At 42.9% G+C, this 142355-nt stretch overlaps 8 protein-coding genes and 2 long non-coding RNA genes across 17 annotated transcripts in view; 5 read left to right on the plus strand and 5 right to left on the minus strand.

Annotated features, from left to right (window-relative positions):
• Window positions 1-14378: 14378 nt before the first annotated feature.
• Window positions 14379-34328, minus strand: LOC121621735 (cAMP-specific 3',5'-cyclic phosphodiesterase 7B-like). Of its 4 annotated transcripts, XM_041958325.1 has the most exons (13): window positions 34050-34328; window positions 31593-31653; window positions 23321-23410; window positions 21873-22036; window positions 21695-21758; window positions 21452-21547; window positions 20460-20560; window positions 19546-19677; window positions 19362-19453; window positions 18656-18800; window positions 18471-18567; window positions 17812-17892; window positions 14379-17701 (listed from the first exon to the last, which is right to left on the minus strand). In XM_041958325.1, exons 1-13 carry the CDS (start codon window positions 34068-34070, stop codon window positions 17490-17492), a joined length of 1356 nt encoding a protein of 451 aa, XP_041814259.1. In that variant the 5' UTR covers window positions 34071-34328; the 3' UTR covers window positions 14379-17489. The 4 variants fall into 4 exon arrangements, with proteins under 4 accessions (XP_041814259.1, XP_041814258.1, XP_041814256.1 ...); XM_041958324.1 differs by lacking the exon at window positions 31593-31653; XM_041958322.1 differs by lacking the exons at window positions 31593-31653; window positions 34050-34328 and adding an exon at window positions 27176-27899.
• Window positions 34329-36644: 2316 nt separating this feature from the next.
• Window positions 36645-42431, plus strand: LOC121622076. 3 transcript variants are annotated; one of them, XR_006007675.1, is made up of 9 exons: window positions 36645-36908; window positions 37548-37631; window positions 37755-37801; window positions 38080-38172; window positions 38574-40269; window positions 41091-41177; window positions 41294-41352; window positions 41784-41864; window positions 42035-42431. It is a non-coding gene; the product is annotated as an uncharacterized LOC121622076 (long non-coding RNA). The 3 variants fall into 3 exon arrangements; XR_006007676.1 differs by lacking the exon at window positions 36645-36908 and adding an exon at window positions 36922-37347; XR_006007674.1 differs by lacking the exon at window positions 37548-37631.
• Window positions 42432-43595: 1164 nt separating this feature from the next.
• On the minus strand, window positions 43596-47178 carry mtfr2 (mitochondrial fission regulator 2). The gene is made up of 8 exons (XM_041959091.1): window positions 47061-47178; window positions 46378-46560; window positions 46095-46199; window positions 45763-45887; window positions 45273-45481; window positions 44831-45152; window positions 44485-44668; window positions 43596-44242 (listed from the first exon to the last, which is right to left on the minus strand). Exons 2-8 carry the CDS (start codon window positions 46447-46449, stop codon window positions 44198-44200), a joined length of 1062 nt encoding a protein of 353 aa, XP_041815025.1. The 5' UTR covers window positions 46450-46560; window positions 47061-47178; the 3' UTR covers window positions 43596-44197.
• Window positions 47179-47308: 130 nt separating this feature from the next.
• armc1l (armadillo repeat containing 1, like) lies at window positions 47309-50430 on the plus strand. Its single transcript, XM_041959001.1, has 7 exons — window positions 47309-47359; window positions 47796-47968; window positions 48522-48613; window positions 49020-49203; window positions 49304-49420; window positions 49620-49694; window positions 49815-50430. Exons 2-7 carry the CDS (start codon window positions 47816-47818, stop codon window positions 50007-50009), a joined length of 816 nt encoding a protein of 271 aa, XP_041814935.1. The 5' UTR covers window positions 47309-47359; window positions 47796-47815; the 3' UTR covers window positions 50010-50430.
• Window positions 50431-50533: 103 nt separating this feature from the next.
• On the minus strand, window positions 50534-77084 carry map7b (microtubule-associated protein 7b). Of its 2 annotated transcripts, XM_041958551.1 has the most exons (20): window positions 68903-69123; window positions 63608-63778; window positions 63381-63458; window positions 62519-62682; window positions 60821-60938; window positions 60230-60331; window positions 59681-59791; window positions 58905-59000; window positions 57412-57531; window positions 56069-56241; window positions 54926-55065; window positions 54416-54660; window positions 54053-54203; window positions 53790-53958; window positions 53586-53690; window positions 53451-53501; window positions 53323-53356; window positions 53081-53192; window positions 52813-52994; window positions 50534-52358 (listed from the first exon to the last, which is right to left on the minus strand). In XM_041958551.1, the coding sequence occupies exons 1-20, from the start codon at window positions 68916-68918 to the stop codon at window positions 52348-52350; spliced, it is 2349 nt and encodes a 782-aa protein (XP_041814485.1). In that variant the 5' UTR covers window positions 68919-69123; the 3' UTR covers window positions 50534-52347. The 2 variants fall into 2 exon arrangements, with proteins under 2 accessions (XP_041814485.1, XP_041814486.1); XM_041958552.1 differs by lacking the exons at window positions 58905-59000; window positions 60230-60331; window positions 68903-69123 and adding an exon at window positions 77039-77084.
• A 9522-nt stretch (window positions 77085-86606) lies between these two features.
• Window positions 86607-107430, minus strand: ppp1r14c (protein phosphatase 1, regulatory (inhibitor) subunit 14C). Its single transcript, XM_041958964.1, has 4 exons — window positions 107107-107430; window positions 91324-91407; window positions 90855-90887; window positions 86607-89091 (listed from the first exon to the last, which is right to left on the minus strand). The coding sequence occupies exons 1-4, from the start codon at window positions 107341-107343 to the stop codon at window positions 89017-89019; spliced, it is 429 nt and encodes a 142-aa protein (XP_041814898.1). The 5' UTR covers window positions 107344-107430; the 3' UTR covers window positions 86607-89016.
• Window positions 107431-108267: 837 nt separating this feature from the next.
• iyd (iodotyrosine deiodinase) lies at window positions 108268-110496 on the plus strand. The gene is made up of 5 exons (XM_041959045.1): window positions 108268-108454; window positions 109379-109576; window positions 109712-109871; window positions 109953-110109; window positions 110246-110496. The coding sequence occupies exons 1-5, from the start codon at window positions 108268-108270 to the stop codon at window positions 110426-110428; spliced, it is 885 nt and encodes a 294-aa protein (XP_041814979.1). The 3' UTR covers window positions 110429-110496.
• On the minus strand, window positions 109742-111635 carry LOC121622170. Its single transcript, XR_006007677.1, has 3 exons — window positions 111586-111635; window positions 110833-110984; window positions 109742-110438 (listed from the first exon to the last, which is right to left on the minus strand). It is a non-coding gene; the product is annotated as an uncharacterized LOC121622170 (long non-coding RNA).
• sec63 (SEC63 homolog, protein translocation regulator) lies at window positions 110914-122957 on the plus strand. The gene is made up of 20 exons (XM_041959043.1): window positions 110914-111186; window positions 112022-112121; window positions 113615-113729; window positions 113926-114038; window positions 114148-114209; window positions 114597-114655; window positions 114869-114919; window positions 115026-115134; window positions 115366-115460; window positions 116010-116142; window positions 117519-117611; window positions 117757-117902; window positions 117984-118131; window positions 118632-118714; window positions 118966-119034; window positions 119165-119320; window positions 119452-119625; window positions 119799-119999; window positions 121663-121767; window positions 122696-122957. The coding sequence occupies exons 1-20, from the start codon at window positions 111063-111065 to the stop codon at window positions 122831-122833; spliced, it is 2274 nt and encodes a 757-aa protein (XP_041814977.1). The 5' UTR covers window positions 110914-111062; the 3' UTR covers window positions 122834-122957.
• Window positions 122958-126809: 3852 nt separating this feature from the next.
• scml4 (Scm polycomb group protein like 4) overlaps window positions 126810-142355 on the plus strand; it is a 17074-nt gene continuing 1528 nt past the window's right edge. The window contains exons 1-7 of one of the 2 annotated variants that reach the window (XM_041958565.1): window positions 126810-126939; window positions 132441-132717; window positions 136558-136760; window positions 137211-137340; window positions 139446-139655; window positions 141324-141469; window positions 142005-142355. The exon at window positions 142005-142355 is cut by the window's right edge and continues 1528 nt beyond it. In XM_041958565.1, the coding sequence (XP_041814499.1) occupies window positions 132480-132717; window positions 136558-136760; window positions 137211-137340; window positions 139446-139655; window positions 141324-141469; window positions 142005-142130 (1053 nt within the window). In that variant the 5' untranslated portion in view covers window positions 126810-126939; window positions 132441-132479 and the 3' untranslated portion in view covers window positions 142131-142355. Of the gene's footprint in view, window positions 126940-132440; window positions 132718-136557; window positions 136761-137210; window positions 137341-139442; window positions 139656-141323; window positions 141470-142004 lie in introns of both variants that reach the window. The other variant, XM_041958564.1, reaches the window with a different exon arrangement.

The raw sequence follows: 142355 nt of genomic DNA on the forward strand, positions 1-142355 counted from the left end.
ATGAGGTAAAACACTAAATGCATGTAATGTGTAATGTTTTTAATTGTTTATATATCAAAAAGCATGAGCAAATGATCACATTCTGTTTTATTTATGTTTTACACAGTGTCCTAACTTTTTTAAGAATTGGAGTTCTAGCATGCAAACCACTAAAGCACAAATCAAACTCAAAAGGTAAAGTTAAGAAGCTTTATTAAGCACATTCATCTAGTGCTTGCCACTAAAAAGAAACACCACAAAAAGGTTTGCTTTTGTCCTTTCCATTATGAGGAACTTACTGTACATGCTGTGGTATGGTTGGATGTGTGGTTGTGCGGGGGGGTATTCTCTGGAACAGGATGTACTGTAGCTGTGCAAACGCCTAAAAGCTTCTTTTGCTTCTGTTTGCGCATGAGATGAAGCAGCAAAAAAAAAGCAAAAAAAAAACAAAACAGATCCTTTACTCTAAGCCGCAGGTCCGCAATGTACCCACGGTGGGGACTTACCACAACCTGTCGGCCATCCTGCCAGTCTGAGGGTGGAGAAGCCACCACCAGATAAAAATCTCAGTTTGGGATTTACTTCATCATAATGCAGACCTTCAGGCACATGCAAAAGAGCACAATATTTTATAAATACACAGCTGAATGGGTAACCTGGCAAGCGGCATTGTCGAATGCAAAACTATGCAAATAAGATGCAAAGAGTGAGTCAGCGCTATGGTGGAAAATTTCTTCTTGGCTCAGAGACACGTTTTCACTACAGTGAGTAAGCGAATAAAATGACTAGTCTTAAAGTTTCAATCATGATTACACCACAAGCCATGGGTATATTTACTCAAGTACTACACTTAAGTACAGTGAGGTTGTCGTACTTTGCTCAAGTATTCTGCATTTTGTGCTGCTTTATACTTCCACTCCACATGTCAGAAGGAAACGTTGCACTTTTTTTCTGCATTTATTTTATAGTTGTAGTTACTCGTCAGATTTGCTTAAAAAAAAAAAAAACCTGATTATGAAATACAATGCATTGTTAAAGCTTAAACCAGCAGCGCCCCACCTTTTTGGCCAATGTGACCCGTTACCAAAAGGCGGTGCCTACTTAGGCCCCTTTGTTTTCTGTGTCTATGAATTGTTTCCTAACAGTTTCCCATCAAATGGTTTAATTAAAATAATTACTTGAGGCACAAAGAGGTCACATTATTCAAGATTTGACCAAAAAAAGAAGCATGAAATGTATGCAGTGTGTGGACTGTGTTCCACACATGATCTGGCAACATGGGTGATGCCCGTCAAACATGCACAGTGGGAGTGTTTGCAGGCACGGCATTATGGAAATTACTTAATTGAGCCAAAGTGTGAGAAACACATGCAGGTAAAAGCATGAGAGAAAATGATGTTTTTGTATGCAAAGTTCTCGCTCCAGGTGTTCCCGCCGACGGGATGTCGAGCGTCGGGGTCAGACACAGTTAGTAACCCTGTCTGAGAGCATCTCGGCTGAGCAGGTGCTTGTCAACACAAGCTTGAGCAGCAGGCTATGTACATAAACTGTGTAGCATGCACAGTATATACAGGGATTAAAGGTCCAATAAACTACTTAGGTCCTTACTCAGCTCATAATAATTCCCCTGTATGTTCCGTAAAAGAGCAGGAACAGGTGGCGATGGAAAGAAATCCCTTCAGATCCAGCTGATAAATGAAGACAAAGAACAGGTTTGACAGCTATGACTTTATCCTCCTAAACAAAGACAGCGAGGGATGGATGGAGGCGTTGGGAGGAAGACGGAAAGAAAGCGAGCAGACAGAATTCCAGGTACATTAGTGGGTCACATGAGATGCCAGTGGCAGGGGCGGGGGAGACGTGGACCACACCCTGACATTTTGTTCAAATGTGTCTGTATGTGTTTGTCTGCATGGTAAACAGCTACAAAGGTGGATTTATCCACTCAGGTTGACTCATGTGTATAATCTTGGCTTCTGCCGGCCTGCATCGAGGCCGAGTGCAACTTGCCGAACAGTTACCTTGTGCTCCGGAGAAAGCCAGCTGATGCCTATCTAGCGGCTTTTCTCATGAAGATCACACTTAATCCCTCTGAGTGTCTGTCCGCTGTCAGACCCTCACCCCCGCCCACCTGTAACACACCGAAACATGCCCCCAGTTTTCCCATGCTGCTCCACATTATTATCAAGCTATCTCCCCGTCTCCTGTCTTTGCAGGTTTTTTTTTTTTTTTGGCTTCTACCTGGACCGAAAAACGCCGGAGGTTTTTCTCGTGGGAAACTCTTGGAGAGGTATGTTGCTCCGTGAGCAGGGAGTGAGAGTGGAATCCCGTTTTTCTGGGTCTAGTCTCACTCCCTGCTCCGCCATCCCATCCCGGGCTCGGTGTCACGATCCGCTTCGTGTCAGGACTCGCCGCGGTGTTAGGAAACTCTCGCCTGTTCTCGCTCAGCCGGATCCTGGGGTTTTGGTTGTTACACAGCACCTGTGCTCTACTTCACTCTGCCCCTGTGTTTCTTTTCTGCTCCTTCCCTACATCCCTCTGTGTTTTTTCAATTTTTCATATTTTTCTGTCATTTTCCGTCATACAGCAGAATGTCTCTAGGCGTCTACATTTACATTTAAACATTCAAACCACCTGAGAGTGCAGCGTCTTTACCAGAACACCTTTCTGATGAATGTAGTGGCAACTACATTTATTCCATTATTTTAAATTGTAAGAAACATCACAGAAATAAAACTGATCATCATAATAAAAGCAGTATTAACAATCAAAAGGATCCGATACATTTTCCTCTCCAGAGCACATCTGCTGGCAGACTTTACTTATCAAACTCACCAGGCAACTCAAGTGAAGGACTTCTCCTGAAGTCACATGATTTTCAGTAAGTGGCATCATCTTCAAGGAAAACAACAAGTTTGTTATCCATCTTAATGCATGTTATGTATCTTTCAGCAGTTTTTAGTGGTTATGTTTAGGACAGTTAAGCTGAAACAAGTTAAGAAATGCATGTGAATGGTGAATGGACTGCAGTTATACAGAGCGTTTCTAGTCTTACAGTCCACTCAAAGTGCTTTACAACATGAGTCAGCGTTCACCCATTCACACACATATTCGTACTCCGGAGGCAAAGGCGACCATGCACGGTGCTCATCAGGACCAACCATTCACAGACGCACGCCGATGGCACGGCAGTGGGAGCAATTTGGGCTCGGTGTCTTGCTCAAGGACACTGCAACACATAGACTGCAGGGGCCAGTGGAGACAGCGTGAAGGCCTACCTCCACCTCCTGACGGCTGCCCTGTAGAGAGGATTGTTTTTTAGTGCCACTATGACATTGATCGTCTGTCTCGTCTCTTAGTTCTTCCAACACTTTAGTCCAAAGGAAGATTTCTCAACAGGTCCTGTTCAGATTGCCATTAATTCAGATATGGGTGTTAAAGTTGCCCAGAAGGTTAATAATAAGGATTTTGGTTACAACTGCCACCACCAAATCCTTTCCTCTTGATGAACAACTGGTCCGTGACAAAGTATGTCAAAAAAACGATGGCTGGATTTCCATTAAATTTGCTGTGGATATTAAAGGCCCGAGTATGCTTGAAAGGTACTAGTTTGGACCATGCGTCATCAAAACACATGTGGTTAAAGTGGGTCTTTCAGCCACACTCGAAGGCGGGGGCAAAAAGCCTGCTGTCACAGAGGAAGATCACTGTTCAAAGGGAGGGACAGTGTTTCCTCAAGTGCATTCATGGTGTTGCACTCAGTTGTACACAAGCAAAGTGAAAGGAAAATGTGTAAAGGGTGAAATTGGAGAGCCTCAGAGAAAAGTTCAAACCCTGCCTGCTTTATCACCTCCACGCCACAGGAAATATGCCTGCTTGTCAGATTGTTGCTTTCAGAAAGTTGAAGAAATGTTGGACACAGCCTGTCAATAGCTAAACATGCAACAGTTGACCTCATTTCCAAATAGCATAAAGATAAAGATGACACATTTCATTGATATTTTAAGCAAGATTATGTTTGCATTTCCATCTTTTACATTTTAAAAATAACATAAGAGGGCCTGAAACAAAAGACTGGGAACCCTGCATGGTCAGTAATTAGCAACCCCTCCTTTAGCAAGTCACAGCATGTAAATGCTTTTTGTAGCCAGCTAAGAGTCTTTCAGTTCTTGTTTGAGGGATTTTTGCCCATTCTAGTTTATAAAAGGCTTCTAGTTCTGAGACTCGTGGGACATCTTGAATGCACTGCTCTTTTGAAGTCTGGCCACAGATTTTTGATGATGCTCAGTTCGGGGGACTGTGAAGGCCATGGCAAAACCTTCAGCTCGTGCATCTTGAGGTGATCCATTGTGGATTTTCAGGTGTGTTTGGGATCATTATCCTGTTTTAGGAGCCACCCTCGTTTAATCATCAGCTTTTTCACAGGCCGTGTGATGTTTACTTCCAGAATTTGCTGGAATGTTATTGAATCCATTCTTCCCCCTACCAGAGAAAAATCTCCCCCATGCCACTGCCTGAAACACAAGCCCAAAGCATGATCGATCCACCCCCGTGCTTAACAGTTGGAGAGGTGTTCTTTTCAAGAAACTCTGTAGCCTTTTTTTCCAAACACAACTGAAGTTTATCAGCCAGGTCCTGCCAAGCAGTGGTATGATGATGATGTAGGAAGAACTCCGCTGATACAAGCTTGAGTTAAAGAGACCTTTATTAACAAGCAGTATCAGATCAGATGCCGGCCATCCGAGAGAGCTTCAGGGTCAGATCAGAAGACTCTGCCCTTAACATAAAGACAACACAATATATAGCATGGCATTTCGTCTTACTCCACCCATACTTTTCCTAATTCAAAAACCAGATCATGTTCTGGGCATATGTGCCACTGAGGAATGTTTTCCTTTGCGACAAGCTATATCTATCTCTTTGAGAGGTTTACGTCCTAATAGCCCCTCTATAAACTTTACCACCTTTGGTGTCCCTTTCCCTGCTCTGACCCTATGTGGTCTCACATACTACAACTAAAAGTAATCTACATTTAAACATCAGCTTACCCCAATTATGCTTAATCTAACATATATTTGGTATTTAGTTAATCTGATCATATACCTCACAACTTTGCGCCTTGTGGCCAAAAAGTTCTATTTTAACTTCATCAATCCACAGGACCTGCTTCTAAAATGCACCAGACTTGTTTAAAAGTTCCTTTGCAAACTTCTGAAGCTGAATTTTGTGGTGAGATGACTGATTGTTGGGACAAGGAGTGAGGAGTCCGAGTATTTATAAAGCTTTGAAATTCGCATCACCTGGTCTTTCCTAACGATGATCGTGAACAAGCCATAGCACTGAGAAGCTAATTAAGGTCAGACAACTTGTTAAAAGTTACCTGAGAGCTCAAATCTCTCGGGGCGCCCAGACAATTACATGATGCTCTTTTTCCTTTTTTCTCTCTAAAATTGTCCAAAACAAAAATAGTCATGTTAAAATGTTGAGGAGGATGTTTCACCTTTAACTTTATGACTTTTGGACATCAGTCCATCTCCTACTCACTTAACTAGTCTCAGTAACAGAAATTTTGAGCAGCGTTGACCAAACTTATGTCTGCATTTCCACTCTCAACACCTGGTGATCAGATTGCACTGAAATCAGAGGATGAATGCTTTTGCTTTGGACACTCCATGACTTCCTGAAGGGCTTCGGACTTGTTTAAACAACACTTTAAGCTGTTCAACACAAATGTGCTCATGGAAATAAAGGATTGTACTACTTTACAGGAAAACATTGATGTATTAGATCATTTTGGCACATTTATGTCGACATCTCTTAGTAATTTGTCCCTGAAATCTGTGATCAGATCCACATTTTTAAGGGCTTGGTTTTAAATCTGAAACATACATTTCTGAGAGGCTCTAAATATCTAAAAACCACTGGTTGTTCTTACCGTAAAGTCTAAGAAACGAACTGACTTGACTTAACGGGAGCAGAAAGCAGATACAGTCTCTCCTGTGAACTTCCTCATTCCTGTCCTCCTCCCCGTTTCCCCGAAAGAGAAAAGAAACATGATTAGCTTGAAAACAAGAACAAGAACCCTCGTGTGAGAAAAATACACACCTCTGCATTTGTGTGTGTGTGTGTGTGTGTGTGTGTGTGTGTATTTTAATGTAACTGGAGTCAACCTTATGAACTGTCAGCCAAACGTGGGTAGCGTTATCCCAGATGTTCTTTGGTCTATATTTCTCACTAAAAGTCTTTGTTTTTACACATCTAGAAGCGAATGACACGAGCCGGAGATGCTTTCAGTCCAAATTTCAGGGTACAGTATGTATTTGAGAAGCACGGCAATCTCACATCCCTATCCGACATTCAGAATCATGTCACCAAAAGAAGAAACAGCAATGCTGTTCATTTTCATCGTCAGCCACGATTACATGAGGGCAGACAGCCAATCAGAGAGGTCGACATAGGGACAGGTAGGCAGGCGAGATGAGAGGCCATGTGTCCGAACTGATGGAGCTGCGAACTGAGGGATATTTAAAACAACAGAGGAAGACGAACAGACAGGCGGAGGACATGCAGGTCAAGAGTGAAAGAAGCGAACAGCCGTGGACTTACACTGACATGAGACGGCAGCCGATGCCCACTCTGCTTCACCACGTGGACGTGCAAACGCCAGGAAGCTGAATTATTCCCTGGACCTGCGTCTGAATGAGCGAACACAAAGAGAGTGGATGGGAGAAGACAGCAGGAAGTGAGCGATATCATCTGAGAGCGTGAGACAGAAACAGCAAAGCTTCCTGGGTCACTCAGACACACACATACACACACACACGCGCACTCGTGCATTCATGTGTTTTTCCAAACTAACACACGAGGTGATGCAAGTGACAGAGTGGTGACATAACCACAGTCACACACCTAACTCACATATGTTCAGAGATGTTTTCTGTTTCCACTTAAATCTCACACATTTTGAGAATGTTCTCATGCGCCAACCTGCAGCCGTGCTCTGCTTCGCACACGCGCTGTGAACTGTGGCGCTCTTCGTCTCCTCAGCGGGGAAGGTCAGCAGAGGTCAGATTAAGAGTTTGGGAGCATGTTGTGTGTTGTTGGGAAGTTAAAAGTAAAACTAAATCAATTAATGTTTGACTAGGAAGCAAAACTTTCCAGCTTGGTCAAAAAAGAGGAAACAGCCTTTATTTTATGGTATAATCATCTCATAGAGAACTTATTGGAGGAAGTTTGATGCAGGAGGAACAACAACAAAAGCAATATCCAGTTATGTTACACACACACATATATATATATATCACATCAGCAGTGGAACACTGATGTATGCTTCTTTCTGCAACACACACACACACACACACACACACATGCACGGAAGAAAAAGAGGAAATTCTCTCTCAATGAGGTGAACAATACTTGACATATCTTGACATATTTTCACTACACACTTCCCCTCTTTGTGACAACTTCCTCACAGTTTTCACTACTAGCATTACTTACTACTAGAGGCTGCATATGAATGAAGAAAGATGCGCACGCACACGCGCGCACACACATGCAGAAGGAGGGAGAACGTGAAGAGAGCTGTTTTCGCAAGCAGAAAGAGGAAGGTATATGTGTCACTCATTCTTTTGTGATGCAACAGGGACAACTCAATGAACACACACTCACACTCTTATACACACAGGCTCACGGTGTCCCTGTGTCTTCTCCAGCCTTGTGTGCATGATAATATGTATCGCCTGGGTACATTTTCATTACAAAAAAACTCTTGTTAGCCCTGGGACAATGAGGGATCTGAGGGGGCAAGATGGAGCATGCAAGCAAGAATCCTTTCTCTCCACACACACATACACATCTTAACTGACCCGCCCCGCTTTGTACACTCACCTCTCCCTGCATCCAGCTCACCGGCACTGCAGATTTGCATAAACATTTGCCAGTCAAATGAGATGCATGGGAAAGTAGGAGTGTAGCTCTGGAGAACAAACTCCCCCAGAAATCCCCTCTTCTGGGAGACTCCCGTTTCACTTCCAAGAAAAAAGGTCAGGTGGGACAGCAGGATCTCTCTTCACGTTGTTGGACGTGCTTCTGCTTCATCTTACTAACCTGTGGGATTGGTTCAGTGGGTTTGCACGAAAAGATGCGCCACACCTGCACACATGCATGAAGAGCAGCTAAAAAAACATTACGCAGTTAGCTTCTCCTGCACACATCTGTGCTGCTCCAAATTGTTTCAGAACAAAAATCTGTATTGATATTCTCAGTAAACCTGACCCAAAACAGCCTGGTGGACTCCTCAAGTGAAAGTGTGTTGTTCATCATTTGTTTGGTTGTAGGTACAATGCTGATGCAGATGGAACTGCTGACTTTGCCCTCTGCTAACTGATACTTGAGGGCTCATTGCTGCCCTTCGCTGGCCTTGACTTCATACCAGTTTACCTCCACTATGACCACAACCCTAATTTCAACGTCAGGGTTTTGAAAGTGCTCTATTATCCCATGTTTTTCATGTTGCATATTGGAGTTTTTGGTGCTCACAAGCAGACTAATGGGTACGATGCATCCGAACATTTGGCTAACGTACCTCTGTAGTCATATCAGATGAGCTCGAGTACTGCACACTATTAGTCAAGTTCCTGATGGGTTTTGAAGCGGATGACATTTAACACAATTACCTTCATAAAAGTACATATTGCCACAATCTTTCTTTATACACACTCGATGTGGTTGTTTTGGTCAAGTTCGCAAACTGCTACCACCACATTCCATCCATTTATCCGCTACTGCTAGCTAGCTATTTCAGCTGTTTACTAACTAGCTTTGTCTATTTCAAACATATTTCCATTACTTTTAGCTAACAAGTTCAGCTGTTTACAAATTACTCTCAGCTAACTATGTCAAACATTTAGCCATTACTTTTAGCTAGTGGTTTGCTATCCATTACTTTTAGCTAACGGTTTGCTATACATTACTTTTAGCTAACGGTTTGCTATACATTACTTTTTGGGAATGATTTGTTATCCATCCCTGTGAGCTTATGATTAGTTTTTCCATTTTGTAAATCCAGTACTTTACTTGTTTCAACTGATTTTTTAGCTGGTAGCCATATGTCTGGTAGTTAGGTAGATTATTGTGACAATAAATTTGTAACCCTATTTGGTATCTAGCTAACTAGATATCCATCTAGATGTTGAAAAAATTAGTGTGTCAATTAATAAATTACTCTCAAACTCATGTAAGAAAAGAGATACTCTTCATAGCAGGCATTTTGAATAGACGAGAGAACTTAAATTCAATATTTTTAGCAATTTAAAATCTAATGAACCCAGAGTTGGAACCAAACAAAATTTAATAGGAAACACATACAAGACAAACTATCTGCCCTGGTGTGAATTGAGCCTCTTTGAATTAACTAGGTGTCGTTTTGACTATGCAAATGTGTGGGTCTCTCCTCAGGCATAGTCAGTCCTTAAGTTAGAATTCTACTGAAGCAAATTTTACTCTGTTTTGGGTAATTAAGGATTCTGTAGGACTCTCCACAGTCTCCATGTCTGTGTCATGTCAGCCTGGCAACCCTTTGAACCTTCAGTTAAAAGATGTTATCATTTAGCAGATGGGAGAAAATCCTTCGCTTTGCTTCTGCAGTAGTTTAAGGTATTCCCATCCACGATGCAGACATGAACACAACTTTCTGGCCAAGCAAGACACATGATCCTATAAACTAAGCTGCAAAAAACAAAGGCTCTACCATAAAATCTTGCCACACAAACCAACATCACACACAGATGGCCCAAATCTAGACAAAGCAAACAGCACGCATGGATTAAAAAACTAAATGCCTTGTTTACAGCAGCAACAAAATTACTGGGCCCATGTAAATGTGACTTTGGTAACAATATGATTGGACTAATGGTGCAGAGCCGGAGGAACAGGCCGAACAGGTTGGACTGTACTTGTAATAACAAGCGGAGACGTGACTTACAGGAAGCGCCTTCCCTCAGCAGGCCTGAAGAGGAACTGCACGAGAGGTTTGCCTTCATGTATAACAGTGAATACATGCAACAAAAAAGGGCCCTGTTACGGTGATCTCCACAGTCAACACTGAAGTATCAATAACACAAGAAAAAGAATACCTTCCTCCAGTTCCTCAGATCAGCTTTTTTTTTTCCAAAGTATCTGCAATTTAAAGCCAACATGAAATAACAGGAGGGAATAATAAGAGGTTTGATGTTTATGAAAAGAGCTTCACACAGACGCAGACAGTCACAACCACTTTTAGAGCAAACACTCACTGATTGCCTTTTAAAGGAGCACTACACCAACTTATTGGAATATTAGTGCAAATACACTTAAATAATCTATCATGTGGCACTGGAGGGGGATTCCCAAAGTTTGGGGAAAAAACATGATAACTAACCTGACAAATTCACTGTTCAGCTGCATCATGGGAGTTGTAGGATCAAGCATTCTAGAGCTTGACCCACAGTCAACAACACTGTTTGTTTTTTTCTCCTCTGAGTACTCCAACTTTATGGAAGTGCAATTATAAGTAATCTGTTAACTAACTATTTATTTATTTGGTGCAGTTTTTTTTTTTTTTTTTTTTTTAAGGTCTGCTTGACCCTTCAAAGGCCGCTACTACAAATGTGTTGGTTGTACTGTGAAGGTCAAAGGTCACCACCAGGGTATAGATTGAAACAACATGAATAAGAGTAAAAGACAGGAAACCACACACAGCCCACTTTTATATTTTGGTGACAAAAACACTCTCACTGTGTGATAATGAGCAGGTCGCATGAAGGTGCAGCATGTTGCTGCTGCACCTTCTCTTCGGACATCTAACGGGGGAACAATCAGGCCGCAGCCGCCTGGATGGCAATCTGCTGCTGAGACTCGTGTCAAATGGTCAGAAGACACAATGTTCTTTTCATGCGCTCTCATCTGCCCACACACTCTTACACATGTTTGCAGTATGCAAATGGGCAAAAGCAGCCAATAAATCTATATGCACATGCACGCACTTAAAAAAAACACACACACACACACAAAATCACCACACAGTGAAAAGATGGACACAAATGACTGTGCCCAGCACTCACAGTCCATCGTTCACACACACACACACACACACACACACACACACACACACACACACACACATAGAAATGGAGCAGGTGAAATGTGGCAGGTGTGTTTCTGCAGGGCCTGGGGGTTGTGTATCATTTATCAGTGTTACAGCAGAGGAATAGGGGTTTAGAGAGTAAGATAAGAGATCTTTGCGCACACACACACACACAGGCACACACACACACAGACACACACACACATACGGAGTCAGAGATGCTACCAGGTTTTGCTCCTGGATATTGATCATGTACATATTTGTTTGCAGAGTGTTTTTGAGTGTGTGGGTGTTGCATGTCAGATCTCAATACTGCATGACAAATTAACCCTTTATTTCCCCTAAGTGTACGCTTTAGTCATTCCACGACACAGAGTGCTGCCTGGAAACCACCTGCTGCACAGAGACACACAAGTGCAGGGATGTAGTGGAGTGTAAAGCCGCAAAAATCCAGTTTACAACCAAATGTAATCTGTTAATGTACATTTTATATATTTATATGTGTGTGTGTTCCCCAATATTTATATTATATATATATATATATATTAATATATATATTTACTGTGTTTATATTAGAATTGTTAATATGTGTGTGTGGGTGTGTCAGATAATGAACTTTCAAATTTCAAGGAGAATTAAATAACTTAGCTTCTGGGAGTTTGCAGTTCGATGTGCATCGCACTTGGAACTAGTCCTGCCAGGATTAGTGCACACTGTACTTGAATATTCAAGATACTGCATGTGTACTGCAGTTGCAAGACTGAAACGAGTGAAGAGATCATTTGAATCAGTAGCGCTTTAAAGATAACATGTCGTAACATGTGATGAATTATTTCGTCTTTTCAGTAAGGAAGTCTGTGCACCTTTGTGACACAGAAAGCAATCGTGAGTACAAAATGTGTCATTAGTGATAAAGCGTAACGCTCTGTGGTAAACAGGGTTTACCTCCGGTTTAAATGAGGTGATGGTGGGACCGCTTGACAACTCTGAAGCCACTGTAATCTTGAGTTGAATTTAAAATAAAAATTAGGTGTCGGTAATTTTTAAACTTATTTCTAAGCATCTGACCTGAGAGTGTCTGATCCGCCATGGCCTCCGGTCTCTGCCGGCGTGTCTGTGTGGTGGAGACAGCTGCAGAGCCTCTCCAGCTGCATCCTATCCTGCACTCAAGCTCTGCCACATCCACCCTGCCAAATCATAGAACCTGCTCATCCATTCTGCCCATTGGCTCTCCAACCCGTTCGTCTCGTCAGCCCCTGTCCCCTGTCTCAGGCCTTCTCCTCAGATCCTCTCTCACACAACGGAATAAACCTAATAGGGGCATTTTGGTATCTCAGGCTCTTCTCTGGTGTGACTTTAAAGCAGAATAGAAGCATGGAGTTGTCCCATTGGTGCACAGATGTATAAATGAAGGTTTTATTTTATTAAAAAGCACTTAAAAAGGCCAGTGGTGCCCTATACCTGTGCTGGAAAGGGGCTACAGTAGCTCCTCATGATAGCCCATATATATTATGTACTGTATGTGAGTGAGATATCACACTTGTTTCCCGCTGGCTCTGCGTCTTTCTGCTTTAGTACTGGGGTGGAGAGAATAACAGGCACACACCTCAGAAAAAGCAGCAGTTATTGCGGTGGGTTAAATTGATATAAATTCTTGTTATTCAAAGAAAGAAAGTGAGATAATGCAAAGAAAGGAAGCATATACAGTGCATGGAGCAGGATACTGACTAACAACAGGAGATTAACCCTTTCAGCACAGCGGCCAGACAGACAGACACGCCATGCGAGCACCACCAGTTTCATTTTTCACTTTCCACGCACACGGCTGTAAATCTTCACGTCGCAGCAGTGAGGCCAGGGAGGCGTCACCTCCATAGTTCACTTGACACTTGCAGCTCAGATGTGAGTATCTCCTTTTTCTTTAACCAAGGTGAAAAGCATTAAAGGTGTATTCCACATAACGCAGCCTTCGTATTCACATATGCGAGACCCCTGTTACTCTCACGCCGCTTTGGTGAAAAAGGCCCAAAAGAAAGTGCCTTTTCCAAGTGTGCGTTTTGGAGGGAGATGTTATCAGGACAATGGGCTGCTGGGGTCCATGTTTTTACAGAGGGAGTGGTTGGATGACATTTAAGGGGAAAAGAGGGGGCTCTGTTTGCAGTGTCAATATTTACAGTGACACATGCTGGATGAGTACTGACTGACTGAGGTGAACTGTGTGTGTGTGTGTGGGAGACAGAAAGACGGTAGGACAGAGTGATCAGCATGAATGGATGTCACATGTCGCGCTCTGATGAACAGATTCAGGTCGTCAAAAACACACAGTGACTATCCGCCTCGCTCAGAGTGTGCGTGCTCTCGACTGCCCGCAGCAGCACCCAGAAAAGTCCCTAAGTGCTGGAAAGAGTTGAGCTCTGACAATCCAAACAGGCCAAAAAGATAAAGTTTAGAACAGTCAACCAGTTCAGCACAGTGTGATTTAGCAGGTGACCAATCACAAGTGGACTCTGTCGCAATCCGCAAGGCACTTTTTGCATTGCAAATCAGAGATATGCAAATGAGGGAAGCACAGGCTGTGTCTGTATCATTTCTCTGCTCGCTCCGCTGTCAGTATCTCTCGCTCTATGTGCTTTCCCTCTTTTCAACTCTGTATTTACACTAATTTCTTTATTCTTCTCTTTTGAATACTGATCCCCATTGATCCTCTTATCATTTATTTGCCGCTGTCTGGCTGTTTTTCACTTTACTTTCCCCTCCCTTTAGTCTGCTTTCAGTCTTTATCAAATTCTGCTTGGTGCGACTTATGCGGTCTGTTAAAACCAGCTTTTAAATGAGTGACAGAATACTTACCTCGCTGTAAAACAGTTTCATGATTAAACAATGTGACTCATTTAGCTTTATGGTCTCCACTGTTTGTCCTGCAAACTACTGAGTGTAGCTTTACGCTGTTTGAGTTCAACCTGTCTGTCTTCTCTCTTGAAGTTTTTTTGTTTACATATGAGCTCATAGCCCCCAGCTATGCTTCCATCACAGAACTCATCTCGCTGATTCACAGGTTGACGTCTGTATTTATACAGTAAACAAAGCAGCAGGGAGAGACACCCATAATGAGCCCCCTACCATGAGGACTGATTGTGTTGTCCATTGCAGCTCTTCTACTACTGAAATGCTTTTACTGCCCTCTAGTGCTCAGACATTTTCTCTGCGTTGTTGGCCCCCATGTGTCTGCTTTTACTTAACATACACAAATACACAAGGAATCCAATGCACTGAATGTTAAAATAAAAAAAACATTTATTGTATTGTTCACAGTGCTCAGAGGCTGGTTGTCAGAACAGAAATATACAGTCAAGAAGTCACATGACCCACCCAAACACCAAAATACAGAGATTAAGATTCAGTGTAAGTCTTGTTTGGATCACTGTATAGACCATAGTGCAAACATGTCTATTCTCTCAGGTGCACAGTTAGTTGGGATTATTAATATAGAGAGTACAAGAATCAAATTTGGCTATCGTAGGCTTCATTGGAAGTGTTAATGATAATTACTAAGAAGGTTACTTTTTCCTCCAAAGACATCAGTCTCTAAGGTAGCTAGCCTCTCTCCTGCCTTCAGTAAAAGTCTGTACGCAGAGAGAACAGAACACCTACAATTAAATGACAACTGGGCAAACTCCTCCTGCTGATGAAGAGTATGCGATATGATTCAAGGCTCCAAAAAGAGCTACTAAATGGACTAAATTTCTTAACTAATTCTTAGCTTTGAACAGCAGCTTTGAGCCAATATGGACATGAAGTATTTAGAGAAAATGGAAATGAGAACATGTAAAACTTGCACAACAGCTGGGATCATTAAGATCATGATGAGAAGCTCCAGAACGATGACAAACATTTTCTCCACTGTGGCGTGTTCAGAATCTGACTTAAATTATACTACAGCGCTGTTACATCTGGGGTGAAATGCACCATTAGTTACACAGTGGTTACCTTTGAACATGCATGACCCTTTAAGGGGGCAATAAGTGGAAACAGACCTCCACCTCTGTGCATAAGGACAAAGAACTTTTATAGTTTACATACATGTTGGTATTTCTGTTAAAATTCTGTCCACTCTTTGTGTCTGGTTTTATGATAGAAACTACTGTGCTGTATATCTGCTACGAGCTGGGCCTGAATGAATTCACAAAGTTCACTAATTTTATGAGACTAACATCCTTCTAATAAGACAATAATTATGTGTAATAATCATTCTGGCATAGAGAGGTTAAAAATATTTGTATTTAATAGTGAAACCGGTATGGCTCAGTGGCCTTGTTTCAGTGCTGATTCTGAGAGGTATTGAAAGGCAGCCTGAGGCCTCCTGTCTCGACTCGGCTGCACTACAGCAGCAATGTGTGACTTCCACAGAACAGTGTGCACTTCACAAGGCTTACATACAGCGGTGGTTTCAGCAAAGCCAATGGAGTGCCAGTAAAGACATATGAATACTTCGCTTATTTATTACCAGAGCTATCCATAGATATGAACAAGTCCATTTTCTTAACCTTATTGCACTGCACCGCATAGACGAGGCTTTACTTTTTAAAAAGTGTCCAAGAAATTCATTATCATATATTTATATATATTTTACATATTCTATGAACATGACTTGTAAATATTATAAAAAGCACATTACATGTAGAATATACTGTGTGTTGGCTGGGTTGTTAGAATCATAAAGCTCAGGTTATTCCTCTACAGCTCAGGGAAGACGTGGAGCCTGGGCCTCTGTTAGCACCGTTCCAGACGTGTGACAACTCTAACTATACAGATTTAGAGCAGAGCAACTTCAAAACAGACCAAGAAGTATTTACAAATACTTTTTATGCTTGGTTTTAGGTTATGTTTGCTCGATGTGGATCAGTTTCACTGTTGAGATTATAGATATAAATGATTTGAATTCTATAGATGAATGAGATAAGTTCTATTTAATTTGATGATGGTATTTTACTCTTCTGTAATAGACATCTTCATTGCCATGACACTGACTGTGCAATATAATGAATTAGATATTAGAATTAGAGGTATTTGCAATTACTAATTGGCCCAAGTCTGTTCATGACATAAGTTACAGTGCACCCAGTGCCTGCAGCAGGTGTAGAGTAATAGCAACACCTTAGAGAGGCCACAGAGCTGTGAGTTGATGTGTCAGAACAGTACATTGGCACCTTGGCAATGCTGATTGGGTGTAAGACCCAATCTGACCGTACTGGGTGAAAGATGAAACAGGAAATGAGCTGCTACAGTACTGTGAGTGTGTGTTTTCCAGTATGCTGGTATGGCTGAAGAAAAACAGGCAGAAACCATTGTTGTAAGAAAGCTTGTCCAGAAAATGATAAAACGCCAGTACAAAATGTGTTTCACAGACAGACCAAGTTGCTGTTAAGGCTTTGTTGTAAATGAGCTTGTAAAGTGAGGTCATCGGATAAACAATTGCACCCATTAAGTTTTTACAAAGGTAACACCAGTGTCAGAGCTATATTTCCCAAAATCCATACCCAGTAAGGTTAAAACTTTGCTGACATTTTGGCATGTGAAGTGCTGAGGTTGGACATCACCGTAAAATCACATTATACTGTTTGTAACATTACATGAACACTTTAAAAAAAATGGCTCTCAATTGTGTTCTCCCCGTCGCTGAGTCCATCTGAAGCCACTCTGCGTCAGTTCAGTCAGTCCTGCGGGTTACACGCAGAATAACACGGTACAGTTTACAGTACCTTGACATAACAAGTTAGTGCTCGAGTTAAGAACCCACTTCAGTGAAAAGTAGACTAGTGAGACACTTGTATGAAAGAGCATCCGACAGAAGTGCAAGCTGTACAAAAAGAGACAAAGTGAAAAGAGCTTAATACAGTAGGTATTGTCTGAAAGTTTAAAAAGCATAATATAGTGGATATATTCATATATTCCTCTTTCTTTCATATATTTGATCTTTTCCAGCACAGTCCTGCTGTATATAATTTTGGCTTTTTAATGTCATTATTGTTCTAGCAGCAATGGTCAAATACATCTTCATCAATCCCTCTTCTATCATCAGCCTTCGTAGACACTTTGAAGCAGATATCACAGGGGTAAAGAGGAAGGCGTGACATTGTTATGTTGGCTTTTTTTTACTTAGATCCATCCATCCATCTGCCAAACTACGAATTTTTCTCCATCTTCTTTAGTCCTCGGCTCCAGCAGAGGGAGCCATTTCTCATGATTCCAAGCCTCCCATCCAGTGCGCCCACCTTCAGAGCCTGCAGCGGGAGAAAACATGCTGGAGGACGACGCGAGGTGGATAAACACTCCTCCTCCTCCGTTCACAAAGGAAGATGAAACACCTCAAGAAACAAGAGGAAGATTAAGGGATGTCTGCCCCCTCTCCTCCTCCTCCTCCTCCTCCTCCTTCAGGCTGGAACTCCTCGGCCTCTGAAGGGGTCTGTGCGTATCGTAGGCGGCTCCAGCGGGCCTTGTTCTTGTGCAGGTGACCCATCATGGTCTGGCTGAGCGGGCTGGGCTCGGTGAAGCGGTGCCACTCCTCGAACAGAGGCTCCACAATGTAGGAGATGAACCCTGAGAAAGACACAACAAAGGCGACTCAACTCCCAGTCAGCTGAGGAGCATCTTCAGATAGGGGTGAGCGAGGCACAGTATGTTCTGGTTATATGCAGGTGAGCACTCACCTGTCTGAATGGCTGGCACAGAGTCAGCCTGCTGGTTACACAGAGGACTAATCTCCAAGTCGAACTTTCTCTCCAGGTCACCTGTCAGGTTGACAGGCAAAATTCAGATTACAGTATCCACATGAGTAAAAGAGAAGCTTAACAAACTATTATCATTATATTGATAGAGACCATAAGGAAATCTTTAGAGTAATATCTTAACTTTGATGAATGCCAAAAAAATCAATGCTAGGGAGCACAATAATTTTTAAGCTATTCACTAGCTGGGTTTTAATCCAAATTGATCTCAATTTCTAAACGAATTTTGCAAAAATCTGAGAATGAGAATTAATGCAAATGCGTTGATTCATCGAGACAAGCAGTAGGTGGCACCAGTTCTCCATTCAGAAAACCATTATATCACTGCAGAAGAAGAGAGTGCATGAAGACAATGCAATTTAGAGTGCCAGTCAAACCACAAACAATGATTTGATCTGTGTTGAGCAATGAGGAGACGTTTTTGGAAAATGCATTTCCATCTCCCATTAAGCGCATTAACTCTTTATCAAAAAAGGCAAAAAAAAAACCTTAGGTGAGCGAGATTTTGTTTTCAAAAATTCATCTTTTCGCATGAAGCAAGGAGGTTTGTGGGAAATATGGTCTTAATAACTCTGACTCACCCTGCCTGTAGAACTCCTCACACACCCTCTCACTCCACTGTCTGCTCAGCTCCCAAACCCGACATGGATTACAGACGTCTGCACACTTCAGAGCGATCTGACGGCAAAGAGAAAGAGATTCACACATTAGTTAGACTGTTGGAGAAAAATGCTCGCATATACTGTACTGACAGGTGTGAGTATACCTGCAGTATAAAGTGCCTGTGTGAAGCCAGCTGGAGGTCCAGGTCCTGGTTGTCCAGATGTTCTCTGAAGGTCAGCAGGAACTCATTCTGCCTGCTAATATCTGTAGCCAGGATGAGAGAGCCTAGCTGCTGTTCGATGTCCTGCCTGCAGAGTAGAGGGGGGGGCACCACTGAGCCGAAACAACAAAACAACTCATGTCTGCACTTATTTTTGATTCTCCTTGCAAATTATTTATCAGTAAGTTATCACAGGCTGTGCTCGGTCCACTGTACTCCTTTTTACAGCTATGTGCTACATGGAGAAATCTAGAATACCTGCAATGCTGTTAAAAAGATGTCAGACTCTTTCTATTCATCAATATAATCACTCTTTAATGGAGATTTAATCTATGGAACTCTCCTTTGCTAGGATGAGCAAGACATATCCAGAATTTTATTTACTTTGCAATGTACATTTAGGAAATATGCTCCATGTATAGTGGAATTTAGCGAAGGACCTATGGGGGAGGGGAGGGCTAGCGTTATGGAGCCATCAAAGTTACAGGTCCATGCTTTCTGGTGCTTTTCTGTATCTATTACTGTCCTAGTCATAACAGTATGGCTGTATTGCAACTAAAGCGTTATAAATTTATCAAGAGATGAAGAGGAATCCAGTGTCTGTCAGGCTCTGGAGTGTGTGTGTGTGTGTGTATGTGCGTGTTCTTACGACATGTCAGCGGGCAGATGGGACAGCAGTCCAGACTCTCGCAGCATGCCCACAGTGGATCTCCAGTGGTGGCTCTCCAGCACAGACGTGTTCTGTACAGGACGAGATGACGTCAACCAGTGACACTAAACCTGCAGCACATAGTAACACACACACCGACACATGCCAATACACCCGTGTGTACCTGGTAGAGGGACGCCAGGTGGTGTCTGGTCTTGATGAGGAAGGGCTGGTTGACTCCGGGATGGTCCACATCGTGGGCGGCTGCCGCCATCAGACCAAGGAAGACATCCAGAGGACTCAGCTGCTCCACCAGCTGCAACACACCAGTGGTTCACAGGGAAATGGTTGGTCCTTATGTAGAAGGGACACTTATTTCACATGAAACTTGCTTGCTAAGATGTCCTGCGATCACCAGAGAAGGACTTTAATATCCTCAGCTTTCACCATTCTATTTAAATTATACAACTGGATTTTTGTGTTTTTTCCTTCTGTGATTTAAATATAGAAGAAGACGGACATATTGTGGATAATTCTGTAAATACAGAAAACAAAATAAATAGAGCAATTAACTACAAAACAGTGTAACAGTTGAAAACACTAATTTAATTCATAACAAACCTAGGTGTGTGTCACAAGTGAAGATGAATGCTTGTTGGTCAGCAAAGGACAAAACAGCATATAGATCGGAGAAGCAGCGGCCTTGACATCTTATATATTAAGTGTTACCCAGAACACATCAGCATGTGTGCTGAGTTGAATTCAATTTGCTTAAGTGCTTTTAATGAAACAGGTGCATCACAAAGTGCTTTACAGAGCAACAGGGGACACAAATGCAATTACTGTATGAAGGGAAAAGATGCAGAGACACATAACGTGGGCAGGGGGCTTCAGGAATTTCTGTGGGCCTCGGATGGATGTGTTGTCGAGTCTAAGTAAGCAGGAATTATCCCTCAGGAGGCGACGCTAATAGGATATGCCTAGGAGAAACTCAGGCCTAGTGGAGCCATGTAGGGTTTGGGAGGGACAGAGACAGATTGTGTGTGTGTGTGTGTGTGTGTGTGTGTGTGTGTGTGTGAATACAGTATTATTCATTACCTTGGGCTCCTTCAGGTAGCAGTACATGGCTTGAGTGACATCTGCAGCATGAACAGCATTGTGATAGGGATTCTGGGAGTGGTAGTCCTCCTGCACCATGCCTGGCAAGATAGGAAACAAAGTTAGAGCCAATGAAACCGTCTGAGTGTTCCCCACACACTGAGTCACATGTCATCATGCACAGGAGAAAGGATTGTCGGCTTTTCCCTGCAGAGGAGATGGTTGGTCGATTTATTGAATAGAATCAAGCTGGAGTTCACGACTGGTTAGCATTATGAACACCTCTGCCCAAATTTGTCCAAAACTGATGCAATCAAGTTAGTTCTGTTTAGTTAGTCTATCTAAAGTATGTTGTTAACACAATGCTGCCAATCTCAGAGACCCATCTCTTCAAATAGCTTATTAGCAAGCATGTAAGGAGCCTCGACAGTCAGCATGACTGCGGTCAAGTTCGGATTCTTTGATCATTTAATCATCAATTTCATGCTGCTCCACCAAAAAGTCTTTACAGAGCAATGCTTTCTATGTAGTGGTGACAACTGGGGGAAAATACTACGTGTAAATACACCAGTAACTGTACAATAAATAATGATCATTTGAAGGCAATGAACATCAATCTCTGTATTCAGTTTACCAATTCTGCTTGATTGGTTTGTTAAGTTGCAACACAGATGTGGAACAATCTCCCAGATGATATTAAACATGTGACTCTGGCCACTGTTAAGTCAAAGCTAAAAATTTTCCTATTTTACACTGTCTACCCAGTAAAAGCCTGTCTTCTCAGCTGAGCTTTCAAATAGCTTTCATTTTAACTGAGGGAGTGTTTGGTGTGTTCTTTAATTGTTCTCTTTCACCTTATTTACACTACATATACTTGTTTACTTGTATCTTTTGTATCAAATATCTTTTACATTTACTGTATTTTTATAAAGCACTCTGAACTGACCCAGTGTATGACATGTGCTTTATAAATACTCTTCCTTGCAGCTTACCGAGAAACCTGTGCAGTTTGACCATGTCCAGCTGGAAGTGGTGAATGAGACCATAGACATTGAAGAGATGGCACATCAGAGTCACCAGGCTGTTACCTACAAATTCATTTGAGAAAAAACGTTTTTAGTGCAGTAAGTCAACTAAATGAGAATCACATTTTACAGTATGCAATGTGTGCAGTAACTGTACTGTGATGGTGAGAAACAAAAACTTTTTTGTCTGCTAAATTAAAGCCGTCTTACCATTTGTAAGACGATCGAAGAGGAAAATGTCAAAGTTCCAGGTGCCTACTTTTGATAGCATGTGCTGTAACAAAAGACAAAGTGATCCATGATTGACAGCTGATACACAGACAATACAGACAGCTGGAGACACAGACCTCTACCTCTGCATGGTTGTCGGGGGTGAGAGTGTTCTTACCGCAGCCTGTCCCAGGTAATCGTCGTCCAGGAGGTGCAGCGACCCGGGGGTGTGGGGCACCAACCCCCTGAGCAGCCTGGAGGCGTGGCAGTATCTCTGAAAGCTCAGCAGACGCTTCACCTTTCTCCTGGTGCCTGACTCTACCTCCCCCTGCTGGGCACTGGCTGAAATTACAAAGTCAAAAGATGTGCTTCAGCAGTCCTGACAAATGATATCTACATGTGACAAAGTAGTGCAGCAGTCACAGAAAAGCATCTGAAAAACAGTTTTTAGGCTTCCTGAACTGTATGTGGCTCTGTCCCAGGGAGCAATTCAGTGCAAGTTCTTTCTCCATCAGGTAAGTAGGCAGATGTTTGTCTCACTTTTGGAAAACACACTTATCCTGAATTTAATGCACAGTTACTCAGGGTTGTACATCACATATTAACTGAAGCAATCCAATTACGTGTGGGCGGGCTTTGGTTGCATGCAGGTAAACAGTACGTGTGAAGAGGAGGAAGAGGAATTAGCTGAAATGAAATCTCAGAACTCGTCAGCTATCATCTGATGATGATTCAGTTGTTTATTATCTTTTTCAAATGTATCTACATTCATTTACAGATATCTGTTTATTAAGATGAGTCATCTCTCAACTCAAACTCCAGTCTCATGTCTCAAGCTGCTTATCAGACTGTAATCAATGAATATTGGATATGGATATTTATTAACCAGATATCTGCTGGCTACACTGGATGCCCTGAAATATTGGTTGTTGTCATCAGACGACACCTGATGGGTTTCGAGACGGTGCATTATAAGCCACATCGACAAAATGATCAATAAATATTATACATGTGGGTAAGACTGGTTATCATATAAGCTTTCTCCTTCTATTTTGTCGTGATTATGATTCAAATAAAGGCAAATAATATCAAGTTCTGTCTCCTAATTTATGTTAAGAACTACTCAAAGTAACACCTTTACACCTTGCAGCCTTGCTTTATGTTAAAATGGTGAAACTTGAAACAGCATTACAGCTGAGGCAACGGATATTTATCTATTTACACCCAGTTGCCAGTTTATTAAAAACTAAGGCAGTTTAATAAAACAGTCCTGAAATAAATCAGCGCTCATGAAGGTTGTAATCTTCGTTTTTTGTTGAAACTGTTTTAATGAGTTGTTGATTCAACTTCATATAGGAGGCTGCAGTTTATGGTGATGTTGAGCTGTGTTGCTTTATTCTGACAGCCGTTTCTGTTATTTTGTCAGCAACAGTTGGCTAAACAACAGAACAATGCCTCTCTCAAACTCTCAAAGTTTGAATGGGATTCATGAAGAATTACACAGCTTCTGTTGATGTAATAGTTACTTTCCCTGAAAGCAAATAGATGAGTGTCAGCAGACTAAGAACTGCTGACATGGAGAACTGATGCATACTGTTTTGTATATAAACAAGTCAGCATACTAACTTTTGAGGATTCGCAGGTCAATCAGCGGGTAGGAGCCTCGTCTCTCAACCAGCAACACACCAGCATGACCAGTGTTCAGCCTGCCATCAGCTGCACAGACAGAGACAGAAAGAGGAAAAGGAGAGGATGGAAAAAAAGAGGAAGATTGATGAAGAAATAGGAATATTTACAGTTATTACTGATGTTCTGTTGCCCCCAAGAACCGTGAATCAAACTTTCCAGGAGGAAGGAGGGAGAGGAGGGTTTAGACTGCAGCGGGGGAAATAGAGGAAGACGGCAATCTAAAGGTTGATGGCTGAACGATGAGTCGAGCAGCCAGAGGGGTGATGAAAGGACAACAGAGCAAAGCGTTCCCGAGGGCTGTACAAGTCCCAGCAGCAGTGTTCAACACGATCAGCCTCATGACATCAGATTTAGAGTTGTTCTTAAGTCGGCCTCTATGAAACAAGAGGATCTTTGACATCGCTGAATGATCATGACATCGTGCATCTGGTCAGAGTTTGCCCAGGGAGAATGGATTTCATGCTGCGGTGCAGCTGTTGCCTGTCTGAACACTTTACAATATGCACAGTGTTTATCTCACTGGTGCTGCATTGGACTGTACCTTCTGTTCATGCACTTACTATTTGGTAATTAGTTGGTTTGACTGTGGTTGCACACTGATGCTGATTGGTTGAAGCAGTTGGTATGGGGTTGGTCATAAGGACCAAACATATTCTCCTAAACAGGTACCAAGTGTTTTTGTCTACTGTGTGAATTTCATGTCTGCAGATCCAGAAGTCATCTTTTGGGTTTTAATCCTTGCTGTGTGAACACCTATCAGAGGGAACACAGCAGCACAATGGATCTTTGAATGCCGCTTCTGTTCAAAAATGCACAGTTCGCACACACCCTGAGGCCAGACGACAAGACACAACAGAGCGAGGTCCTAAGTCACAGCACACACATGCACGCACATGTAATTCACACTTGAATAAACTAAAAACTATGGGAATACTGAATAATTTACAGATCAGATGTGAGGAACTGGAGCATATTATGTTCTTGAGGTTGCAAATTCGCAGCAACTCTGTGAGTTCTCTTTTTGAGAGCAGCTAAAATACCTGTTAATGGGCTTGGAGTCGCTGTGGTAACTCGGTCAGGTTGCCAGATTATGCCTTGCAAGTGTGGGCTGCCAAAGGGGCAGAATGTGCAGGCGTTTTAGTTAACGTGTGCATGTGCTGCACGGGCTAGGCAGCTATACATAAAACATAGGGTGGAAGAGTGGCATCATTCCCTATTTATGCATCACATAGTCCAAAAAACAAATATAAACTGCTTGAGGGAAGTGACTCAGCCTGTTAAAGTGAGGCAGAAGAGTCCTGCTGGCCTAGTTTAAGCAAGCAAAGGAGAGGAAGGGGGGAAAGCCTCTTTGCTTTTTTATCTGGCATGCTGGTGGGCAAAGAGAGGAGGAAATACATCATCTGGAAAAACCACCACAGACAAACACACACCACCCTCTTCCTGCACTCCAGCTATCTCCATACTTCTATTTTATGTGTCACTCCATCCTTCATTCCTCCCCTATTTCTGTCTCCTCTTCTCTCTCTCCCTTGCTACCCCCTCAACCTTCCCATCATCCTTTATTCCTTCCTGTTCAACAACTACACCGCCCCCTCTCCCCATCTGATCCATCCTTTCGTCTCACCCCCCCTCCTCTTTCTCTTCCTTTAACTGTCTCTGTGGTAAATAGGTCACTGTCTCTGCGCGGCGCAGAACTGGGTCATTTAGGATGAAAACGTGAATCAGTTGGAAAGGGCGTTTAAAGATGCGACAATGCACACGTGTCTCGTCAAACACTCGCTGCACATGTACACACGAACACACTTGCAAATGAGGTTAAATCCCTGATTCCATAACAACACACACTCTCTCTCGATCTCGCACTGATACGACTATGTTCACTTGGCTTCGCTTGAATCTGTGGGTGTTTACGGCACGAAACACACACAACTACACACAAACTGAGCTGCCATATGCAGCGCCAACACTCGAATACAAACAGTTTTAAACACACAGCGGCAGATGGTGTTTCCTGTCGCTTCTTCGCATGGAAACACAGATGCATACAGTGTGTCCACACAGCTGGAATCTCCAGATACAGTTTATTGACTGGCAGTGCTGACACCTTTGATTTTCCGTGCAATTTGACAGTGACAGCAGTAAGGTGTGTAGAGGACAGGTCAGATCACAACAAGCTAACGTATATGTTAGCTCGCTGTTAACATAAAGTATCTGAAAATCAATGTTTTGGATGTGTGAAGGGATACTCCAAAGATGTGTCTTACTGATCTAAACACAAAACAGGCAGAAAAATGTAAAAAGTACCCCCCGTACAGGAAATGCTGCCTTATATCCTTCCTTTTATATACTTGCACACTCAATAAATTGATCAGTTGTTTAGTCTATAGAAATGTCAGAAAGTAGTTAAAAATGTCCCACAGCCCATGCACACATATTCAGATGTATTGTTTTGTCCAACCAGCAGGCCAAATTCAGCCAAGACGTTCTGTTTTACATCACAGGAGAATAAGAAAACCAGTTAATGAACTCAGCTACTGTTTCTGCTAAAATTCACCTATAAAGACTGGTCTTTTTCAGCACTTTTCCTACATTTAATGCTAGGATGACTCAAGATCACCGCTGACAAGATTTCATGGTGTGTTGACACATTTCATTTGTAGTGAAATCAAACACCGGTCAGATAGCCTTTCACATGCTGTAGGGAGTCATCAAATGAATGAGGTCATCACGATGTAAAGGGAAAGTCACAGGCAGTGAAGAGCGCACACTGGTCCATTTTCCACCTTATGAGTCAATGTTTGTACGCAGGTAATTCCCCGTGTTGTGAATCATCACTTCATTGTAACTCTTCAAAAGCACACTTGAAGATTTACGCACTACATTCAATGTTTTTTATTGACTGATTACTGATAAAACCCTTATCCTGTTTGTATGCTCATATCAAAGTCATGTCGTCACTGCATTGTACTCATTCCTCTAAATGGCAATGAGATCACCGTTAGCCAGCTTCACCCCTAATGTCAATCTGACATTAACAACAAAATATCAATGCATGAGGCAGAAAGTGTAAGATTAGATCATCAGATCTGATCATTGGTTTAATGTCAAATCATCTCTCCTCTAGTGAAGAAATTCACATCAAACTGTCAGCGCTGTTGCTTTGTGTCATCGGTGTTACACTCCAGACGGACACGGGCTTGACTGCTGGCGTCACGTCGGTGTCATTAGTGCAGCTGCAGCTCAGCAGATGGTAACACAGCTTTATTTAATGGAGACTCTTGGACTTTACAGCTCAAATCCCTCATTTCACCGTCTACTCCGCCTGGGTGTCTGAACTGCGATGAACCTCGTCTAAACCCTCAACACTTACATGCACGTGTAAACACACGGCAGAGGCATGCTTGTCAGTGATAATCTGTCCCACACAAACACACACGAAAATGTAGATGTTAGATGTAGATGATACCCAGACATGGTCGAACGGGCAAATGCAAAACAAAACCACACAAAAACAAGGCCAGAAACCCTTATTTATGATCTGTGAGCGGCAAAAAACAACAACAAACAAGACTAACGCTATTTTAAAGAGTCAAATAAACAAAGACACAAATCGTTACACATTGTGACGGAACATGCCTAAAAAAATCCAATGCAGTGTTTCAGGTCACTGTTTCCTACCATGAATGTGAAGCACGCAGTAAAAGAAAAACACACATTACACATGAAACATTTATCAGGAATCTGATCCCATAAGCTTTGCTGTACTTGTAACATGTGTTATGCTTAAGTTACCTTCCAGATGCGTGCTCCTGGCCTGTATGCCATGCTTCACTTCCTCTAACTCTTCTTTCTCTGCTTCCCCCCAAGCGCTCGCCTGACTCCTCTCCGGCCCCAGGGGGCCTCCCCTGCGAGCCCTCCAGGCTGCCCTGAGCTGCCGTATGAGGGTGGGTAGCTCCAGGGCCAGTGAGAGACCCCCGCATGTCACCGGGGGCATCCTGAGAGGCCCCCAGACCGGTGAGCGGGGAGCCTCATCTGGACAGACCCCGACCTCGACCCCAACACCTAGACCGGAGTCCCGCATCCTGAGATCTGGGCCCCAAAGCCCCTCCAGCACTGGCATGCTCGAAACAAAAGAAAACAGATGGATGGCGGACAGGTGCACGGAGAGGAAAGATCAAAGTAAAGATGGGGGTGAAACTCAGGGGAGGCAAAGAAGGGTGGTGTTGAAAAAGAGAGTGGGAGAGGAAAAGAGAGACGGCGGAGGGAGAAGCTCACTGTCAGGTAGCCATCGGTGAGGAAGAGGAGGACAGACAGTAGCGACTGTGGATGTAGGACAGAGGAATAAAGACTGCAGGGAGAGACAGGATCAGTACCAGGTAGGACAGAGGGACAGAGAGAAATGGGTGCGGAGCGAGAAAAAAGGCAAAAGAAACGCGAGGAAAGGGAGGAGGCAGAAGTCGGAGAAAAGAAGCCAGAATCCGTCTCCCTCCCTCTCTCCCACAGTCGGCCACTGACGGTCTGCTCTCCCCTCCTGCCGCATTCTCTCTCTCCTCCACAGCCTCACTCGCGCCTGTGTTTTGTAGAGTCTAAAAGCCCCTCCCCTCCCCTCCCCTCCCCGCTCGCCTACTCTCTCTCTAACTCTGCCTATATGATGCTACGCCGCTGGCAGACCAATAGGATTTGTGTGGAAGTCTGCGGGCCTTTGGGTTCACGGACACAACCTCTGTCTCATGGTCAGCTCAGCAACTAGAATAATCTGCATCCAACATTAAGACTATCTGTACAAGCTTTGCATTTAAAAGCATCAGAGTTCAATGATTCAACTAATTACTTGAAATAGAAGGTTAGAAAATAATGGAAAATAGTGAAAGGAGCCCATTCAAATGTCCCTGATGCCCTCATATGACTTGTTTTGTCCTAAACATGAAGGGGTTCAAATTACAAAGATGTAAAACAGAGAAAAGCAGCAAGTTCTCTCACATGAGAGGCTGGAGCCTGTTTGGCATTTTCAATGAGTCACACAACCAATAAATCCAACAACTAATCAATTATTGTGTCAGTACTAATTGTGCGCATAGTTTATCTAACCTTCGAGCATGCATGCTCTTTTACACAAACGCCTTTGTTTCCAGGCACGCTGAACACAAAACAGAATGTCACAAGAGCAAACTCCGACGGAACAGAATGATCAACTTATTCTGCTCGAAGGTAGAATGAGGTACACGCTGTGAGTCACCCTTCATTACGGCTTCACTAGCATAGAAACACTTCAGTGGATTTGTTTGGATTGATTTGTCCTGAATCCTGCCGTCCGGGTGACTAACCGGCCCTGGGTATAAACGCAACAACCAAATCCTTGGACGATTTTCAAAGAATTGTGAAAGCAGAACAGGCAAACGGTTGAATTCATGATGCATCAACTGCATCCGGAGAGACAATGAACAGGATTCACACTTCCCAACAGTTCAACTTGTCTTGGCTGAGTCTCACAAACTGAAATGATTTTAATGGCCTTCACTGAGGCAGTCTTAAATCAGATGAACTGAACATTCATTTGGGATTGAAACCACTCTCTTCCCGTTGTCCTTACATGTCACACACACAATTAAAAGCCTTCCCATGGCTGCTGAAAATCGGATTTTAATTGACATAAATACTGTTTAGTGACATAAGCATGAAACCTATGTGTTCCTCTTTAAATTCCTGTAATCATGAAGGGCGCAGTGCATTTTTCCAGGGAAATGTTCCCTTGAGAAACAGTCACATGCAGACAAAAGTACTGACACACGCACACACACAGGCACAGACGGCCGGAGACAGTCACATAGCCTTGAATGTCGACTGCAAGGAATCATGAGACAAAGAGCGCTAAGATAAAAGAAACAGGCTGTGAGAAACTGCGAGAGGCGTGCAGTGATACGCACTGAGCAGCAGGGTGATAAAATGCACCATGGCTATAATTCATTTGTAGCCGTGATCAGCAGCTGATACTATAAGATATTGTATTTTCTTGTTAGGGGAAGTAATATCATGAGAAACAAAGCACGTCTCTTATTTTGTACTCAGCAAATAAATCTATAATCAAACAGCGACAACTTGATTTATTTAGACTTGATGATTCCACAATTTCTTCTTTTAAGCTGTGAACATGCTTAAAGATTACTGTAACAACTACATGCCTCACCTCACTCATGAGATTTTAAGAATGGAAACTGGATTATACAATCGCTCTCACTCGCGACACACTTTAATAATAATAACAATAATAATAGATTTTATTTAGAAAGCACTTTACATTTGAATATAAATCTCAAAGTGCACTGCACTTCTTTACTTTCTGATCTCTGTTTGTTTCCATCTTTTTCTCTCTTGCTATCTAACATCTGATGCACCTCCTCCCATCGTAAAAATCCGACATGTTTTTGAGGCAGCAATGAGATCACAAGGCAAAATGACTGGAGTCTCTGAACACCACAGGCTGTGTGATTTTTATCTCAGTCAGACTGTCAGCACCAACTGGCCCAGACTATAGTGAACTTGGTTTGTTGAGTCATGATGCCAAATCATAATTGTAATCAACCCTACAATCAGACCAGCGACAGGGAAACTATCCATCTTCATGCTGCCACTCGCAAAAAACAGATAAAAATCAGAGGAATCCACTTCATAACAGGACGAAATCATACTGTATGTGAAAACACTGAATAAAAGAATAATAGCAACAAACAAACCGAGACTTGCAACTGTGTGAATGTGTGGAAAGAAGGCATGTGACATTAAGTATGAAACAACAGCTGTGTTTCCGTCCAGCTGTCACGCAAATGTGAAGCAGACTTTTAGAATATCACAAAAAAACTAAAACTAAAAATCAACTGGTTTGGGGTGAATAAACTTGGCTACATAAAGCGTTGTTTCATCAGAGGGTGGCGGTATGAACAACGTTACGCATGGCTGCGATAAACAGTAGAAGAAGTAGAGGTCAAAGTAAAAGAAGAAGAAACAAAACCAGCCACTTTGGCCATCTACGAGAGACAAATGGAGGGAGGCTCTTTGTTCGCGTGTTACGGGAATATCAGGGAAGACGCAGACGGCTTCTTCTTGTTGTTCTTCCTTCAGAGCAGAAACAGCTGATCAGTCATGTGACCTAAATGTTTATTATGGTGGAGCGTATTCAGAAAAGGTGTTTCCATCTCCCATTAAGTGCATTAACTCTTTTTCAAAAAAGGCAAAAACCACCTCAAACGAGCGCAAAAGTTTTTTTTCTTATTTTGCTATTTCCATCAACCTTTTCCAAAGCGACACTTCAAAATTTGCATTTAAAAACCTTGATGGAAATGAAACAGTGCTAATGGCAAAGAATGAGAGGAAGATATCAGGGAGTCACAAGGTCAGAGGGAGTCCGGATGAGTACATTTGGGAGTCAGCCAGTGGACTGTTAGAAAAAGATTGCTCGCTCGAGAGAAGTCATGCACACACGCACGCACACACACAATCTACAGCGTGACTGAGATTCCACTCTTTGTGTGTGTGTTGTGTGAGTGACAAACTCTTATTTTTCGTTCTCTTTAATGATGCCACTGCTCACGTTTTCTGGCAGGTCGCTGTAGAGATGTGGGTCAGCCAGTGAATGAAATGGCCTGTCTACATTTCTGCCTGTTTGTGTTTATGCACGTGCAAGTACGTGAACATGTGTGTGCGTTCGCTCTGCCCTGCTCATTTACACACCGCCTTACTGGACCTTTTTTAATCAGAGAGTATGTTTCAGCTCGTTTCACACTCGCAGGCCATGAAGCACGTCTTCAGGGAACTTTTAAACAACTTTGACATTAACATGGAAAAAAAAATCGCTTCAGCTACATTTCAAGGTCTAAATCTTCAAGGCCTGAGGCTGTTACGATAAACAGCTACTATCTCCAGTCCAGACATTACTCCTAAAAACATGACTGCAGTAACATTTAACATTGTTAGAACAATTTGGTCTCATGACCTCTTCCAGAGTTATGAAACTTACTGTATTGAGCCATTCAAATGGACAGTGTATACACAGATAGCAGAACTATGCCTCTGTGTTTGACAGAGTTTACACTGGGCCAAAGGTTAGCAACAGCCTGAAGCATATTAGGACACATTTTGCACTATCGATTTGCAGCTGACTATATATATTAACAACCTTTTGCACTGAGGTATTCAGGTCAGTTAGCACTCTTACCCAGCATGCGAACTTGTATGGCATTCTGCTCCGACCTTTTAAATGCGACTGCTCCACACCTCTGAGGCCGAGATAAAGAAGGAGAGAGAAAGAGAGGCTGAGATTAATATTACAACACCCCAAAATACACACTGCTATCAAAGAGCATCAATGGAACTTGCTGATAAAAAGAAACTGTGCGAAAAGTCACGGTGACCCTCTTCTCAAACTGAGACCTCTGGGATACCGTGGGTTACTTGTTCTGATTAAATGACTGTGAGAATAAAAGTCAAATAAGTGAATCCTGAAGCCTTAACTTATGCAGATGTGTCATGTTCATCAGTGGAAGTCGTTGTTTTATATCCTCTGAAGACTATTCTTAGAAAGGGTAGGTGCATTTTGCGACAGTGGCATCTGCCGTTCCAGTAGCGACACGTCAACAACACTGACAAAGTGGGTCAGGCAGCATACTGGCATAAACTGGCAACGATTTGGACATTAATCACATGCTTCCACATGGCTGATCCTCATGGTCAGGGGTCTTCTGTCTTCTTTTTCTGCTTTTTGTCATTTTCTATCAAATGTGTGTTTGTGTCAAGTCCAAGTCACATGTTTTTGTTTTTACTTTATAGGAAATACTGCACACAGTCACATTACAATACAGCTCTAACCAATGATTATTTTTATTATCAATTAATCTTTTAGTCTAAAAAATGTCAAAAAAAAAAATCAGGGAAAATGGGTCAGGGAAAGCAGCAGATCCTCACATTCCAGCAGGCAGAAACAACCAATGTTTGGCAGTTTAGCTTAAAAAATGACTGACACAATGAACTGTTTGTCAAAACTGTCAAAATGTTCTGACTGATCAAGACTTCTGTTATCTCACTCCAAGGCCCTGCAAAGCTTTGCCCTGTTTTTAAGATTAAAACCAACAATAGCTTTCCCATCTCTTTCTGATTAGTTAAAACTAAAGTACAGCAGCAGTGTGGTAATCTGCCCTGATCTGAGGTCAGTGCCTCAGCCTAATTACAACCCAAAGTCCTGCACTGCACTTGAGGCAGACTCAGCTTGGTACATTTCCCAGTTGAGGCCATCTATTTATAATAGCTAGTAATGGCTATAATAGTTATAATGGCTCAACATCTGTGTGTGCAAGAGTGAGAGTGGACTGAGTGCACTAGAGTGCCACGACAAAGACATGCACACATTTGACAGAAAGCAGGTACCTCAACTTATCTCTCACTACATACACTGGAACTATTACAGTGTTGAGCATTGGCCCAGTGGAGGAAGACAGTCATAGAAATGCTCCTTGAGTAGGTGGATTTACATCTAAATTAGCCCACTGCTGTTTACTGGCGGGCAGGAAACGGGCGGATGGAGACAAGCCATAGGCGTCACTCATCCAGCCCACGTGGTTATGGTATGTTTACAGGACGCCCTCAGTCAAATGATTTTTCCATGATCTCTCTCTCCATGCTCACATCATTATTCAGCTCAACAGGGCAGCTCTCGAGTCAAACTGCTTACACTGAACAGGTCTGCTCACCTCACAGGTCTGCTGTATCGTCACCAAAAACAGATTCGCATAAAGTTTTTTAAAAACTACATTCTACTGCTACTATAATGTATGTGTGTGTAGCAGAAACAAACAGACCGTAATGCTAACTTCTGCTGAATATGGAGTATGTTGCTGTACGTTGTTGCTTTGACACATGTTTTGGGTAAAAATATTTATAAAAAACACAAAAATACAAGAAATGCATAAGTGGATTGATTGATTGATTGATTTCAGCTTTCCAGGAAAAAATATAAACACATAAAACGGTGAAATTAGTTTCACACAGGACAGCCATACTACCTGCAAACTATTACTGTTCACTTCCTGCACATATAGTTCATGATACCTTTTTAAAAATTCACGGCTGTTTTTAGACTGTAGCATATAAACAAACCTTCAAGATAATGTATCATAGCTCCCTCACCTCTGCCACCTTGTCTACATGTGGTCTGCAGTATCCAGGCTGCAGGCTGACTGCTAAAAGCTGTCAATACACTGACACATGGCAATAACACACTGACCTACTGTAGCCCATCACTTAGCTTAGCTTAGAGAAGAGGCTGTATATGAAGAAGAGTGCACCATAAAGCTGTTCCTACTATATATATATATATATATATAAATACAAGGTCACTATAAACTCACTTCCTAAAAACAAAAACATTTAGCCCCTATGACAATACCACCACATACATATATACGCTATAGCACGTAGCATACACAAAGTAGACTAATATTCGGTCATTTTAAACTCTCTTTGAGCACTAAAGACACTTCATAGCTCCTTACAGGGACATTACATGAATGTAACACTGGCTTTTCGTTGGGTTTTAACAGGCCTATTCCAAAACTACTTCGTGTGTACAAGCCTGTGCGTCCTTCTGACCGACACAGCTGGAAAGTCACAGTCTACGTACCTCGACCGTTAAACAGGACATTTAACCATCGCGGCCGCTCGTGGACAGCAGGTGAATGCGACGGAATCAGGCGCGTGCGGAGTGTTTTCATGTCACACGGGAGGCGCACGAGTGAGCCGCATACGGCAGGACGAAAGGTGACCGTGTCCTGGCTGACACCTGTTTCAAAAACAGCAGCTATTTCATCGCCTTCCCGCCGCTGGAGCTGAGCTGACTCGCGCTGTAAGGACGGCGTCGGCTTTTTAAAAGGCGAGGTGAAGTTTCCGCCCGCCGCGCCTGTGCGCGTGCCGTTTGTATGACGGTAGTGAGCCGCAGCGCGAGGAGAGGGGAGGGGCTGGGATAGCAGCACAGGGAGGGGGGGCGCTTTGGGGAGTGCACCAATCAGCGTCGGATACAATCACCGAGTTGGTGGCTTTCAATTAAATAGCGCTTACATGTGAAGTATTTAACTATAAGAATGAGTGAGTGCGTGGTAAAGCTTGACAAGGGTATTTCCCAAATGAAAGGTCGTTACTGGTATGGAACCAGGGCCAGATCAACCCACCAGGGGGGGCCCGGGCAAGAGCTGTGGCCCCTGTTGACCCAGCATTTCTCTGACTCACTGTGCATTGTGCATGTATTAGTTAGTAACAGTGGTGCAATGTAACTAAGGAGGCTACTGTACTTGAGTACAAATTTCCATTTTATGCGACTTTATGTAACTGCACACAACAGATTTGTTGAACCCTGCCTTGAAAATGAGAGCGTTCAGCAGTGGTTTGGTCCAACGACATGAATAATTTCAAGCAGGATTCATTTCAACGGAGGCCAAGTGGCAGATTGGATAGGTTTATTAAAATAAAACTTGTCATCATTATGTAACTAAAGAAAGAAACACAGGCTTCTTGCTAATGGTGTTAGTATGGTCAAATGTCCACACATATCCCAGGATTTTTTTAGTCACAGAGCCAGACCCTGATGAAGAGGCTGAGGCCCTGATTCACAAATCTGAATTGCTTAATTCCATGCTGGGGACAGATAAACATATTTAACTGGACTCTGCAGTCAAAGCAAAAACAAAATCGTTTTGAAAACTAATTCTATTAATTCAACAGCAGTATTTTTTTCCAATTTCATTAGCCAGACTAGAGTCTGTTAAATCGTCCAAAACTTTGGAAGCAGAACAAAAAAAAATTAAACAAATAAAAATAAATCTAATATTTTTTGTTTTTCTGAGAACTTTTAACCTCAGTGTACGGTATAATCCCTGATTAATGCTATCAGATTAGTGTGTGTCATGCTGCTCAAAACAAAATCAACCTAATGTCACTGTCCTGCTTGTGTATGTGTGTGCGAGGCAGTCTCGGCTGCAGTGCTGTCAGTCGATTCCAGTTGGAAACTAGGTGGCTTGTATACTTTACATGTTTGTACCTTTGTGGAAGCAGATGGAAATGTTGCAATGCTGCAGCAAGATGTAATGAACTGAACTAAGACTTGGTTTAAACACGATAACACAATACTGGAACACACTACTGCAGTTTGATGGTCTTTCAATGGTCAGTAAACAAAAAAGCATTGTCTTGATGAGCACTACTGACACCTGCTGGTGTAGAAGTGAAACACAGCTCAGCCAAACATACAGGACTCAAATGCAGAACACATAACTCCAGCAAAAGGCAAGCACGAAGGCTGTATTTACTAACACAAAGTGATACAAAGGACTGGAAGGCCAGGTAATTTGCAAGACAAGGTTCACAAGACACACGAGACAATCTGGCACAGAACAAAGGGAGACACGGACTATATATACACAAGGTAACAATGAACAGGTGGAGACAATCAGGGCGGGGCAGACAATCAGAGAGGCGGGAAGGACACCAGGAAGTCAAGGGTCTGAAACAAGAGGAGAGTTAGGGTTTCACAATAAAACAGGAAGTGCATAACAAGACCTGACACTGTAAACAGACACATGAACAGACAGGATGTGACATGACAGAGACAAGCTCATTCAAAGAACTTACACACATTCACATGATGGCTGAGCAGGGTGCATTAAAGCAGCACTACAAAGAAGGACAAATACAGTTCAACTTGTGTTCCTTTATTTCCTCCACTCTTCAAAAGATATAAAATACAGGCTAAAAGCATGATCTGTTGACTGGAATGAGGAAGTCCTTTCAAGTTTGAAAGGAGTACTAAGTATTGCACCCTGAAAAAAATCACATGCAACTGAGCCAACGAGACTAACGTATAAACTTTGCTCTTACTTTTTGCCCCAAATTCTACTTATATTTTCTTATCTTAAAGCCTTCACGGGCCTCACCTGGAAGTTATTCCAAACTTTAAGTCATCCATCCATTTCATCATCTCATTAGAGGATTTGGAGTCATATTCAGAGCTTGTTCACTCTTTTCTCGAAGTGTCAAGTGTCATTTTGGGTGAATGTCCTCCATATTATGTATGTGGGGCCTTTGCACAACATATTTAAACACTGTCTTGTTTTGTGTGTCTGTTATATGTTGACAGCTCAGTGTGAAAGAGCAGGATGTGGGTGCAAGGTGTCTCTGAGAATTGAAACAGACCTGCTTGCTCATCCGTGCTATGCAAAAGGGAAAATGCAGATGTCAGTTTTTTTTTCTTCACTGTAGGCAAAGAGTTAGCCTCCTCTTGGGCTGTGAAATGTTAGATGGTACCTTAGACGGTATAATTCTGAAGATATCTCCAGCAGATGCCCAATAGATATTGACATCTCTAATTCAACCAGCGAGGATGGATATTTATTATCTGTTTCTTCTGTCAGTGGAGGTGGAGAACCATCATTTAGAACCGTGGACAGAGGAAACGCCAGTACGTCAGTAACGCATATTCGGCACTCAAGAGGTACGTTTTTTTAAGGCCTTCGGGGTGATGAAAACAATTTTGTTATGGTGGCAACACATGTATATCATCAGCATAAAGGCCATGCTCTGAGCATGCACTAAAGTTAGCAGTTGTGGTACTTCCGTTATGTAGGAAGAAAAGCATCGTTCTATTTTTCACAATGAGCGTTATTCAAAAAGTAAATAATGTTTGAGTTTGTAAGAAAAACACAATCTGAGCATTCCGAGACTCTCAACATTGCTGAACATTAGAACATATAAAATGAAGCGATACATAGCACTAGTGTGCGCCTGACGTAACAAGCTGACACGTACCCGGAAGGAGAGAACGGCGACCAACAAAGAATCTTGAATCTTGAATCATGAACAGTAAAACAGAAAAAGTTAAAAATTCATCGGCTGAAATGACTACACCGGTGCAAGTATTTGGTGAAGCACACGTAAGTGGAGTTTGGGAAGCTACTGTTTGTATTTGGGTGTCAATTAACTTGGTGAATTGATCCCGTTAATTAATTAGCATTGTTAGCATGTGGAGGATTTCGACATTAATCTAAACCCGCATTTTGCTGTTAAAAGGATACAGTTTGGTATCAGAATAAGGATACTACTTGATATGTTTCACTAATGCATGATATTGCAGATTTCTATCGAGTGCGTAGACAATGCTGATGGATTTCCTGGTGTCATTGTCGATGACGATGCAACATTCATTTCTTTTCAAGAAGTAAGGTTTATACCATTTAGTTTTAGGCACAGAGTAGAAATCTCTTTAAATATATGGTCTTCAGTAATATATTTTTTATGTGGTGTGTGATGTGTTTTGTTTTGTTGTTCATTTCATGGCCAGAATGCCACCGAGCAGACCGCTTCCGATGACGGACAAGGCCCTTACAGGTATGCCAAGGCCAATCTGTTTGCACAGCACCTTTCCACAGCGATGCACTTCACATGTTTACGTCTTATGTGTTCACATAAGACATGAAGGCACTAAGACAGACATAAATGTGATTTAAAAATATCAAAACAAAGTAGAACAGATGGTTAAAATGAATAAAACAGATTAAATGTACACTTTTTAGGTGTAATGCGTGGCTTGACCTTAATATTCCATCAATATCTGTTCATTCTAGTGTGAAATCTTTTTATCGCTCTCTCCAAATGTTGTGCTGTAGTTCGGTGCGACCTTTCCAATTTGCCCGTTATGAGTACGAGGACGCTGCCAAGGACAGAGATCATCCGGAGACTGTCGGGAATCCACTACCCAGGTAAAAGACGTGCCGTCTCTTATTCTCCTCTCGCTTGTGAGGCTTTTCCTGGGGGCTGATAATTAAATGTGTTGCATTCGACTGCTCTGAGTATATTTCATTTATGTTTTACTTGTCTTTGCTAATGAAATACCAACATAGTACACTGTTAATATTTGATGAGTCATCAGTCCAAAAGGACGTGTGCAGGTGGAGGGAGAGTCATTTTTGTTGCATTTTATTTTCAGAACTTTAATTACATTTTTTTCAGCCTGTCTCGTTTATTCATTGTTGCTTGTATTTCTTATTGAATAGTTCGTCCACAGTGTTTGTTTTTACACAAGGCTGCATATTGCTGGATGTAGTGATTGTAATACCAGTGATATTAGTCATTCAAAAATGTTCTATTGTATTTCCCACAGTCCTGAGGAGGAGGAGGAGGAGGAGGAGGAGGAGGAGGAGGATGACTGCAGCCGTCTACAGCCATCAGACATCAACATACCCGACATGGCACTGATCATCTTGTGCATTGTTCTCTTGTTCATTGCTCTTTATATTTTAGCTGTTATCCTTTATCCTACATTTTAGATGACTTTTTCTCATCACATGATGCATTATTGGAAGATTACAGTCAGTGAAGCTTAAGTTAAAACTCTACCCTGAACTACACTAAAAGTTGACCTTTCCTGATGAGGCTACCTTTTTGTCCATCCATCCATTTTCTCCCGCTACATTTTTGTCTAAATAAGCAATCTGAAAGAACCTATTTAATACCTATATAATAACATTTGCTTGCCTTTATTTCACGGGGGGTGAACCGCTCTAACGCCACATGGTAAGATATGTGCAGCCACAAATGATCTATTGGACCTATTTACATTTCCTCTGGATTAATTATGACCAGATTTGACTGACCTGTAAGTGCCTGTGCAAAACTACATTCATTAAAGTGACAGCTGATCAGCCTTCATGCCTGAGCACTTAATCAATGTTTCAGAAAGATAACAGTCAGACTACAGTACGTGCAACTTATATGCAACAATTCAGAGCAGTGAACAGCAAAACAGCTGCTTGGTTAGGCCACAGTTGAACATGGTTTGCAGTTCAAGTCAGGGGATGAATTGATGAGATTATATTGATACCAATGCTACTGTTGATTCTGTTTCGCTTTTATTTATTCCTGATCAATCATCTGTATGCAAGAAAAAGTACAAAATAACTTTTCAGCTTCAAAGCGACGTTTTCTTATCATCCCTGCCTGTGCGGGTTCAGCTCGCTGAGAGCTGACGAGCGATTCAAGATGGCTGTAGCAACAGTCTGTCATCATCTAAAATGGATAAAATGAGTTAGTATCACATAGGATATTCACCCTCAGTAACAGACACGATGTTCAGTGTGTGTGGAGTGTTAGATACATGGCATTCCTGGATTTTAAGCCCACGTTGTGTAGAAAGACAGTTCCAGCATCGGTGAAAGGTATTGATGAGCATGTGATTCTGATAGATCGGACAATCTGGAACTGGTTCTGGATCCCCATCCCTGATATCTGTATCACAGCAACTGAAATTAACACTTCCGCAATAGTCTGAGTCAATCCTCCAGCTCATGTCTTGGCAGTCTTACAGTTTTTAGATTCAGTTTGAACCAAATCAAGGAAAAGTTGAGTTACATTAGCTTTCACTAGCTTTGAAAAGTTTAAGTGAACACACAAAGCTTTTGCCTCCAGTTCTCCAGCTCAAGGTCAGGGTGGACAAAGAACGGACTTCAATGCAGGAGCCTGCAACCGAAATCCTGTATCCTGTAATCAAGTCGTAGCAAAAGTTTTGTGCAAGGTCAGGATTTTCTTAGAGAACTGAAACAGACTGAATTGCTGATCGGTGGGATTCTAGTAGGAAAATCAAAAGAATTACGCAAGTACATGTCACAATGTCCATCACATTCAGATATAAGGCCACTGCTCAGGGGGTGAACACGCTCACACGTTGTGTATCAGGCTGTGGAATTCAGGCCACCAAGGATAGACTTCAGTTTTCTGTAATGTCTGTGGACCACAGCAGAGCAACAAGAAAAGGAGGGAAAGTGTGATCACCGTTCTGTACATGGATCTCAGGAAAAGAGGTATGTTATGTTTTACCAAAAGTCATTTAGAGACAAAGAAATATATTGTAGGTTGTTGTTGTGTATGTTTGCCGTTAATTAGACCCCACAGAGGTCTAACTCCTACAAACTGTTAAAAAAAACTTCCACAAGAGAGGTAAAAGTACACTTGTTTGGGATTTTGGAGGGCTGTAAAAAGTCACTCAAGTTGGGGTATTTTCTTATGGCGGGAGAGAGGCGCTTTTATCATTTCCGCCATAGTGAGGGTTACTTTAAAAATAATGTTTTAGTCTGTAAGAAAAATGAATGAGATTCTTTCTTTGTAATAAAAACTCAAAAAAACACACAAAAATATCTGACACGAATGAAAAACGGTTATAAGAAATAACCTCGGCCAAGCAAAGGGTTTCCTGAAATTGCCCAAACAGCATTTTGATATTTTCCGCATCAAAATGAAATATTGCATTCAACGCGGAACACTGACCTGACTCCACCCCTGCCGGTTTGAGATACCAGATGTTTAAGCACTAACGGGGACAGCGATGGCAACGTTCGATGAAAAACCAACCTGCGTAAGTTTAAACATTTTAGGCTGAAATGATCATGTGCACGTTCAAGTAGTTGGTAAAGTACGCGTGAGTGGAAGCATTGCAGTTTGGGAAGTTACTGCCTGTATTTGGAAGCAGATTAACTTGGTGGGCTGGTGGGCCGAGTCAAGTCCGAAACACTAGCATTGCTAGCACGCCGAGGAAGTCCACATTAATTTAAATAATATGCTGTTAAAGGGACAAAGTTTGGCATCAGATACTTTTCACTCATGGTCATTTGTGATGATGTTGCAGATTTCCGTCGAGTGTGTGGACAATGCTCTGGGAATTCCTGGCGTTATTGTCTATGACGACGTGACGTTCCCCATCTCCTCTCAGCAAGTAAGGCTTTATGCCGCTTAGTTTGAAGTGCAGATTCAATCTGAAATTAAAATGCGTTCTTATGCGATGTTTATGTTTTGAAGTCATTTGATTTCTGTTTTCTTTCCTCATGCGAGGATGAGGAAATCGCCATGGACTGCGATCCTCCGCTGACTGAGGGCGTTTCAAATGACAGGTATGATGAGTGTGGATTTTTCTTGACAGGCGTTTGCTGTCAAACACTGTAATGCCACGAGACAAAGTGTGTGATTATGCCTTCTGAATAGTGGCTGATTATGCTTTATATATATGTATATTGATTTGATTTGTTTAGCCTTTATTTAAGCAGACTTTTTGGCCAAGAAGCAGGAGTAAACACCCAATTTCATTTTGAGTTTGTTTTCACAAGCTGCTGAATATGAGGCATAGACACAAAACTACTGGAACAAATAAATAAATAAATATCCGAAGGCAGACACATATGCTACCTACCATGTATGGAAAAGTAACTGCAGCAGTTTCCTGTTACGTTAACTGACAAAGTTAACAGGAAGTGACAAAATAATCAGAATCAGTGTCCCCTTACTAGCTTTTCCCTCATAGGCGGATTTTATTTTTCCAATGCAGCAGTAAAGCACCGCCTGGATCCTCCACCGATGATGATGAAGTCTCCCAGGAAGTAGACTTGTAGTTCGAGGAAAACGACAGGTAAGTTATTTTCTGGGACTTTTTTCTGGAAGTTCATTATTTTAGACATGCATTTATACATTTTTTATTCATTGCATTATTTGTTTCTTGTCTATGTCTTCATTGGGCTACACATGACTGAATATAAGATTATTCTAAGATTTTGTGGTTTTCTTTTGTATTTCCTGCAGTCCTGAAGGGGAGGACGATGCAGATTTACTGAAGACACCTCCATTTTCCGGACACTTTGTTTTAGAATTACAATGTAGGAACTTATTACATTGCTGTGGACCACCACATAGACAGAGGAGGTAATGCCAGACTGAAGATCGGAGTGGAACAAGCACATGTTGTTCGGATATCTGAGGCAGATGTGATTATAAAACATATAAAAATGTGAACGTTGGTGTAGTGTACAGTGGGCTGTGTCCTGCTCAGTTTCTATGAGATTTATTTTTGATAAGATTTGTTGAAGTGTCTTCATTTTGTTTGTTTTGTCCTTTAATCACTTTCCCTGTACTGTAAGAAATGAGCTGCTGTTAAAGAGAAGACTTCTCTGAATGCTGTAGCAGTGATTAAAGTGGAACAAGCTGAGAAGCTGTCTCTGTGCCTTTCATTTCACACATGACCTGATGTAGTTGGGTTTAGTCTCTGCCAACTTACATTTACAAAGCACAGGTGACCGTGCTAACCACTGCGCCACCCGAAAACACACCATCCATCACAACAGTAACATTTCATTACGCTTGTATAGGCCATACAAATACCAACCAAATACTCCAAATCCTAGTTGTATTGTTTTATTGTTTTTTGATCATACTCAAAACTTTGGTCGACTATATGTGCATACTGTTTACTGAGCACAAAGGCAAAATTCTCCATATTAGGATATCTTATTAAAACCTTTTTGACCTTGTAAATTGAAGCAAGGTGTAGGTGAATTCATTTAGGCTTTAAGAGGTTCAACTATTCATTCTTTTAAAAGGATAAGTTAAGACAAGTGAGCTGTCCTTTATTAGAAAATAGGGAGATCAGAGTTTCTCCCCATCTGTCACTTATGTAGCATTCATTAACAGTATATAAACATTACACAAATGCTTTATAAGGAGCCCTAATGTTGTAAGCAGATTCAAGCGTTTAATCGTGTATTCATCAACTATGACTCCCCCTGTGGCTGCCTATGAGTGGATGCTGGAGTACAAACAGATAATGAATAAATGAATAAAAAACAGAATCATATAAAACATGTCTTAGTGGGAGAAATATTTTACACTTCAAAATGTGATCATTAGGACTCTTTGACTCCAGCTGATCACTGGTGACAGACTGTAAGGCTGTGATTTAGATGAAATACACATTAGAGACATGAGCCACTCCAGGAGCAGGCCTCCAGTTTTACACATGAAGTTCAATGAACTCACCACGAGAACCGCTCAGCCTGTGAAAATGATTGTATTATGTCTTTTGCAGCTGTGGAGGGAGCTTTCCAAAGTTTGAAAAATTAAGGGTCTACTGAAAGACAATGTCCAGTTGCATTATGGGAATTGTAGGAGCCAGTGTTTTTGGAGCTTGGGGCTGAATTACAGGATACTTCAAGCTCTGCTGCTTTTATTTTGCGCCTTCTTTTGAAAATTTGCCTCTTCTCAGTCCCTCGACTTTATGAAAGTGCAGTAGTGAACTGCTGAAGTACCCGTTTGAAGAGAGAAAGCTCACACACAAAGCAGCCACATGAAATGACATCACGTGCATGACTCTGGGTGTGTTGCAATCTTTATTGCCAACTGAAGATCAGTTCAGTTATGTCTCACTGCTGTAAAAATGACAAATATCAACTAAAACTGGGTTTGGACATACACTGAAATATATGAAAACATGAAAACAAGCATGACAAAAAAAAAAAATCAGTGCACTTTAACACTTTAATCAAACAACTTGGAGCAGCAGTTGCATAGAATAGAGCCGTGTGAATCTCAGTGCCCATTTCACTTGGTTAAGGTAAGACACATGACGGCAGGCAGCTTTAAGCTACAGTGCCGAGCTGCTTCGACACATTATCCACACTGTGTGAATAAGACAAGAAAAATAAGACGAAAACAGAACAACTGTACCAAAATCCCAAACTTATACATTCAAGTCTCTCAACACAGACACTTCACAGAAACGAGCACTTTGTTCATTGTGAGACAAACACTCTTACAAGAACGAGAGAATAAACAGGAATAAAAATGAAATGCGAGTCAGTAGCTGCGGTAGTAATCCGTTTGTGAGGCACATCTGTGGGGGCTGCGGTTGGGATTGTAAAAAGGGCGTCCGACTTCTGACATTTCGGGGTCAGAAATTGCGATTCAACAGGCTCAGAGGTGGAGGCGCCCCTGACTGCGTTTGGTATGGAGGGGGACCTGGAACAGAAGCACCAGATTAGTGGATCTGCAGACAGCTTCAATCGTGCGAGACAGAGGCGGACAAAATTAGAAAACCCACTTTGTAACAAGGCGATCGTGTTCGTCCTGGAAGCGTAAGTTCATATGATTGTGATTTCAAAAACCCATTTGCAATTTTTTCCAAAATACCAAGGAACCAATGGATATTTCAGAATAAGCAGGGGTGTGCGGGGCTGGGGTCTGTCTGTGGGGAAACTAACCTTGGGTGTTTCTGGACTGCCGAATGGTGACACTTCTAGTGAATTCTCTTTGTCAGAGGAGCTGTTATGGCGATGCTGGGCGAACTTTCTCTTTAGTGCTTCGGCAATAAGAGCGGCTGGGTCACTGAGCAGTGCTGCACCTCCCTTACTGCGTCTCCTTCTGACTGGCGTGCCCCCTGGTGATCTGTGAAGGAAGGGAGGGAAAATGCTTAGTCAAAGGACAGTTTTGTAGCATAAGCAGACATTAAATTAGGAAATATACTACTGTTTTAGGATATTAATATCACTGTAACTCAGTAAGAAATTCTGGCTCATCTATAGTCGTATAGTCCATCCTACTGCCCACCTCTCCACTGTACGCAATTTCACTTGATTTAAATCCTTGAGAACGTCCAGCATGGATGGGATCCCTTTAACGTCTGAACCCTTGCTGCGGCCTGAGTCCTGAGGCTTGATCCCCCCCTTATCAAGGTCCTTCTCGTTCATCCTGCGCTGCCGGATCAGCTCTAATACAGAAGGAGTCTCTGTGGAGAAGTCAGGGCAGGGAGGAGGAGGAGGAGGAGGAGGAGGAGGAGGTGGAGGTGGTGGAGCAGCACAGCGAGGCGTGGAGGTAAGAGCTGGAGGAGACATCAAAGGCGTGCCTGGTGCATTCTGGGACTCGATCACACCTAACAAGGTGTTAAAAGAGCACAAAAAGGTTGTAACATTTGCCCGACTTGAACGTCACGGTACAACCTGCTGAGCACATTTGTGAAAAGATGTTGAGAGAGGGCACAAAGAATGTGAACCTGAGGCTGGAGCGCCAGTAACAATCATGGCGATCTGAGCTCGCAGTTTGAGCAGCTCGCTCTCCAGGGCTGTGATCTTCTTCAGGGCGTCTGGATCAGTTGTCTGTCTTGTGGATCTGCCTCCTCTCTGGACTCGACTCAGGGCTGGTTCTGGGTATCTCACCACATCCCGATTTACAGTAATTCGCTTCTTTGGAGGCAATTGGTTCCTATGGAGATCAAATCAGTTTTCCATTTATTTTAAATTCATGAAAGAATTCTAGAAATGCACCTAATGTATATACAGACACTACATACCAGCATACACAGCTTTTAAAACCATTTGCTTTGACTAATTACATTTCATGAAATGTACAATCCACCATTTAGTGCAGATTAGGACAAAATATGTAAACACCATAGCTCGATTCTCTAGTTATTCTTCACTGTAAACCCACACTGGGAAACATTCCCTTGACCGTGTTTGTATTGTGCCCATGTGTGTTCTTACCTGGTCTTGGCAAAGCTGTCGCCCTCGTCCTCAAACACCCACAGGACATCAGCGAATGAGGGGATGGCGGGTGTATCCGCGGGGATGTCACCATAACCCTGGGGCCTATAGTTGAGCAGAGGGACCTAAGGACAAAACATGGACAAGGAGGGATTACACACTGTGGCGCTGACTACATGACAAAATAACAGACAATCACAGAAGCTATGATTAATGACATAAATCCCTAAATATATCCCTATACAGTGTAATTTCATACCAACCTACAGTTTTCATTGTTACTCTAGCAGTCATAATAAACTGGACTGGAGACACACAAGTAGCACAGATACCTGAAAGTGGACACGTGGTGTAGGTGCCAGCGGGAGGTTGGTCCCGATCATCCGGACAATGCTGCGATACTGACCACAGAGCTGACTGTCCCACACCGGAACCAGCTACACGTGAGACAACACACACAGACAGACAAATTTCCATAATTACAAATTCACTCAGTTAACTTTAAGGGAGTCATAAAAACTGCTAGTAAGACCCGTGATATCCCTGCACACCAGTATGAGAATCCGTAACATGATATAAACAGAAGTGTGTGTGTGTGTGTGTGTGTGTACCCACCATGTCTGGAGGCACTCCAAAGTACTCCAGGACAATGCGCAGCACATCCAGAATATCCTCTGCTAAAGACATTGGAAGGACTTTTTCATGCACCAGCTGATGACCGCAAAGCTCCTCTTTCTGCTGACTGTCTTGATAAGAGGCCAACACAGAATGGATGCCACTAAGTCACATACTTCACACCTGAAACAAAAGAAAACACACAATCCTGGGGTATAAAAAAAAAGAACAAATGCAAGTCAGCTCCCGAATACCAGCAAACATAGAAAACGGGATATTTTCAGAGTTGGAGGCGCTAGATGCTAATAAAACTAACTTGGATGTCATATTTCAAGCAAAAAAAAAAAAAAAAAAAAATCAGCGAGCTCCTGGAGTCCATTATTGATCCAACTGTCAAAGTGTCGCCTGGCGGCATCACAAACTGATGCTCGGACAGGCAGCTGTCTCCCTCTGCACCGATGTACTCTGGCTCGGCTGTAGATCTGCGCTGGGTCGACATCTTCACAAATCATTGTGGATTTTTAGTTTAAACCTGACAAGAGTTCACCTTCTGTACGAGGCAGCGAAGGTACGCGCATGGGAACCGCAGTGTGTCCCTCTAGAAAGCTGCATGGCTCATCAAAAAGTACAATGCGCGACGCGGGGAGACAGGGGGGGTTAAGCGGACATATGTGTGTACTCACCGTGAACTCGTTCATTAGCAGGTGCATTTGTCCGAAATCTTTATTATAACCAGTAAATGCAGATAATCGGGATGAAGTTGCGGCTTCCGTCTCAGCACGCATCCAAACAGAAAGTCTATGAAGTCAAAAAAAGCTGCAGCAGCAAAACTGCTTCTGATTGGCTGTAAATTTAGAACTAGTAAGAGACACCAATAGGAGTGGGCGGCATTGCAGCGTGGCCAACGGTTGGTCGACCAATTGCGTTACGATAATCGAGCACCAAATTTGTATTTTAGTACACGAGCTACGTCTGCCCTACGGTAAGAAAACATGGCAAAATCTAATTTCAACACACTTTCATTTATAGGACTATTATTACTTGTAGCAGCCATACAATTTTGTGTTCAAGCGATACTACTAAACAAATGAAAATCTCTTTCTTAGCACTTGGCTCGTGTATGTACGTTTGAAAAGTAGCTAGCTTCTTTAGCTAACTAGCCTCAATGTTAACGCTCGCGCTACGGCTTGACAGAACAAGTTTATAAAACTAGTCTCATACCGCGAGGTTCCTTGCTTAAAAACGTACACTAGTAACCACAACGTTATCTGAAATCACACAGTTTTTATTAAGTACTATTTCCTTCGGACTGAATTAAGTTAGATCAACGTTCTTGCAACACATTTTGTCGACCATGGCTTTAACGGTAACTTTAAATTAGGCGAAATACACAAATACGTTGCCACTGTCCGTTTCAGGTCAAGTAAAGTTAACAAAGATGATGGATGCTCTGTCGGTGGTGAGTCAGCTACGGGACCTGGCTTCTGAGCCGCAGAACAGAGAGGTGATAGTCCAGGACCAGGGCTGTCTCCCCGGGCTGGTTCTCTTCCTGGACCACCAGAATCCAGACGTCCTACTTGCAACTCTTCAGGTGGGGGAAAGAGGCCAATTATCATGACAATTATATTATTAGTTCTAGTAAGTGTTAGTTCTAACATTGTGGTAATGTACATAATGGCTTGGATTATTTTGAATCCTGTGTTAATTTATATCAGTTCTGGTGCGAAGATGCAACATCTACATGCAGGATAATTTGAGAGTCTGCTGCTGAAGCCAGATTGAATTTCTGGACAAAATTCAACTCATGAATGTATTCATGTTAGATAAATAATATTTTAAAAAGACCTGTTTTCCACTGATATCAACACAATAACAATAATGTACATTTGAGAACAAGTAAAGGCGTCTAAATGCATGTCTCTAAAAACTGACTTGAAAACATCCATGACTGAAATAAATTAAAACCAATGGCTGTTTAAAAGGTAGGAAAACTCATTCACCTACGATTCACCATCATACTTGAATGGACAAATTGAGAAAATAATTATGTTAGTTGATTAAGAGCAGCTTAGTTAGTTAGCTGGGGTGTACCTGTTTCAAAAATGCAGTATGCATTTTAATCCCTCTTCTGTCTTTGTCCTCAGACCCTGCGCTACTTGGCTGAGTTGTCCCCCAACATCCCCACCATGAAGAATGAACTGGGCATGATGGTGAGCTTGGAGAACCTAATTGGGAGGTGAGAAGATGTTTTCTTTACACTACCTTGTTGACTCTTGCATGTTGATGTGCATCCATGTTTTCTGGAACTGTCTATAGAGTATTTTTGTCTGCTTCTTTTTACTGCAGTAATTCCATTTGCTTTTTGTTGTTTTTTCCTCATACATTTAAGCATTTCAAGTTAAACCACTCACAGATTAATAGGTAACACAAGCATTGGATAGAAAAACCTAATGGTTGTCTTTTTATTTAATGTAAAAGGTGTTCAGTCACCCCAAAACACAGAATGAAATACAGCCTCATGATCAGACTGTGCTGCCATTTCATTTCTCTTCAGTCATTTAAATCACTAAACAACTCAGAGACGTGGATGGTGAGTCAGAGGTCTGTGACCAGGTTTCATTAAATCCAATTTCCCCATATAGGAAGGGCCTGTCTGTTGATATCACAGCCTTGGCCCAGGAGGTGTTTGACGTTCTGAGTGCGCCTGCTAATCCTGTGCCGCGCACACCTGAGAGGGAGAAGAGAAAGAAATCTCAGTTCTTTATCAACTCCTCCAACAAGAAGGCCAAGTCTGTCACTCTTCACATCCAGGGGCTGGATAGCACTGTGAGTAGGCTAACTGACTGACACACACTCACTCCTGTGCATGACAGCAGCGCTTATTGTTATCGCCAGCAAATTAATACAGTCTCCATCTCATATCAAGGCCCAGCGAGGCTTGTGTGAGGAGGCTCTTCTGAAGGTCAGAGGAGTGATCAGCTTCACCTTCCAGATGGCCTCAAAGAGATGCACCGTCCGCATCCGTTCAGACCTGCCCACTGAGGTAACACACAAGGACAGACATTTACTGTCAGTGTGTGCTTAAGAAGCAACTGGCCTATTAAAATATTAGATCATATTCTCTAGTTATTTATGTTGTTGGATTGTCAGAGCCACTGATACACAGTAAAAAATAACACCTCTGATCTCTGGTTGATGTTAGTTAATTCCAGTCACCTCCTTCTCTGTTTCTTAATTTGCAGAGTTTGGCATCGGCAATCGCTGCCACTAAGGTGTTGTCAGCCAAACAGGTGGTGAAGAATGAGGCAGGAGAAGAGGTTAGTGGTGGTCATAGAGCTCTCATTTTGACTGTGTTGAAGACTTTCCAGTGCACTGTTGAAACCAAGAATTGTAGTTCACAAAGTGCTCCTATACTTCCCTCCTCTCATTTTCTTCAGGTTTTTATTCCTCTGAACTCATGTGGAGTGGAGGTGCAGCAAAACTCAGCTATACCAGACTACCTCCCAGAGGAAGAGGAGAGCCCGGAGAAGGAGGTTGACAGAGCAATTTCCCGCACCACAGCCAAGGAAGACCCCAGTGGAAGCTGGCTCAACACTGCTGCAAGCTTCCTCACGAAAACATTCTACTGGTGAAACTGGTGCAGTTTGATTTCTTGAGATCCAGTGTTACTGGAGTGGACATTACTGGATTTTAGCAGACCACAGGCCAACGCCCAGGCTTTGTGTGCTTGGTCTGACCTTCACCAACTTGCCATCTATTATAAAAAACAAACTACAAATTGTCAACATGTGCTGAAGGTATTCTTCTATTACCTCTGTTGTGCTTACTGAATTCAATGGAGGCACGCACACTTGAAAAATATATTTTTCTCTGGACTTACATAATACTGTTTTTATACAGTATTCTCATTAAATGTAAATATTTTGTCAGACTTTCCAAACTGTCCTTTTTCTCTTTTCATGTAAAAAGTGTTTCTGCTACTTTCTTCTACAGTTGGGTGTGTTTTCCTGTTTATCCTGCTGTTTGTTGGTAGTTGTACTGATTTATGCTAAAATAAACTACAAAACATGAAGATTTCACCATAATTACACTGTATTTTGGATCAAAAAAAGGACAACATCATAGCAATACCACATCAGTGAATAGGTAATCAATTCAAAAAGTTTTATTTACTTGCCAAACAGTACGGTTGCGACAGCTGTTTCAGTGATATCAGTTTTACAGTGGTTCAAAGATGTCTTCCCACAGCCCCTCTTCTCAAGTAAAGGGCCTGTTAGTTTTCAAAGCCTCATGGTCAGTCTTAGTAAAATATACCTACTTTTAAACATCATTTATAGGATATTTATTTATAATGTCATTTACAGTTGATTTTGCTTCTGTTAAAGCAAGTTATTTGCAAGCCAAGTCCAGTCACCCTGTGGATAACAGCATGCCATGTACTACTGGCAGGGCCCAGTACTACATAACCAAGACATGAGTAATCTTTCTGAAGTTTCCTTTCATTTTGGTGCCACAGCAAGATTTGAACAAAGAGGAAACAGTGTGAAGGTTTCAGAACCGAATGCTAAGAGAGTAGCATTGTTGGGAGTTAAAAAAAGATGCAAGTGTTTTGCTTAAATCTCTGATGTAACGGACCAACCGACAGCATTTCATCATCTTTTATATTTTTAACATAAATCAAGAAAAGGAAGCCCCTGGAGCCTTGGGGCATGTGGCCAGAATGCCAAACTCATACTGGGAATGCATGTCTTCATTTCAGCGAGTACAGACAGGTCACCTCTTTTTTCCTATGATGCGGTAAGGCAAAGGAACATGAAAGTTAGCAGCAATTCTTAAATCCTTCATCAAAAAGATCAAATGAATCAGATTATTTCAGAATTAACATCACAAACAGAAAACTGTTTTAATCCATTTGGTACTTTGGCCAAAACAAAGGTTAACCTCCAACACAAGGCGGCTAAGCTACAGCGGAGTCCTCCAACACTGCTCACTTTAAGACAGTGTGACGGGGTAAACAAATTAAAGGAAAGAGCTGGACTTACCATCAAAGCAGATATTTTCTTATCTCAATTTGAACACAGAGTGAAGACAGAAGGGACAAAACAAAGAATCACATTTTTATCTGTACAGCAATTAAATAAAACTAAACAAAAAATCAGTAGTTTACACCCTAATTCTCAGACGTCTGAGAGAACAGTATTTTCATTTTCTCATTATTTAACTTAAACTCCATGATGCTCCAACGCCCCTGCCTCACCCCAGTAATAACCTCTAGTCTCAAACACTGTCGACACAGCAAAAATATAATACATGACATGACACTTTCCTGTAGTCTTAATACAACTTCATGCACTGATGTCATGCCTACATCCAATCTCTTCTGTAACATTTCAGTAGAAATGTTGAAAAAATGAGAATCATGAGGTTCCAGTTAAAGAGAGCAAGCGTGTTAATGAAGTCTTGTAACTCGGAGCCTGTTGTGTGAGTTCCAGTTATAACGCCACTGATTTTGTCAGTCTGTCTGATTGCAGTGTGTTCTACATTGACAGAAAAAAACTCTTCAAGTATCATGGCTGAAGACTTTACAGCTGATCTCAGCTTACATCATTATTAGTCTCTCATTCATTCATACACACACACACACACACACACACACATATATGTGTGTGTGTGTGTGATATATGCTTCAGAATGAGGGGAAGTTGGGACTGTACCAGAACATAATGACTGAGACAGAGAGCTGGATCTGCTCCCAGAGAGCTTGAGGGACAAGTAGCTCCTCTCTGGAGATGCATTTGGGAGATCTTTGGGAAATGGCTGCCATGCTCTTCTGTCATGGGAGGGTGACAAAGTAAACCTCTGGAAGGGTCTTGGCTTTGATGCTACGAGTCCTTCCGTTGAGCAGCTCTGTGTTACCTCTCTCTGACCGTCTCACTCTCTCTGGGTGTGGAATCTCAGTCTAATGGGGCATCAGGCAACATCTGAAAACCAAGGGCAACAAAAAAAATGTCAGTAAACTAAAAACAACCCACCTCTTTAAAAAGGAACTGAAAAAGTCTGTACTTTATAACAGACACGTTGCTTAGCTTGTGCTTGTGCTAGCAGGGATTAACAAAATCAAAGCAGCAGAGGCTGAAACATCTTAATTTGAAGTTAAACTCCAAAAACATTGGATGCTACATTTCCCATAATGCAACTCAACAGTGTCATTAGACCCTCCCTGCCTGGTAAATGCTCAAGTCTTTCAGAGTTTGTAACACAAAAACTTGAAGTCTCAAACTCAACCTGTGATTTTCCACAACAGTTTCTCTATCAGATCAGATGATCACACCAAAAGCTAAACACAGGGAGCGACTTCCTCCCTAACTATATCAAGAGAATAAAGTGATGATGATGATGATGACAAATGAACAAAGACAGAGGATGCTTACTGACCCGGTCCCTGCTGGGCTGATATGTCCTCTATTCCGCTGAGAGGCTTTAGGAGACCGTTCTCCCTGAAGGCTAGGACAGGAACTCTCTCCTCCCCCTCGTGCTGCTGCTGCTCCTCTCCCTCAGGAGGAGACAACCTGGAATGTGAAGGCAGTATGATCTCCTCTTCAAACTCCCCGTTCTCCCTGGAAAAGCAGAGGATGGAAAGGGGAATTTATACGCTCACAACAGTCATTGACAACATCAGTGTGAGGATTTGCATGATATTTACCTCTGGTCAGGATGGCTCAGTGCGGTGGTGTTGGGGTTTGGGTCAGGTTCGCGACTGTTGCCGTTGCTATTGTGCGTCGGAGACGCAGTCACTGCAGACGGACTCGGAGCAGCTGATGATGAGAAAAAACAACACAGCAGTCAGAAGCAGCATCACAGTATCGATTACAGTCGGAAGTAATTTTTCAAAATAATAAAATATTGTACACAAGTATGGTTACAGACAGAGGTAAATCAAGTCACCTGCGTTGTCTCCATTCCTGTTAGGAACAACTTTCTAGAAATAGGAAAGTACAAAAAGAGAATGAACCCTCAGTGTCAACATATATTCCTCACGGTAAGTCAGAAACAACATATCTTTTAGCCCTTGCCTTCTCTGCTGTGTCTGAACGTCTTGTTCTTTTCATGATCTCCTCCAGACGCTGGTGGGGGAAAAAAAGGACTTTAAGTGCACTGTCTGTGAGGAATATTCTGAAATATTTGGTGTGTGTGTGAACATGTGGCACCTTTTTTCTCTCCAGACGTTCGGCCTCCTCTTTCTGGAAGTGTTTCTCTCTCTCCTGCCTCAGTCGCTCGGCCTCCTCTCTCTGTCGAGACTCTTCCTCCTCTTTCTAAACACACACACACACACACACACAAACACGTATAGTTTTATTTTATTGTAAAATCAACACTCTACTTGGGCTCCTGCTAGGTTTACTTGTACACACCTGTTTCTGGAGTCTCTCTGCCTCCTCTCTCTCTTTCTGAAGTCTGTCTTCCTCCTCCTTTCTCTCCTCCTCCTCCCTCAGTCTCCTCTCCTCAGCCAGACGCTGGGCCTCCTCCTCTCTCTTTGCTCGCTCCTCTGCCTTGCGGCGAGCCATTTCCTCCTTCGCTAACCTGGACGGTCAAGGATGCAGATACACATACCTTCAGTATTATCCATTGCCTTGCACTCTCACACACAAATATAAATGCAGTACAGTGAGCGTACTTCGCCCGCTCCTCCTGTTGTCTGCGCTCCTCTTCCTCTCTCTCCCTCTGCTCGCGGGCCAGCCGACGATTCTCAGCCAGGATACGGCTCGCCTCCTCTGGATCTGTGGTGCCTGCTGAGGGCTTGTGGGCCGGAGGACTGCTTACACTCTCTAGAAAGCATCACGACTTAAGTTATGAGTGGATCATCAAGTAAACATTATAAAAAAGTTCATTTCCAACTAAAGGTAAAGTTCAGCATGTCAGCCAGCAAAAACATTAGAAAAAATGAGGTAGAAAACTTAGCTTTGATTTTATTAACTACGATTTACTTATGAATGACGTATGATACTAGCACTTCAGTTGTTGAAAAGTGGTAACTGACCACTGGCTGCTCCTGCTGCTGCTGCTGCTGGTGGTGTCAGCTCACTACTGGGCTTGTTCTGACCCAGTGGCTGAGGTCGAGGCTGAGGAGGACTGAGGACCTGCTCTTCCTCCTCCTCTTCTTGGGCTCTGGTGGGTTGGGGGCTCTCGGGTGTGATCCTGAAAGGACGAAGGTTTCCAGGGTCCTCTGCCCCTGGAGACTTAAGCAGCTTGGGGGTCGGGGGCCGTCCTGACTTTTGTGGAGGCCTGTGTGCAGGAAGAAAAGCAGCATTTGGCTACACAGTACTGGTCAAAAATAGAGCAAATGTGGTTATACTAGTTATTACTGTTTGGACAGTTTTCATGAAACTTAGTTTACTAACACTTATTAGCCATCTCACTTGCATTCAAGAGTTTTTCTTCATTGTAATACTTAATACCCAAATCTTACAAAACTGTTACACCCACTTCCTGTGGGGAAAATCTGCCTTTGTGCCTCATGTTGTCAGCTATCATGGCTGTGTTCTCCTACCTGCCAGGAGAGGGTGCTGCCACTTTGCTGTTCTTCTTGCACGGAGAAGAGGAGCGCTTGTTGGGGGGCAAAGTCAGAATGGGAGCCAATGGGAGCGACAGGTTGCTCCATGACTTCCTGACATTGTCACGGTCCTTCTGCTATTCGTGCAGGAAATGGAGGGAAAATCATTATTCAAAATGGGCAGGATTTTTTTTAACTTATTCAGGACCCGGTATATTATTCAATATAATTATATAACAGCTCTTCATGGAAGTGTCCTTAGCAACGCGGAAAGGAATCAGGTGGTACAGAAGGTGCCCAGACTCAGTTGCCCTTCTGACAGCAGCAGATGATGATCAGTAACAGGATTAGGCCCAGGCAGCCTTTCTTTGGCCGTGCATAACCTTTGGCATCAAGCCATGACACCAACATAACAAAACGAAAAAAAAAAAAAAAAAAGAAACTGTTGTAACTATGGCCAAAATGAATAAATCAACCTTCTCTCTCAGACAACTCACAAGGCATTTATCATCTCCTGGGTGTAGAAATTAGTGTATTTCTATATGCAGGGAACCAAACCCTCACTCACATTAACACTAACCTACATTTCACAGTGTCTAGACATTCTGGCACATAGGTGGCACATCACTGGTATGCTGGATTGGGTCTAGATTTTGATGTGTTTGTGTAATGTAAGCTCTATGCTTGTGTCTCTGGGTCACTGTGTACAATATAAAGTACAGAAGATGCCCTTCTTCTAAGACTTTAATGGTTTAAGCTGTGACACAGCACCAAACAGATGGACAGAGGGGAACAATGTGGTGTGTGTGTATGTGTGTGGAGCAGAGCCACAGACACTGACATATTGTGTCTGAATGGTCTGGGACATCATCAACATGAAAAAGATGAAGGAGAGAAAGAGGAGCAAAAAGCAGTGAATCACCTATGAGGGTGAGCACAGTACAACACTAAACAATTATGGAAAAATGCACCACCGATGTGCATGTGCAGACTCACGGAGACAGTATATCTGTCACCAACAAGATCAGAAATATTAAAGCAAATACATTCAAGTAGATTATAATATGAAAAAAGAAAAAATATATAATAATCATGTAGATATCCAGTCAAACGCAGGTGCACGCTGATGACATGGCTCACCTGTGTGGTGCCAGTGGTCCTCCTGCGGATAGTCTTGGAGGAAGACGAGGCCGTCTCCCTGCTGAGGCTCCTGTCATGGCTGCGGCAGTGAGGAAGTGGCTGGGCCTGCAGGGCCTTAAAGGACATGGAGCCCATGGGGTGGCAGGACACTGAGCGAGGACACACAGGCATGGCTATGGTGATGTACGAGTGCGGAGTGTTTTGAGGAAGGGTTGGATCAGATCAGTGTGAGGATTTATGGAACATCAGCAAGAGTTTGATAAACAGGAGCAAGGAGAGCGAGAGATCGGGAGGGAGTGGAAGGAATGAGAAGGATTGTCCCGTGATTATTAGATGGAAGCCGTGAGTTTGGGAGGACCAGCAGAGATGGTGAAAACAGAGAAGAAGAGAGAGAAAGCATTAGTACTCTTGACTGGAAGCACAACTGCTAATATACTGCAACCATCACTTGGGAATTTTACATCAAAGAAATTATGTTATGCTTGTAGGAGAAGGATTTCATAGGGCCAGTTGTGGAATACAGTATATATGGAAAATGTTCCATTTACTTTATGCTATTAGACTTTAAGGCATCTAGACAGCAGTGGTTTGGCCAACCAATCCCTGCTCTAAAAATGTCCCAGTGTTGGAAGCATATCTACTTTATAAGACTAAGACTAAGTCATTCAGTTAGAGTAAACTATGAATTATGAACATGTTAAGACACCAACACCACATAGAGCAAGTGAGCATGCAACAAAATGCTCAAAGCACCGTCACACAGACAATAATGAATGTATAAAAGTGTGCAGAGTAGAGAAAGCACCCCACCTCCACAAAAAAAAAGGTGCAGTGTGTTGTGTGACAGTTAATGTTCCAGTGTATATGACAGGAACAGCAACACACACACTCACACACACACACACACACACACACACACACACACACACACACATAGATACAAGCTATCTAAAGCCATTGTTGTATTGCTGGTCGGTAACAACAGAGGGAGATAGGGAATGATATCAATAGGGAACACTTCCGGAACAGCTTACTTGTTTATAACTCTGTGTGTGTGTGTGTGTGTGTGTGTGTGTGTGTGTGTGAGAGAGAGAGAGCTTTGAGTGCCTGATACAGGCTGGTGAAGGAAGTTTCAGACGGTGTAATGCTTTAAGTCTGGCCAAATCTGATTAACATCCGAAACTGTTCTGGTCAAGAGACCCAAATATAAACAGCATAAATACATCCAACACAACGAGCTGTGATTCCTGGTTTTGTGTGCGCTCCTAAAGCAACCTTTGTTTCACTCGCTACTGACCATAGGAACCAGGACGGGTCTTTCATGTGGGATGTGTGTATATTACCTGTTTGCTCTCCAGACAGACTCATGGCGCTGCGGCTACGAGCCAAGTAGGAGTGTGTTGGCTGCTGCAGGCGGTTCACCACATTGCTCTCCCATGGCGTCAATGGAAGACGGCGCAGGCCTGAGTACACACACACACACACACACACATAACATTTGAGGTTTGATAACAACTAAAACTATTAACCGCCCACTGATTAGCCTAAGCAATGAGTCAAAGCAGATTAGAAATGATGCATAATTACAGTATTTGTTACCCGTTCCTTTCCTTACACTGCAGAGCAGCTACAGTAAAGTGGTAACCATGCACAGGCTGCTATGTTACACTTACCCCTGCATGCACCAGTTTGTTAATTATGAGAGGAAGCAAACAGCCTGGAGTGAAGCGCAAACCGAGAGCAAACACAGGGAGGACAGCATTCAAATAAACAGAACAAAGGACTTACTGCATCTGCATTTGAAGAAAATGGTCTTTACCTAATTTGCCTCAGGAAATCCATGAATTAATCTGGCAAATAATTCTGAAATAGTGCTGAAAGCTTTTATGCAAACAAGTTAAAATATTTGGCCATGCAGGGTCCTTGGTACCTGGGCAGGGATTCTAGCTTTATTAACTTATAAACCAGGAGCGGACAATGCAACAGTGAATTAATCTTCATGATGACCTGATTTGCCACTTAAAAGAGACAAAGGACAGTTGCTCAGGCAAAACATGCAGCATTGCTCACTCTGATAACGAAGCAGATTACAAGGTTGCAGGTTTCAGAGTGAGGGGCAAAGATACAACTGGGTTGGAAACTGTGCAAAGGAGTCTGCGTCTCTAATCTGAATGGTTTCAGAGGTCATGTTACATTCAGTAAATGTGTGACACACACCTTTGGAGTTTGTGTCCATTTGGAGTTGGTCGTGGCGGCATAAAACTTGACACATGATTGCATTTTATGTCTATCGTTAAACGTACGTTGTTGAAATGTGGGTGTTGATTTTTCAGCTGGGATAAAAACAGCATAGAGTGTTCCCACAAAAACAAAAAGATTATCCTACAGAGGATTAGAGAAAGGGGTCACGCTAGAGGGGGGAAAAAAAATCTTGATCCCTCTGATGAAGCACACAGAAGTGCAAAGGCATGCACATATACAGTATAGTTCATGCTATGAGCCAAGTGTGGACACTGGATTTGATAATCATACTGTAAATATTGCAGATCACATCATCTCCATGTAGGATTTCTAAATTCTTTATTTGGTAATCAAATAAATGTCATCCCGATTCAAAGCTGCGTAAACTGATACATTCACACGCCAAAACGCATGTGAAAGGATTGTACAGCTGCACATGTCAATGTCAATTAAAGTGAGACGGTACGCAGGCTCATCACAAATTCTTTCTGTTTGGAATTCCTCAACAGTTTCCAGCCCATGATCTTTTTGGTTGCAACTTAGTGTGTAACAAATAATATGAAGGACCAAACTGCAAATAATTCCCAGAAAACACCTGTGTTTCTGTGCTGGGTGGTCTTTCCCTGGTGTAGGCCGGGTTTGGATTGAGCTTTGCTAATGACAGGGGTGGAGGTTGTTCTCATCTGTAAGCCTGTCAGCAACGCATGAACATCAAAGAATACATGATCTAATTGTTTAAGTAGCACTTAACATATATATACATATTTCAAAGAATAGTTTGACATTCTGAGAATGATGCTAAGAGCTCGATGAGAAAGCCAATACCACTCTCATACTGTAGCTGTCCGTTTAATATGAAGACACAGCAGACAGCCTGTTATCTTAGCTTAGCATAATGACTGAAAAAATGGGGCAAACAAACAAAATAAACCTACTAGCACCTCTAAAACTCACTAATTACGATACTGTATCTTTGTTTAATTTATACAAAATATTTTGTTAAGTGTCAGACTATTTTTTGACTGGGGGCAGTGACTTCCTGGTTAGCTAGCTAACTGTCTGCTAGCTGTAGCTTCATATTCACCATACGGACATAGGAGGGGTACTGATCTTCTCAACTAAATTTGGGCAAGAAAGCGAAGAAATGTTGAACTATTCTTTTGATGTATTATTCTGTTTTTGTCCATATGAATGTCTCTGTGCCCTCAAATATCATCTAGTAAATACAAGAAAACAATGAGCAGTTGGACCGCTGAGAGTCTAGCACACACCTAACACACATGACATACAATGCAGCCAAAGGAAGACAATCACAAGTGGAAAATGTCATGAATAATACCGGTGTTTGTGTGTAATGTTAATTTTCATTACCTCTGTCTGGTGAGTGTAGGAGTGTGGCAGAGGAGGAGGAGAGGCGCTTGGTAATAACGGGGTCTGTGTGTTTGGATAAATTCATCGTGGAAACTGACCGCCTGTCAGCATCTAGAAACAAAGGAGAAAGATGATAAAAGCAAATGGATAGAATACTGAAAATAGAGAGAATGGGGAAGGAAAGAGAGAGCTGGAGCCAGCAATCTCTGTTTGAAGGGTTACTCTAGTCTATTTTGGTTAAATATGGTTAGATATGGAAAAACTACCAACATGTTGCTAAAGGGAAAATGAATTAGTGCTGAATGGGTCTTAAATGATCTAAAATGAAGCTAAATTGGTTTGAATGAATGATCCTGTGTCCTGGGATATAAGTTCAAGTTACAAACTGGACTGCTACATGCAAATAAAACAACAAAGACTAATCATGCCATTCACATTGGCCTACATTTACACTAATGCCAGTGAGCTAAAACAGTGCTGTACAGTTACAGTGCTAGAGCCAGCGGTCTAACACTGGCTGGCTAACTGACACGATGCTATAATATTCACATTGGGAGGTCATTCCGTATCTGTGGTAGAGACTGAAAGCACTCTGCATGTGCTCCAGTCCAGCAAGGTCGAGTGGATAGAGGAAAGCCGACTCGACAAAACCTGGACCAGGAGGGGAAAGGACAATGGAAGAGAAACAAAGAGCAGAGAGGAGAGAGGAGGCAGAGGGAGATCCCAGAGCGAGGGTAAGAGAGAGAGAGAGAGACAATGAGAGAGTTTGAGAAAAAGGGAGAGAGAGAGAGAGGGGGGAGAGGCAGAGCAGGGTGTGAGTCAGCAGTAACAACAGAGGGCAGGGGATCTGAAAAGTTCAAATACAAACATGGCAGAACAATACTGACACGCAGAGGCAGGCAGACATATTTACAGAAGCGACATACTGTCAGACATCAGGGAGATGAGATTTCAAAAGTGTTCAAATTAACCTGAAAGCCCTGATGCTTTCAGGAGGAGAAGTGGCTCAAACATACTAAGACAAATTCTCAAAACAATGGGGAGACTCTAGAGCAAGACAGTGCATCTCAACATGGGGAGAGCGCTGTGAGTTTCTGCAGGTACTGTGTGTGTGCGTAGGTGTGTGGTGTGTGAAGGTACCGGCTGGTGTGCTGGGAGTGTTTGTGTGCAGAGCCCCTCCCCAAGACCACCGGTTGGGCTTCTGTCTGGTTCTCTGGCTCCTCTCCAATGTCCGACGCATCACTGCCTCATGACGAGCCTTCAGTCACAAAAAAGTGACATTGTCACCTAATCAGCATTAATAAAACAACGCCTAGACTAGAACATGTGTTTGCTCTGAATGGACACCAGTTGTACAAGTACCTGGCAGATCAATCACCAAACTTCAGCTGCGTACAGTATGTGTGATTTAAAAAATTCTTGCAGGATTATATGATAATAGATAGTGAGTGACAGGTAGAGACTGTAATTACAGGGAGGCAAGGCCACTCAACCTTATTACACCCCCCCTTTGGTAAATGTGATGTTGGCGAATAGTCATCAACATGTGCTACCTCAGAATCATGCCATGGGTCCCTGAGTCATCAGCGTTCCAGTGTTCATTAAATCCATAACCTAATTACAGCCTGAACTCACTGTAACCTGATTTATCATAACCTGAACAGGTTACACAACAGAAATGAAACAAAGACACTGTTGGTTCCATAAACTTCAGACTAAGACTCCACATAAAAATTCCCCAACAAGATGCTTCAATTATAGTTGTAGTTCTTCGTATCTTGGTGGTAAATACTGAGAATAATTGTTGCATCAAGAAAGCAGCAGTGAGACTTGCTGGAGTTTGGAACATTGTAGAAACCAGCAAGAGTAAGAGTAATTTTGAAGGTACACAACTGAAAAATCAATTCCCTCCCTTCGCACCTCCCTCTAAAGACACTCCCCGAAAACACATGAACGCACACTGCCTGACTGCTGGAGGACGAGTCCATGAGAGTGTTGGGGAGAGTAGTAGTGACGAGGAGACTGGTTCTTTTAATAGATATCGAAATAAACAGCTCTGTTAAGTGCCACAATCATACAAACACAAGCAAAATACTTTTCTATCTTTCAGTCTGAGTCAGCTATCCCGCCTGGCAGTTACTGCTCAGTGCTGTGTGTGTGCTTTAGCTGCTGAATGAGTTTGTCAGTTGTCACTCGGTCTTCAGGGTGTGTACTGTGCTACAACTGCTGCGCTTCATTGTCATCGCTAACCGTATCCAACTACCTCATGTCTCATTCACATTTAAGAAACTACCTTACATTGTCACAATAACAACGAACACTGCTTACTCACACCTGCCAAGCTAGCATGTTAGTATGGGGCGTTTTGGCTACATTTTCTTTGCCATTCTTGTGTGACTAGCTCACTATAGCTTTAGCAATATATCTGCCTAGCCCTGTAAAAGACTCTGGTCATGCAGAATGAGTGCATGGGCAGAGTGTGCATGGGTAGGCAGGTTTGCAGGTAGGGCTTGGGCTTATTACAGGCCTGCAATAGTCACAGATACTGGAGTTTTTTCTTATAGAAATATTAGGTGACATTGTACATTACGTCCATGTTTCCTAAACTCTATGATAGGGCGCATGAATAAAAACTGGAAATAAGTGTGCAGATAGGAGTTGAATAATGTTGCAACTTCAACTGACTAATGGAGAAAGGGGCATAGAGTGTGTCTATGGTTCACTAAACACAGACATTTAGTAGCCTATTCATGAGGATGAGAACTATGCTGTTGTAGTGAAGCCGTGCATGCATGTGTGTTTGTGAAAAGGTCATGTGCACACAACACTGCGTCAGACCTTATCTTCCTCCAGTTTCTGCCGTCGTTTCTCCTCCACGGCAGCCCGTCTCTTGTCCTCCTTTATCCTCTGCTCCTCCAGCCGCTTCTTTTTGTCCTCCAGTTGCTTCTCATAGTGCTGCCTGGCTCGCTCCTCACGTGCCTGCCACTGGGCTTCCTTCACAGCTGAGGCATGGTGCATGCACACACACACACACACACAAACACACAGAGTTAATAATGACTTGATGCATGTGCATAAGTGTGTTTACATGTGCTCACACATAGAAAAAGTGTACATAATCATATGCACAAACACATGCAGCATGGACACACACACACAGGCTTACAGCAGTAGTGTGATGGGTCAGCTGTAGATCATGTGACTAGGCTTTAGCTCTCAACACAAAGCAAATCCCTCAGACCCTCAGCTGGGGCCAGAGGTTTGACCACTGTACAACACTGTGTACACAAACGCACTTCACCAATGAAAACATACAAACACAAACAGGCCATGACTTCCTAAAACCCATTTGTTGTAGTATGTCACTCGCACACTCATACAAACACACACATTCAAAACATTAGCCTCCCTACACCCTGTCCCATGGCCTGACCCATTATGTAACATTGGTGCCACGGCAACGGGGGGTGTCTGGCTCCAGCCTAGACTTTATGTAACAACCAGAGAAACGTCGGGGCACTTCACCACAGCTACCAACCAAGTTCAGTCATGATATGTTGCGGGAAAGACAAAAAAAGAAAGTCAGGGATGCATTCAAAGCTTTCTACACAGTACGGCACAGTGTACTATCTGTCACACTCACCCAAACACACACACACACACCCTTACTCATACACACACACAGTTAAAGAATACACACCATTCTGTTTCTCACGCTCCTCCCGGCGCTCACGGGCTAACCTCTGTCTCTCGTCAATCTTGTTGAAGAGCAAAGAGTCTGTAACACAAACAGCTGTTAAACAGGACAGTAAACTACTCCACAACTGGGTTGAGAGAGTGATGAAGACAGAACCAATCCTCTATTATGTCTCGTTAGAACCCATTTAACATGAGAGAAACATGTTCCTGTATGACAGTGTGACTTACCTGTTTTGGTGGCAGCATTGTTACTGGGGCTGTTGCTGGTAGTGGTGCGAGTTGGGGTGGGGGTGGGAGTGGGGGTCAGGGTGGGAGTGTAGGTCTGCACGGAGCCCGCGGAGCTGGGCCGGGTGGTTGAAGACGCTCTGCCATCCTCTGTTTTATACTGGGAGTAAGATGCTGGAAGAAAGACCAAGTGTCAAAACCAAAAACCTCACCAAGAGGGAAAACAAGAGACAGAAAGAGAGACAGAGAGATAGACGATCCATCCCTGACAACTTTTAATAACTTCTCCTTCAACAATATCTGCATAATCCTTCACAGCCCTAATAAAAGGTTTATAACTGAGTAAAACTCCATCCTCCATGAGAAGATCAAAGGTAGGTGCTGCAGTGAGTTCACACCTGACTTTTTAACACACTCCTGTATTCAACACTTCATAAGTCCACTGCTGTACTGTAGTCAAGTATCTTAAAACATTACAGACTACCAAAACACACTACATAGTTAGTACATCCAGCCAATGTTAATGCATCATTTCTAATATAAAGAAACTTTCAGACTTTTATTATAAAAAAATACAGTTTGATCATTTATGCAGTATCAATCGCTTGTTTTGTCCATTACCTCTTTTTCTTTTAATATGAACACACATGAAAATACACATTTACAAATGTGTTGTCCCTGGTTATAAGGGGTTAAGATACTAGTTTTTGTGACTTGGACCTGCATGTGCCAGGAATAACTCATACTAAAGGGGCCTTATAGTATGATCATACACATTGCAATGTAAGGTCTTAACATAGCTGTGCATATGAATGAGGATTGAATGCAAAAGAAAAAATAACAAGGCAAGGTATGTGACTGAAAAAGAGTCATCGAGAAGGGGTTGGCCAAACAAGTGTAAAGTAAAGCACCTTCCACCTGATGGTCTGCACACATTCAGGGCCTCTGCAGTGTAGCTGCACAGGAAACAAACTGGGCTAAAACAATATATGCTGTGTTCCTTGTATTCTCAAATGTTCCCGGTGTGCTGCAGTGTCTCCACTCAGCACAGAACTAGGCTATTGATTAATGGCACTATCAGGCTCAGGGTGACTCAGCACGTTCAGGTCAGCCTCCTGGATACAGACACAGAGCTTAACATTGGACCTGGTGCAGAAACAGGTAAGCCTGTCCCAAATAAAAAGCTGGCTTAATTAGTCAGGGATCCAAGGACAAGCAGTATCAGAGAGGCAAACATTACCACAGTTTGCTAAATACACTGACATCAACTTAAAGAATTGTATAATATATGCAGATGAGTGCGGTGAAGAGCGAGAAAGAGAGTCAAGTCTCCACAGAGAAGAATCTGTCCCAGAAAGCTGTAGACTAAATCAAGTCAGTCCCCTGAGCCAGACTACGACAAACTACAACACATGGACAAGCTACACACCCTGTTACATCTTTCTACTAAGACTTTATCTCTTCACTTCAGCGATATGTTTGCTCAGTCAGGTAATTAATGATGCAGATGAAAGTGAGGAGCAAAGTACAAGTTTCATATCCACAGTGGGGCTCTCTTACAGCTTGATGAACAAGCTCAAGTTCAGTTTGCATTCAAGTCTAATGATCAAAACTTTAACTGAATCCTCCATCTTTTGCTAAATTCAATGCTACCACTTACTTTCCCATTCAGCTGAGTTTATTAGACTAGCATGTGTGATATTTATGATATTAACCAGTCTTTTATACATTTTAATGCACAAATGTTACATATTCTACCTGTAAGTATAATCTATATCTATAATCTATAATCTTAATCAGACACAAAGGACAGAGAACCATGTATTATACTGTATACTATGCATTTATGTTAATTAATTAATGCATGCTGTGTGTGCCATACACATAATAAAAAGTTAAGCTAAATCCCAGCTAATGAATAACAATTCAACAGATAAAGGCCTAGGATGGACCAAACTCTTGTGTTTCTTTTCCCTAAAAAATAAAACTGTACGTATTTCTTAATTCAAGGTACACTTGCTAGCTTTTCCTGGCTTTCAACTGTTTTCATGGCCTTCATCGTTCTTGTGATTTTGTGACTGTGCTGATGGGGCAAAAACAAAAACCCTCAAAAAAGCATGCTGTCTCCACCCTAACACACAGTAATTCACAAAGGACATGCTGGACAAAGACATGAGGTCATTGCTGCAGACATATTGCATGTCTCAGTCTATGGGACATCTACAGAGGTGTGCAAACAAGTATTAACAGGTTTACCCTGCCTCAGGTGCACCAGGCTTGGAACTGGTTTTATAATGGTTATTGTTATAACAGGAAAGGATGGGCAAGGCCAGGTTACAATAATGTCTACTCAGTGTACTCCTTCCCCTATAATCATTTCCTTAAACAAAAGATTAGCTCACTAAAGAGAGGAGTATATTGTGCTGCAGTCAAATACTACGCTGGAAATTTGCGAATGGCTTTCAGAGCCATTACAATGCAAACAGGATGTAATTCAAATCTGTATGTCGTATGTTCAGTGGCTCTTTATCAAGAAACGTTCACAAAAGGTCAAATGACCATAAATCTGCATCAAAAAGAAACACTCTGGTACAAAATGAGGAGCTCTTTCCATTTGTGCATGTTAACTTGCACAAATGGAAACTGATGAAGTGTACCTTCTGACAAGCTGAGTGGGACACTACACAATAAGCCAGTGGTGACAGGCTAAAGGCAGAACCACTTTGCTCAATTTGACAGCTTGAGCTGGAGCACTTCACTGAAAAGAGCTGGGAACACTCTAGACCACACAAATAAGGAACAATTCCTTTCTTTGAAAAGTCTGGCACAGAAACACAAAGACACCGAAGAGAACAAGACGGATGGAGACAAATTGACAAAAAAAAAAAACACATTTACAATGAATTCATAACATATACTATCACTATTAGAACAGCAGCATGCAGGCATCTAGCACTGGAATTATTTGTGATTGATCAGCATAATCTACCCACTCCCACAGAAAGCAGCTGTACATGATTATGGGAAATCTGCAAGCAGTAATATGATACTTCAAGAAAAACAGAGCATACATATGACTAACAAAACAGGATAGCAATGAAACCAGGTGTATGTATTAAAGCATAAATACAGTACAGCAGGTCTGCAAGATACAATGTGGCCCATATTCACATTACTCTAATATTTTACCAATGCAAACTGAGCAACAGCCAGATGTCCCATTATCAAGTATTTGCACATATAGTATGACACACACGATATTCTCAGTTAATGGATGTCAAATGAGGTCAGAGATGTGTGTTTGCATGCGTGTGTATGATAAAACACTTGCCCTCTTTCTGACAAAAAAACTGCACATCCACAGTCATCATTTTTTAATTCAGAAGCGGCAGATTGATGACGGCCGGAGTATAAACAGACAAGAACACATACTACATGACAAAACAATACAGCAATGTACATTTGTCTGCCTGTACCTATCAATCATCCATACTCAATTTGTACACAACCATCTCATTAATAACCCCAGAGCCATTCCAGCTTTGCTCTACACATCCTGAGAGTGTATTTCACTTAGACTCAAAAAACAAGGCCCGATGTGGCAGCGGCAAGTATTACCTTGACAGAACTTAAAAAGAAGTCTTTGGAAATAGTTTTACATATCCCAGTTTCCGAGACAGACTTTACCAATTAAACAGAAAGCAATGAACTGGTTCATCATGCATATAAAAGAGGTCAGCTGAGGTCAAAGGGCATCTTGTGGCTCAGAGTTGCAGATGAGGCTGTGTGCAGACCAGGGCAGCAAGGGGTTTAGTTTGGCTACACCATTACCCTAAAGAGTGAGTGACTAGAATATAAATTAACCCTTATAAAGAGAAAATAAGTATACAGAGACAAATGCTTTGAATGCAGAATTAGATGAGGACTGATCTAGGCATTGTGCTTAGTGAAACTTCATCTTGGATTTGTGTACACAGTTCACATCAGGCCTTTTACTTATCATGTTCGTGTTTAACTCCAACACTTAAAAAAAAAAGGATCGCTTATGCAACTTAACTTTTTGACATAATCTCTAATTAATTTGCCTTTACATCCATTCCTACAACATGTTTTTGCACAGGCAAAATGGCGGATTCAGGACCAAAACCATGTGTGGCATTTTGCTTTGTTCACTGCATTGTGAAAAAGGTGTACAAGCGCTCCTTATGGCTGCTCCCCGTTAGGGGTCACCACAGCACATCATCTGATCTCGCTAGCAAACAGGGCATCACCCAGCTCGGCACATTTGACTTGGCATCGGCTTTTTTTCACAGCGGATACCCTTCCTGATGCAACCCCTTCCCATTTATCTGGGCTTGGGACCGGCAATTAGGAATGCACTGGCTGTTGCATCCCCAGTGGCTGAGGAGCAACCTGGAGCTCAAAGTCTTGCTCAAGTGGACAGGAGGAGGTGAGGATCAAGCCCTGTGATCAATAGGTGACCAACTGAACTTTTCAAAACTTTAACACAAATAATTCATAGTGTCTCAGCACACCATCACGTGCATTTCTCTAACATACAATGAGATAGCTTGTTTCTGATGCAGTTTTATCATCCTGCTGCCTCTCACAGCCTTATCCATCTGTTGTAGAGGTCATTAAGCAAACAAAACTCAAACAGCAGCGAGCAAAGTTGCTTGTGAGCACTAGACAGCCATTTAACAGCCTTTGCAAACACACCAAAGACAATTTTATTTGGAGCATAATACCAACTCCCAGTGATAAATGTTCACCAGTGAACCTCCAAAGATCCTGAGCACCTCCTGCCACGCTCCCTCCTTATTTTATCAACACAATGTGGGAAACTACGCCACAAAACACACGGCACAACAGGACTGCACATTCTGCTAAGGAGGAAAAGAAAGCAGGCAAACTTTCAACACACTGGATATAAAGAGAAACAACAGCTTTAAGACGGTTTTGGTTTTTCAAATCCATATTGGGTTGACAGTATAGACCGCATACGCCTTCTGATGCTTGAGGACAATGTGTAAATAGGGTGGAATACACATAAAGGTGAAATACACATTCCACCCTAAGTGAACACACTTGAATTAAAATTTAAATGCTGATACTTTAAAGTCATAGCCATGTCTAATTTCGAATCCAATGTGCTGGAGTACAGAGCCAAAATAACTGTCCTGTTTCTTAAAGGCTGCACTGTATTTGTGTTCACTTCTGACCTTGGAGCTTGTTCAACCTGTGCTGATTTATCAACAAAATATGCAGAAGTCCTGGGATCATATCACAAGTCTTTACCTGGATTTTGGTTCATGATTCCAGGGATGTCAATCCCAGGATGAGACCTGTTTAACCCCTGGTTGGCGTCCCACTCCGACTAGTCGGATCGGAGGGCCAGAATCAACATTGCTACTTCCTGAATACATCCTACACGGCGGACGATAAGCTTGAATCCAAAGTCCATGGTGCAGTGAGGGGGACGAGGGAAAAAGCAAAAAGAAGAAATTCCAAACAACCGAAAAAAGAAACCACCCAAAACTCAACTTTCAGAGTAAAGGGGAAAGCAGGAAGGGAGAAACAGAGAGGGGTCAGCTCTGGTCGGTGTCACTGTCGTTGAGAGCCGTCTGAGTGTGAGACAGGTTGTGGCGACTCTCCAACCCCCATCCTTTTGTCCATAAGTGTGTGTGTTTATGCGTGTATGAAAGAGAGAGTGAGACATGGAGAGAGTGTGACTGTTTAATCTGCCCCTCCCTCCTGTAGTGCTGGTGCTGGGGTGTGTGTGTGTGTGTGTGTGTGTGTGCGTGCACGTGAACATGCTCCCCACCCCCAATCTATCTGCATTCATTGGCAGTCAGATTAAATGGTCAGAGTTAGCGATTAATGCTGTGCTGTCCGGGCCAGTGGGTAGCAGGCAAGCACGCTGTGCGGCTCCTGCCTCCCCTGCAGCCTGAGAGGATTAGCCGCTGCTAATGCTAAGCTAAACGCTAAGCTCCGGCCAACATAGTGCAGGCAAAGCGGGCAGGGGGTGGGAGCCCTCCTTTCTAGCCCCAGGACAGGCAGTCAGGCCTGGATAACACTTGCCTGAGAAGAGGGTGCTACTGCATTTGTTGCACATGGCAGGTACAAGTTTCAGGTCAGATGATAGAGGGTAGATCCAGAGTCACCCTGTCACTCAGCATGTCTTTTGACAACAGAGTCATGAATAATAGAAACAAGTGTAGCCCAATATTCTCTTCTACAAGATGTTTTTAAGTAATTAAACATTAATAGAAATTTTGTTATGCAACTTGTCATTGGCATTAATTTTGACTTTGCATCCAAATTTGTATAATAATAATAACAAGAAGAAGAATAAACTTTATTTGGATAGCATCTTTCATACAAGAAAAGCGGCTTAAAGTGCTTTACAGCGAAGAAATTACATGAACCAAATGCTTCACAATCAACAAAAAGACAGAACAAAGATAAAAGCAGGGCTAGAATGGCACAATCAATGTAAAATACAAACCTTGAAATGACAAACTCGGAGATTGAGGATAACTAAAAAACACTTTCCCTCAATCAATGTCAATCAAAACTCCATCTATTTTCCATCTCAGCTCATCTGAACTATTAAAACCTAATTTATCCACACAAACACTGAAGACCAAGTCACGCTTTTACACCCCTTAAAGCATGTAAAAAGTCCATCATTTTTTTGATAAAGACTGCACTATTCCCAAAACGTAGGCTGAGGCTAAACTCTACATAACAACCATACTTAGTGCATATATATCGTATTATGCTTGTTGACTATTTAGCCTGTTCCTTGAAAAAGTTGAAATGTTCCTTTAAAATACAAGACAGTATCACAGCATGACGGTCATTTTAAATATTGGACAAATGTTGAACAAGTTAGCAATTAACTGATACTTAGAGATCATGCTAGCAACAAGAGCTCACAATCATCTTTTCATTTCCCCTGCCTTTCTCAGTCTATTCTCCTCCATTATTTATGGTTTGAGTGAGCTGTGCATGCTCGCCCCATGAGGAAACTGCAAAACCCTAGGTATGAGAATCATTTGAATGCAATCATTTCGTTTTATAATCCGAACAACCTTTGTGTTGTCTTGTTCTTTTATATCATACAGACACAAGTTATTTAGTTCCATGGCGTTGGGTTTGCTTAGAGCCGGGTAAGACTGAATAAAGCACAGTATAAGGCGAAAATCACATAAACTCAATTTTTATGCCACATTAATATCTGTTCACCCTGCTTTCACCCCTGAGTTAAAGAACAAATCCTTCCTCGAGCAATCTGTACAATAAAGTTGGACTGCTTGGACATAAGATTCAGCTTGTAATACGACCCATACCCATAAAACATTACCCAAAGCTTTTTCAACGCCTCTTAGTTCACTACTAATTCTTCAGACCCTAATCCCAAGACACACAAAAACTGGTTACTGTAACCTGTAACTGTCCCTGTCCCCGGACAGCAGCTCACATCAACACTTCATGAAAAGGTATAAAATGAAAGAATAGCTAAATACAAGGACAAGAAAGCAAATCTTTTGCTTTCAGATTTGTAAAGTTTGCACATTTATACCTACTGTGGCTGCAGACACATGCTGTCCTGGTGACTGACTGCTCTGCTTACTGATGCATTACAACCACATGCACATGTGAAGTGGACTGCACCTTCACTCTCATCTGCTGTCCTTGGGTTAACCCAATCTTGCATTGTCAGCTGGTTCACACACATACACACACACACGCACATGCACACTCACACTCACTCACACACACACACACAGTGCTTTCTCATCAGACTTGTCAGCCACCTGTCTCCAGATGGCTGAGCTTGATGGGCTTGGAGGACTTTTTCTGCACAAGCAAACAGTACACACACAGGCAAACAAATATACACACAATCTTTCTCTCTCTCACTCAAACACAGATGGATACTTAGGAAAGAACACATTTACTTTCATCCTACTTAAAAATATGCAGGTACATTTGTCTTTAATGCTCCACAATTTCATATCGTTTAAACTGTCTACTCCCATGACTCTTCAGAAACTGGTTAGACATCTCTCTGCCCTAGTTGCCTCGCTGTCCCAGATATGAATGCCCTCGCTCACTCACACACGTTCACATGCAAAATGTAAGTTTAAATGAAGCTCTAACAGCACAACATACCAAAGCATGCAAATTCATTGTGCTCTCCATTTTACACCCCTGTCAGTTTCCCTCTATCCTCCGCCCCCATACCTCTTTTCTTCCTCCTGCAAGCATCTGTCCGTCTCTGCCCCTCCTCTTCCTCAGTAATGGTGAAGAGTGCCGGGATGGCTGAACGGCTGCCTCCTTTCCTCAGCTTCCGCTTAACCCGCGAGCACCCACCTCCACCTCCTCCTCGTTCTTGTCCTTTACTATCTGGCATCGCATGCCCTGTTGCTAACCCTCGAGCCCGTGGCTAGCTCACCCAGCCCCGGCCCATCCCACCCTTCAGTGGCAGGTGGGGGGGGAGCTCAGTAGTGGACGCCAGAGGATGGTGATGGATGGGGTCACCTCTGAAAGCCTTCTTCTCAGTGAAGACGTAGACGGCTAAGTTAACAGCTAATGCTAGCAGCTAATTCCTCTAGGTACACATTGCTGCTCTGTATCTGAGACAGCAGAAAGAAGAGAGGCAGAGGAAGAGAGATGGAGGACAAAAGGAAAAAGCAGGAGATAGAAGGAAAGATGAAATGTGGTAGATGATAGGAAAAGGTTAAAGATGAATGAGGAATAAAGCACAGTGAGATGATGATGGAGGGTGTGAAAGACAGACAAACAGAGCTGCTGACTGTGCCATGTCCACACTGCCTACGATGGCAGTGCACGCCACAGAGAAAGACTGAAAGAGATAGAGAGTGTGACGGAGTCTGAGCTCCAGTAGTCTGGCTTAGAGAAGAAGACTTAATCCACAAGACTGGCTCGGTCGAGTGCTGGAGAAACTGCTCTTGTCTTGACTCCCTCACTTTTCAAGAGATGCTGCTGCTGCTGTCACTACTGCAGCCCTCCTTTCCCCTCCTAGCCTTTCTCTTGCTAGGCCTATTTTGTAATGCAAACCTGTCAGAAGAATCATATCACACAGGCACTGGCTGTGCTGTACAGTACACACACACACACACACACACACACTGACCCACAGATATATGGGTAGCAGAGGGCAGCAGGGCCGTTAAAATATTCAGTGCAAATCCAGCAGTGGAAGGTGAGCCGGAACCGGTGAAGGGTTTCTCTGACAACAGCAGCACATGGACCAATGACGCAGTGGGAGAGTGGAAGTGAGAGAGCAGAGGACAGCTACGCTTTCATGTAATGCATATACACTCACACATAGACACAGACACGCGCACACACACACACACACACACACACACAGACACACACACATGCACATACATACGCACACTATTACATGCACACACCAAACCAAACAATGCAGTACTGGAGCCACCTCTGAGGAAGGGGTGTGTTCATAGAGCACATGGTATATGTGCCCGCCCCGTTCTCCACTTAAAGAGCCATCAGCTATTTGACATACTACGGCTGTACGGCAAATATGGAAATTATGTCCTAGTGCCACTTTACAGGAACAGAGGGAAACAGAGTAAATATATGCAGCGCCTCAATAAATATATCTGAGCAGTATTTTTGCACTTATGCTTCATTTCCATTTCCTACACTGACACTGCATGTGCACTGGATATAAAAGGGAAAAAATAAAGAAAGTAGAGAGAGATGTGCTGAGCTGTACTGATGGGGCAATAAAGTTAGTACAGGCCATGTTATCGGACGCCTGTACAATAACAGGGCAAACATCAGCCTGAACAACCATATCACATGTGCTTGTGCACGCTTATCTCACATCTACCAAGGCAAAATACACAGAGATTAAAACAACCAGCATGACAGCTTGAAATCCTCACGCCACCAAGATGATGTGGATCAAAACAGCGAGGCAGCAAAATGATTAAAGGCACAACCACTGATAGGCATCTTGGAAACCCACTTCAGGTGCACTTCTTGGTGTAGTTGGAATTATATTTAGGTCCACTTTTGCAAAGCAAATAGCCTAATATAGACAATGTCTCAAAGAGTATCTACTAAATTCAATTCATAATTCATAATTCCTTTAAATAATTATTAGATAAAGAATTTCTAGACAAGACTTGCTGCTTCATCTCCTTAGGGAGCACATGCTGTACAAACACACATACTGGTATTCATGAAAGAGCAATCTGATCTTTGTCCCTGCAGGATAGTGTAATGCTGTAACCCTACACTCAAACAGGATAGGCTAGGCGACACACCTTTCTCACACCTATTGGGTATGTGTATCTACACAGACATGAGAACAGATTAAATATTTTGACTGTTGTATAAACTGATATATTCAACACTGCCAGCATATAAGATTATTTTTACTTCTTTATTGTAAAGATAAACAGCAATTTTAGATTATACGCCTACTTCAAGTAAAAGGGATGATTATCGTTCATGTGAATGCACAGCAGCTGGGAATTTACGGTATGGTAGTTTAGTCAGTTTTCAAAATAAAATACTAAACTTCACTTGCACAGAACACAACAACAGGATGCGTCTTCAATGTCAGCAAAAACATGGATTGAAAGCTTTTGTCCTGATCTTATTTTCAGGATTTAGTTGTGCTAATCAGTTTGTCTTGTAGTTGTCTTACCTATGTTTCCCATGGTGGGGCCCTCAGTGACATGAGGTTTGGCATAGTATAAAATACAAAAAGCTACAATGACTGTAATACAAATAGGGCTAGCTGATGCTGATAGCAGAAATACACAAGAAACTCCTATAACCCAAATGTGGATGAGATGACTAAACAGAGGGCACGATTCAGATTAGAAAACAATATCATAATGGTGGTACTGCAGCAAAAGCTGTCCTTCCTATCAATCAGGACATTCAAGGGGACAATACTCCTGTGACTGTAACAATGAGCAGAGAGCATCTCCAGACTTCAGGCAACTTGTCTTAAGAAAAGGAAGATGGCTACAGGCCAAATTAATCCAGCAGTATGGAACGCAATGATGCATAAAAGTCTTTCTATCATGCAAACAAGGGCTATTCAATAAATGTTAGAAAAAAAATAAAGGAAAAAACCCTGCCTGAAGGAAAGAGTACAGAGGTAAACTGAGATACATTCACACCTGGTAACATGACCAAGCTCTGAGGTGTCTCACAGTAGCAAACAGGAAGAAATAAATTTGTCAGCTGATACAGAAAGAGATATTAAAACTGCTTTTGCCACAGAGTGAGAAAAGATATTTGAAGTGTGTTATGTGAGTAGAAAATGACAGATTTGAAAGAACAGCTGATAATGCTGGAGGACAATCATAAAAAGTCTGCTTCAAAATACACAAGCCACTGCACCTTTAACCACAGCAGTGGTTAAAGGTGCAGTGGCTTGTGTATCTTAAAGCTCACAGCAGCACAGGAATATAAGATAAATAATGTATATGGAGGGAAGTTGTTTGTATATACTAAGGTAGCAGCAGAATTGGAAAGCTTGAAAGCATCATGCCATAGAAAATGGATGCTGGGAGTTTGTAGCAGTACATTAGACTAACATAAACAACCATTCATGGGAAAACTGAAAGAAGACAATGATGGCGAGGGTAGAAAGAGGAGAAAAAGTGACCAACAGCAAAGCTGCTATGGTAATGTTAACATATGGAGTTCAATGTTTGTTGTTGTTAAAAGCTTTTTTTTCATACTTTTACAACAGTCCTTTTAGTCTGTACTTGCTGATTAAATTGTAAATTCAACCATCTGAAACCAACAAGATGAGCTGCCCTCACATATTCAGAAATGACCACGTGAAAATGTGAAATTGTGAACTCCTTGCAGCACAAATGCAGGTGGAGTTACATCATAAGTGGTATCCTTCCGGGACAGCAGAGCTTATTGCTGACACCTCTGGAGGTTTTGTGGACCTGACACATTCAAATAAACGATAAAAGATCAGTGTGACCCACTTGATAAGCTCAGTGATGCTGATGCTGGGTGTGTGAACCTGTAACATATCTGTTAGTGTTGCTAGTGTATGACGATGATGCTTGTACATAGCATACAGTGTAGTATAATGTTTTTCTGCATTTGGTGCAGCAATTTGCAGATAAATACATCATTCTTTTAACATCTGAAGTGGGGTTGCTTATGAATGCTATCACTGAAATACTGCATATCACAAGGGATCCTCACATTACATTCTCTGTGTTAAAACACTCTTCTTCATTCTTAACCCTTTTATCTAGGGCTGTAATTGACAATTATTTTGTTCATCAATTAATCTGTAAATAGTTTTCACAATTAATAGGTTAATCATTTAGGCAATAAAATTTCAAAAAAATGTGAAAATACTGAACAAATCCATATATTTAGAAGGCTGAAACCAGCAAATGTTTGACATTTTTGCTTGAAAAATGACTGAAACAATTAATCGACTATCAAAATAGCTGGCAGTTAATTGTTTTAATCGACTATTTTTCGAATTTTAAAGGAAGAGGATCGTGCACATTATTCTGGTTTCTTTGATTTTAGCGACACCACTGGCCGTAAGCGGCCATTGCTTCGACGCTTTGCCCTGAACAGCTAATTATTAGACTGACAGCAGCTCAAACCCTGCCAAAACACACCACCATTTTATTTTGCTTTTGGGTCTTCTCTATAAAATATTAATATTAAAATTACACGCAGCCAGACAATATTAGAAGAAGATAGAAGAGTAGTTAAAAACGTACTGTAGTGAAGATTTGAGAGGCCATTTTCAGTCCTAACGTTAACATACTAAATGACGATGCCGTATGAACATATGAATTGACAGTTTGAAGCCCAGGTGTCCGGTTATTCTGTGTTCTAGAAAACTTTGGGATATTAACAAGCCAGCCCAAACTGTGGACAGATTAAAAAAATGTCTAAGAACACCCGTAAAAGCCAGATAACAAACTTGTAGCCTGAAGATATTTTGCAAAGCTAGCTGCCCTTTCCCATTAATTCACCTGTCACGTCAAGTGAAGGAGCATTTGGACGAGTCGACAAAATGTCAGCAACAGGTGTCTGCCAGTCCGGGAGGAGCTCAAAACGTCTATCAACAACGACAACGACGGTAAAACTGACAATAATAGCACAGTTTAGACAACATGTCGTATTTTAGAAACGCAGAGCAACCGGCCGGGTGAGTCGGGTTGATAGTTAATCCCACTCCCGTGACCGACCCGGCTCCGAGAGACTTGAATCTCTCTAACTCACCGACAGCGTTCAAACACCGACAAACTCAGCTGAAGACCCTCCGCCGAGCACTATTTAATAGCTTCAGCAGCAGTTCGTCCATGTTAAAAGTTTGTCAGTCAACTTTCTGTGTCGGTGGGAACTCACCTTGGGACTCGGCAGGAGATGCGTCGCTGCCATCCTGGTCCGCCATTTCTCCTGACGTCAGCTGAGAGGGATCAACGGCTGGAACCCGAGGGACCGGGCTGGTGTGATCCCGAGGCGGGGCGGACACCCTCCCGCGGACAGGTGGGGGACGACACGGGCCGGTACCTCAGCTCAGAAGCACAGCAAGCTGGTAGGAGAGTGTTACGAGCACGTACAACAGGCAGAATTAACTTTTCTCACGGTGTTAGTTTCAGCCATTTGCACTTTTGCTTCATTTTGGGCCTTAAATGCAATTTACAAGCGAGTAAGACGTAGCTGCTAAGCTAATCTGCCTACCTGGCTAAAACATTTGCTTCTTCTGTCTGAATAATGATATCAGTAGTTGACAAAAGGGACTGCTTGATAAACTTGAGATGGGCAAGGTGTACAAGTGAAACTACACTATCTCAGGTCTGTCTAAAGAACTATGCTGACATCTACTGGCATCAGTGATCAGTGATGGAAGAAGTAATCTTTTATTTAAGTAAAAGTAGCAATACAATGTGCAGCAATACTCTCTCACAAGTAAAAGTCATGAATTCACAATGTAAAATTACAGTAACAGGAAAAGGTCCATCTCAGACTAATGTATATAAGATTCTTTAAATAGTGATGCATTATTTGTAAGCATCACTTTAATGTTGTAGCTGGCAAAAGGTGGCCCTGGATCTGCAAAGTAACCAGTAAGTAAAGTTATCAAATAAATGTTGTGGAGTGAAAAGTACAATATTTGCCTCTGAATTGTATAGGAATAAAAGTTTAAAGCAGCATTAAATGGAAATATTCACATAAACCGAGTACCTCAAACTTGTAGTTAAGCACAGCACTTGAGTAAATGTGCTTAGTTACATTTTACCACTGCATGTGATACAAACACACATTGTAGCACCCACAAAAATGTTGAATTTTATGATATTTTATAAGAAGAATTCATCAGAACAACACAAACGTCCATATGATTAAAACAAACTCAAGGGAAGGCCTCCTGGGGCCTTAAAAATCAGGAGTTCAGCTGTGCCTGCAAATCGTAACAGCAATTTTAGGCTAATAGTAATAATAATAGATTTTATTTATAATGCACTCTACATTTGAATACAAATCTCAAAGTGCACAGTACAGGCAACAATAACAATAAAAGCAACAATAACAGTAAAAACAAGCAACACAGCAAAACAATAAAAAGCAATAAAAAAAAACAGTCAGCAGATAAAATCAGATAAGATCAGTCTGGATAAGCTTTCTGAAAAAGGAAGGTTTTGAGTCATTTTTTAAAAGCATCCACCGACTGTGGAGCCCTGAGGTGGTCAGGGAGGGCGTTCCACAGACGGGGAGCAGCAGCCTCGAAGGCCCTGTCGCCCATGGTCTTGAGCCGAGTCCTGGGCGGGCGCAGGCGGTGCAGTTGGCCTGACCGGGTTCTGGCTGAGGTATGTGGGTTGAGGAGTTCGGTGAGGTAGGTGGGGGCTGCACCGTGCAGACAGTGATGGGTGTGAAGGAGGATTTTGAATTTGATGCAGAGGAGAACGGGGAGCCAGTGCAGAGTGTGAAGGATGGGGGTGATGTGCTCATGTTTACACACTCTCATCAGGACCAGAGCAGTGCTGTTTTGGACATATTGGAGCCTTTGTAGGCTCTTGCCCGGGATCCTGACGAAGAGTGCGTTACAGTTGTCCAGCCTGGAGGAGACAAAGGCATGGATGAGCCTCTCTGCAGCAGGACGAGAGACAGATGGCCGGAGTTTGGCGATATTGCGGAGGTGAAAAAAGGAAGTCTTGCAGATATGGTTGATATGGTTGTCAAAGCTAAGATGTGGGTCAAACCTGACTCCCAAATTAGTCACAGAAGGAGAGAGGGAAAAGTTGTGGCCGAGAACTAGGCTAATTGGAGACAAAAATATTCTTTAACATATGATTTATTTATTTTTTAGCTCAAATGTTTTAATGCCTGAAAATTACATCTGCAAGAGAAAAACACCACATAAGGTCAAATGTTCCCATGCATTAACACTTCATACAGCTATTTAAGCAGTCAGTCTTATTCTACTCCCTTTTCTCACACCATCCGATGAATGAACATTTTGCAGACTCATAATACACAGTAAACTGGATGTCAGAGAGGATTCTGTGGATGAAAACAGATTTATTGCAGGATTTCTTAAAGGCCCTGCTCACCAACACAGCTGTTTTCATTTTAACTTGTCGTAGTAGAAAAAACACAGGCGTCCTGATCAAATGTCCGAGTCAGATGACGTGTGAGTTAATATATACAATAACAATACCAGCTCTTTGGAATTCAGCATCATTAGTATCGTTATTTACATATGTGCTTCTCCTACTGTGACATGTCATCTGCCATGGAAAAGGCCTATAGCAGCAGTGCAAATAGTCACCTCCTCGGGGTTAGAGAGCTTTCAATCAAGCACAGTCTAATCAAACAGTATAAGTGAAAACACCTGTGTGGGCTGACTGCAGGTGTGTCATGCTGTAATATTATATTGCCTTATTTCTCAGCACTAAAGATAAAGTTATGCCCTGTTTGTAATCATCTGCTCAGCTGACGTGTCATAGCCCTGTATCACATCTATCATGTATTCCCTATGAAAAAAATTAAAATCACTGGAACTGGCAACCCAACAATCACAACCCATGCATGTTGAATGAATGACTATGTCCCATACGACCAGGAGAGGGAGCCCTGCTCTTACATTCAGGATTTTTTGACTCATCAAAACTACATTCTGTCCCCCTATGGCCGTTCAATACCTTTCTCATTAGGTTTCATTGATACATCAATAAGATGTTTACATCACCATTATCAGCTAATTGCAGACCTATTAATAATTAATCAAGTATTGTTTAAGGCTGGGAATATTTATGCAAGACTAACCGTAGCTTTGATGTATCCACTGTGTCACAGTGCCACAAATTTATCAGTTCACCACACACCAAAAGCTGGCGTTTTCCAAAAATGTTAATGACTAGCACAGCTCATGGAAAACAGACCAATGTCAGTTTAACTAACGCAGTGATATTTGAGCAAGGATTGACTGTTCCTGGCTGAATGTATGCTAATCTCCATGCATATCGCTGCTATTTGCCAGACTGTGCAGGCTTACCCCCCCTCTGGACCCCCAGTAAAATGGTTACTGATTGGTGCACAGAAAACTGCAACCATGGCAACCAGCTGTTTGGCAATTCCTGTGATAGTGGAGGTGGAGGGAGGGGATATTGGCCTGTAGGTATACACTCCCAGACACTGACAGACAGACAAACACCCACTACTGGGCATCTCTGTGATGCCTGACTGGGTCGGAGATAGAAAGGATGGGAAAATACTGATTGCAAACAGCCAACTTTTCTTATTCAACCCTCTTATATAAGGCTTAACCCAAGCCCCTAACCCCCCGACTTATTTTTCAGACAAACCCCCTGCAGACAAAACCACCCACTGCTCTTCCTCTTTAGAGTCTAGTGTCTGTTTTCTGCTTTTGCTTTTGCCATGAAGGTTAGTCATGAGGTTCAGGGTTAAGTCAGTAGGTGGTGGTTAAGAATGCGGTGACGTTCGGGGTCATGTGTGTTTGACTGTGTTCACATGTGTGTGATAAAAGCATCCCCGAACTGTCTGTAATTGGTTCCCAAGGGAGAGGGATCTTGAGATTCTCCCTACACAGGAAAAAACCCACACCACGAAAAGAATAAACCATGGCGTACAATGTTTACCTGCTGAACTGAAGTGAGGAAACAAACATAAATATTTTGTGCTTGACCTAAATGTGTGCAAGATTTGAAGGGAGTTGATGTCAGACATTTCCGCTTCGGGGTGCTTATCCTCCGTTGATTAACGCTCAGGCCACTTCGTGGAGGATCAACGAAGGCTGGCGGTGGGCTGCTGAGGAATAAGCAGATCGAGGAGCTGATTGATTTTGAGGACAAACGGCCTCTTTGACTCCTCGCTGATTTATCTGGATTCATTTGTGTATGTATGTGTTTGTGCATGCCCTTGCACAGGAACCAGAGCACGGGCCAGCTAACATCTGATAAATTTCTAGATTAAGCAGGCCAGTTTAACAAGCAAGATCAGCAGTCCAGGGACAAACTGCGACTCTTTATATGCCATTGCATGAAAAAAACAAGTCAGTTTGCTTCATGAGGACTGTGTAGGTCTGGTCACATGAGCAATAACTCAGATTTTTTTTTTTTTTGGGGGGGGGGGCTTAAATCCTGATTGGTGCACAGAAATGCTTTTTTTTCTTTTTTCTTTTCTTTTTTTTCCAACTGAGCCCTACCCAACCATTGAGATGAGCACAAACAAAAATACAAATATGTAAATCCCTAATGTGAAATAACCAAAAATGTGCTAGAGTTGGCAGAAAATGTTGTGTTTATGTGGGACCACATCACTCAGAGTAAGAAGCTGATTGAGAAAATATGTTTTCTTGGCCTTGAAAGTCTCTGATAGGGGTTATATTTGTTAACTCATTAACATGAGAAATTCACTGAACAAAAATGTTTTGTGAAAGTCAGAATGTCACACCTTTGAGTGTCATGTAAGATTAAACTTTGTATTTACACTCTGTATCAGGCCTTTAAAGCATGCTCTGTAGTGCATCCCATGTTGCGTTATTACTGACAGCAACTGAAGGCAGCATAGAAGGCAATTATGCAGTGCTGAACAAGTGTAGAAAATCTGGGAGCTAATGAGGTAAACAATGCATAGGCTGCAAAAAGCCATCTGAAACCAGCTTGCTGAGACATGCCGCTGTGTTGAGTAACACATTTCCACCTACAAAACACTCATCAGCATTAGCAGATGTCAGCATGGTGGTGATATCCCTTTAGCAATGGATACTCACAGTTTAGCCGCAGATTTTCATGACTCCCATTATCTTACACTCGTATATTGTTCCTCATAAAACAATGATGCTTGATTCTTCGTTCATTCAGTTTTGCAGATGTTCTCATGATGGTGAAATCACACATACTCCGACAGTTAATAATGAAGCAAACTGCTAACTGCTGCTGCCATTCAGGAACCCACTTACTGCAGCAGCTCCGTCAGGGATGAAAGCAGATGATTAACTGTTAATTGTTATCTCCATGATTAATCACACAGTCGAGTTTATGCTATAACCTGGGCCTCCTTTTCGCTTCTGTTCCTTTCCCTTATCACTTTTCCTTTAAGACTCTTTGTCTCAGTTGCTACTTCTGTCCCCGTCTCCCCGTGTCTTTATCCTCATGTTACCTTCTGAGCAGCAGACAGTCAGGACAATGTCTGCATAGCAACAAATCATTCCAGACCAGTTTCTTTAGCCTCACTGCTCATTTTCCTCATCACGTTCACAGAACAAAGGAACTCGGCGAATCAGAGCATTCATGCTGCTTTAACTTCCCCAGGAGTACCATTCGTGTGGTTTGTTATTTGTCATTGTTATTATGATGCAGTTTACTCAGTTTTTTTTTTCTTTTGATGAGACAAGATCTGTATGAGATGAGCTCTATATGTATGGAGCAAATTAGAGCAAATCCTAAACACACCCATTTCTCTTCTTTTACACATTTCTGTTGTTTGTATACGTACGATGCCGCTAAGCATGTCTGTGTTGTTTTGGTAGCATAGTGATAATAGCCTCTTTAATTATCTCTGTCTCTACATAATTCACTAGAAACAGATGGCATAATGGAGAATGATCTGAACTCGCCCCCTGCAGATAGACAGATCCCCCACCAGGACTCCCCCCGTGTTGTCTAAATAGACTTGCCCTGCCTTGAGCACACACACACATACACACTCAGCTGTACACTACAAGCTTTATCTAGGTATGAGATCCCGTACAGCTGACCAGTCTCATCCCCCTGGGTATTCACAGAAAGGGCCAATCGCGACAGAGAAAACAAACCTGAAAAACAAGTAGTTCATAGACAAACAGGCCATCAGACATATGGCCATGCGAGCCAAGTAAATAGTACTATTAATTCTAAATCCCTGCAATTAATCCCTCCAGCATTCTCAGTTGTAATGTCTACACAGTGTTTACAACAGCAGTGTTTGCTATCTGACATCCAGGCATTTATTGTGTTGGGTAGACCTCAGGCAATACAGCATCAGATACACAACATCTAGGCTCTGTATGCACCCCTGATAAACACTGTCTGCTATCTGTCTGTTCTAATGGTTTGACGGAATAAACACTAATCAGCACTAATGGCATCTATAATAATGTTCGACTTTTTAAAAATGAATCTAGTAGCTATTTTATTATTGATGTACAACTGTCGTGTTAAATAACCCCACAACGGAGCACAGGCTGTTCTCTCCTGAAAGACACACGTGATTGTGGATCATAATGTTTCATTAATTATTCAGATTAGTACTACACCATACACGTGGTGGAATGTAATGTCAAATTTTCTACTTTAGTGCAGTTTTGAGATTTATTTACACTACGTTGTACTTCTACAGCATCTCAGAGTGAGATATTGTACTTTTTACTCTTGCAATCTCAGGTCTAATTGCGACCCTTTGACCCTGACCTCCACATTGAGAACTACTGGAATAAAATACCTGCAACTGCATATAAATTACTTAAAACTAGCAACAACTTAACCAGCTACTGTAATGAAATGCTACGTATGCTTTGATGCACCAGTACTGGAAATGTAATAAGGCAATATATACGTTTTTTTCCAGTCAGAGAGGCCATTTTTCTTACTTAGTTTGATACTCGTACATTCATACCAGTGCTTTCATTCTAGTATAGTTGAGTACGTTTTGTTGAATATTTTAGATTAAGGACTTTTACTTATAATCACATTTTCAGTTGTACACTACACAATTAATACCCTCTTCCTCTGTCCAACCCATCATCTAGTACTTGTGTTGTGAAACAGTAGTTTCTGAGGTAAATATGAGCACAAAGGCTTCTGAGCTTGATCTCACTAAAACTGCACTAAAGCAATTCCCGCATATCCAGCCTAATCTGCTCTGTGTGTTCACCTCCAGCCGTAGTGGCAGTAGTAACAGCAGAAACGTTCAATGTTGGCAACAAAGTCTGTGTGATGGTGTACCCGCCTACATCTTTTTATGCTTAGGAGCAAGAGTTGTAACATTTATGTCAGGAGTGCTGGAAAATTGAATGGGCTCAGTGTAGTGAAATTAAAGAGATTTCCCACGAGGTGCACTGCCGGTTTTTACCACACACACACACACACACACAGATGTGCATGTGTGCATGTTTGTTATGTAGTATTTATAGAGTCGTGAATGGAGGTTGTTCCCAGGGATTTGGTTGTACTTAGTTGATGCAGAATGAAATATTCAGTAAGTGTTGAAAACACATAATCTTGCAGGAATTCACTCAGTTAGGGCGAACTTCTTTTCTCTTTATTTGTTTTTAATGTTCCTGTCATGCTAGATCATTGCAGGTTAAGAAGGAGATAGTAGTGAGACGGTCCTACCTGCCATGTCCTCCTTACCCACAATGCAGGGTAAACTATGTCTCATGGAGATGACAGAAAAAAACACCCCCCTTCTCTTTCCCTCTGTCTGGCTAATACGCTGTATGGCTGAATTGCCTGTCATGTGAATGAATGAGCAGGCCACAACAGGGTGACATGTCACCCAGGCGTTGGTCTGATGCTGCGGTTGGGTTCCACAGCAGTGGAGATGAGATGGGCTCCATCTTCCAGCTGAAGGGAGATGCTGCTGGTGTCACCCTATCTCTCATCTCTCTCTTTACCACCCTGGTCATACACAGTATCTGTCTGTCTTTTGCTATTCCCAATCTGTTCCCCCTCCCCTTTCTGTCTCCCTGAAGTATTGGCATGATGGATCGCTGCACCCACAAGGGAGAGTGGGGGAAAAACAGAGAAGTAGAAGAAGAGAGTAAGGGCGGAGGAGAGGAGCGTATAGGATCAAGAGAGAGAATGGAAAAATGAGGAGGGGGATGGGAAGACATTAAATTTACAGTGGGGTCTGCTGGGCTACTTCACATTAAGAGATACAGTGTGATGTATTGCGAATTGTGTTCCTTGAAAATTTACGGTGGCTTCAACAGGATAAACAGCTCATAAAAATGGCACTCAGTCTTATTTCATTTCATCCAACCATCCATACAATTTCCTTTCTTCTGTCAAACAACTGCCTCCATTCACATCTGTTTTGATATTCCGAAAACACCATGACAGCCACTCGAGGACAGTGCTGGTGTGAGATTTGCTGGTGTGCAGCCAGCTGACTGAACAGGGCACGCTGGCTGGCGGGGGGAAGCTCCAGTCTTTAACTATTCTCCTCACATTCACCTTGCAGTCCCAATTATTCAAGTCAGCGTGCGCGAGCGCTCCCTGCCAGCCAGCCGGCCCCAGCTGTGAAAAGTGGGTCATGGAATTTAAAGGCGCACTGAGCCTTGTTGCACTGCACAGTCGCGCTGGCAACGCTTCGGCTTTCCGTTCCTCCCAACACGCAGAATTCAGCAGTGTGTGTGTGTGTGTGTGTGTGTGCAATTCTGTTTCCTGCAGTGAAATCCACAAGGCTGTTTGAGAATGTATGTCAGTGCATTAGAAGACAGTCATAATCATGTCGTGTGCATGTCTCCCTCTCTTTCTCCGTCCTCTGTAAACTGGCCTATATTCTTCCACATGACTTCCCTTTCAGAATAAATACATATGAGCTTTGATTCGCATTGAGGTGGACTGTGTTCCCTCACAGACCGACGGTCATGCAACTTGAAGTTTCATTGTGATTATTCTTTCACAGCTCCCTCACAATAACAATCTTAAATCTGAGATTAGTGAACACTTTCTACCTAGCAACAACGTACAGTAGGACAGTAGGTCGGTCCATATGGGGCTAGACATGCCGCAGAGAAAGGCTACTCATGCGTACGTTGAGCAATAATGTCATACCCTGATGAGCTCTGTGTAGAATCAGACAGCGCACGGGACTGTCCCACTAAACCAGCTCCACATTGTGTGGCACTGAGAAGGAACACATTGGCGGGCACGATGCTCTAATGCCCCTTGTGCAGAAAATACACAAACACAAACGCATGCACACACACACACAAATCTCAACACATCTGAATAATGGCATATATACACAAATGCACCTATAAAGACTCAAACACCTTTGGGAGTATTTTGGGAAATAAGCTTATTCACTTTGGTGTCGAGAATTAGATCAATAACATCAATACCATACCAATCTCATATCTATCCTGTGTGCACGGATACAGTCAGAAGCTAGTTAGAATAGCTTAGCATAATGACTGAAAATTGGATACAGTCTTTATGCTAAGCTAAGCTAACCGGATGCAGGTTGCAATTTGACCATATATTTACCGGCTAGACATGAGAGTGGTATCGCTCTTCTAGTTTAACTCTCAGAATTATTGCTTTAAATAAAGCATAAAGACACACTGCCTTAAAAAAAAACCCAGGGAAGACATCCGTTTGAACAGTTCAGAGTCATTCTGAATTTTTATTATCAGCAAAAACAAACCACACACCACATTACATTTTAAAAACAAGAACGCTTATTGTGGATGTACAGAAAAAGAAAACTGCAGCTGAAAAACTGAATATTCTCATCTCAATAATAATAAAGGTATAAAAAGGAAAGTGTTTCATTTTGTGAAATAAAAGCCTTTGGGCCAACAAAATGTTCCCCTCAACATGCGACTTTAAAAATACATGCAAACATAAAGCTTTCTAGTATGGACACTTTCAAAATACTCTCCACATGAAATCCCATAAATTATAAAATATCAGCCTATTGCCCCTGAACTGTTTCTTGACAGAGAAAATCCTATGGAGTACCTCAAGTCCTGGGTGCATCTCAGCGCCTACAATGGCTTCCTCTTTAACTTGTCCTTCCGATTCACTGATCTGAAAAACATGTGATCTTTTTCAGACTGATCAACCGCTGCTAGCTGAGTGTGGTGACACTCATCCAGCCCAGTCCACTCTGGTTCAGACCGAGGAAGGGAAATGCAAAGAGGACACTACTTTAGACCGTATGCACCTCGTCAATAAAGACAGACACATTTCTTGCAGACACATTTCTCTGGCATCAGTCGACAGTGAAGATGCGCCTTATAAGACCAAAACCTGGGAAGAACATCAAAAACAGCACCATTTTTAAAATTTTCCTGGATTCTCTCCAACGTGGCAGTCACGTTGATTCAACACAAAAAAGTTCTACAAAGTCAGACATGGCAGCTATGTCAAAAAAGTATTTTTTGCTTGATTATAAGTTCATAATATCTATACTCTTTATCAGTGTTTTTCTCTGTCGTTAGCATGCAAGACGGGTGCTTTGCAAGTGTTACGTTTAAAATCAAACATTGCCCTGCTTTTGTCTTTGGCAGCTGAGGGTATATATCACATGGCAGGTTTAGGTCTGCTCCATTCTGGTTGGTTCACGATTGACTGCTCGGAAGTGGAACTGGGCCCAACCCCATAACACGAGTCATGATTGTACCAGAGGTTTTTGAGTGTGTTGGTGCACAGAAGGTCATTAACAACAATAAATAGCTGAATCCGCCCCTCAAACCTGGGATTATGCAATTACAACATATTTTCTGCAACCTGGTATAGTTCTAAACGTCTTAAAATTCTGCGCCCACCCCAGAGATGTTTCACAAACTTAAAACAATTTCTGTGAAAATTCTGTGTCACACTAATGCCTCCATGACGTATGACATTTCAGATGTAATACTCCCGGTTTTGGCACACCTTCCCTTGCAGGACCTGACAGGTTTAAGTGTCAAAGCTTCAAGTTGTCCTCAGGTTCTGACTCAACTGCATTTGCCTTTAGGTTGTCAGTAGTTAAGGTTCAGTGCTGAGAGAAAGGTGAACGGATCCTGAATATCCTTGAAGGCAACATCAACCACGATTAATTAGCAGAGTTAAGTGAACCAGAGGGTGAGAAACAACTACAATGTTTGGGCTTTGTGCTTGAACCTAAACGACCAACTGATATGTATTCTGATGAGGGAGAGAGCAATGAACAACACCGCTGAACATGGTTAGTGAAAGGCTGCCAATCATACAGGTGTTGTCACCTCACACGGAGAGCTGCAACACCCATCATGCCTCACTGTGGTGAAAGGTAGAATAAAACATTGGTTAAAAAGCAAAAATCGTCACGCTATTTTAGCCTCGTTTGCTAAAACGTCCCCACTCTTGCCAGAGTTTACGTATCACAAAAGGACAGAACTGATGTGTTAACGCCTTGTGCTTGAAACAAATCTGCAGAGCTCCCTTACAAGCACTGGCGGAGTAAGGATAAGGAGGTCAACTTCGAAGTATTGGACAAAAAAAAAAAAAAACTGTTGAAGACCACATTTCAATCACATGAACAATAAATGGCAACACACAGTACTTTTTTTTAAAAAGAAGAAACAGCAAAACACCTCAGTAAAAAAAAACAAAAATCATGAAGCACTGTGTTTACATAGTGCTACAGCTAATTGCACACCTACCGCAGTACAAACAATTTTTTTTTTTACCATCTCCCTTTTTGAGATTTGTTGGTGTTTTAGTCTGTATGGCTGCTGGGATTACAGCGTCGGCTTGTAACATGGCTCTGAAATGTGGAGTTCGGTGGCGTTCATGTTAAAGCACAGTTGCAGTTCTGGCGTGTTCCAGGGCTTGACATTTCATTGTGGCTGTATGCTATTGAACCATGTCGGCTCTGATTTGCTTAAGTACCTTTCAACAGTCAAATATTATAATACACCTTGTTATTCTATGTGATTGTGAAATGAATGACTAGTGTTATATGCATGGAGGTCACGGTGCAGGTTTGCAGGTTGCAGAATAGTTAATAATGCTGTTATGCTTAGATAAGTAATTCTATGTGATGACAGTCCATGTTGAGTGGGTTCAGTAGGTGGAGCTGAGATGGCGTAGTTTATGGTTGATTGATGGTTGACATTACAGCCATTATAGGCCCTTCTTATTTGGCGCACTGAGTTTTCTCATTCCCCTTATCCTGCCCAGCAACTCACGGACAAAGTCCTGCAAGGAGGAGACAAAAAAGAGTTAGAGACACAGCTGCACACACACATTCACACACCGGTAAAAAAATGGGCTTTTCTTCAATCATTTGGCACGCAATTGGTCAAATCAGGTTATTATATAATAATACTCTGCAATAACAGCAGCATTTCTGCTTGACTTTGCAAAGTAAAGCAGGAATAAGTGTCCTGCTATTGTTTGTGGGACGTGATTGACAGCAGAGGAAACTGTGAAGAACATGAGTAATTGGCAAAAGATTAATTTTTAAAAGAATTGTTCCAAACTTTGGCAAATGTGCTCATAGAGTCGGACTAAGAAGATTGATAACACTCTTTACACTAAATATGAAGCTACAGCTAGCAGCCAGCTAGCTCTCAGTACAGACATGAGAGCGGTGTCCATCTTCTCATCTAACTATTGGCACATGAATAAGAGCCCTTGTTGCACACCTCCGCCTCTCTCTTTACGTTTCCTCTTAACTGTCAAACTGTGCTGAATGCATGGAGAAAAAAAACAGGATCAGGATTAATGCTAAAGTGACTGAACACAAACACGGAGGAACAAACTCTAATTATGGTGATATGGCAATGATGAAATGCTGGATTACGTAAGGAAGGAAGACAAAGAGAACCCACATCTCCGATTTAAGCAAGAGGTTGCATAGACGTCCACGATAGTGTGACCGCGGTGGAGAATATGCTGGAATATAATCCCCCTCATTATACCCAGGGTGACTCTGCTCCTGACCTGATTACTGATGCCTCCCCCTCCTCTATCTCCCTCTGTACCTCTCCTCCTCCTCCTCCTCCTCCTCCTCCTCCTCTCCCCTTGCTTCCTCCCTCTAGCCGTCTTTTCATCTCTTTGTGATAGCTTCCTTTCCTTCGTCTCCTGTCATTTTCCCGCTGTAACTTTTTTCTATCAGCGCTCTACTTCTTTCTTTCATCCTCCCTCCGTCACTCTCTACCTTTGTCGCGTTCACCTTTTCTCTCCGTTGCTTCTGTCGTTTACTGTTTATCCCCAGCTGATGCCTCCTTTGTGGGATTGTGTTCAAAATGGCATCTGCGCTACTTCACTCTCGGGGGATTACAATGTGTGTGTGTGTGTGTGTGTGTGTGTGTGTGTGTGTGTGTGTGTCTCAGCGGCTGTCAACCTGGCTGGACACTTCTGTAGCTTTGGATATCAATGACCTTGTAGTGGTTGTCACAGGCTGACCTAATGCCACACACACACACACACACACACACACACACAGATGACAGATGGGGAGTCCAGGCTGGACAAGTTCACCGTATGTAGAGGTAATGTGATTGGTCTGTACTACCTTTAATCACCAAAATAGCTTAACCCTACCTCACCCGAACCCAAACACTTAACACCTCCATGCACACACACACACACAGAAACACACCCACCTTCACACACTCAAAAAACCAACGAACCATAATCCAACTCTTAACCAGTAAACAAACTTAGGGTGTGCCTACACATTGTGAACAATTGTGTGTGTGTGTAGTGTCGTTTTTTTTTTTTTAACCCTTCCTCGTATTTAGGTCAGGTTGACCGTGAGTGAGAAAACGAATGTGTGTGTCAGCAGACATTAACCACACACTTGCACATCTGGGACAGTCGACATACAGCGCCCTATACACTGCAAATCGAACCGTCCGCGTGAGCATCAATAATGTCTGTCTACACACAAGCTGCTAAGTCATCGATATTGAGCGTTTTATTGTGTAGATGACAGACACACCAAGCATACTCACCTCTGTTGGTTTGTAGCAGTCTGTTAATGATTCCTGTGTAAAAAGCAAAAAGATTGGCTTTTGTTCGTGTGAAAAGAAGCAGTCACATGACAAGTTTGACTACAAAGCAAGCATTTTGTAAGAAAGCAGGCTGTCTGGCTCTTAAGGTGCGTTCAGGAAGCGAAATTTACATGCGCCACAATTGCATCAAACTGAGGCAAACTGAGGCTTTATGAATTTACCTCAAACATACACACATGAACTGGAGTTCTCTCTGAGATCAGTCAGAGGCTGAGCTGTCACACAAACGCACACAAGCACGCTCAAAAAAACACATGCGGCCGGTGGAATATTAACTGTTCGGGGTGATTAAACACAAACTGCACGAACGGTCCAGCAGTCAGAGTGACTTGCAATCCGTTTGAACACAGCGGGGTTTGTTAAAAATAGATGTGTGGCTACAAAGACGGACACAGTCACAGGGGTATACCTGCAGTTTGCTGGCTCTCTCGTCATCGCTGTTGACCTCCAGCAGGTCATCTATGTCTATCTCTACCTCTGGCATCTCTTCCTCCTGAAACACAGAAACACTCCTGGTTACTGAGCTGCTGAAACAGAAGCAATGACATGCAAAGCAGCAAGAAGAGATGAACAGGAAAATGGACTGGAGAATCTTTCCGTTAGAATGATGCTGACAAAACATGTTTTTAGATCTGTTTTCACCAAAATCAATCTTAATTAAACACGTTCTCTCACTTCGGTTCCTTTATTTCACCTCTCAGCACAAATCCAATTCATTCAAATCACATCTCTGCTCCCAAACGTATATTTGCCTATTAGGAGCAGGCATCGCATGGAAATGTCATTGTGCCATCGTGCCACGCTGCCGGGGCTGGGCCGTTTAGTGGCTCTGTGGTTAGAGGCTGTATTCTTCTCGGCGCCACTTCAAAGGTCCTGCCTTCTTCTGCTTCATTTTATTTTTCACCACAAGGCTTGTGCAAAAGAGGCATGCAGGGAGGATCAACCCTTCCCTCCCAGCCACCACATGATGCGTCTTCCAAACTCTCTCTTCTGGGAATTAAAGCCAAAGAAGCTACGTGCAAGTGCAGCTTCTTGGTCCTTTACCAACAGCTGAACTGCTCAGTAACAACATACTACGTGATGGCAGCAAAACAGACTGTGCCGCTCTCACTATGAAATACAGCAACCTTCACATCGGGTGATTGCACACCTCATGACTTACGTTCAACGTCAACATTCATCGTCAGTGCAGGAAACAGCATTCCCTTATGTGGAAAGTGAGGGTGTGGAGGTTGGGACTTTTCATGCACATGACTGCAGTTTTCATCTTGCTGCAGACCTGCAATTATGTTTTCCTTTTTATTAACTGTAACCACGATCTTCCTCTAAACTTAACAGTGGTTGAGTCGCCTAAACCATAGTTCTTTTGCCATAACTAATATCTTTGAAGAGCAAGAGCAAGCAAGAATTTCAATATAGGACGCATTTAACATTGATAAAACATTAGAAAACAATGTATTCTGGGGATTTGCAGAATTGTCCAGTATCGACCTTCTTATATTGTCTTCCATTTTGCTGCCAGGTTCCAATAAAGAGCCCTGTCCAAGCTTTTGTTGTTTTAATAATCCCTGTGAAAATCCACATCCAACTCCTTGGCTACTTTCCACGTACTGTTGCTTTCAGCTCATTGATTTGGTCATTTGGCTGAATCACAATGTCTCACCAACCCTTGACCCCATATAAAACCATGATCAGCTGTTCAGAGCTATTAAATTCACACAGCTTCGCACAACTGTGCGCTAATGGCCAAGCCCAACGAGCTAAAGTAAATAACTATATATAATTATCATAACATGGCTGATTGGCTTGTTGATCAAAACTACTGTGTTGTCTCACACAGACAGGTTGTATGACATGTATGCACTCTGAAGAACACACAAGCTCTTGTTAGCCAAAATAAAACAGTGCTGTTTTAGATTGGACAGCCTTGCTGGGCAGTAAACAGCACTTACCTACAGATATAATGAGCTGGGTCTCATCATTCACTCACTTTCCTACATCACAGTAACTACTGATTAACATGAGTATCAGATCCCTGCTTCCCTTTACCCAGGATGCTACATTAATAAAACCGTTTCATGCCATGCTCGTGGGTGTGTGTGTATGTGTGCGTGCGTGTGTGTTTATGCCTCTCGCAGGACTCCTGTATGCCACCGCCTGGAGCATGCGCTGGTATTCAGACACAGGAACATGGAAGATGGAAGGACAATTTGAATTTAGCTCTCAGCATTAAAACTCAGTCACCGTGATATCATTTTCGCGTGGGTGGGTTGATGTGCACAGAATAGAATTAGCTCGCAATTATACCTTGAAACTACAATAGCACACGCAAGACAAGTGGCAAGCGTGGTACATTATGTGCTCTGTGTTTTACAGTACAGTACAGATGAATTACCTCACCTGGCGCAACTGAATTTTTCCATATAAATCACTGACTGTGAGGATGAATGTAAGCCAGCAGCAACGTCGTTACATGTTTTACCTAACCTCATAGATGTGGTTTACGCAGTGAAAAATCCCACTTGACATTAGTGACGCTCAAACCTGGCTTGCAAATACCTCATTTGCATTTGTTCACACACACATGCACACAAGGCTACCCCACCTTCATCCTTATTCCTGAGCCGTTAAGAGGCATTTACACAACCAGCATTTTAAGCATCTCCCCTTCGACCTCTCTCTCTCTCTCTCTCTGAAATCTCTCTCCTCGTCTTAGTGAGAGGGCCCTCGCTCCGAAATCCCCCGTCGTTGAGGAAACAGAAAAGAGGGAGGTGAGACGAGGGGATGTGGCAACACATATCAAAGCCTGTCATCTGTTAGCATAGAAGTGTGTGCGCGCTGAGGAATCAGAGGACGGAGGTTATATGCAAATGCGAAAACATCTTGAGGAGAGATGAGTTATTTCAATTGAGGAGAAGAGAGATAACTGTGAGAAAGGGAGACAGTTGTGTTAAAGAGACGGGAAGAAACGGGAACATAATGCTGCTGCCATTTAGAATTCTCATAAGGTTTTTTTTTTCCATGTCAATGTTGTCCTCTACACTGTCCTACAAAGCCAGTTTGTCAAAAGTGAGCCGATACCAGAATCTTTGACTTTGCGACGTCTGTTAGAACATATAAAATTATGCCAATTAAGACAAAAACATGCAATATTTGGGAATGCTGTCCTGCCCTGACATTCAGACACCAGCTACAAGTTAGCTGGCCTGTCTGTGTGTGCAGAGAGCAGCTTGCCCCTTGAATGGGGTCATGGGTTGCCAGGTTGTGGTGACAGATGGGTTGAGATAATAAGTAGTGCGTGTATTGTGTGTGTAGATTGTGTTTCGTACACGATCTAGCAACATGGCTGTTCATAATAATGTTTGAGGGCCATGCAGATTACAGGAGTTTGCCGGGAGAATCAGCGAAACTAGCGGGCGCTGGGAGTTGGCCTTTTAAATACAGAAGCAACCCGGCAAAAATGAAGTCTAGCAGGTATGTCGAAAGGTCAGCTTGTTTACACCTGACAGCAGTTACCTCTGAGCTCCAGCACAGAGATCATGGCCTCGGTCATACGGTAAATGCCAGAAACAAAAGATGAGATGTAGGAAAAAACAAAAAGTGAGTGGTGTCCTGCTTGAAAACTGTGGTCTGCTGGTTTCTAGAGGCTAAAGAGAGAAGGTTTAACCTAATAATGGAGGTGAGTAAGTGAATTAGAATGACTAATAGTGAAGTAAAAGCCCGTCAGGAGAGTGAATTTAACACACTGACCTATGAGGGTTGAGGGGAAAAGACAACACTATCTATCTTTGATCTGTGTGTGTGTGTGTGTGTGTGTGTGTGTGTGTGTGTGTGTGTGTGTAAGAGAGAGTTTCCCACTATTTCACTTGTCAGCAGGCAGTCCGTCACCCTCTGTCACTGTGATTGGTGATGACTAGGGCAAGCATGGCCTGAGTGTGAAGCAGGGCTGCAGGCAATCACCAACGATGTGCAACTCTCTCTCACACACACACAATTTTTGCCAGCATCAATCTTCTGCGGAGAGACAGTCACCACAGGGCTTTGCCTCTTGTCTCTCGGTGGAGCTTATGAAAAACTACCTAAATGTGTCAAATACAGCGCATGCAATGCAAAGAATGGAAACACTCACACACTTAACATGCAGATAAACGCTGAACTGCTTGTCGTCCTGCTGTGAGCCTAAAACAGTCGAGGTCACACCCACTACCTCTGGGGAAAATAAGTTTCCATCGTGCCAGCAGTGGAAGGGTGACAAAATGACAGCGCGCACAACAAAGGAGACAGACAGGGACAGGCAAGACACACATACACTCACACACAGAGGAATACATTTGAGATGACGCCAAATTGCTGATTTTGTAAGACAGAGGATAGGAGCACAGACTGAAAAGGCATTCAGGCAACTAATACAGAACTTCATCCTGAAAATGTGTATTTTATGTTAGATATAGCTAGGTAGTCATTGGCTGTGTGTAACAAGAGGAGAGGTTTTTGTTGTTTCTTTAATATGATCCCAAGTGGCAGAAAGAACAAACATTCACTAGAAAGAAACAAAGATACGACCTCAGTATGCCTGCAGCAGAGAACAAAGGAAACAGAGGCTGTCATTTGCACACTACATACAAATGCTCGCCATGATTTGATTATGTAGGATACTCACATGACAAACACAACCAAATAAACAGACGTTATAATGACAGCATGCAGATGAAACATTTATTGTGGGGCACTATTGGCCCACAATGGTGAGAACACATGATACAACCAATTTAGAGAAAACCAAAACCAACAAATGCATGTAAATAATTTTTTGTTTTATGTGACGTTCTAAATTTGAAACTGTCATCAATCTGTGCGTAACTTATTATTTTTATTATGTTTGTAAAAAAAAAGTGTTTAAGTGCACTGGCAACATTAGTGCATAGTTTACAATGTGTTTATAGTGTGAACTTGGGCAGGAACAAAAATTAAAGTGTCTGTATGTATAAGAGAAGAACAGAAGCAGCATTTCTCGCAGATGAAGGCGAATGTGTGTGTTTGTTATGTAGAAGAAAGACGTAGTGATGAAAACAGGAAAAGAGGGTCAGTGTGCATCTGATGTGCGTTATGAGGATAGTGTGTGCAGGAGAGGTAACAAGGAGCCAAGTATTTGTTGTAATGAGTTGAAGATGTACGAGAGCCAGCGAGCAAAAGATGAGCTCGAGAGGCAGAGTGTGAGACAGGCCAGCCAGTGTGTCTGCTGCTGTGCAGAGAAAGCGTGTGCATGTGTGTCAGACTTGTTTTCACGACAGCTAAGCAGCCGGCAGCGTTTTCGGCCTGGCTTGTCTGTGATGAGGTGAATCAAAGCTAATGTGAGCGGCCTGGCCCTGTGACTCACGACAAACTCTATTCAGACTCTATTCAAACACTCTCCACGAACACAAAGAGTCAAACTCCTTGCGACGGGGAATCACTTCACTCGGCCAAGTGATTCATGATTACTCCTATTCATAGCCTACTTATATGAACTTGAACTACAAGTTGTTGTTTTGAATGGTGGCTAAGACTTCCCAGGGAGATAATTGCACTTGTGAAGGCCAGTTAAGAAAATTAGGTTCAATATAATGTTATAACAGCCTACAGTTAATGTTGAGATAATGGCTGCGTAGCTACGTAAGATCTTGGGCTTGAAATACCACAGTAGAAATCTGTTTCACTTCAGAAATAATGTAACTAAAGAGACTCAAGCAGATGCTAGCTGATTAGCTTGCTAGTACCAGTGCTAGGTCGGCTACACAGAAGTCCACAATCTACAGTTAGTGTTTAGATAATGGTTGTGTAGCTAAAAACACTCTAGTAGGTTAGCTTGCTAGCTGCAGTGCTAGGTTGATTATACAGAAGTACAGTTAATGTTTAGATAATAGCTGTGTGGCTAGCTGCTAGCTTATGCTTGAAATACACCAGTAGAGCTCTATTCCACCTCAGAAATAGCGCCTGGTTGAGGAGAGACTGTCAACAGGCTGCTATGAATGACAAGTTAAGGCTAGCTTGTGATATAGCCTATTTTCTGTATTGAAGAATCAATTTTCACGTATACATTTGTAATGAAATATACTGTAACATATAAAAACACACAAAACAACAACTCCAAACCCACAGCTAGTATGGTCTACATAGGATGACACTGTAATAAGAGCTTGCTCAGCTGGCACTAAAAATGCTAGCAGATTAGCTTGCTAGTAGTAGTGCTAAGTCAGCTAACTGCTTTGGTCACATGATATGAAACCATGCCAGTCTAGCTGGGTTGAAAGTGTGAGGTTTGAAAACTGTACTATGAAGTGAGAAATTATTCCATTTATTATTTTAGCACCATAGTGCCACTGCAGCCCTGGCAGTGTAGTGCCACTGTAGGCTAAAAGATTTTGTGTGGACAGTCATGGCCGCTGTCAGGTACAGATGCTGAAAATGGAGGCTTAGCAGTTGACGCTGCTGTCTGTCAGTTGTCATTTTTGTCATTCTCAGAGTGTGTGTCTGTGTGTGTGTGAGAGAGAGAGAGAGATAGAGACAGTGCAAAGTGCACAGGAACATTCAGTCTGTACCTGTATGATCTACTGAAATGGAGTGTCTCTGTAATACACACAGAATGTGGCTGATACTGACAGATCTCCCACATACTCAGATAATATTAAGCACACACGCAGTTTCATGAGTCTGATCTGGTTTCCAAGTAACTGTATCCGGTAAATAAGATAATAACGCCCATGCTTCTTTAATCACAGCTCTGTTTGCAAATGATAAAGATTATAGAGAATAAAGAACAGAGAGGCAGAGAGTTGGCAGAGATAGGCAGGACAGAAATGAAGGAAGATGAATTTTAATTGTGACGACATGCTAAAATGTTCAGATGATAATGTAAACAAGGAGAAGCCATTGAAGAGTAGAGCACTTATACAGCAAAAGAAGAAAAGATTTAATAAGTCAAACAATGAAAAAGCAAGCGATGTTTGCTAGATTAAAGGCTGGGAAAGGTCACAAAGATGAGAGTAACAGGGAGGTGAAAAAAGACTGCAAAAGGGAAGTGGAAAGAAATGAAGAGAGGTATGCATGAGAGCAATACTTAGAATACATAAGAAGAGAAAATGAGATACAGGGAGATAAGAGGGTCACTGTGACGATGAGGCAGAGGGGAAGGAAGAGGAGGATTGTGCAACACAGTAAAAGCTCACAGCTCAGCTTTGTTCCTCTCTCTGCGCTGCCATGCTGTGTCACATCAAAGCGAGGAGGAGCTCAAGGTGGGATGAATTCATCTCATGAGAGTGTGAGATGAGGGAGACAGAGAAACTACTGCACACAAAGGAATGGAGGGTGATGATGGGATGACTGAAATAGCCGAGAGGCCTGGAAGATCGAGGTGAGCGAGAGGACAAAGAGAGAGGTAAGAGAAATGATAAAATCAAGGCATGCCGGGCTTCCCATTAAGGACTCTCACAAAGTAAAGGAAAGAAATACTTGGCACAGTAACGATAGAAGGTGCACCGGTGGAGAGAAGTATTTCTACAGCTCATTTCCCCTCCATCCATCCCTCCCTTCCTCCCTCCTCCGCCTTCGAGCACCTCCCTCTTCGCCCTCCAGCGATACGATTTGCTGAAACCATACAGCACGGATGAAGTGACTTCACTGGATAAAGTTAGCTGCTGCAGCAAAAGCTCTTTCCCACGCTGATTCAGCTGTACTCTAGAGGACACTGTATATCAGAGAGGAGGGGAGAGACTGCTAGAAAAAAAGAGGGCTGGGGGGAGGAATTAATCCTCAAAGGAGGAACTGCAGTCAAAAATAACAATGATTCTGCATGCTGAATTTTCTGGAGCTAATTGTGATGTAAATGTATTAATCATACGTTCAGCCGTGCAGTGCGGTAGCTGCTTCTGCACAGCGGGGTTGCAGTGGCCCCAATGTCATTTTCCTTCACATCGAAATTCGATCAACTGAAATTATGCTTCATCAGAAGGAGCTTGTCGGAGGGTCGAGTAGCTTCGGACGACCCCCACACCTTTCTGACATCACATTAATCTCCAGCAGAATTGGAGACTTGAGAAGAATCTGACCAACCATAGTTGCAGTCTCCATGTGGTGTCGATAGCCCCAACATGTTACATATTGAGGAGGTGCATGTTAGCTGTGGCTAGCCTATGGCGTAGCATCAGCAGCTACATGCATACATTCAAAAGCTACGCCGTTACCCCTTCATACACAAGTATACTGATGTTAACCCTCTTACTGATCACATCACACTTCAGCCAGCAGAGATCCACAGATACCATCATGCAGTGAGGACTCTCCCAGACCTCGGGGGCAGCTTAATGTACGTGGACATTTGACAAGAGGCTTTCTTATTGGCACCTTGAAGAACTGTTTGTTAAAGCTTTTTGTCCAAACTGGGACAGCTCACGGTCCTATAGCATGCTGCTGCGTACACGTGCTGCGTTATCCCTGAAATCATCTCCCCTTTGGGTTAAAATCCTGATTTAAAGCTCAGCCTGAGCGCTGCTGTGGATTCAACCACGAAATTCAAGCATCTGTCTTGTGACTCTATTCCACGGTTTTGTGATTCGGGGGCGCATGATTCATTTCACTGTATTTGCTAAGCATACAGATCATCCCCGAGGCAGATGTATTGACAACTGGGGCCCATTTGGACCTTTGCTCTCGGTGCAAAGCAAAGCCTCAAGCCTAACTGGACTCAAAATGTCAATACCATCAGGGTCACAAGCAGTCAGCCAGTCGAATTAATGGATTAATTCAAATTCAGAGGCGATGAGAAACCCCTTTGTTGTGAAGACATGTAGTATAAGCAGTTATATATCAGCGATAAACCAACTTCAACTCAGCTCACCAAGGAGGCGTTATGTTTTACACAAATTATACATAAGAGTGCCTGCTGCCTGATTGGCTCCCTGTTAAACACGCAGTCGTTCAGCGCAGGCAAAGGTAGACATACAAGTCAACACACCCACATGAACACACCCCACTGACTTTGAAAGTCAAAACAATAATCTTCCTTCTCTCTCATCTCCTCTCTCTCTCAGTCTCCCTCTCTCAGACACGTGTGAACGGCGGCAGTGTTTTGCATGCTTTTGCAGCGCCAGCCGCAGAGAGTGAGTCAGTGTTCGTACACAGCCAGTTTATAAATCGTGTCGGCCCGCTGACAATGAAACCAGTGATTAACTGGATCATCTTGGGATGGGAGGAGATGTCATAGGAAGACAAGAAAGTCAGTGTGCGAGCGTGAAAAGTCAACATCTCTTCCTTTCACGGGCTCAGCGGCTTTCTAATTTTGCAATTCTGGCCGCACAATTTGCATCTAGTTCTGCCTTTATTCTGTCTGACGTTAATCACTTTGCAGATGACATCCCGTTTGAAACGAGTCTGGAGACTAATTCCCTGAGAAAACGTAGTTTCAAACTGGTAGTCTAGGTTGAAACAAATTTAAATGATTAAAATGAAAAGCATGTCATTCGACAGTGGATTGCCCATTGCCCTTGCCATTTTAAGATCTTTTTTTCTTGTGCCACTATGTCTTGGGACTTGAGGGCTATATTTGCAAGACCTGTCATCCAAGTTAATAACCTGCAGAAATTTTGTTCTTCTCAGATCTTCTCAATTTTCACCCTCTCCGTCTTTACTTTCCCTTCTATGCAGCAGGCGGACTGATCTGCTTCCCCAGGGTAGGAAGGAACATCTAAAAACCCCATGACAGCATTACAGTATCACGGCTAAGCCCATAAACACAGCATGCAGGGTTAATAGAGTGGGAAACCATAAAGGACAAGGGGGGTGGAAGGAAGCAGGAAAGAATCAACAACAGGAAAAAAAGATGAAAACTTGCTTGGATTTTTTCATTTTAACATTTTGTCAGCCTTGTTTTCCTCCTTTCCTTTTTTCAGGGTGATCACTTGTCACATGTTAATTGGATTTTATTACATTTTTGCATAATAATGATATATTTGAGCGCTGTGTTGTGCACGCATCATTCTTGGCGAGGTTATCACATTACCGATGCGCCAATTAAACCTTTTTTTGCATACGTGATTAACGGTGTCAGCTACAGACATGAAACGGCTCATCTGCATGCATGTGAAAGCCACAGGGATGACAGCGGTAAAGACAGGTAGGTGGGTGTCCCAGAGGGTCAGAAGTTGAGATGAGAGGAAGGAGGAGAAGAGCGGAGGAAGGATGAAGCATGCAGAGAGACGACAGAAAGGGGAACAAACACGCTGTAACCTTTGCACTAAGTTTTGCTTTCCAGACAGATATTTGACACCTCTCAGCTGCGTGTGTGTTTATAGCTGTTTCAACAGCTGCCTGCTAAAAGGCCTCGTTGTCAACGCCTCGGATTTGTTCAGCAGCAGATGCATGCGTCCGCAGGTGCTAGATGAGATGTGTCAACACGGGCTCGGACGTGGACGCGAAGCAAGCATCTATTTTTGTCTGTGCAATTGAAATGGCGCAGAGATACATGTCTGGCTCCCCAAGCGCAGATAACAATGACCTTCCCCGCCAGATCCATAAACACATCAGGGTCACACGTTCAAACAAACCATCCAATTGACTGGCTAAACCTCCCAATGGGTGGATCTGTCAGCCTGGATGTAATAATTACATTAATGGTGGGCAATCTCTCCCTCTTTTTCTGTTTCATTCCCACACTTTCTCACTGCTCTTTCCCCGCACTCCCTCCTCTTTTCGTTCATATTTTGACCTTCAGCAGAGTGTGAAGCACATTGGATTGGTGTAACATGGACCCGGAGCTGTAACAGAGAGCAAAATAATGAGGTAATGAAGCTTATCTCATTTCCTGTCATCAGTCAAAGTGAGATGTGTTCAATTGATCATTGGACTGAATCACATCCATCAACTGTCAGAGGTGATGGATGTGCATTTGAATGGGCCAATAAGGAGGAAAATGATGGAGAAACACCTTCCAGCTCCCTAAAATAGCATCTGCTTAGACCTGTGTGCCTGTGTTCATACAGTATATCCAGTCACCTTAATGGAAACACAATGCTTCTGTCTTTGTGTGTCAATATGTGTGAGTTTATCCCTGACATGCTATTCCTAAACCTATCGAGCGTCGCTAATGACTTGGCTTGAATTGCACTGTTTACTCCTCTGCTACCCTATGAGGTTCACATGATATGCGGTGGGTCTCCTTCCCAGCAAGAAAACGTGAAAGGCATGTGAAAGGGGAACGTTATTGACAAGGTCACAGCAAAAACCAGCTTCCTTTGTCCACACACAAAAACACCGCCTTGAGACAGCCCTCCTACACAAAACAGCGTGGAGAATATGCTCCATCTCCTAGTTCCCTTTGCTCCATTTGGTACAAATATATACACTGACCTGTGTGTGGGTGTGTGTGTGTGCATGCACGTGTCTTACAGTTGAGTACAAGGGCTCATGCTCATCCAGTCATGGAAAAGTACCCATGACCACTCGCCACCCCAAATCTGCCAAAGAGCAGCCGAATATCATCAACCCAAAAAAAAGCATGTAGGACCTATTACACACGTCCACACACACACACACACACACACACACACAAGGCCTGAGGGCATTGCGCTGTATGTCGGCAGTGTCTGTGCTTGTACACATGAATAAGCCTCATTGAGTGGGGCTCTATTGACGCTGAGCCATGAAAAAGTAGGCCATTACAGTGTCTCTCTCCCCTCATTTTGCTGCATGCACCCCGACAACACACGCATAAAAATGCAGAGTCTGCAAGGCTGCAACAGATTAACCACTCTGTCAATCTCTGTGGCTGTTACACACACACACACACATACACACACTGAGTGAAGGCCTTTTTCTGAGCAGCCATCATTGAGCGTGTTAAGGTGCTCTCAGGCAGACAGACCCGTCACCGTGCTGACACATTCGGCCTTTTAATCACCTAGACTTGACCTCAGCAGTACTCTGCGCTCCAATACAGTCTGGTTCAGTCTCTCGCAGAATGAGTGAGTGGGTTAGTGATTTTTTTTCTCCCAGAGGTTGTGAAGAAGGTGCACGAAGGATGGAGAAATAATGAATTAATAACCTAGGTTCCATATTTACTCACTCTTTGTTAACACATCCTTCAAAGAATGTGGATTGAGGATTTTTCTTATTTATTTATTATTTTTACATAGATTTTAACTTCATGGTGAAATGTTTGGTTTAACGTGAATATGTGCTGCTTTTCTTATGCGATAATCAATCAAAAATCTTGAAATTTAGAGCATATAGGTGTCACATTTTTCTTACACAGCTGATTAATCCAGAAAATAATTAGTGAATGATGAAAATAATCCTCACAGTGAAGAGAAGTGATGAATGTAAAGGACTCGGAGGGAGAAAACACTGACACTTCTTTTCCGTTGCATAATGTAAATGTGAGCAACGGCTTTGTCAGACGCCAACATGGCAGAGAACGTCAAGGCGAGAATAAGAGAATGGAGTTGAGGCCTAAGCTGTATTAAGAGATGTACGGGGAGCATTTGGGTCCTTGGTTTCTCTCTGTCTCCCCTCCTCTCTCTCGCTCTCTCTCCCCTTTCTCCTCTCTGTCCTTTGAACAGCAAAATGAACAGAGGTGATACATCCCAGGGGAGCAGAGGGGAATCCATCTCTGACAGAGCTCACCTTCTGCTATCCCCCTGGAAGAGCGAGGAGGAGAGGCTCAGGGCGAATTAAAAGCCAACGCTGGACGAAAACATTTTCATGAGAGGCAATAAGACAAAGAGGAAAAGAAAAAAATACCATCGCGATAAAACCTGGTGATTGGTTGAAAGTAAATGTTTGTTTCGAGGTTAAACAAATAGTATGACATTTAGGGAGATACACTTTTAAGATTGTGGAGAGTTAGATGAGAAGATTTATCCCACTCTCATGTTTATACAGTAAATATGAAGCTACATCTAGGAAAGGGTTAGCTTAGCTTAGCATAAAGACTTGAAACAGGGGGAAACAGCTAGCACGGTTCTGGCTCAGCCCGTCATTTTCCCTAAATTGTCTTTTTTTATGCTTTGGATTTTGAAACAAGCATGATATGCTGTGTTAATTAGTGAGCTATTCAGGTGCTGGCAGGTGGGTTTCGTTGACTTTGGATAGAGCCAGGCTAGCTGTTTCCTCCTGTTTCCAGTCTTTATGCTAAGCTAAGCTAACTGACTGCTGGCTGCAGCTTAACATTTGCCACAGAGATATGAGAGTGGTATCAATCATCTCATCAAACGCTTAGCAAGAAATAACTATATTGCACAAAATGTCAAACTAGTCCCTTTTTACATTGACTTGTGACTTTGAGTTACTTGTTATCTTACTGTAATACTTGAGGTCTTTGCTTTGCTTGACCTGAGACAAGAGAGACTGGACACAGAAACTCTCACCTACCTGTTATTTAAAACAAAATGCAATTTTGCCTAAGTTAAACCTCTCTGCACTCCATTAGTATCAGCACACAGACACAAACACACTCTGATGTTCTCTAGTATCAGGTTTTCTTATGAAACTGATACAGAGGCTGACCTTTAAGCCAGACCAGCGCAGCCAAATCAGCAGTCTCTCCCTCTCTTTACCACACACACACAGTCAACACGAAATACACACACCTGTGTCTATCTTAGGTCTGAACATGGAGGTGTGAACGGGCATGAAGGGAGTGTAACTTCCTGTTTACAGTCAGGTGACCAAACATCATCAGCAAAGCACTTAAGTCCACCTGCTCAAACACTGCCATCATCTATCTATTTGTGGACACATGCACAGATGAAAGTAAGTCCTAACAATGCACCAAAGTGACAACGTGTCAAAATGATGATGTACTGCTTTCATTACCTTCTGTCCTCTGAAATCCTGCCAGCTTTCATGTCTTTCTAGTGCCAGTCAACACTGTGCTTATTCCAGCAGCCAGCGTGATATCAGACTGGCAACGACGTCAGCGACCCAGGGGATTATCATGTGATCTTATCCCATTTGCTGTGTGAAAGACATAATGTGAGGAGGTATCATGCTGCTGGGGATATGTGCACTGAAATCTAGACTGCACAGTTACCATCATTACATTGATGTCAAGGAAAAAGGGACATCTGCAGACAAGAGTGATGCTACAATAGTGAATTAAAAGATTGATTTCTGTCCATCCAGACATCACAGCAAAGACTGACTGCATTCTGCAGCTGGCTGTTTTTGAGTGTTTAACTAAATATGCATTTGCATTAAACAAATCACATCCATCGGCAGAGAAAGGCAAATGCTGCACGGCCCGAGATGTGACTCTTCAAACGTCAAATAGATCAGTCGATCCACGCGGGAGAGCATCACGCGACTTGTAGATCAAGCGCACCTGCTGATGGCAGACTGACACACAGCCAAGAGCTCAGCCGGCTTTGAAATGTAAACCAGTCCACAATCAGAAGCCAGATGACAGAAAACAGCAGCTTAGGGTTAGATAGATGGAGAAAGATTCACTTTTGGTCATGTTTTAGTAGATAGATGCAGTTTTGGCGCCACAGGAAATCCTAATAGCTTTGCACACATGCGAACAGTCTATTTGTGTTCGGTGTGGGAAAGAATTATTTGCATTGCAATGCTCTGTCAGCACAGGGCCAGACAATAATGCTTTGATGTTGTCATGCAGCATCCTGCTGTGATGTGTGCAGGTGTTTCCCTACTGCACATGCGCACACGATGCTGTCACTTTTGTGCGATGGTGACAGATGCAGCATATCACACAAATAACCACACGCCAACATTCTCACACAAATGCACCTTCTTCTTCACATTTAAATAAATTGCACCCCACCCCCCCCCCACCCCACTGTGCAGTCTGACAGGTTCATGCGCGCACGTGTGGATGCACGCTCACACCGCCTGTTTCCTCTCTGATTGGCCGAGTCTGGTGACAGACACGCTGTATGCCTGCAGTGTGCATATGTGTGTGTTTGTGCAGACCCTCTGCTGCAAGGAAGGGGGTCAGAGCCAGAGGGGAGGTGATTGGCTGGTGAGGAGAGTCACAGCATCAGCACATCCTTAACCCACTGCCCTTCTTTCCTCTCCAGTCCATCCCATCCCCCCACTTGGCTCTGGCAGCATACTGTGTGTGGCAGCGGGCACACACACACACTTACAAATCACCTACAGAATCCCTCTTATTCCCTTACAGACCTGCAGGCACGCAGCCCCCCCCCCCCACCCCCACCCCCATGGCACCCCCTCCTCTTTAAATGTAAAAGAATGGGACTTGTGAACGTGAGAGCGCAGATTAATTGGGCTGTCAATAACGTCTGGCGACAGATCCTCCCTCGAAAGGTGAAAAATGTTCAAAAGGTCAAAAATTTGGCTCAGAGACGCCAGATGAATTAATTCCAACACGGAGAGCGCGGCGTCACACCACCAGAGACGCTGAAACATGGTTTAACCTGCCTTTTGCTCTCGAGGACTACACGATTTAGACATGAATACCAGGTAGACCAAATGATTTTAAAATGATGAGCCTATTGCAGGATACAGTTTCTCAATCTCAGCCTTGAATACAGACGGCGAACCTACACAATCCAAAAAGACCGATGCGCCCGGTGCGTAAAAGGCGCAACCGTGCGGTTTCTATCACTCCATCCACATTCTCGACTTCCTTGACCCATTTCACCCCCCTCTCTCCCCCAGGATGCGAGAGAGGTGACAATACATTGTGTCAAAGTCAAAGTGTTGAGCGAAGAGCCACGTTTATTACAGCAGACAGCTTTTGTGTCGCTTATACACCCCTGCTATTCTGGCCCCAGCCATAAACCAGCAGGTATCAGCGTGGCAGAGGACAAAGAGACATCAATAAACCTAATGACTATTTAGTGGAGGATGTTAGGGCTTGCTGTAAATACGGGTCCATTCTCCTGACGCCTTTGCAGACACATCGACAGCACAGATGAGAAGAGCTGCAGGTAGCCGATCCAGATGATGCAACTGAAGGCATATAGCAAACAGAAACTCGGCCAAATAGAGCAAGAAATTCACCAATGAATTACATTAAGCGAGTCTATATTTGATGTAAGGTTGAATTTAAACCCATGAAACCGACAAAGCATGAGTCCAGGACCAGTTTCCTTGCGTGTCATTCTGACATTGTCCACCTGTCTCTGAATGTGCACACGGTTCGGAAGGTGTGATATCAGATTCATGCTCCACTCACCTCGCAGTCGTACAGCTCGCTGAGCTGCTCGATGATCCACTCCTCCAGGACGAGTCTTTTCCGCAGCTCTTTTCTGTCGTACTTGACCGTCACTTTGCCCTGCTTCTTCTGGACCGGGTCGTCCCCGGCGGTGATGGGGCCGGACCCCACGCAGCCCACGCCGGTCGCCGCTTGGAAGAAGACGCGGCTGCCGGCGGTGGGCAGCGGGGCGCTAGTTTCGGTGCTGGCGGCCGACATTGCGGGATGTGGAGGGCTTTCTTGCCGGAGAGATGTGTGAATGAGTGGGGGGGCTGCGGTGCTGAGAGGGACCGGGTGCTGCACGGCAGACAGGAGACTGGCGAGGAGCTTTTAAACAGCTGCTATTTAAAGCGCAGCGCCGGAGACAGCAGAGGAGGCGGAGCGTGCGCTGCAAGAAATGATCGTCTTGTGCGCTTGTCTCGTGTTAAAATTAACATCTGCCTCGCTTAAAAAAACAAAAGCCCTTTATTCTGAGGAGTGGCGTGAAGTTATGGGTTTCCAACACCGTGTCTCATAAGAGGATTTACATGTAATAACTGTAGGAGTATTCCGCCGTTGCTAAAAATGGCAACGCATTGAGAGAAGCACTGCAATGATTGTAATTGAAAACGGGTTAAATGACTCTGAAAGATGCCATGAGCAGGTTCTAAAGCTTGTTTTAGAAAATACACAGATTTCTAGAGTGATTTGTGATAAAATTATTACCTTAGATCGGTACTTTTTGCAGCGCGCCTGCCAAATTCCCTCAATGGTGCTTGTCTGGAACGAAAGCAGGTGCTGGAAAGCCTCAGCAGAGGGTTTTTCCCATTTCTCGCCATGCATGCTCCTCTGCCACTTATTATTTACTTATTCAAATATATCGACTGAGTATGTGTCCCTATGTGCGTGATGCACAGGTGTGTAGAAACAGCTGTTATGCGCACCTGATCCTGGATCACCGGCATGTTTCCTAATAACTGTGAACCTTGGCTGTCAGTCTGGCCAGGCTCCCAACGCCACACTTTTGCGACACCTGTCGACCACACCAAGCCGTGCACTAATTCCACGAACTGATTGTAAACTTTAGACTTTAGCTCTGACTCTCACAGTGTTTCATAACGCCAGCTCAGTGAAGGCGTCCTCTTCTCTCCGCTCCGGCACGTCATGGCTCTCCTGTCCGTCCTCACGCCCTTCCTGGCGGTGATCCTGTGCTTGGTGATTGGCTTCTTGCTGGTGAAATCGCGGCAGACGGAGACCACCCCGAAAGATAAAGGGGGGTCGGCAGCTGGCTTTAGACCGTGGGTGGACCAGGATTTACAGGACGACACAGAAGCCACGGGGAGAGACGAGGGTAGGAGATGAACAGGAAGTGCAATTACAGACCAATTACATTGGGCAGTTAGTTTTAGCTTTAGATTCACGATTAAAATAAAATGAAAAGAAATCATTCAGATAAAAGTACTTTCAACTTCTGGTGTGTGAGACATGTTTGTGAATAATTTCCAGTCTCCACTCAAAGACAAAGAAGCCTTCTTGTTCTGAGTAGTTCCATTTTATACAACTTTATACTTGTACTCCACTGCATCCAAGAGGCAGATATTCTACTCCATTATGTTTTTACTTTGCATCCCCATGATGCAGCATCTTCGTTTCATTGTAGGTATCCTTACAGGAAGTTACACACAGAAGCTGTGCACAGGCAGCCCAACATGATGCAGGACAGGTTTGATATATTTTAGAATGATATATCTAATTAAATGCTTCGATCAGAAAATGGGTTCTGGAGCTGTGGGCAGAGTATAATGACGCTGACTCTGACAGTCTTGGCTCCTTAAAGGTAACAGTATGTACACACTGTTACAGTCTAGTGCACTTGAAGAGAGGCAGGTGCGTGTTTTTTTCATGCACTGGTCATTTTCCAGATTCTGGGCTTTTTTGTCCTCCTATAGCCTGATTTATGTAATATTTTATTCCTAAAAACATGGTGAAAATGTTATTTTCATGACTGTTGATTGTATTTTCTGATTTATGGAGTGACTAAAAAACAAGATATCCAAAAAATTCTCTCTGTGAAAACCTTTGACAGCTAAATTAAAAAAGAATTTTTTGGGAATATCTGTAACTGAGCACATATGTAGTTAGACAATGTATCATTTGCATATTCCAATATACAGTTTCTGTTCAATGCAAAAAAGTAATTGTCTGAATCTAAGTAACTGCGGAGTTTCATGGTGGTATGCTCACTGGTCCTGCTTTTTGTATGTAATCCTTTTAGAGGATGGTGATTGGGTGGACAGCAATCGGGAGGAAGACCATCCCCATGTGCCCTACTCATCACCACGTTACCCTGAGGAGACGATGCTGGTGAGATCCAAGGATTTGTACAATCTGTTGAACCAGCGGAGGTCTGTCCGATTCATCAGCCCAGAGCCGGTCCCACGAGAGGTTATCGATAATGTCATCCGCACTGCAGGCATGTGCATATTTTAAGACAAACTGACCACCGTTAATGTGTTCTTAACCCAAATAAAAACATTTGCTCAATCGTTAGATGCATCTAGGCTGTGTTTATTCCTCTCCACCTCCTCATCCTCCTCCTTCTGGACAGGTACGGCCCCGAGTGGCGCACACACAGAGCCCTGGACGTTCGTCGTGGTGTCAGACCCAGAGACGAAGCACCAGATCAGACAGATAGTGGAAGAAGAGGAGGAGGTCAACTACCGTCAGAGAATGGGGGACAAGTGGGTCAATGATTTGGCCAAATTAAGGTGAGCAACCATACACACACACACGCATTTCTATCAATACATTGTCTCTCCCTTTTTCTCACTACGTCCTTACTCTTGCAGAACAAACTGGATGAAAGAGTATTTGGATGTTGCTCCATACCTGGTCCTCATCTTCAAACAGACCTATGGGATTCTCCCCAATGGCAAGAAAAAGACACATTACTACAATGAAATCAGTGTCTCCATATCCTGTGGGATCCTGCTGGCTGCATTACAGGTGAGGAGTCTACATAGTGCTATATGGATCTTCCCAGCCTCTTGAAAGTTCATATTATTATGGATAAACTAAATTGATTTTCACATTTGTCTCATAAAAGCATTATGTCTATGCTTTCTGTCCACTTGGTAATCAGAACGTGGGCCTTGTTACCGTCACTTCAACGCCCCTGAACTGCGGCCCCCAGCTCAGGCTCCTCCTCAAACGGCCAGCCAACGAGAAGCTGCTGATGCTACTTCCTGTAGGTTATCCTGCTTCTGATGCCACAGTGCCTGACTTGAAACGCAAGCCTCTGTGTGATATTATGGTGCACATATGAGAGAATCAATCTGCAGAGAAAATAAAATGCAAAAAGCTTGAAATACTTTTTGTCTTCATCGCCTTTCAGGGCTGCAGCTGAAAAATCATTCTTGTGTAATTTTTTCTTTTTTACTATAACTGAGTTGACTAGTCTGAGTGTAATTTTTTTTGTTTATTTTACAATGATCACTGTACTTTTTTCCCCCCTGGAAATGTAAATAGTCACATAAATTCAATGACTAAGAAATAATCTATGACTATGTATATCAATGTCATCATCTTACACTCCAAAAATTATGGAACAAGGTTTTCATAAGTGGAAGAATTGTATAAACGAACTATGTAATTCTTATTCAAGTCATCAGGTATTTTTTTGTCAAGTTCAATCAGCCATTGCCAGTCAGCTGCTCTGTCCTACCTCACCTGTCACCTCTGGGGGTCAGTAGCGTCCAGAAAACCCGGTGAATCAGCCATAGAAGAAGACGAAAGGCCACATTGCGCAGGCGTACACCACGTACACCGATGAACAGCATACAGCGCTGTCTTGGCTGGATGCTAGCTGGCTAGCTAACTGTCTGTCAAGTCGAACACATTGGGTTAGAAGGGGGAAGCGTAGCGGTGGAGAAGAAGGGCGACCCAAGCGCCGCTACGAAATGGCCGGGCAACAGTTCCAGTACGATGACAGCGGCAATACCTTTTTCTATTTCTTAACGTCCTTCGTCGGACTTATTGTTATCCCAGCCACATATTACCTCTGGCCCCGGGATCAGAATGCTGGTAAGGCCCGATGTCTGCTAGCTTAGCTAGCTAACTAACTAACCTAAGCTAGTGTAATGTAAAGCGTCCAAACAGCATTTTGGCTTGGAGACGCTCACTACACGACAGTCCATCAATCTGGCTATTTTGCCAGTACATGCAGAAACTGTGCAACCTAATCAAGCGTAACATTAACTTGCAAATGTAAGCTAGCAAACGTTACAAAGCTGGTGTTCACGTCTCTGAAGCTCTGAGCACTCTCACCAGTTACATTTCCATCGGCTATCCACCTGTCTTAACTTCACATATCTAGCCAGTATTACCTTCTGCAGTGGGCAAACATTTAGCTAAATGCTGGCTAGTTAAGACAAAGCTGCAACGCCAAAACTTAGCGTTACTCCTGCAGGTTTTCGATCTTACCTTTATGCCTTTATTGACCCTATCCTGGTGTATCCTTATCTAAGTACAGCTGTCTGTTTGACGTGTGGGTTGTGGTAATGGTTATGGGTTATGTAACATAAGCCAGCAAACTTTACTCAGCTGGTCTGCTGGGAGCAGCTGAAAGACAGGTATCATAGGTTGGAGCTTAAGATTCAAGTTATTATATTGATATCATGGTTTAATACAAACTATCTAATGGAAGTGAGGTTATTCTAGTGCACATCATGGCATTAACTAAATCCTCTCTTGTCCAAGCTGCATTACAATTGAGTAGTACAAATTTCTGAACAGGCTGAATGAGGTAAACATATGCCAGTGATCCTTTCCAAATGGCTGTGGCATTATCATTATGGGTTGTGACTGGTTTGATGATATTAATGTGTCAATAACGCCTCTCTATCCATCCTTATTCCAGAACAACTGCGCCTGAAGAGCCTGAGGAGGGTACATGGCAGGTGTCTGTGGTACCGGCTCAGGCTGATGAAGTCGCAGCAGAGCATTGTTCCAACACTAAAGTGAGTGATTTGGATTTGCTGTTTTTTTTTTTTTATGAAAATAAACACAAAAACTGCACAAAATCAGGAAGGGCAAATGCTTGTCAGCACACAGCTTCCAGGTGACAGGATGACCTATCAGGCCTCCCTTTCAAAGACAATCTTCCACAGTACCTGGTCACATCTCTGAAAGTTGGTCATTCTGTTCTTACATAAAGTTCACCTGAGTTAATTATGCTAATGAATTAGTCGTTGTTGTAAGTTATTTATGGAATCATGTCACGATTAACACCCAAGTGCACCTTAAGTTGGATTACTTTCACAAAAATGTCTTGGCACAGGATTGACCATAACTTGCTTGGCAGTATAATTGCAGGTTTGCTCACTTCTTTTTTGTTGTCAAATGTCAAATCACTCACTGCTGTTTGGGTGTGACTTCCTTTAGCTGTTTTCATTGAGAAAGCTCAGTCATCCTCCCACCACTGAAGCATACTGATTCACTCAAGTGTGTTGACGGAGATTGTCGCTTTAGTGTGAAGATGAGGCAGGGGCCACGCTGTCCATAGTGTAGGCAGACTAGAGCTTACAGTATATACATGTGTGGAAGTGCTCATTTTTGGGTAATTTTTGGCACAAGTTTGCCTTATTTTGCTTTCACGCTTAAGCCTCTTGCTGTTGGTGTAAACATTGTGCTGCACTGTTTAATGTGGCTCTTCATGTGACCCTGTGTTGCTTATTCATTCTGTAAGCGTGGGTTAATGGAAAGATGGGTGTTCAAGTGCTGTTCAGAGTGTGACTGCCTATCTTCTCTCACTCATTTGCCTCCTTGTCACAGTATTTCTCTGACTATCTCCTCTTTGTTCTGTCTCTGCCTTCTCCGCTGTTTATCTTCATACTTCCACTTTCCACTGCTCTTCTGTCACTAGACCTACATCCTGTTGTTACTCTCAGAATTCATAAATTCTTTATTTACATGGTTACATTTGTGACTGAAGCCGGTGGAAGCATCCAGCATATTTATGAAGTGGAATGAAGGTCTCGCTATCTGTCTTCTTTTCACAGCTGTATCCTAATGATGGTGTTTATTATCGGAAGCCAGCATGTATTTTTTTTTTGGTTGAGCCACTCAGACAGCTCAGGCTAGTGAGCAGTTGTCATGGCAACAGATGCTGCAGAGCAGGCCATAGGGTTCTGCCATTGTCATGGAAACAAGTTCAACTTCCATGCATAAGTACCAAACAACAACAATGTCAGAGCCTGTTCCGCCCCTCTGCTTGTATGCAGTAGATTAAAATAAACATTACAACCTAATGTTTTTAGTTTTGCATGCTGAAAGCTGGTTTGCATTGCAGATTGGTCTCAAAGAATATTTTAACTCCAAAGCGTTTTAACAATTACAAGCTGCAGCGTGAAAGTGTCTGTCAAAAATGAGATGGGGCTGATGTTGTCTCCAGAGAAGACAGATGTTTGTGTGTGACATTTTTCTTCTCCTGTTTGTGTGTTGCCATTTTCAGGAAAGCGGCCTTGTTATTTGGCTGGGCTGTGTTCCTTCTGCTAGCCTACAAGGTGTCCAAGCTGGACAGAGAATACCAGGAGTATAATCCATATGAAGTCCTCAACTTGGACCCGGTAAACACACACAAAACATAACGTCTGCTGTATTCTCCAGAGCCTCTGAAGGGCTTTTATCTTGTGTGCAGAAGATATTAGACCCATAAATTGTGTGAGATAAAAAGCAAGATAAAAATGTATCCATAGTATTCTCTGTTTTTTAATGTGTCTGTTACACAGTAAATAGTTGCTGTAAATATATATCTGTCTCCAGGGTGCATCGCTGTCAGAAATCAAGAAGCAATACCGTGTGCTGTCACTCAAGTACCACCCTGACAAACGTGGTGATGAAGCCACATTCATGAGAATTGCCAAAGCCTATGCTGCGTAAGTGACTTTCAGGACAGCAAGACCGCATCTGCATTTGCGTAATGGATAAACAGATTAATCAGTCTGGCTTGATTAATTAATCTACTTCCTTGTCTTTTTCCCACAGTCTGACCAATGAACAGTCACGACAGAACTGGGAAACATACGGTAACCCAGATGGTCCAGGAGGTGAGTGAAGCTACCCTAAATCCCACAGTATGCATTTGCACTTTCATATGTTGACACACGTCTGTGCCTCATGCTGGTGAGTCAGCCTCTTAAAGCCATGAATGTGTTCAACAAAGGAAGATGAAACACGGCAGCCCATTCATACCAGCGAGAACTGACACCCAAAGCCTGCGAAAAAGTGTCTGTCACTTATCACACACACTTCCGCTGTGGGTGTTTGGTAATGCGTGATTGTGGGGAACCAAAAATAACGCGTTTATAGGGATTTTGGTGGCTTCTAAAAATGGTCCGCGATGCCAAAGTTGCCACACAGCCCAGTGCTGTCACAATGTCTAAACAGGGGATTTTGCCATTTTGGTCCATCGCCTGTTCTGTCTCCCTCTCCAGCAACCAGCTTTGGTATTGCCCTGCCTGCCTGGATTGTTGACCAGAAGAACTCTATGCTGGTATGTTTTTATTGATTGTGTCAATCTAGTTTTAAGTGATGAACCTACTTTGATGAGCTTGAAATGTATTTTAATTGACAAGCAGTGAGCCAATGTCATCAATAACACAAAGACCCAATAACTGTACTGGAACACTCATTCATTAGTTGTGTATTAGGTCATGCATATGTTTGTAACTATAATTTACCTTTTGGTTTTTGTTTTCCTCTGTAGGTGCTCTTGGTATATGGACTGGCCTTTATGGTCATCCTTCCTGTTGTTGTGGTAAGTCCTCGCCACGATTTAAAGACAGGTTCTGTGCAGTAAGGGTGTCCTCTACGACCTCTCACTTTCCTCTCTGTACCTTTTTGATTATTCTTCTATATCTTAGGGCACGTGGTGGTACCGCTCCATCCGGTACAGCGGAGACCAGATCCTCATCAACACCACCCAGCTCTTCATGCATTTCATGTACAAGACACCAAACATGAACATGAAGCGTGAGTTTCCCTCCCCAGACTGTAGTCACTCATAATATACCAACCAGATACAACCACAATAAAGCTGTATCCAGTAAAAGTGGGAAGCAGTGGGTAGTTAATATGATGTTATTCTTGTGTAATGATTAATACATCACTTCCTTGTATATATTTAAAGTTAAATAAGCTTGATTTCCACCTAATAAAACAGGTTTTTGACTAATTTTTATTTTCACTCATTCTGCCCTGCAGGGTTAGCCATGGTTTTGACAGCAGCGTTTGAGTTTGACCCTCGCAGCAATAAAGAAGCCACCACACGACCAACAGACAACATTGAAGTGCCACAGGTAGTTACAGACAGCAACACAATGTACTTTTGTGCACCATTTACCATAACTAGAATCCAGTCCTTGAACGAATCATGTCCTACCAACACTTCCATCAGGAAACATAACCAAATGCAACCTTAAGGCGATACTTCATGAAGACTTTATTCTACTTGTGTCATTTAAAATTTCACCAAAAATAAACAGTTTGCATTAACCAGATCCTGCAAAAAACATTAAATTCGGCACTCCTCAGCTCAGTTGGGAAGCCATGAATGACTTCTCACGTGACCAACAGCCAGTGTGGAGCCTCCTTTTTTCCCCCAATATTGGTAACACTGGTGGGCAGTTGGAAAATGTGTATATATAGCTTTCATTTTTTTCAATTTTTGTAAAAAAAAAAAAAAAAACTTCTGAAAGAAATTCAACCTGGGTTTTTTTCTTTATGATTTATGGCATTATAACCGTGTTTTACTGCACAAAGGATATATGTTAGTGAATGTGACTGTAACAAAAAAAACATCAACCTCAAGTATGTGTCATAAACATCCTCTCCTGTCTGTCTTGCAGCTGATCCGTGAGCTGGGAAATATCAACGTGAAGAAGAAGGAGCCTCCATTCTGCTATCCTTACAGTTTGAAAGCCAGAGTCTTAGTGCTCGCTCACCTGGCACGCATGGAGATATCAGAGGAGTTAGAGGAAGGTAGGACACTCAAATTTGAGCTAATTAGCATTTTACTTTTCCAAAGATTTGCCATGAAAGTTACAGTATCTTGTCTCTTCTAAAAGCTACCAAGCGGCAGATAAATTGTGTTGTATTTCATATGCTCACATAACACAGAGAGAGTAAGTTTGTATAGCTCCAAGTCAGCCTTCTCCAAAGCAACACGGGTGGTCTGGAACTGGCTCTTTAGATTTCCAGAAATGCCAAATAAAACAGCTGTACGAGCTGTTTGGAGTGAAGTTGCCTGTTTGGAGTGAAGTTGCCCCCCCCGCCCAAATCTGTTTGTGAACTGTCAGGCACAAACTTGGCTAACTATGTTATTTTGGAGAAGAGTTAGAGCTGCAGTAGTTAATACACTGTGTATGAAGTGAATACACACGTGAATACTTCACCGGTGCTTTGACTGACAGGGTGAATGAATAATGAGAAAACATGTCATTTAAACTTTGACTTGGCACCAAAAAGTCACTGAGACAGAACTGTGTGTTGAAATTATGAATCCGTCTTCAGTAATACTCGGACAACATTACAGGCTGTCTCATACTTACACAGTAAAGAAAAGTGACATTTGGTCCAGTTTTGTTGTGCAAGGTAGACTGATGGCTAATCAGTTCCAGACAGTGGAAAGGTTCAATGTTTTTCAGTTCAAATTGCAAGTAGAGGGGGGCTGCTTGACGGTATTGACTGCGCAGTGCTAGAAATGTGGCCACCTTTAGAGAGTTGGTAATGCTGTTTCCACTGCAGGACCCATCGCTGAACATGTATTTACTCACTGTCATTCAGAGTGTATGCACTGCTACCCTGTTACACAGCAAACAAGTGGGCGTTTTGATGACATTGAATGTAGCTGCTTCATACTCTTTTCTGCTTGTCTGCATATTGCTTGCCACTCTTTCGTTGATACTGCAAATTCGTCCAAATACGTGTAGTATTACGTCCTGTTCCTTCTCCTGCCCGCTCCACCCAGGCACCACCCCTCGCCAAAACCAACTGTAGCATTTGCAGTAGGTCAGAACGTGTCGGACACAGATAAATGTGGACCTGATTCTGCAGACATTGTTGAGAGTTCATGAGAAAACAACTTTAGTGATGTAGCAATGCAGCTGCCTTGCAAGGTCATGGTGGTTATTTTAATCTGTTCTTTAATAAAATTATTGTACTGTGATATTTACCATTACTGTGATATAAAATTATATATAAAAGACTGTAGCCACTGTCGCCCCTAATTTGAAGTGGAGGGCAATATTCAACCATTATCTGCATAGTAGTGCTGTCTTTTAAAAGATTTCCTAATGAGACGATGTGAAATATGAGTAATTTCAGGAACATGGTATGTGTGTGTGTTTATGTTCCAGATCAGAGGTTTGTGGTGAGGAAGAGTCCAGCTCTCCTCCAGGAGATGATAAACGTGGGCTGTCAGCTTACCATGATGGCCAACAGCAGAGGAGGTAAGCACACACACACACACACACACAATTTAATATTAGCACGAGTTATCACTTTGAATAAACTTCTCATGTCAATCCAAGTGTCAACACACATAACAACCTAATAATTTTGCATGTTTGTGCGTGCTGGCTTGTGTGCCTCCAGGTTTCCATGCTCCTCGACTGGTAACCATAGAGAATTGCATGAAGCTGACCCAAATGACAGTGCAGGGTCTGCAGGAGTCAAAGTCACCACTGCTGCAGCTGCCCCACTTTGAGGAGGAGCACCTCCGCTACTGCATCTCTAAGAAGGTAACTGCCGAGTGGGAAAACGACGAGGAGGCGAGGTTGTCGTGCAGAACGTCAGTTGAACCTTTGTTCTGTTCTCTGTAGTATAAAGTTCGGAGCCTCCAGGACCTGGTGAGTCTCAAAGACTCGGACAGACGCAACATGCTGCGTGTCTTGGGAGAGGAAAAGTACGATGAGGTCATGGCTGTGCTGGGCAGCTTCCCTCACATCACCATGGATACCAAACTGCAGGGTCAGTCCAGAAATACACACATAAAAAACACTTTGTTGGACACGGCTGACCTGTGACATGTCTGTGGCCTAAAACATCTCCACATGCAGTCGGTGAAATGGTTCCATCTTAAATCCAGTCAAGTCTTTGTCAGTTTATCTGAAGATACTTGGTTTAAGTATGATTTTTGTTATGATGGATAGCTGGTGCTACTTAACTCTGCAGTATAATGAAGATAGCATTGATATGTAGAGAGAGTTACATTGAGAGAGAAATTATTCTTGGCTTCATGCATTATAAGTAGTATAGTTTCTTTGGAAATGTACAATTTTACTTACCTACTAAGTCAAACTGTTTATGCATTTTGTATGCATTGCACATTTTGAAAAAAATATGATGATGCTAATCAATGCAATTTAAATTAATTGCCACTAATGCATTGTGGAACTGTAAAAATTCTGTTTTTGTCAAACATTTGGATATTGAAAGCTCCTTTTCATTCTCTCCCTGTGTCTTTGCAGTCCTTGATGATGAAGACAGTAATAACATCACAGCAGGCTCTATTGTCACAGTAACTGTCACTTTATCCAGAAAACGGATGGCGGTAAGGAATGACTGTTCTTGGTTTACTGATCTAATTTGACATAATAGCGAGTAACTAGAAAGCAACTTGTGTGATTCAAATGTTTCACCTGTCTGTGTTAGAGATGCACTTCCATAGATGAACACTAGAGTGCAGTGTTGACTACATGCATTGTTGAAACGCTTGAATCAACTTATCTGTGTACTCTGTGTGTGTGTGTGTGTGTGTGTGTGTGTGTGTGTGTGTGTGTGTGTGTGTGTGTGTGTGTGTAGGAGGTGTTTGAAAAGGAGCAGGAGTCAACGCCGTGCCTAGCAGAGGAGGCTGCCACTACAGAGGAAGCAGTAAGAATAACACACAAGGCGCATGGCAACACATTGACTCTCTGGGTCAGATTAAGCCACGATTAAAAGTGTAATGGTTCCAGAAAGGTCTTGCAGCGTTTACTTAACCATATTTCGTCTGTGTGTAAAGCAAGGAGACTCGAGTAAAGCCAAAACAAAAGTGTGGCAGAACAAGAGCAAAGGGGCAAAGAAGACAGCCAAGTCCAAGAAGAAAAAATTAACCAAGAAGAAGGCCACGCCTGCGCCTGTCAAAACCAAGCAGGCCAATGGCAACCTGGCAGGAAATGTACGTGTCCAATCACAGCTCAGTTAAAGCCGCTTGGTGATTTTTAAACACATTTAACTGCATCAGCTTTTGCCATGTGATTTAAGAGAAACTTACATTATTAACTCTCCTTATTGATGCTGATGTCACAGGAAGTCGTAGCCGCTTCAGCAGCAGCAGTGAAGGAGGAGGAGGAGGAGGCCTCAGACAAAGGCAGCGAGTCGGACGAGGGCGAAGCCAACAAGGACTCTCCCAGCGAGAGAGACGAAGACAGCGACAAACAAAGCGACACAGAGGTGGATGAGATGGCTGGCGACGACGAAGAGGTCAGAGAATTCAGTATTGTGTGTGTGTGTGTGTCCGTCCTAATGTATTCCACGCCTGGCAGCACAATGCAGGGCTCAGTCTGCGCCTGAATATAAGGCGACCCTGATCTCATTCCCACTGCTTGCAACTGCACCTAACCCACTCCTCCTCTCGCCACACCTGTCCCTGTTAGGAGTGGGAGGCGTTGCAGCAGAGCATCCAGCGGCGAGAGCGGGCCCTGCTAGAGACCAAGTCGAAGGTGACGCACCCCGTCTACAGCCTCTACTTCCCCGAAGAGAAGCAGGAATGGTGGTGGCTCTACATCGCTGACCGCCGAGATCAGACCCTCGTCTCCATGCCCTACCACGTCTGCACGCTAAAAGACACAGAAGAGGTGTGTGTGTGTTTTCTAATGGACAAATGCGTATGGTGTGCGTATGCCTGTACGGTACGAGTCTGTCAACATTTTTCGAGTTATCTTTTAGTATAACCGCACTCCCAAAAAGGTTGGCACGCTGCAAACAAATTGTGTTTACTGACAACAGTTTCAAACCTGTGGAATGATCCAAACAAATGTTTTTGGAGCGTTCCACAACTTTCTCAGTCTTTTGTTGCTCCTGTCCCAACTTCTTTGAAACGTGTTGCTGCATCAAATTCAGAATAAGCAGATATTTACAAAAATCAATGAAGCTGAGGTAAAACATTAAATATATTGTCTTTGTGCAGTTTTCAGTTGAGTATTTGTCAAGAAGGATTAGCAGGATTAGCTGTTTTATTTGTGTTTTACACGGCGTCCTAACTTTTTTAAAATCAGGGTTGTACACAAAACAGCGTAAAATTGAGAAAAATGTCAATTATTTTTTTACATTTTTCCATTACTTTTCATGCAGTTCTTGCACTGTAAAATCCAGTATATTACAGTAAGTTCTATGCGTTTGTGTGTGTGTGTGTGTGTGTGTGTGTGTGTGTGTGTTTGTATAATGCTAAAATGCTTTGAGGGTATATTGTGCCCTATACTGTAATCTGTCTGGAGTAGAAAGGTCTTAATAAGTCAAAGTGTGTGCGTGTGTGTGTGTGTGTGTTTTCACATTTTTTGCACACAGCCCCTCACACATCTTGTTGCTAGGCAACCCTTTTGCACTTGTGTCATTATTTCCTCAGAGAAGTGTGTGTGTCCGTGTCTGTGCGTGCGTGCGTGCGTGTGTGTGCGCGCGCGCTCGTGTTTATTTTGCACAATTTGCACCTCTGATCCCGGTGTTCTCCAGCAACAATAAGGATCGGCAGCAGCGAGGTAAAAGCTTAATGAAGCCCGTGTTAAGTCTGCAGGACCAGCTGTCCCCGCTCTAAAGGAATGTAATGGCAAGAGGTGACCCGCCCATGCATAACGGTTCACTGTCTAGCAATCAATTAGTCTGTCACTTGAACAGTTCCTTCTGTTGTTTGTGTTGTGTGACTGCTTATACGCGGCGTGTTTGACAGACGGGTTTTTTTGGCGAGGGCAGAGGAGCTGCTTTCATCAACAAAGCAGGGGCAGTAAATTGCCGCTGTGTTCACGGCTCATTCTCCGCTCACACGCTGAATAATAATTAGCCTCATTGTGCCGATAATTAGATGTTTGCCGTGTGTAATTGCACAACATGGCAATCACAGCCTGAGGTAATGCTGGTCTAATATTTACAGTTGGACCCCATCATCATGTGGTGGTTCATTTGTGATTACCTACCGCACTGCGTCCCTCTGGAGGTGATTGTGCCCGTCAGTGGAAGCACATTGGCTCATTAAGTTTGTGATATTCTGCAGTGTGGGAGTGTTGATCATTGACAGGTTTGTTGCTTCTATTTGTATGTCTTTTTTTCATGAAAAACGGTCACCTTGTTTTTTTTAAATGGCAGCAATTTTATTCAGACATCAACAGTTTACAATCCAGCCACAGTGAAGCATTGGCACATGCCTGACTGTAACACTACCCTTAATACATCGAGCAATCATGTCCTGTGTCCTGTGAGCACTCCTGTGATTGGATTTGACAGCTGTGTGTGTTTGTTGTCATTCCCTAGGTGGAGCTGAAGTTTCCAGCCCCCTCCAAAACAGGAAACTACCAATATTCTGTCATCCTTCGTTCTGATTCCTACCTGGGACTGGACCAGATCAAACCACTCAAGGTGACAAGAAAGCTGTGTGTGTCTGTGCGTGCGTGGTTGTTTTTGAGGATGCCTTCCAGAGAGCTGAGATGCTACACCCACCGTTCACGGCCAAAAGGCACCAGCAGCTCACCGAACAATGGTGTTAATTACTGCCAAGCTGTTGGGAATAAGGAGATCTGTTGCAAACAGAGCATGGATTTTTCATTTGAACACCACATAGACGTGAAGCCAGAGTGCACTGGAGGTGTGAAGAATTGATGAGTTTCAGAGACAATAAGAATTTCTTTTAAAATCCTGCAGCTTTAATGCTTCTTTTTAAAGGCAGTCCAAACCTTGGACAAAGCTCAGTAAATGATTTGAAATGTTTTTGGTTCTGAAAGTTGTATTTTTAGTTCTTAAATTGATGTTTGCCGTGGAAATGACAGGAAGTTTAGTTTTTTTTTCATTTAGGACTTTAATGAATTAATGTAATTAACATAGATGAGGTGATTCGACATTCAGTTTACAGTAAAATTTATACCACATTACATCCTTATTTGTAAAACAGTTGAAATATATCATTCTGTCTGGCAATCAAACATCATTTTTTTCTGTCAGAAAGCTGCTGTTACACTGACCTCTGCAGGATGAAGGTCTCATTACTTATCACACTCAAGTGGTGCTTTAAATCAGTGCTATTTTGGGACTTGTAAATATCAATTGTTAGATTGCAGCAAAAGCAGGATTAAACTAAAAATGAAAATTTGTCTTGGTAAATAGAGTTCTGTCAGTTGAAGTCAACAAGTAAACTCTGTGAGTCCTCTTCCACAGAGTCTGTCATGTTGCCATGATTCCACAGTAGCCCAGGACGGACAGACCAAACACTAGCGCAAGAAGTGCCCTTCACTTTTTTCAAGTTTTTTTTAGCGGCTGTGTGCTTAAGCGTACAAATTTTGTGTTTTCCCAGCTGGAGGTCCACGAGGCCAAGGCCATGCTGGACAACCACCCACAGTGGGACATCCCCGACACGGAGGAGGAGGACGAGGAGCAGGAGGACAGCGACGGCATCGAGGAGAGTGAAGACGACGACGAGGACAACGACTGAATGCAGACACGCGCACACACTCGCAAACACTCACACACTCAGCCCCCCGCCCCATGGACTGGCCACCCACCCACCCGCTCCTGACCCCACTACAGCACTCAAGCAGTGGATGAGGAGCAGCAAGCCCCCCCCCCCCCCCCCCCCCCCCCCCCCCCCCCCCCCACACACACACACACACACACACACACACACACACACACACACACACACACACACCCACACCAAACACACACTGAATCACCAGGGACAGTTTATACACACAGAGCCCTCCTCCTCCTCCTCCATTTTATCTTTTCAATGACATGGACTGTGACCCCGCCCTTCCATTTCCTCTTTTCTACAGAGACTTGTTCATTCACGTTCCGTTGCTGGCGGAAGAGAATTCTGTGAATAATTACCCAGGCCCGTGTGAGAGTGGACGTGCACGTGCGACTGTGTGTGTGTGTGTGTGTGTGTGTGTGTGTGTGTGTGTGTGTGTGTGTGTGTGTGTGTGTGTGGTACAATATGAGTGAATGGTGTGTGTGTGTTTGTAGCCTTGTATGTGTTGGTACAGGTATGAAAGATTGACACACTGTGGACTGGAGGACCTATTATCTGGGCTCGTTTCCCGACGGGGACAGGGAGATGTGTAACAGCTAATTCTGTTTGCAAAATTAACAACAACAAAAAAAACACATGACCTCCTTTATCGGAAATCATTACATCACGCTCGCTCCTGATTTTCAAATCACCCAGCACCGATGTTTTCCACACCAATGATACTTTCTATTGTACACTCAAAACTGCAGAAGTGTGAGCTTTAGCCCTGCTCGTCAGGGGATCACAACCGAGTCAACCCATTGGGACGTTTGCTCCTTTAGGCACACGGGGGCACAGTTGAGTCTCGTCAGTTGTTTTGGGTTTATTTTTTTTATTTTTTATTTTTTTACACCAGCCAGTCACTTATATGTTCTTGTACTCACGTGTGTGGAACGAGATGTCTGCAGATGATCTCCAGGCCGTGCTGTTAACGATCCACGTCGAGCTGCTGGTCGAAAGCAGGTGCATCCTGAAATGAATTGTGACCTCTGGTATAACGGGGGAGAAAGACAAAACTTGCAGTGTTAAGATTTGTTTGAATTCTGAGTACTTTTCTTGTTCATATTCTACATAACAGTTGTGAGATTTCAGTCTTTTTAAGGGGCTCAGATACTGATATATATATAGATATATACATACTCGTGGCTTTTCAGAGAAGTGACTTCCTTTTTCTTCATCCTTTTTTTTTTTGTTTGTTTTTATTTTACAATTGTAGCACATTCCAGTGTATACTCATTGTCCAAAAAGGCCTTATGAATACAACTGAAATACCACAACATACAAGTCTTTGGGTGCTATGCACCAGTAGTTTCTGGGAGAGCAGGAAAAAAAAAACTTTCTTTTGTGTTTGTGAAAATCTACAGTATTTCTCTTTTGTTACAGTTTAGTTAGTCTCTTCATGGTAACCTATAGCCGCTCAGTCGTGGAATACATATCGCTGAGCTTGCCATGGCAAAGCCTGTAATGAGTACAGTTTTGTCTGCTGAAAGACGATTGGCATTTGTAGGTGACATGTGACAGGCCCTGCGTTAAAGGGATTGGAGTATGAGGCCCCGGACACACAAGCACTCATGATCTGAAAAGTGTCTCGAACAAAAATCTGTTGAAATGAACTTTTAAGTGTAAGAGCGTATTCTGTCCAGCACCTTTTTTTCCTCTTTGGTCATTAAAGCAGGTTAAAGCAAGTTTATTTTTCTAAGTACGACTGCCATTTCAGATGGAAATGTTTTGCTTTCCCACCAAACCTCCTGGAGGATTGTTGTTTTTTAATTTTTCTTTCTGAGCAGTTCTGGCTAACCAAGAGACCCCCCCCTCCTCCTCTTCCCACCTGTCATTTAAGATTAGTTTGAATTTTTCTTTTCTCTTCTTTTTGTCCCAGTTAAGTTGTAGTTACAACAAATATAACACATACGTCTTTGTCTTGTTTTGTTCCATTCTAACCTTGGTCTTTGCATATGGTAGAAACATGAGTGCAACAAAGAAAATAGGAAAATTGGAGCTTCCTTGTGTAGCTCTGTGGGCTCGCACTGTATGCCGACGACTTGGCAATTTTTAAAAGAAATGACTAATCTCTCACCTTGAATCCACACGCAACAGTTAATTTTTTTTAAGGTATATACTCGTGTGTCATGTCAGTGTGGGAGAGCTAAAGGTATGAATATCTGTGGGCACGCTCTCCCGACACCACATACACACTCTCTCACGCACGCACTATACCCTCCTGTAATTGTGTTCGAGGCAGGTGTATGCTAACAGGTAATATTGTACTCTGAGTATTTATCGCTCTGCAATAGAATGTAGCATCAGTGATTTACGCTGTGTGGAAAAAAAAACTGCAGTGAGGTTAAATACGACACCATCTCTCCCGTGACAGACCCAGTACAGGCGACTGGCCGGCAGGCCGCCTCAGTTTGGACAAACTACCCAATGACTATCTATCTGCCACTTTTGTTTACAAAGGAACTGTCATTGTAAATGGAAAAATATATTATTTGTATTTAAAAATCATTTCAAATAAAAACTTTTAAATGAGGTGGTGTCATTTTTCCCCACCGTGTACTGTAGGCAGCTGATTACAGGTGGACCTTTAACGTTGATGAAAAAAGAATGTCAGGCGTATTCGATCCCAGAGAGGATCCATCATGGTGTCTAATTACAGTCGTGGAGTTGTATCAGTGTTAAAAGCTTCTGAATGTGCAGACACTGATACATGCCACCAAGGCGAGGACCCCAAAAACCCCAGCTTCAGTGCCTCTCACTGGTTTTTAGTAATTTTATGAAATACAAACCTGTTAGGGAACATGAACGGCAATATCAACAAAGGTGGTTCCTGCATTATAGCCAATCTCTCCAAAATCTAGTATTAACATATTTATTTTTCTAGTTTATTGTGCTCGTACAGTGTGTAGCACTGAGGGAAGCACAGGGTGCGACAGCAGCCACTAGTTTCCTCCTCTGAACAGGTGTGGGAATTCCCTGTCTGTCACGTTTGCAAATTTGGGGTCAGTTTCTCAAGATAACGTCACAATTAGGATAAGATGCACAGATGTATTAAAAGCCTACTTTCACAAGAGAGGTAGGTGTGGCCAAACTTTTTCCCTGGACAGCCAAAAATAATACTTAAGCGTTGGCCACGGGCCAAAAGCAAGCACCCATTCTACTGTTAAGATGCAAAACAGTCCCAGGATGCCAAGTGTCACTGTGCCTGCTTTGCTCAGGTTATGAAAAAAAGCATTAATAAATAGGGTGTCTACATATTTAAAGATATTTTTACCTTGCAAAAAAACATTTTTTATTATACTTAACTCATTTTTTCCAGTAGAACCATCGGCGACCCAAATCGAACCTTTAGGCGAGCCAACTTTGGTCCGCGGGCCCCACTTTGAGCAGCTCTGGGCTAAATGCACGCGTAATTTAAGGATAATGGAGTGAAACGACCCAATTAGCACATCTGAACTGTAAGGCTTGACCTAAAACGAGCTAAATATCTTAAGTGCACACAAAATGACACCAGGAGTTCAGAAATGAGAATTATAGTAGTTGTTCTTCCGCTCGGGCTGAACTCCGCAGCGGTGTTTTCTTGTTATCAGAGGGAGGCTGAACCTCAGCTTTTATTTCTCGAGCTTCCTCTCCCTCCCTGTCTGCTGAACCAGTGCAGGTAAATGAGCTGCAGATAGGAAAACCATCCTCTACATCAGCCCCCCTCCACGCACACACACACACACACATTAACGACCCCGGCCAACTTGCGCCCTTGAGGACGTTACAACTCCAGTCCAAATCTCCTGACGGCGTCGGGAAGGTCAGACTGCGGCTCTGCCTCCCGCCCGCAGACTCCAGACCAGCCCCGCGGTGCTCGCTCGCCTCCCTGCCGCAGCTGCAGGGGTGGAACCCGGGCCGACCCGAGCCGAGGGTTCCGCGGTGTTCCCGCCGCTTCTGCGGCTCCATGCGCCGGCTCGGCGTCTGGACGCAGGCGGCCCGCTGCGGAGACATGGATCCCCGCCGCTGAATCGACCCCATCGAGATAGGTAAAGATATGAGGCTCATTTCTGCCACATTATTGTGCATAGAAGACGAGAATGAGTATTAACATAATGCTGTATTGTAGTTGTAAAGCCTGCAAGGTCGCAATAAACTCTCTTCAGTCCCTTTAGAAGTCAGTCGAGGTAATTATAGAGGCATCATTTGCTGCCTGTTGGAGGACTTCATGTACTGTCCATCAGAAATGAGGAAGATCCTAAAATACTGAACTCATCTTTTATGTCATCCTTTGAGCCTGTCTGTGAGGCGCTGATGAATCCTAATTTACCTGAAGTGTTCATGATTTTAACAGAGGCCAGTAACCCTGTGGAATAACTGCAGGCTCACCTTGAGCGCAGAAAATCTAATCTCCCTTTGTGTCTATAGTCTACTGGTAGCAACACACACACCACACTCTTCTTCCATGGGCCCAGTTTAATGGGTTGAATTTGAATATACTGACAGTTAACCGTTGACCCTCCTCAAGCCAGACAAAATTTGCTTGAGGCCACAATGCAAAGTGCAGTTGTGTGTGTGTGTGTGTGTGTGTGTGCAGCTTGGTATTTCTTTCTGAATTCAAAATGTGCCCACTGATGATAAAAGTTTAATGCATGGTTTGCACTTTGCTTTTGCCTCGAGGAGCTATTCAGATTTTTTAGTAGTAACAGTGCTAATCCAAAGCCACTGAAATACTCAAAATACCCAAAATGTTACTTCAGTAAAAGTATGTAAGTATAATCAGGAAAATGTACTTTAAGTATTACAAGTAGAAGTGTCCAGTGCAGAAGAACGTCCCCTGTGACTGCTGCACTGTTATATGTTATATCATTAGGTTAGTATTCCACATGCATTTAAGTAAAAGCAGGATTTGTATTGTAGTTGGCTGAGGTGGAGATGATTTTTAAACTGTTTTGTGCAGGACTGCCACTAATGATTATTTTCGTAATGGATTAATTTACTGATTTTTTTTTATCCATTAATTGGTTTTTAAAAAATTCTAAAAATACTCGAAAGTGACGTCTTCACAGTGCTTGTTTTGTCCAACCGGTAGCAGCACCCTCACAATTATCACGAATAAACTGAAGTGATTGCAATAGTTACAGTGAACAGCAGCAAGGGGACACACTTGAGAAGCTGGAGCCGTTCATTTCACCTGTATTTGTGCATTCTCATATGTTTCAAGTGCAAAAATGTGAGTTGTTAAAATAACTTCTAACTAAAGCTGTCAGATAAATGCATTGAAGTGAGTCCAGCACTGGAGTAAATGTACTATTTCCACACAAAGAAAAGTCCTTCCAGACAACATCTTCGGTGAACACAGTCTGTGTGAGTGTGATTTTCTGTTATCCATTTTTTCCCCCTCATTAAATGTATTTGACCCTGGATCACAGCTGCTGCATAGCATCTCTAGCTAAATCTATTTAATAAAGCACTGCACTCTTCTGGAAAGATGAGAATAGCCCACAGTTGTTGCCACAAATACAGAACATCCCACGGTTTGTTTCCAGCCTCTTTCCCCGTGTCAGGCAATGTTTGAGAAAGCTTTTTAATAAAGAAAAGATGGCCGGTGCCGAATCGCAGAGGGAAAAGGTTATTATTGGTCCTTTCACTGTGGCTGTGCGGGCCTAAAAGTAAATGAAGAGGCTTTCACACCAAACACAAGCAAGGCATTGTGCAGATGAAGGTCGACGTTCACGGTGAGGAAGCAGCTACACTCTCATAAACAGCTGCGTGACTGAAAGCTGAAGGATGGAGGGTTTTCTGCCACGCTGACCCCCAAATTTAACACGCAGGGGGCTTTTGCTTTCTTACATTCTGACAGATGGGAGACGGACACTTTGTCTACAGTCTGCAATTTAATTTTGTGGAACCTGGCGGAGCTGAAATGATTGCTTAATTATAGTTTTTTGACATTTGGTGACACACATTTGTCTGTATCGAGTTCACTTTTTGAAAACGGTTCAGTTTTCTGCGCCGACATGCTGCTAATCTGACATCCAAAATGCAACCAGAACACATTGCACACATGTCCCAATCAGTGTAATCAAAGCTTTACAGTATGTATCGCTATTGTTTTTGAAGCCTCTTTATTTTTTTGCATAAACCAAAACTCATATAGAACAAAACCCATGTCACGTCTTTATTGCATGGATTTGGTCACAGTAATGAATCTGAAATGTTGCAAAAATGCTTTTTTTGCAGAGTAATTACAAGTGCACAAAATGAAACTAAAGTAATTCTAGTAATGCAACACGAAACACACATTTCACTATACACACTGTACTCGTATTGGTTACTCAAGCCTGTCTTCTACATGCGGCCACAAGTTCATTCTCCTGGGTGAGAATCCTTCTGCATGCCTGATGCGTCCCTGGCAGCCTCCTGCAGACGTGTCCAGACACCCAGCATTTATTGTGTCCTAGAGGGACATCTGATCATGTGGCTCGTGGTCGTAAACTCTCCACCTGCATGCGGGGAAGGATTCCTCTGTGGGGTTGAGGGATGGAGAGTCTGACATTCTCTCAGTCCACTTTCTCCATCACTACCTGGCGTCGTCCACAGCTTATGGATGCAAAGCAGCTGTGTGTGGACAAGTGTGTGTGTGTTCAGGGGGTGGGGTGTTGGATTTTGTTAAAGAAATCTTTCCAGCAGTCTACTCTCCTGGCGGGGCTCCAAGCCACAAGTGGCAAGATGAAGTAGTTTTCTTCTCTCATGGGATGCAGAACCTTTAGATAGAAACCGTGTGTGTGTGTGTTGGCTGGGTTGCACTCAGTTTCATCAAATCTAACTTCTTTCAATGCAGTTGTTTCATGGCGGTGCAAATACCAGTTGTGTGTGTGTGTGTGTGTGTGTGTGTGTGTGTGTGTGTGTGTGTGTGAAGCACCATCTTCTTTAGCATCACTCTTTGATGTTTCTGGGTGTTTTTAGTCATTGTGAAATATCGGGGTGGAGGGCAGATTTTTTCGTCTCCATGCCGATGGATGCTGACAGTTCAGCCCAGTGAAAAACGTTTAATCCTCTCTCTCGCTTTCCCCGTTCTCCACCACATGTTCTTTTCTCACACTCCCCCTTTGATTTTTATTCGTTTACGCTCTTTTTACGAGATAACAAAAAACTTTGCAGGGGAGGGAGTTATTTTTGTGCGTGTGGCTTTTGTTCATTCTGTTGGTGGCACTGAAGCAATCAGATATATTAAATCTGCATTAAACCTGCTCTGTCATTTTCATCCTCTCCCTGGCTTCCCGCGTCCCTGTTTCTCTCTTCCTCTCTCAGCTGTCACCTCTCCACTTCGCTTTGTTTTCTCAGATTTTCTGGTCAGCTGTCAGGTGGATTTCCACGATATCCTGTGCAAACATTTATCGTCCCCAGAGGAGGAATCCTAAATGGTGATGCTGACATTTTTGGTTTTTAGTCAAAAATCTGGACAACTGTTGGATGGAATGCCGTGAAATTTTGTTTAGAAATTCATGGTGCCCAGAGGGTGACTGCTGACGACTTTGGTGACCCCTCAACGTTTCTTCTAGCGCCACCAACAGGTCAAATTATTTATCTAAGACTTTGATACATAAACAGCTACCCGCAGAACTAATGACAACCCCATCTGCCTCAGCTGTACTTTGTATGCCGCTATTTAGAAAATGTTGGCCAGCTAAACTGTGATGGTTAGCATGTTAAACATTAGGCCCTATAGATGCTAAACATCAACAAGTTGGCACGGCCGTTATCAGCATGCGGATGTTAGCATTTAGCTCAAAGCACCGCTGCACCTCCAACTCAAAAGCGCCTTTGTTGAAAATTATTACAAAAATGCATGCAAAAAAAGAAGCATTTTTTCTTTGATTCAGAATGGGTACATTCATAATTTCTGCAAGATCAAGGACAAATCAAATTAATTTACGTAATTATGTAAACTGAGAACAATTTCAATTTCTTATGTCTTTTCATTGGATTTTAGTGCTTCTTCTATTCTAGATCAATTTTTTTTTTTGTGAAATTCAGCATTTTGTTTTAGTAGCTTCCGGGTCATGTGACCCACCTGTCTGTGCGCTGGCCACACCCTTTTCTTCGCTCATCTTGTCTTCAGTTTTCCCATCAGGCTTTGCGCCCTGTTATTTTATGAAAAGAAAAAGCGGTGAGTGAAATGTGCACAGGAAGATTGTGCAGAGTTTCTGCATGTTGGTTCCTGAGCCTGCATCACAATCATTCTTTTTCATCTCTTTGTTCCGTCGTGGTGTGAAATTGAAATCCCTGTGGACACTTTTCATCCATCAAGTCGTGATTTTTTCACTTACACACAGGCCACACATGTTGTCACACCTCTGTCTCAACAAAATCTGAGGAAACTCTGCAAGGACAGCCTCACAAGGCTGCAGACTCGTGCTAATCATTGACTTACACTGACAACAACTGAAAGACAGAGCACATATGAGATCAGTGAAATATTCCTTGAATGCAGCAAAACACTCCCCCGTCTCTGTCCCCTCCTACAGTGTGTTTACTTCAGTAACACAGCTGCATTATAATATCTGGTTATATTTTAAATGAAGTAATTTTGTCATAAAATGTATATTTTATTTATCCCTGCGAAATGGTATTTGCTGTTAATCCATGAAGCTTTGGAGAAAGGAAAACATTGTTTAAACAGGCTGTAAATACTTAAGATATTTTTTATGATGAGACAGAAGGCTGTATGACTCGTGTTTTTCTAATGGCGCAATCCAAAAATTTAACCTCAAGTAGACAAAATTTGCTCTAAAATTGCACAAATTATTCGACCTGAGCCTGACAGCGGTAAATAAAAACCCTGAATAACCTCTTAGCAGTAATTACTGCTCGACTAACAGCCACCAAACAGAAAATAAGATCCAGAATAGGGTAATGGGCTGATAATGTGGACACTTCCATCAGCTCTAGCAAGTTTCACAGCTTCCCTCTTCCCCTTCGTCACCCACCTTTGTTCCACACAACACAGAGGAGGCTGAAAGCTCAGTTAGTTTAAGTTAATCAGTAAATCCAGCACCCTGGAGACCAAATTGCATTCACTTTACAGCACAATAGACACATTGTCCCCAATACTTTTATCATTAGCAAAGCCATATTCTCCCATTAGCCACCAGTTTATTTCTTTGACCTCTGAACGCACGCTGGTAATTAAACCACCGCCTCCCCCCAACGTCTTTTCCCCTTTAAAGCTCCCTCCACTCGCCCTGTCTCCCCCCGCCCATCACTCTGCCTGTGTCTTACTGTTTCCACTTATTTTTCTCTGAGGATTGAAAGGTCTGGAATTAATTAGTAGAGGATAAGATTAATGTCTGGAAAATGGAATATTGGAGCACTTTATCATGAGCTGAGGATGATTAGTAGAATTCAGATTGATGAAAAAGTGAACTGTTAATACATTTTGCATTTGACAGCAGGCCTATGGAGCTGTCCGACATGCTCTTTACCTCGCAGTGCAATACTGTGATCTGTATTGTTGTTTCTGAGTGTTTTCGCTCTGTATCCGCAGTGTGATGTAGCTCACCTTCCCCCGGCGGGCTGTGAGGGCATGAGACTGCGAGGAGGGCGGGATTCCAACCCTGACTCCCACCTGGAACTGGCCCCTCCTGCCCGTCGTCCGGTTGCCTGGTTGCCCGGCGTCCTCAGCAAGGGTGTACGCCTTCGCCTGCGTTTGGATCGGCGTGACGACCGGGGGCGGGGCTGCTGGCAGCTGGTGGACTTGGAGACCGAGTCCGAGCCAGTTGGGCGGAGACTGAGGAGCCGGGCCCCTGACACCTGCGCAGAAAGTAAGAGTTCCTAAAAAGTGATTCTCGGCACTTTATTTTGAAGGCGAGTGCCTGCTGGATCGTGATTGGTGTTTGTATTTAGACGGTAGTCAATACGACAAAGTAAGAATACTCTGTTACAAGCAACAGCCTGCAATCAGAATGTATCTTAGCTAAAAGCATGTATGGATTATGAGTAAAATACACTCATCATGGTGGCAAATGGCCTCTGCCACAGTTACATTATTAGAAATTCTGTCATATGATCATTATTTGTAATGTAAATTAACTGACAGCTGCAGTGGAGTTAAAAGTACGGAAATACAAATGCGATGGAGCTGAAGTATGAAGTAGTGGAAATGGAAATACTTAAGTAAAATACAAATACTGAAAAATGGAACCTAAGAGCAGTATTTTAGGAAATGCACTTTGTTACTTTCAACCACTGAAGACGTCGATTTCAAACGCGTGCAGTCCATTTAGATGCGTATGTGTGTGTGTGTGTGTGTGTGTGTGTGCGTAGTCCTGAATGTGATTTTCCTGTTTTTCCCCCTGACCCATAACTGATGAAAAGAGCAACACTCTTCACCTTCCCTGTCTTCTGGAGAGCGTTGTGTTATTAAGGGCCTTAGTGGAGATAAGGAGGGTGTGTGTGTGTGTGTGTGTGTGTGCGTGCGCATATGAGTGTGTGTGAGCCTGCCTATTTAATACACTTAAATACACACATTGTTGTTTATGCCTTTATTTATTCCCACCTTATCACATGACTGTGGCGCAGGATCCGATTTCACTGTCTGTTACCATGGCGACGCCCTGCCTGAGCTGTAAATAAATTCAGGGGGTTTGTTGTTACATTGATTAAACAACACATACACACACACACACACACACATACTGTACATACATACAAATCTATTCTCCAACCAGACGGGGATGAACTGTTTCTAGTTAAAATGCTTTTATTTTATGTGTGCATTTTGTGTGTGTGTGTGTGCATTTTGTGTGTGTGTGTGTGTGTGTGTGTGTGTGTGTGTGTGTGTGTCTGAAAGTGCATAGGCTGTTTCATGTGTAGGTGTGCAGCTTTGTGATGCGTTCGCGTCATTGCAGTTTCCCCTCTACATAAGTGAAAACAGATACAGATCTCCATCCCCTGAAGCTGGTGATTAAGTTATGCTAATCATTGCTGATCATTGCTGCCATAACAGTGGGCTCCGACCGCTTTGAAATGCCTTCCTCTAACATGCAGCTTCCAGAACGAGACAACATCCCCATGTCGGAAAAAATCAAATGTGGCGTAGGGGTTCGCTGATCGCTTAATTGCTTAATTAGCCATAAACAAATTAGGCCGCGGTCCCAAATGTGATGTGTTAGGGTGCAGCGATGCAAATCCTTCCCCTTTGCTTGCAAAATATGGTATTGTCTCACATTGTCAGCACGTGCTAATGCCCCCTCTCCCCATATCCAATTCTTTTAAGTAAAAGATGATTATCTGTTCCCTCTCAGTCTGTCTCTGTCTGTAATGTGATGCTCCGTAATGGGACAGGACTGATTGAGGAGGGACATCAGGATTAATCTCACTGTGTAATTACTTTTATGATTTATGGTTCCCTTCCTTCACACACACACACACACACACACAGCCCCCCCTACCATCACGGTCAGTGCAGATGAAGTGTGTGAACGTGTGCCAGCACTCAGTATCATTGCCTCATTGTCCTGACCTTGCTGTTTAGTGACTGTTTTTTTTCTGTTTTTTTTTACGAGCGTGTATGAGCTTTAAGTAATGAAACGCTGTGATTTGTCCAGCCTGTCACATTCAGCGTTAAAACAGCTCGTGAGCGACCGCTTTGCAGCCGACTCCTGACAGATCTCTTTACGCGCTGGCAGCGGCTGTGCGTGCGAGCGAGGACACGCCGGCGTTTGATCCTCCCTGGGAGAGGTTAACCTGATTTTGATTGAGTGTTAAAACCCACCAGTGTGGCATCTTTGACCGCAGCCTGAGCGTAGCTAATCGATACGTGGTGGTGAAGGGGGGAAAAACCTGAGCTGTGCTCCACACTTGTAGCCAATAAGAACAAATAAGCGCTTTTTCTTATAATACCTGCACCTCAAACCACGCGCAGCCTTGCCTTTGGCTGGTCTTTTTTCTCTCCATGTTTAGGTTTTTTTTATTTTTATTATGAGCTGACACAAAGGCAGAGAGAGTCTGTAAATAAAAGGAAGGCGGCGAGCTTTGACAGCAATATGATCTTTCATCACAAACAAAAGCAGCAGAGTAATCCTGAAGGGCTTCTGCGAGGAGCTTTTGATGTTTACAGAAAAATTGATCTCTTTACCTGGAAGCCGGCCTGCATCAGGAAAGTTCACGCATTTGACACTGATTAAAAGATTTCACATGTGAGGGTTTTGGCGCAATTTTTTGGGGGGACCGGATCGGAGATTTTAATTTCTTCAGAAAGAATTTGATTACAGTTTGCAACCCGAATGCTTGTAGCGCAGCACAGTGCACAGCTTGAATCCCTTGTGACCCGCTCTAAGCCTTTTTTTTTTTTTTTTTTTGGAAGACAGAAAAGAAAAACCCTGAGCTGCGGCAACTGTAATTACATTACAGTCCCACACAGCCGCACACACACACACACACACACACACACACACACACAGACATCGTTTTGAGCTCAGCAGGTCTGCCGGCTGCCGCGGGATGTTAGAGGCGTGTTGCTATGACGACTGAAAGGGGACACAGAGGAAGGGGGTTAGGGTAGAAGGGAAAGGGAGGAGGGGGTTGTTTTGGAGGAAGGTGGTTGGAGATTGAGGAAGAGAGAGAGAGAGAGAGAGAGAGAGAGAGAGAGAGAGAGAGACGCAGGCAGAGTTGCCGGTGTCTTGACAGTGTGTAGCAGCAGAGAACAGTGGAGGCAGACTGCTGCTGATCCACCAGGGGAATATTCAGAAACCTGCTGCTGGAGTGAAGCGTCTCACACACACAGTGATCACCAGACGGCTGTGTGCATGGTAGGCAACGCTCTGAATGATAATTCTGTGCACATTTATTTATTTATTTATTTATTGGATGTGATTTTGGTCTGAGAGGATGGAAGGCATCATGCATATTCACGTGCTCTCGTCTGTCTCTGCTCCTCTCCTTCCTCTTTTCTGTAATGACAAACGCAGTCATCACAGGAAGGGGCTTTCACGCCCTGCCGTCACTCACTGCACCAAAAGTCGAAGCCAGCCCTGCGTGTTATTCAGGAATAAGATAATCATAGGTGCGTGACAGCTAATTAGTAGAATGTCGACCCCTGTAAAAGCGCAGTCGTCAGCACGGGGCGACGTAGCTACTCATTGAAAGGCCGTGTCAGGTAAGCGGCTGCGCTGCATGAATGAAATGATGGAGGGATCGATTGAGAGAGGGCTGCATTGTGAAAGTCATTGCCATGTGGATGAATGGTACCAAGACAAAACACTTGAAACCACCACTCTGCATGTGTGTGTGTGTGTGAGTGTGTGTGTGTGAATGCACACTTGATTCATTGTTTGATTACGTGGGTGTATGTGTGTGCTTTGCTTTCACTTCCTGTGTGTGTGTGTGTGTGCGTGTTTGGCTTTGTCTCTCTGTGCAGTAATGATATTTATTGCAATCTTTGCAGTTGAGGAGGGGGAGGGGTGAGCTGGAGTACAAAGCTTCATGTGGCTTTGTTTCTATTATTTCCTATAGTTTCTGTGCGCGTGTGTGAGCGTGTGTGCGCGCGGAGGGGGCAGTCTCACATGTACATCGAAGTTTCCGCTCCAGTTTGAAGGCAGTGGTGCGTGCAGTTAAAAGCTGCCACTTCCTGTTCCTTTGAAATGTCTCTCTGTCTCTCTCAGGTCTGATGAGTACCCTGTCTGCTGGCTCAGAGATGCAGACTCCAGCTCTCGGCCCCCAGTTCATGGCGGGGCCCCAGGGTAAGGTGCCCGGCAGGAAAAGGGGACGGCCTCCTATCCGCAAGCTGGAGTTCCAGAGTCACTACGTCGAGCCTATGATGCCCCTCAAGATCCCGAAGAAGAGAGGCAGGAAACCTGGCTTTAAGGTCAGTCAGTTGTTTTAGTCAAATCATAATTCTCTGCTTGTAAACAAATATTGTTGTTAAATATACGTTCAGATTAGTCACTACAATAGATCGTGTGCCTGTGTTGAAAGCATTTCCTTCCTCATAGAATGTTTACAAATGTAATTTATTAATAGATTAAAACCTTCAATGTTTACGTCCACATTTACGTAGCTAGCAGGCCCCCTTCCTCTGTGCCTTTTTGCTGGTGTACTGCTGGGTTTGTTGGCACAATACCGCCACCAACTGTCGATCCGTGGAATAGCGTGAAAACTGCCTGTGGCCTTTAAGGAGATGGCTGAATACCTCGAAAGCGAAAAACCCAATTATTGTGTTGTCTGCATCCTTATGTATGTATATTTTTTATAATGAAACACCATTGATTTGTGCGTGTGTACGAATGTGTGTGTGTGTGTGTGTGTGTGTGTGCAGCTGAAGCCCAGGATGGTGATGTCCCCACTAGCTAACTCTCCTCCCAGCAGCACACCAGAACCTGAGATGGGCTCCCTCCCGCAGGATGCCGCCATCGTCCCCCACTCTGCCACGCCGCAAGCCCTGACAGGTAACGCCCCACACGGACACACACCTTTATGAGCTTTTGATGTTGGGGAAGGAAGCTGTGGATTCAAGTTACGGCGTCTCACGATGTTTTTAAGCCTTGCGAGTGCAGTCATTCAGTGTGGCAGGAAGGTGGTCCTAATATTTTTACACTTATTATCCACTCACAGCTTGACTCGGTGGTGTGACTTTGAGCTATGAAATGTGCCCTCCCTCCCTCTCTTGTGTTTTTCGTATCTTATCTTTTTGCATCCCGCTGCCGCCCTGCTCCGACCGTGGCCTCAAGTGCTAAAATACCCGCTTCTCCCTCTCTGCAAGTGCCTCTCGTCTTTCTTCTCCAGACACGCAGAAGACTTGTTCTCTGTGACGACAACATGCGTTTGGATGTAAGACATCACACGTGTCTTACACATTACGCACGTTGAATCAAAGGCAGCAGCCTCTGTGGGTCCACTGTGGATGTTTACATACTCAAAAATCACATCTTCTTCTGTATTCCCTTTCAGTCTCCCTGTCCGGCTCTCCCCCCCTGCATTGGCTCTGGAGAAATTCAGATATTTAAATTTTTTTTTTTATATATACAAAGAATATGGGTGCAGCCATCCTTTCTGTCTCGCTTACATTTTTTTCCCTCTCCTTTTCTCCGCCTGTCCTGCTCTGAATGAGCAAATATTTAAAGCTTGTCTTTAGCGTGTTTGAGGTGGGAATGGGAATCTCATGTGTCAAGGACCAGCTCTTTGCTCTTTGTTCTTGCAAATCATGAGAAGTGTTTGATGTCAGACTGTAGACGTACAGAAGCGAACACACACACACACACACACACATACACACACACACACACACACACACACACACACACACACACTACAAACCCGTGTGCTCCCTGTGGTGCCACCCAAACACATATGTAAATCATTTGTCTGGTGAAGTGGAGAAGCATTTCAAAAATAGTCTGTGTATTTTAGGGATATCTTTTGGGATACTGTCTAAGCAGCGTACAGATCCTTTCAAATGCTGTTAATTTCATATATATCATTTTTTTTACATTAATTTATTTTAAAAATGTATTCTTTCGTAATCATTTATAGTTTTTTCATGGTTTATTCAGGGTTAGAGTTATTTGAGATGTTTGGATGTAAAGATGTAAGAAAACATATATAAATATACAGCATTTAGTGCATTACATGAAGGCAGTTCTGTGGTGTTTGTGCGTCAATATACACTGTAGGCCTCACATGCACAGATCTTATCACGTAATTGATTTTTCAGAGTACAATGCAACACGTTTGACCTTTGTGTGAGCACAAAGTAGAAGTAATTCAGACTCACCTCAGTGGGGTATTTCAGTCTTATAAACCTGTCATCTGGTAAATCCATAACTGCCCAGCTCTGGCATAACCAGCAGGCATCTACATTATTGACAAGCTGAAAAACGGTTGGCACAAAGGGAGCAGATTCAGAGGAATTACTGACTACCTCTCAGCCGTTCCACATCCAGACACTTACAGGCTGAAGGGGCTTTAACACGGCTTATCTCTCTAGTTATTTAACCCGCTGTTTAAAGCACATGAAAAATGTAACGTGCTGTCTAATATAGTACATGAGCTTGCAGACGTTATATTGGTCTAAACACAGAATCAAATATTTATATTTAAACAGATAGTAGCCTCCTCGCAAATATTTTAGTCTATATTTTTGTTCATTTTGGAGTCTACAGCCATGCTAGCGGTCGTACTTAAGCACAGCGATGCGTTGAGTTAAATGCTAACATCAGCATGCTAACAGCATCACAAGGACAATGCTAAAATGAAAAGTATATATAAAGCAAGTATAGCCTAACATTTGCCATGTTCATCATCTTTTTTTGGTGTGTTAGCATTTTTGCTAACTAGCGCTAAGCATAAAGTACAGCTGAGGTTGATGGGAATGTAATTCGTTTTTTAGGTATTGGACAAATTGAAATGTTAATGTTCATGTGTCACGATACATAGCATGTCAAATGCAGTTTGCCAGAAATACGAGGAAGTCCGTCTGGCGTATTGCAGTATGCAAGCCAGCATCTGGGCTTGGCTTTAATGATGTCACTTCCTGTCGTTCCTCCTCCAGCAGAGACGCCAATGCCTGACGACTTCTTATGTGACACTCTGGTGGACTCCAAGCGCTACGCTGTAGATCCCAGTGACTCCGCCTTCAACGTTGTGACGTCACAGTACCCGCCAAAGCACGCCTATAGTTACCGTGGTAGCAGTTGCTCTACTCCAATGGGCTTGTGCAGACAGGCATCGAGCCCAGGAAGCTTCCAGGAAGGAAACAGGAATGGTGAGTATGTTTATATAGATGTTCGCCAAGGTCCTGCACACCCGTGGTCTACCTGTACAGGTGTTTTCACTTATTCGCCTGATTAGACCTTGTTTGAGTCCAGTGGAGGCGTGTGCCAAATGTGCTTCATTGACATGCCTCTCTCGCTCTGCTCTAACTTGCACTTCTCACTGGTCTGCTGACATTGGTCAGTCAGTCATCCCAATGAAAAACACACATGTGGCAGAGCCTTTAATCTGGAGAACCCCCATAAATCGCTGCGCTCCTGACTTCTTCATTGTTCAGAATTTCCAAACTTGGATTTTGAAGCATTTTGAGTAGTTAAGCTGGTAATTCGACCTGGATGATTGTCCTATATTCTATAACATTGCATCAAAATAAAATGGACTTCAGACAGATGTAACTGTTTTGAAATTAGCTAGAAATAATAATGATAATCAAGTTTATTATTACCTGTGCAGCGTGGGTTTTCACCGGGTTCTCCGGCTTCCTCCCACAGTCCAAAAACATGCTGAGGTTAATTGATAATTCTAAATTGTCCGTAGGTGTGAATGAGTGGTGTGCATGGTTGTCTGTCTATATGTGTAGCCCTGTGGTAGGCTGGCGACCTGCCCAGGGTGTCCCCTGCCTTCGCCCGAGAGACGGCTGGGATAGGCTCCAGCCCCCCGTGACCCTGCAAAGGATTCAGCGGTGTATAGATAATGGATGGATGGAAGTTTATTATTAATCAGCTAAGCCAAAGGCAATAGAAAACCAAAGAAATACAAAATAAGATGTTGACTATGTATATGTACATTATATACAAAAATGGATAAATTAAATACAGTATTTGCTCTGTTGCACAGTAGATAAATATGTGTATTCGTGTCACAGTGGAAATAAAAATAAATATGCATAGTATTTAAGGAAAAAGGAATGTAATATTGTACAGATTATAGCATGTATGAAGTAGAAGGATATTTTACAGTAGTGCAAAGATAAAAACAGTATGTGTGTGGAAACAGTGCTACATTATATGATGCTAGAGCTGAATAACCTGACGGCTGTTGGAATGAAGCGCCCCTTGCTTGTAGAGTGGATGCAGCAGTCTTTTGCTGAAGGAGCTGCTGAGGGCCCCCACTGTGTTATGCAGGGGGTGGGAGGTCACAGAAACCCATTGCCTATTCCCTCTGTTTGCATGAGTAACACACAGCCATGGTAAAGCTGCCCAAACTGAGTGAGTGACAGTCACTGTGCCCAACCAAGAGCAAGTTCTGCAATTAACACCCAGTAAAACTACAAACTGTTGTTTTCACACTTATATTTTTGTACAAACTAAACAAAGATACATGTATATAAGTGAGTTTTAGAGGTACTGGTAGGCACATTTCGTTGTCTTCAGACAGCCAAGCTAGTTTCCAGTCTTTATGCTAAGCTTAGCTAACTATCTCCTAGCTGTAGCTTCATATTTAGACATATATGAGTGTACTGATCATCTCATGTAACTCTCAACCAAGAAAGCGAATAAGCATATCCTCAAAATGCTGAACTGTTCCTTTAAGTTCACATTTTCTGCTGGGGAACTGAGGTGTTTTGAGGTGATTTGAGTCAGTGTTTCGCTGATTTGGATCCTCATTACGGTAAAGCATTAGAGCATCTTCACTCCACCTGTTCCCCTGTGCTACCTAGCCTACAGTCCGATGCCAGACAGCGGAGAGTGCAAACGTCCCGCTGGTAAGGACCCGTCCAGCTGGGGTGTTGAGGAGGTCGTTTGGTTCATCAAAGATGCTGACCCCCAAGCCCTGGGACCCCATGCCGACGCCTTCAGGAAGCATGTGAGTCCAGACTACTTTATACTGTAGCCCATGGTACCGTTATACTAACTGTATTGGAACACAGCTTTATACTGCAGCACTGGAACCCTTTGCAGGAGACACAAGAAGTACACTTCAACTTAAGAATTTGTTCTGAGACGACCATAGCTCTATTTATCCATCAGTTCCCTGTGGTCCTGCTTATAAATCAGCAGATATCGAAACTAAATGAAGCCCATTACAGCATTTTTAAAGCATAGTGCAGTCAGGCCCCAAGCTATAAGACAAGCCTTTTAACTCCCCATAAACCACTGTGCTGCCTCTGATCCTCAGGCAGGACTGTGGCTTAATATTTAAAGCAACTTGGCTTTTCTTATCATAGCTACAAGGCTCTGAGCAGCTGAGTGCAGAGGGGCTGGTAATGATAGTAACTTTATTTTAAGTGTAAAACTTGTTGCTGTTAAGATCTTCATATTAGCTTTTCTGTTATTGTTACGCCGGAGTACAGGTGTGTCATATTGCAGATTCAGTCACGCGGTTCCGTGATGTGTTTCAGGAGATAGACGGAGACGCTCTGCTCTTGCTGAAAAGCGAGATGATGATGAAGTATCTGGGACTGAAGCTGGGACCTGCGCTTAAACTCTGTTACCACATCGACAGGCTGAAACAGAATCGGTTGTGATTTGCCGCAGAGGAGCCGGGCCACTGATCCACCTTCCACTAAAACTGTACCGCCGCAGATTCTGTCAAACTTTACCAGCCATCAGCAATACATCAAGAACTCCTCTGGATCCAGATCGCGCGCTTGTCGACTTTTACTGCATCTGCACCAGATTTTTGTTGCCTGCAAATTGACTATTTACAGCTGAAGCAATTATTTCATCTCCATCGCTGTTAACTGGGCATC

Source organism: Chelmon rostratus, chromosome 18, assembly GCF_017976325.1.
Source record: "Chelmon rostratus isolate fCheRos1 chromosome 18, fCheRos1.pri, whole genome shotgun sequence".
Lineage (NCBI taxonomy): Eukaryota > Metazoa > Chordata > Actinopteri > Chaetodontiformes > Chaetodontidae > Chelmon > Chelmon rostratus.

Bases quoted from the DNA above. Each gene is read 5' to 3' on its own strand.
- LOC121621735 (XM_041958322.1), bottom strand. From the start codon at position 27,503: ATGCCAGTGCTGGAGGGGCTTTGGGGCCCAGATCTCAGGATGCGGGAC. The intron at 21,759-21,872 runs GTAAGAACACTC...CTTTTGTTACAG, and splicing joins ATTACCTGGGACAGGCTGCG to CACATGCTATCAAAAGTAGG. The intron at 18,568-18,655 runs GTATACTCACAC...CTTTGCCGTCAG, and splicing joins ACAGGCACTTTATACTGCAG to ATCGCTCTGAAGTGTGCAGA.
- mtfr2 (XM_041959091.1), bottom strand. From the start codon at position 46,449: ATGTCTTTAGCAGAGGATATTCTGGATGTGCTGCGCATTGTCCTGGAG. The intron at 46,200-46,377 runs GTGGGTACACAC...TCTCACGTGTAG, and splicing joins TTGGAGTGCCTCCAGACATG to CTGGTTCCGGTGTGGGACAG. The intron at 45,482-45,762 runs GTAAGAACACAC...TGATCTCCATAG, and splicing joins GACAGCTTTGCCAAGACCAG to GAACCAATTGCCTCCAAAGA.
- armc1l (XM_041959001.1), top strand. From the start codon at position 47,816: ATGATGGATGCTCTGTCGGTGGTGAGTCAGCTACGGGACCTGGCTTCT. The intron at 48,614-49,019 runs GTGAGAAGATGT...TTCCCCATATAG, and splicing joins TTGGAGAACCTAATTGGGAG to GAAGGGCCTGTCTGTTGATA. The intron at 49,204-49,303 runs GTGAGTAGGCTA...TCTCATATCAAG, and splicing joins TCCAGGGGCTGGATAGCACT to GCCCAGCGAGGCTTGTGTGA.
- map7b (XM_041958551.1), bottom strand. The intron at 63,459-63,607 runs GTAAGTCACACT...TTTGTGTTACAG, and splicing joins CAATGCTGCCACCAAAACAG to ACTCTTTGCTCTTCAACAAG. The intron at 55,066-56,068 runs GTGAGCCATGTC...CTGCACGAATAG, and splicing joins GGACCACTGGCACCACACAG to CAGAAGGACCGTGACAATGT.
- ppp1r14c (XM_041958964.1), bottom strand. From the start codon at position 107,343: ATGTCGGCCGCCAGCACCGAAACTAGCGCCCCGCTGCCCACCGCCGGC. The intron at 91,408-107,106 runs GTGAGTGGAGCA...TCTGTGTTTCAG, and splicing joins GCGAGCTGTACGACTGCGAG to GAGGAAGAGATGCCAGAGGT. The intron at 89,092-90,854 runs GTGAGTATGCTT...TCCTCCTTGCAG, and splicing joins ACTGCTACAAACCAACAGAG to GACTTTGTCCGTGAGTTGCT.
- iyd (XM_041959045.1), top strand. From the start codon at position 108,268: ATGGCTCTCCTGTCCGTCCTCACGCCCTTCCTGGCGGTGATCCTGTGC. The intron at 108,455-109,378 runs GTAGGAGATGAA...TAATCCTTTTAG, and splicing joins AGCCACGGGGAGAGACGAGG to AGGATGGTGATTGGGTGGAC. The intron at 109,577-109,711 runs GCATGTGCATAT...CCTTCTGGACAG, and splicing joins TAATGTCATCCGCACTGCAG to GTACGGCCCCGAGTGGCGCA.
- sec63 (XM_041959043.1), top strand. From the start codon at position 111,063: ATGGCCGGGCAACAGTTCCAGTACGATGACAGCGGCAATACCTTTTTC. The intron at 113,730-113,925 runs GTAAACACACAC...ATCTGTCTCCAG, and splicing joins AAGTCCTCAACTTGGACCCG to GGTGCATCGCTGTCAGAAAT. The intron at 121,768-122,695 runs GTGACAAGAAAG...GTGTTTTCCCAG, and splicing joins ACCAGATCAAACCACTCAAG to CTGGAGGTCCACGAGGCCAA.